The sequence below is a fragment of the Lepidochelys olivacea genome, assembly GCF_965140295.1.
Source record: "Lepidochelys olivacea isolate rLepOli2 genome assembly, chromosome: 5".
Classification (NCBI taxonomy): Eukaryota; Metazoa; Chordata; order Testudines; family Cheloniidae; genus Lepidochelys; species Lepidochelys olivacea.
In genome coordinates, this window is record NC_140415.1 from 104,410,148 (window position 1) to 104,554,326 (window position 144,179).

General features: G+C 43.2%; 1 protein-coding gene across 2 annotated transcripts; it reads right to left on the bottom strand.

Moving 5' to 3' along the window:
* Window positions 1-6,051: 6,051 nt before the first annotated feature.
* BRD10 (bromodomain containing 10) lies at window positions 6,052-113,538 on the bottom strand. Of its 2 annotated transcripts, XM_084629103.1 has the most exons (8): window positions 112,018-113,538; window positions 101,854-102,054; window positions 84,343-85,784; window positions 49,670-49,746; window positions 33,560-33,649; window positions 12,648-12,763; window positions 10,922-11,109; window positions 6,052-10,047 (listed from the first exon to the last, which is right to left on the bottom strand). In XM_084629103.1, exons 1-8 carry the CDS (start codon window positions 112,542-112,544, stop codon window positions 6,404-6,406), a joined length of 6,285 nt encoding a protein of 2,094 aa, XP_084485229.1. In that variant the 5' UTR covers window positions 112,545-113,538; the 3' UTR covers window positions 6,052-6,403. The 2 variants fall into 2 exon arrangements, with proteins under 2 accessions (XP_084485229.1, XP_084485230.1); XM_084629104.1 differs by lacking the exon at window positions 101,854-102,054.
* Between the last annotated feature and the right edge of the window lie 30,641 nt (window positions 113,539-144,179).

A 144,179-nucleotide genomic window follows, 5' to 3' on the forward strand; every position in this document is an offset into this window, starting at 1 on the left:
CTTGGCTGTAGACAATGGATCGTGTGGTGTGGTCTGGATGAAACCTGGAGGCATGTAGGTCTCCTGCTGGTAATAGCTCACCTTTCCTGGTCACTCTTGTTACAGTCTGTAACACCCATTGTTTTATGTTCTCTGTGTATATAAAATCTCCCCACTATATTTTCCATTGTATGCATCCGATGAAGTGAGCTGTAGCTCATGAAAGCTTATGCTCTAATAAATTTGTTAGTCTCTAAGGTGCCATAAGTACTCCTTTTCTTTTTACAAAGAGATTAGGTTCTTCTCTGCTCCTTTCTACAATTTAATTACATTTCCCAGTAGGCTTTTAGCTTGGTTACAAACACAATTAAGGTCCAGTTTACACTACAAGTTAGAACCATGTCTGTGACAAAGGGCTCCCTCACTGGATTGTAATGGAAGGGTAACCAAGGCTTTAGTACCTCGCCTATATGCACATTTTTTGGTAAATCTTCCAACACTGCACTGCCCTGCAACTCCTGCAGGAGTTGCTATGGGCTACTGTTGCCAGGACATACGTGTTTAACCCACTGTGTCGTGAAGCTCTGGTCAGAGCAGGTCTGTATGACATGATGGTAAAAATGTTTGTAGTTGTTTTCTATGATAGCTGCTGCTGGTGCAACAGGAGGAGATTTCCCTAAAAATGCTAGTGTAGGCACAGCTGGTTACAAATATATTGGAATACTTATAACTTCACCAGTGCAGCACAACATATGCTATTTCCTATCTACGTTGGTAGAGAAAACCTGTTCCTCTGGACCTGAGTTAAAGACCTCATCCCAGGTTTTGCAACTATTATAATCAAAGTTTGTAAAATGCCTGGTCATTTGTGTGGGTGGAAGACTTTTTACAGGTGATGAATAGCTCAAGGGGCTTTCTGTAATGCTTTTTTACCTATTGTAGTCTAGGCACCTTTACCTCTTCATCACCACTACAGCTGAATTCCATCCTTCATTATTCCAGCAGAGTTTTTTATATGTAACTAAGAGAAAGGAAGTGATCTCTCTCTCTCTCTCCTGATTTCAGGTTTTAACTGATACACACCAATAAAATACCAATTTATTTTTTATAAAAAGGAAATCTGTGTTTATTCAATGAACACCAGAAAAACACCTGATATGGTTACTTGTATCAAAGGGCTTGTCTACATGGAGCAGTAATGGGGACTACAAAGGTGTGATTTCTAAAGTGAACTGACATGTTGTGCATTAACTGATACATCTAAATCCCACTGGTGCGCACTAAGGGTTCCCTAGTGTGCTTTAACACAGTACTGTTTGACATAGTACTATGTTAAAGTGCGTTAGGGAACATCAAAAAGAGATTACTCATTACAGTACATACTATTGTAATGGGTAATGTATATAATATACATCTATACAAACAGAAATCCCCTGATTCTGGGACTGCTACATAAAACTCAAGAATTGCTAAAAATAACCCCCAAAATATGAAATTAATAAGGCCCCAAAACAGAATCCATAGCTATATAGCAAATGATCAAGAGTCCTTTTCCCCTTTATTTTTAGTTGCTCTAGGGAAGGTTGACTCTGGCTATCATCTCAGTTGTTAGAGAACAATGATGAAGAGAGGAACTGTATTCACAAAATTACTGAAATTACTCTTTGCCCAATTTTATCATTTAGTCACAAAGCTTATTAGGCAGTCAGTCAACCTCGGGTTATTTCAGTTATCAAACAGGACTTCAGACATACATTTCCAATAATTCTCTTTATAAAACAGGACAGTCCACAAAAACTGCAGACTGCTATGTACTTCTCCAAACAAGCACATTTGCAAACACCTCCATTACAAACTTATACATGCCAAGTTATTTTTAATGTAGTCATCTGAAGTTTCATTGTAGTGAAAAATAAATCTGCAGAAAAATTCAAGCAGAACTAATTACTATGTAAACAGTATTTTTTAAAATCTGCTAATTGGGTTTCTCCAGTTTTCTTCCATATGAGATAAAACCATGGCATAAATCCTCCTATACCAGCAGGAGAAAATAAAAGCTTGTGTGACATTCCCTCTTTAAAAGGAGGCTAAATTTGCTCTCTTAAATCCTCCCAAGCAATAATGAAAGTCATTCTACTAAAAATCTACCAAAATAGTCTTCAGAAGAACAAAATCTTAGAAAATCAATACCCAGTTCCACCAGCAAAATGAAAACAACATGCAACAAATGGGCTGGCATATGTGGTCTTGGAGAAATTAAATTATCAGATAAGAAATCACCATTCTACAATGTTCCTTTCTGCCTGTCCAGACATGAGGAACTTCAACTGCAGCACTCAGTTCCAGAACACAGTCAGTACCTAAATTTTTTTGAGTTGTACTAAAGTACAGCATGCAGGCCGCGTCTCCAAATGGAGGCATCTGAAAAGGCAGCCACAAGCCTGTAATTGTAAAGGTAAGGCACACATGGTTGCTGCTTTCTACAATTCTGAAGAGGAAACAATCCATTTCAACTCAAGAAGCAGACAGCTCTTACAAAATAACACTTCACTGAAGGCAGGGCCTCTTTCTCCAGGAAGGGTAAACTTCCTTAATGCAACGTCTTACTCAGTGAACTTGGAAGTCTTATGAGGTTAATAAGCCTTTCTTGGGAGTAAAAAATAATAAACCATTGATCCGAATTCCTACTTTCCAGATTTCTTTTAGATAGATATAAAGAGTCCTCTTTATAGCAGGATTGAGATGGTGCTTTAATTTCTCATTTCAAGGTGTTAGACAAATTATGTTGAGAGAGAATTCTTGGGGCAAGTAGAAAGAGAGAAAACCATCTGTGGAAGAAACTGAGAAACAAGCTTGAGCCTTAACTTGATGAAAAACCAGGCTGAGATGGCTGCAGGATAGAGCTTGAAGCTTCCCACTCCCCTGGCTGTACAAATGACCCACAGAAAAGCAGTTTTAACCGTGAGAACTGAAGATATTTCTTAGGGGCTAGGGGTTTATAAGAAACGTGAGGGTGTTCAGCATCATGCTGGCGTTCCGAGGGTCTCATAGATGGTGAAAATTCAACTTTTAACATACTCTAAAGTAACTCCCTTTGTCCAGATGAGAGTTTATGGATGGACAAACTCCTTCTTTGTTTGATAAAGTCCTAATCAAACTCTCACTAATGTTAAGAAGAGTCTTTCCATTCCCTTCAATGGGCACTAGATCAAAGCCTAGTTGCCAGAAACACCCAGGACAGGATTGTAAAATTTAGGACAGTTCCAGCCAAATTTAGACTGCTGACAACTTAGGCAGGGTGTAATGTGAAACTTTTCCCAGGATTCCTGCATGATTGCCTGAATGGTTTTAAGGTGGGTTTGCTCTGAAAAGTGAATCTTAAAAATGGCATAAGGGTTTTTCCTGTTTATGATCACTCAATTTCTTAATCCAATATGCTCAGTTTACAGACTCGGCCTGGGATCTTAGAGTCTTTGCAAAAGAAGGAATAGGTGTGTTAATGACAAGGCTAATGGCTGTAAAAAAACAGTAAAAGTGTGTTTTTCTCACCCATGTCAGCAGATACAACTTTGAATACACAGAGGAAGCAGATCTACTGTGCAGGTATATGACATTTTTTACAGTCACTTTTCATAGTCGAGCCAAATGTACTTTTCTGGTAGGCTTTGGGTCCCCCACGGTCCTCCCCAAATAGACATCCCCAAGTTACACAAACAGCTTAAAGGAGGATGTGAAAGACCCCAAAAGCAAATTGTCTGTCTGGTCAGTGTATTTCCCTTTTGAATGGAACTGGAAAGGACCCTGGGTAAATGAAAAAAGAAGGGCTGAACTTCTGGGATTTAGTTATCTAAACAAATATGGTGATTAGCATATCAAGAAATATGTATTTTATATAGCTCTTGTTCAGCCAGTGGCATCTTTAGTCAGAAGGAAGGAGGGAATCCTAGGAACTGTGGTGAACTAAAAGTTTTTGAGGGAAGATGATGGTAAAAGAAGCCAAATGCACTGGTATGAGATCCACACAACACTAGGGACAAGGGGAGAAAAGCACCTTGAGTTTGAGAGAGGGGACTTCTTTTCTGATCTGGAGGAAGGTCAAATTCAAAAAAGGATTAAAGAGGAGTCCAAAGTGAGCAGAACAAAAAGGCCTCCCCTAATACAATCATACCTGGCACCTGAACTTGTTGTCAGAAGGGCATCTCGTGGAAGCTGAAGTGTCTGCCCAGAGCTGAAGCACTCAAGAGACCTCTTCTCTAGGAGCATGAAGGGGTCCACGCAACAAGCGGCACAGAAGGCATCATCTGATAATTGATTCATCCCTGATCCACAGCTGGAGCTCCTTCTTTTCCTGTTTACTAGAGCAGTCAAGAGTTTCAAGAGCTTTACTTGCTTCAAGAGCTTTACTGTACCCATGCCTGTTATTTTCAGAAGAAAAGAAAATACTGGTCTAACGGAAGGGACACAGGAACTCACTACTGAGTATTCTTGATTTTGACTGGATGGCTATATGGTGATACATGGGAAGGAGAAGCAGTCCACTGGATTTGGATCGGTGGAGCCCTAGCCCAAGCAGAAACAAAAATCCATATGAGTTATATTCTATCCATGTTCCTTGTGCAGAACTTCATTTGATGGCATCCGACGTTATCTCAGCAAAGACTGTGGATATTAGATAGTCATATATTTGCATGTCCAAATAACTAAACATGCTGAAGGCTATATCAAAATTACATTAGTAAAAGTTAAGTTTATGTATTGTTTGGTGTGTCGTCCCACCCCCCAACCATATACTGATAAATATTCATATACATACAAAAATATATGAATCTGCTATAGGAAAACAGGAAAAAACAGTTCATCATAAACACATGAAAGAAAAGATTTGACAGAAACACCATTTTGAAACTAATGAAAATTATTTCTTCTGCAACATCAAAGAGAGAAAGCAAAAGGTCAAAAATCACTTCATAGTAAGACTACGATTTAGTCACGGGTATTTTTAGTAAAAGTCACAGACAGGTCACAGGTGCTAAATCAGTCACTAAATGTAATGCATATACACTGTAAAGAGGTGCATGTATAAATTGTTCTCCCACGATGCAATAGATACAGTTTTAAACTACTAAATCTTAGGTGCTGGGGACACTTCAGCGGACGCTGCTGCTGGGGGTGGGGGCGGTGCTCCGGCGGTCGCTGCTGCTCCTGAGGGGAGGGGTGGCCCAGGACCCTGCTGGGCTGCTGATCCGGGTTGGAGGTGGGGCAGCCAGTGGCCCTGCCGTTGCTGTTCCTCTGGGCAGGAGGTGGCCCGGAGCCCCGCCACTGCTCCTTTGGGCGTGGGGAAGCCCAGGGGCCCTGCCGCCTCCACTCCTGCTCTGGGCAGGGGCGGCCCAGGGCGGCGGTGCTGTTCCCAGATGGCTGCTCTGGGGCAGCACCCAGGACCAGTTCCCTGGGTCAGCAACACCAGCCGCTGCAGCTGCACAAGTCCTGGAAAGTCACGGAATCAGTGACTTCCATGACCTTCGTGAAAGACTTGAAGCCTTAATAATGAGAGTTTCTTTGAAATATGAAATCTGTAAACAGGAAACCTGTTCCTAATTATTGAAATCCTATATGTAATGCAAATCACAGCTCAAAGCTTGGTGGCTTAAATAATTCTTTTTGGCAAAGTTCCACTCTGCAAGATTTTTCTGTATTAATGCATGTCTACTGTAAAGAGGTGCATGTATAAATTCTTCTCCCACGATGCAATAGATACAGTCTTAAAATACTGTCAAAACAAAGCAGTACAGCAACATGATTTATTACATGTTATTGTTGCTTAACAGTACACTGGTCCAAAATTACTAAAATACTTAAAAAACTATACATTATGTAAACAAAACATAAATAAGACAGCATAGTTCTTTGTACATATAGTTTAGTACAGATTGTTAGGGATCAGAAATATGTACAATTTTACACCATGGACTGGATTTTTACAATGCATAAATATATTTTTTTACAGAAACAAATCAAACAAAAATAAGATTTGACAAAAATAAAAAAGACACATATTGTTATAAACGTGCCGTCTAATGGTTCAAATTGTAAAATGAAACATGTCAATGTAAATGTGCAAAATGCTAGATTCCTTTAAACTAAAATCGAATTTTACACTTTGCTGTGTATATTAACAAGTTGGTCATTTTGACCATTTTATTAAATAACCCATTGAAAGCTTAGCTTAGAGGGAAAACAAACAGATCCTCTCACATCTCCCACAAGCAAACTGAAAACAGCTGCAATCTAATACAAAGATTAGATTTAAAGAAATCAACTATTTAAAGTATGTTTCAAACAGTGTAAGAAATGTTCAACAGTTGTAATGATTTCCAAAGTCCAAAGAATGCCCCAAACATGTGAAATTGGCTCATTCACTCCAAATTCAGGATGCGGCTTTGTCAGATTTACCTAGGCCAGATGACTGAAAAGCAGGGAAGACACTAGTAGGATTTATGCTTTTGGACACTGCAATGGGTGACAGGGAAGAAGACAGAGAAGAAACCACCTTTGATGCTGGAGTATTTATAGCATTCAAAATGGCCCCTTCTGGGCTGACCAACAGTTTCTTGATAGATGTATCTAAGTGAAATACTGAAGTGCTACTTGGTAACTGAGAGTTACCAGCATTTATGGCAGGAACCAAAGAAGTTTTAGCTAAAACATTAACTGGAGGTTTTATCACTGAAGACATAGACAGTGTTGCTGTAGACGGTGGAGCGCTTGATTTAGCAGCAGTGTTTACTATCTGTGGTGTTGCATGTACGATGGGCAGAGCGTTTGCTGTCCCAAGAGAGTTCACAATTTTTGTAGAGCTTTTCAGAGGATGTTTTGATGTCTGCCAACTTAATGAATTACTTGGCGCTAGTGTGATGTTCTGGGAAATATGATTAACAAATGGTAGACCTCGAGCCCCTTGGCCATTGTTAATAAGTAAAGGAGGCCCATGTTTTGGATTAGCAGAGATGAGAAGAACATGGCTGCCTGCTCCAAGGCCTTGCGGTGGAACAATAAATCGAGTGCCATTAATCATGATGTGAGTTCCAGGTGCCAAAGGTGTACATGTGTTAATAACTATTTTCTGTTGAATACACGTTTCATTCAACTGACCCATTGCCTGGCTAGTTACAGTTGGTGAAGCAGTAGCAGTCTGAATGACAGAGGCACCTGGAGCACAAGAGTAAACATGAGCTGGTTTTGTTAAACTAGGAGGTATCTGCTGGCATGGGAGAGAAGCAAAGTTGGAAAAACTAATTATTTTACCTGTAGTTGGTGAAGCACATGGCAATACATGTTGAGGTTTGTGAAAGTTTGCATTAGTTGGCACTGCAGCTGAAATTCCTGGTGACTGAAATTGTACCAGTGTGGGGGGCTGTCCTTTTGGAAGGGGCAGACATTGTGCAGCAGCTGGAACTGCTGTCAAGCGAGGAACTGTCTGAATGACTTTAGTGGAGGCTGCCACAGGTCCAGGCAAGGTAACTGGAAACTGCAAAGGAGAAGGTACACTTTGAGAAGATATTCTTGGTTGTGTAGTTGAAATAAGAACAGATGAAGCAAGATGTCCTGTTTTCACAGTTGATATGGCCATAGTATTTCCAATATTTGATGTACACAGTCGACTAGTTACAACTGGCCTTATTCTTGAAGAAGTGTCATTTCCACTAACCAAAACAGCGGGTTGTGTCCCAATAGAAGTCCCACTTGGTGTCACTGAAACTGAATCTAAACATACATTTGCTGTTGTTACTATAAAAGCTTTTGCTGAAACACTTATAGATTCATTAACAGATGTAATACTTTGATTCACAAAACCTGAACATCCTGGAACCAAACTACCACTTGTTGACAAAGGCAAAATAAAACCCTTGCTGTTTATGTCATCTATTCCTTTGGGAGCTGCAGACTTCAGTATGTTAATTGGTGGAACATGCTGTGCATTGCCTGAGCTATTTACAATGGCTTGACCTATGTTTAGTCCAATTTTAACATCTTTTATTTGAGACACAGTAGGTGATGAACTTGCCTTTATTGGTGCTCCCATTGTAGATGGAATTAGAAGTAACTGAGGTTGTTCTGGGGTGTTAACATATGTTTTGCCTATGGAGGAAGGCAGGGCCTGTTTTAATGATTCTGCAACTAGAGTGGTGTTTGATGGACTACTGGGAATTGGAGTATTAATGAAAACCAATTTTTGGGCACTAACACCAGTGGATGTTGGTATTATATTTACTCCTGTAGCTCCACAAGGAGAAAGAATAGGTGGATTTGTGACCAACATAAGTTTTTGAATCGGAGTACCACGGATCACATCTCCATTTGTTGCTGTAGCAGTCTCAGATTGTGTAACAGGATATTTTTTAGTTTTAATATCAACCTGTTGCTGTGTTGAAGGAGTCTGGGTAATGTCTGTGCTACTTTGTTCAATATTTCCTGAAGAAATGCTAACAACATTAACAGTACCGTTTGGAGTTGCTGGCACCAAAGTGCTAGTTGATGAAATGGAGGACAAGAAAGTAGGAGATGATACCTGTTGAGTTTTCTCTATTACTTGATCCAAACTGCCACTAGTCGGAAGCTGCCCTAATGGAAATTTGAGATTTTTCCCTATTAGCTGGTTTAAGCCTGCAGGAACGGCTGGAATGGTAACAGAAGATTTTGTTGAGGGGGCAAACCCAGAAACAAAAGACTGACCAAACAGTGGGAGACTAGATGCGGCCGTCGCTACAGATGAAAAAGTAGAGGTTGACAACGTAGTGGATTTTGGAACCAAAAATGCCTGAAGCTGAGGTGCATAAGTGAAAACTGAATTTGGAGATAAAGTATTAGGTGAAATCTGGTCTGGGTTTGTCTGTACTTTAACAATTCCAGTGTTTCCCCCTCGTGTTGTGACAAGAATGGACTGCGATTCTCTTATACACACTGTTTTCAGCTCCTGCTTAGCTTCACAGGAGTCACTAGCCTGCTGTGGTGCTAGACTGTGAATGGAACAAGTAGTATTTGCAGATCCACTTAGTGTTGTTGCTGATGTCAAAGGCTGACCTAATGTGGAAACAGTGGATGAAGGTAAAGGTACAGAGAATGTGTCAGGTGAAACCGTAGTCTTCGTTTTGCCAGCTTCACTTTGGCTAATTTTAACTGCTGATGCTAGTAAGTTACTTGTTGCAGTTACAGAGGACAAAGGTTGTGGTCTGTTCACTGGACTAGTCACTTGTGACAAATGTGTAACACTCTTGTTAAAAACTGTACAAGACAGTTGAGTGGTAGCATTTACAGTTGGGTTTACAAGAACCGGTGCTAAAGAATCATTAACATGTGCTGCCTGTGGGAAAGATGTACAGTGCAGCTTTGCCACAGCTTTTCCTTCTTTGTGTTGTATGAGAAAATTTTGGGGTAAAATAAGAACTTGCTGCATGACTTTTTCTCCTGTTTTAGGATCAATCACAGGCTGCATTTGAATCTTCACTGAGCTATTATGGACATCTATTGGTACACAATGGCCACTTGGCATTTTGTATACCATTTGTAAAGGACTCTTTGAATTGGTCTGGCAGGGCAATGCTGGCTTTAGTGAGGATGACTCCACAGACGACATAACTGCCTTTTCAGAAGCAAATATGTCCCTACCCATAGGGGGTGTCAGCTGATTTGTTAAGGTCACTTTGTTCCCAATATTCTTAGCAAGCAAAGCCTGGATGGGTTTGGTCCCTTTCAGAAAGTTTGATACTGACATTGCAGAATCTGTCAGGGCAAATGATTCTGGAGATGATAGCTCGCTTTGTTTCAGTTCACTCAAACAACTGTTAGTCTGCATCTCACTTTTGGCACTCTGGACTGTAGCCTCACTTGTGCTTAATTTAGTTTTCTTCCTTGGTGAAAGGTCTTTTGTGCTATCATCCAGGGAACTATTTTGCTTGGACTGACGTTTAATAGATTTGGACAGTGTCTTCTGTATTTCTTTAGAAGTCAATTCTTTCTTCAGTAGCCTGCTCCTTCCTGCAGGAAAATCCATTTCTAACAGTTTCATTTCATCTGCAGAAAGAATTAAACAAGTAATCGTAAATATACCACAAGTTAAATGTTTGCAACTGACACAGCTATATGATAGTTTATTAGTGTTTAGCTAAAAGCAATGCAGTAGTTTATAAGTATGCTGTCATGTAAAGAATAGTTTCTGATGTGATGACAGTACTAATCATCCCATTAACTACATGCTTAAACATAATTTTAAAAAACCATAATAACTTAGCCTCCAGCCAATTTACATTTCAAATCCTATTGAGGAGGCACAGAATTTCATTTAAAAAATCATTAAGTCCCAAATTTGTATTTATGAATGCATCAAATTACAACATTCTAAGTCACAGCAGTTTCCAGGATTTGATGTTACAATGCTTTAATTTAAAGCAAATTCATGAATTAAAAATAGAAATCCAGAAGTTTTTATACAAAACCAATAGATAGTTATGGATCCACTGCCTTTCATCCCAATTCATCCCAACTATTTAAAGAGCACAGGGAAAATGCTAGGGATGGATCAGGAGTAGAAGGGTACATGCCCATAACACTGAGGGCAACAGGAATTTGTGGTGTTGTGCTATCCACAGACAGCCCTGTAGCAGATGCTGTCAGTTCTAAGCTCTAATTCACGTTGGGTGCCATTTCAGCACCCACCACAGGCCAGAATCCAGAGGGCACAAATGTAGCACAAAGCCACCTTTGCCCATCCTTTCTCTCAGCTCTGCTTCCAAGAAGGTCAGCACAGAATCTAGACCAATATAATTTACCATAGTAAAAATAACATGTAATACACAGCTACAACCAAAAAACCACAACACCAAACACAGGAAAACTGTAGGCCCTGTAGCACGTCCACATGGTCACTAAATCCCAGCTAAGTGCTTACCAAACTCTGAACGATCTTTTTGCAGGATCTCCAGATGCTCTGCAGCTTCTGAAGATTTACTGGCTACTGCATTGAAAGATTCTTTTCCATTATCAACTTCACCTTCCTCATTACTCCATAGTTCTCTGGCAAATTTATCATGGTCTGGCTGTCTTTTGAAATCATCATAGTCCTTCTTCAGTCGAGACCTTGAACAGAATATCAGACATAATGACTAACTTCTGCAACCTATTTTAAATATTTTATTAAGGAAATACTTAACTGTTCATACTTGTACCTATACTTACCGCCCAAAAACTTAATTAACATAGTTAAGATTCCCTAGCACAGGCTTGTGCCCTTCCAAACTGAGCACAGTGACTAAACTTAACCCTCTGAAAACCAGGAAATACAGATCTAAGGTTACGGCTCCCTTCTTGCCACAACCAAAATTCTGTCCCCCTGGAGCTGGCAATAGGTACTGGGACCAAATCAAATTTGACCTATTGCTAACAGTATCTGCCACTTTTTGTGTTGTATCCAACACAATTCTATGCCATCATTCCTTTTCATACTCTCTCAGAGACCTTCACTGTATTAGGTGCAGCTGTATTGGTTCAGGAATCAGTTGCAGCAAGTTCCCTGAACTCACCCTGACATCTGAGTTGAGGCACAGCTGCAGCTAGAGACATGAGGGATCTCTGCTTTTGGTCTGTGTTATATACTAGGTCCAATTAGATGATCATAATGTTTCCTCTTGGCTCTAAAAATCTAAGAATGCCTGAAAGAATTTTTAAAATGTCTCAAGTCTCAGGGCTGCTAGAACAGCTGCTATTTACCTCCAGTGCCTGATATTCCACTAGGTATGTCAATAAGATGGGACCATAAGACTGCTTCACCCCATTTTAACATAATTTTACATATTCTCAATGCCCACCAGAATTCCACATCTGTCTTAGCATTCACACACTACCAGGCACTCTCTTTGTCCTCTGTTCTGCACTACTGCTCTGAGAAGTTCTACAGTTTGTTGGAATATATCAAAGTGAATCAGAAGGATAAGACATCGGTAACTGAAGGTGATGACCGAGAGGGAATCCTTAGTACAAGGTGTTAACAACTAGCAAGTCTTTGGAGATTTGCCTAGAACAGGTAAAGTGGTCAAGTGTAATTTACAGAGCTGGAAAGACCTATTAACAACATTTTAAATACAGCTTCCTTGATGTGGATCTTGGTGCTGGTCTGCAGCTGAGGTCAAATCTGACACCAGCTGAGGTCAGTCCAATCAGGTAATCTCAGTTTTGTGCAAATCACTGCCAAAGTTTGAGCAACAAGTGGGTGCAAAAAAATTTGTAAGAACAGGAAAATTTTATTCACAGTTAAAAGGTGTTGTATCTCAGGACCCATGGGTCCAAATGAATCCAACTTTGCATAATTAACTCTACTCTGGACATTGACTTGGCATAGTAATTCTAAAAACAATTGGAGTATGCATGGGAATTTTAGGGCATTTTGAAAAATCAGTTGTTAGACAGAAAGCTCTGCTTAATCTTATCTATGGAGTCATTAGCACTCCTGCATAACATGAAAACATCTAGCTCTTTAAACTGAAATATTGTCTATACCTCACACATAACCTTAAAGTATTGTTGTTACCAGGATGTTAGCATCAATTATTACTTTAAAAAATGTAACTTTTGTGTTTTGTTCATCTCTCTCACATTGTTCCAAAGAGTACCCCATTTACCTATTTCTCTGAAAAGCCTTCATTAGTTTTGGTTCCCATGGTAACAATTCATTTAGCAGTCGTACCAATGTACAGTGCAATTCCTTTACTGCTTGTTTCCGATGGTACCATCTTCCCTGCAAACATAAAAACATTTCTTTATTATTGCATTACAGCTGCATCTAATAAATATATTAGTCTGACACCAATGTCAGTGTACTTCCATGCAACATATAAAAAAGAAAATACAAAACTAAACATATATTACATTTGACTTTAACAATGCAGTCCAGTCTCAGCTTTAGTAAGGCAAACTCTAATCTTATTTAGAATACTTTTATTGAAAACAAACCCAGAAACAAAATCCTCATAAATAAAGGTCTCTTACCAAAATGTTTACTTTTCCAGGGACTAAGGTCCACTCCTGCAAACGTTTAAACATGTGCTTAACTTTACTTCCATGAGTAATTTTAAACATGTGAGATAATCCCATTGGGCTCAAAGGGACTAGACTCAAATGTGTAAAGTTCCATGTGTAAATGTTTACAAGATTAGGACTTAAAATTGTATTACAGCAAACCTAAACACTATTTTTAATTTTATGAATAATCAGATTGAAATAGACACTTTACAAAAAGAAAAGATATTTTATAATTTTCAAGATTATAAACTTCCCAGAAAATTACTTTTGGGGCTAACGTGTCTTACAATTGTATTTTATGCAAAGGCGAGTTTCTTGGGAAAGTTCTATACGTGGTGAGATTAATCATGATTCATGTTTTTAATTGCACAATTTATCGTGATTCATGTTTTTAATTGCTTGACATCCCTAGAAAAATTGTAAAAATCTGTCACAAAAAGGAAGTGCTCCTTCTTTTATTTTCTGATAACTCAGATATATCCCAGGTACAGAAGGTTTCAGAGTAGCAGCCGTGTTAGTCTGTATTCGCAAAAAGAAAAGGAGTATTAGTGGCACCTTAGAGACTAACCAATTTATTTGAGCATAAGCTTTCGTGAACTACAGCTCACTTCATCGGATGCATGCTCAAATAAATCGGTTAGTCTCTAAGGTGCCACTAGTACTCCTTTTCTTTTTGTGAATACAGACTAACACGGCTGCTACTCCAAAACCTTCTATACCTGGGATATATCTGAGTTATCAGAAAATAAAAGGAGGAGCACTTTCTTTCTGTGACAGACTTTTACAATTTTTCTAGGGATGTCAAGCAATTAAAAACATGAATCACGATAAATTGTGCAATTAAAAACATGAATCATGATTAATCTCACTATTAAACAATAATAGCATACCATTTATTTAAATATTTTTGGATGTTTCTACATTTTAAAATATACTGATTTCAATTATAATACAGAATATAAAGTGTACAGTGCTCAATTTATATTTATTTTTTATTACAAATATTTGCATTGTAAAAAAACAAAAGAAATAGTATTTTTTAATTCACCTAATATAAGTACTGTAGTGCAATCTCTTTATCATGAAAGTTGAACTTACAAATGAAGAATTATGTACAAAAAAACTGCATTCAAAAATAAAACAATGTAAAATTTTCGAGTCTGTAAGTCCACTCAGTTCTACTTCTTGTTCAGCCAATCGTGCAGACAAACAAGTTTGTTTACATTTGCAAGAGATAATGCAGCCCACTTCTTGTTTCCAATGTCACCTGAAAGTGAGAACAGGCGTTTGCATGGCACTGTTGTAGCCGGTGTCACAAGATATTTAAGTGCCAGATGCGCTAAAGATTTGTATGTCCCTTCATGCTTCAACTGCCATTCCAGGGGACATGCTGATGATGGGTTCTGCTCGATAACAATCCAAAGCAGTGCGGACTGACACACGTTCATTTTCATTATCTGAGTCAGATGCCACCTGCAGAAGGTTGATTTTCTTTTTTGGTGGTTCGGGTTCTGGAGTTTTCGCATTGGAGTGTTGCGCTTTTAAGACTTCTGAAAACATGCTCCACACCCCATCCCTCTCAGACTTTGGAAGGCTTTTCAGATTCTTAAACCTTGGGTCAAGTGCTGTAGCTGTCTTTAGAAATCTCACATTGGTACCTTCTTTGCATTTTATCAAATCTGCAGTGAAAGTGTTCTTAAAATGAACATGTGCTAGGTCATCATCCGAGACAGCTATAACATGAAATATATGGCAGAATCCAGGTAAAACAGAGCAGGGGACATACAGTTCTCCCCCAAGGAGTTCAGTCACAAATTTAATTAACGCATCATTTTTTTAACGAGCGTCATCATGGAAGCATGTCCGCTGGAATGGTGGCCGAAGCATGATGGGGCATACGAATGTTTAGTGTATCTGACATGTAAATATCTTGCAATGCCAGCTACAAAAGTGCCATGCAAATGCCTGTTCTCACTTTCTGGTGACACTGTAAATAAGAAGAGGGCAGCATTATCGCCCGTAAATGTAAACAAACTTATTTGTCTTAGTAATTGGCTAAACAAGAAGTCGGACTGAGTGGACTTGTAGGCTCTGCAGTTTTACTTTGTTTTGTTTCTGAGTGAAATTACGTAACCAAAAAAAATCTACATTTGTAAGTTGCACTTTCATGACAAAGCAATTGCACTACAGTACTTGTATGAGGTGAACTGAAAAATACTACTTCTTTTACTATTTTTACAGTGCAAATATTTATAATAAAAATAATATACACTAATTTCAATTACAACACAGAATACAATATATATGAAAATATAGAAAAATATCCAACATATTTAATACATTTCAATTGGTATTCTATTGTTTAACAGTGCGATTAAAACTGATTAATCACGATTAATTTTTTTGAGTTAACTGCGATTAATCGACAGCCGTAATTTTTCCAGTCAGATAACTCAAAAACGGTTTTCTTTTCCAAACTGAACCTTAGTTTGTATAATCTTCCATGAAGAATGCATGTTAAACAGAGTAATGTGCATGTACAGTACATTATTTTCCTTACTAGTTATTTAAGTGGGCATCGATTGTGATTATTAAAAAAAAATAGTAATTTAACACTATACATTTACATGGCACTTTACAAAGCAGGACATATATGCTTTATATATATTTGCCACAAGAGCTTAATTATTGAGGTAGTCATAAAAATGAGTCTGGATATCCACACTCTGCCCTCATACTTTTGCCACCTCACTAAGTTCAGTGTACTATAGGAACGAACTGGACTCAGTGGGCCAAATCTTGCCATAGATGATGTTGAGACAGGGAAAGACGGCATGGTTCTGCTGCAAAAACAGGGAGAGGAGTTGGTGGGAACTCATCTCCACATTTGATCTGCACCCTTAGTTTGCTGCAGAGCTCTGCTCTATAAGGGCTACCTGTACCCCAGAATGCATGGAATTTTTGCAAGAAGCGTTGGATTAGGGCCTGAAGTTACAGCCCTTCAAGAGTCTACAGTAGTCTCCATGGCTTGTTGGAAAGATTCCTTTCCACCTATCCCCAGGAGACTTCCCCAGTGCACAGTATGATCACTCAGGTTGCTAGCTTGTTTGAAAACAGTCCACTGTTTTTACTATGATGTGCAATCATTTGCATTTTATACAGCAGAATGAATGACTACTTATTGCTTATTCTTTAATTAAAATTACAAAAAACAAGGTACTTGAATGAAAAGCTATACATTAATGCCAAATTATGATTAAGATTTAACACACAGAAAAGTCAGGAAATTATGTGTTTTAATTCCCCCATGTGTAAATTGGTCACACTGCTCATATTATATATTGAAGTAAAAAACTGTCAACAGATACTATAATAAAAAGTTATATATGTGCAATATAGCCTAATTAGAATCCTGCTATTGGTTACTCATAAGAGTAGTCAATAGAACTATTTACAATAGAACAATTAGTTTGAGCGATTTATTTCATTTTAAAGAGTATATTTAAAATTCCACATAGAGAATTACAGACATAAATGCATTTGTATATCATATAGTACTATTGGAATACATAAAATGGGTAATACTGAAAACAAAACATTAAAATAAGTAAACAGAATCTCACTGACTTCAGGACACTGAGATATTGTACATGTCTTGAATTCAGCACAGATTAAGACACATAAAAGTAAGATAAAGATGATGGATTAATATGTGAAATGTAGCTTGGGTGGAACAAAGAATGAAGGAATAAACGGATTTTTCTGAGACTCATTTACCTGTAGAGATGACTGATAGTCTGATTTGGGCAGGGAAAGTAGAATTTATCTTAGGTGGATTGGGCCACTGAATAAACTTTAAAGTAAAAAGTTGTAGAATGTGCTGACCAAATTGGCACAAGCATAGGCTTTAGTGTAAGAATGGACTACGAGCTTTTATTAGATTAAAATCACCTGAGGAGGGAACATCAGATGTGTAGAGGTCACATTCCTCTAATTTAAAAAGCAAGATGGGAAATTCTAATTTCAATTTCTTAAGAAAATTCATGTCATCCAGATTAAAATTTCTGGACAACCCCACATTCTGTTTGTTTTCCCAATCATTTCTGTGCGACTATGATACAAAATATCATGGCTTATTTGAAATGTAATTATGTTCTTGAATCCCAACTGTTCATTTTTCTCAGGATCCTGGAGTACAGCTGTTGGAGCTAAACCTACTGGTATTAATGCATAATGACAAGTAGAATAGAATGTGCAGAGTACTCTTTCCTCACATATGTTTAAAGCACACAGTAGATAAGAAAAAAAGGTACAAGGCCATTTGTTTTACTGGGCCAGGTTTTTTATCAGTGCAGTTCAATGTAGCTTTCAAGACAGAGAGTGCGATTTGTGAGAAGACCCTTTGCGGAATAAATGATCTGTTAGCAAACTTCAGACATAAAACTAGTCAAAAACAATGAAAACAGAAAACATGTTTTCTGAGGTACATTACAAACCCCAGCATTTTACTTCCTACACAAGTGCAAAATAACCAGGACTCTATTTCACATCTATGATAGAACATATAGCCTTGCATTCTTTATTACAGAGAAAACTAAATCACAGTTGAAGACAGGGATCGGATTGGGTCAGCTCATGGTATTATGCCTATATAAGCAATTCCTTGGTGGCCTACTAGTTTCTACAGAAATTCAGCATTCATTTAAAAATAATTATTTCTAGTCCCTGTTCTCTCAAAGATAATGTTCTGAATGTGACTTGATGCAGTGCTGAATCTACAGACAAATGGAATGAAAAATTACTGTTACAACCAAATGCTGCTCTTCTTCCGTGGGCACAGAAAGGGCCAAATGCAGTGGAACAATTATGATTCTACTGCACAAAGAAAGAGGGTTTGGCTGCTCAGGGAACTCTACAGAAGCGATTTCATGGAGTGACTAATAAATCTGTCACTTTATGATTCCATGCACAACTCCTTCCCTCAGTGAGGGGCATATTGTGATAAATAAAGTGGGGGAATAGCTCCCTTTGATGGTCACCCACAGCCAGGCTAAACAGGTCTCCACACCTAACTCCATTCCTGAGCCTCCTACAGGAACCCAGCCAGAGGTGTTGAAACCAGACCCCAGACCAGAGTCTATGACAGAGTCTATGACGGATCCAATTCCTGGGACCCAGCCCGAACCAGTCCAAGGATCGGAACTGGTAGAGCAGTCAGCACCAGTGCCCATGCTTGCAACCCCACCAGAGTCAGGGAGCCAGCACCAAGGGGTGCCACAGAGCCTGCAGCCGCAGCAGCAGCTAAATCGGCGCAAGAGGCTCAACCGGAGCCTGAAATAGCATCTAGTGCACCAGCAGAGAGTGGTTCACAGTCAACAGAAAAACCTGCATCACTTCCAGGGGGACCAAGCCCAAGTCCACAACTCAGCGAGGAACTAATGTTTCCAGCATCAAGGGAGCAGTTCCAGGCAGAGCAGGAAGCAGATGAGAGAATCAAGGGAGCTTGGACAGCGGAATGGAGTGACCCATCGCCTCTCAGCTCTTCTAATAGGTCCAGGTTTGTTATAGAAGGAGGACTCTTATACAAGGAGACTCTTTCTGGTGGCACAAGGAGGACTGGCATCCTCAGACAGTTGGTAGTTCCAACTAAGTACAGGGAAAAGCTCTTGAGCTTAGCCCATGATCACCCTAGTGGCCATGCTGGGGTGAACAGGACCACCACGTTTGGGGATGTCCTTCCACTGGGAGGGAATGGGCAAGGATGTTTCTACCTATGTCCAGTCTTGTGAGGTGTGCCAGAGGGTGGGAAAGCCCCAAGACCAGGTCAAGGCCCCTCTCCAGTCACTCCCCATCATTGAGGTTCCATTTCAGCATGTAGCTGTGGATATTCTGGGTCCTTTTCCTAAGAAGACACCCAGAGGAAAGCTATACATTCTGACCTTCATGGATTTTGCTACCCGATGGCTGGAAGCAGTAGCTCCAAGCAACACCAGGGCTAAAAGCGTGAGCCAGGCACTGACAGACATTTTTGCCAGGGTAGGTTGGCCCTCTGACATCCCTATGGATTTGGAAACTAACTTCCTGTCAGGGACCATGAAACATCTTTGGGAAGCACATGGGGTGAACCACTGGGTGGCCACCCCTTACCACCATGAAACAAATGGCCTAGTGGAGAAATATAAAGGGACTTTGGGGGCCATGATACAGAAATTTGGGAATGAGCACTCCAATGATTGGTACAATATCACAGTCTGGGATTTTCACCATTTGAACTCGTTTATGGCCATGAAGTTAAGGGACCATTACAACTGGTGAAGCAACAATGGGAGGAGGTTACATCTTCTCCAGGAACTAACATTTTGGACTTTATAACCAACCTACAAAACACCCTCAAAGACTCTCTAGCCCAATGGCTCTCAAACTTTTTTTTACTGGTGACCCCTTTCACATAGCAAACCTCTGAATGTGACCCCCACCCCTTATAAATTAAAAACATTTTTTATATGTTTAACACCATTATAAATGCTGGAGGCAAAACGGGGTTTGGGGTGGAGGTTGACAGCTCACGACCCCCCATGTAATAGCCTCGTGACCACCTGAGGGGTCCTGACCCCCAATTTGAGAACCCCTACTCTAGCCCTTGCTCGAGAAAACCTACAGGATGCTCAACAAGAGCAAAAGGCCTGGTACGATAAACATGGCAGAGAGCATTCCTTCAGAGCAGGTGACCAAGTCACAGTCCTGAAAGCACTCTAGGCCAATAAAATGGAAGCGTTGTGGGAGGGGCCATTTATGGTCCGAGAGCACCTGGGAGCTGTTAATTACCTCATAGCATTCCCAGACCCTACCCTAAAACCTAAACTATACCATATTAATTCTCTAAAGCCCTTTTATTCCCGAAAAATCAAGGTTCTCCAGTTTACCACCCAGGAGAGAGACGATGCTGAGTGGCCTGAAGGAGTATACTATGAAGGAAAAAGCAATGGTGATGTGGAAGAGGCGAGCCTTTCCATGACCCTTGGTCATAAGCAGTGACAGCAAATCCAGGAGCTGTGCACCAGCTTCGCACCAATGTTTTCAGCCACCCCAGGACGGACAGAATGGGTGTACCACTCCAATGACGCAGGTGATGCTCTCCCAATTAGAGCCCAACCCTACCGGATGGCTCCTCAAGCCAAAACTGCAATAGAAAGGGAGACCAAGGACATGTTACATATGGGTGTAATCTGCCCCTCTGAAAGTGCATGAGCCTTTTCAGTGGTTCTGGTTCCCAAATCAGACTGGGAAATCCATTTTTGTGCGGACTATCATAAACTAAATGCTGTAACTCGCTTAGAAAACTATCCAATGCCATGCAGAGATAAACTGTTGGAGAAACTGGGACGTGCCCAGTTCATCTCCACCTTAGACTTAACTAAGGGGTCCTGGCAAGTGCTGCTAGATGACCCAGCCAAGGAAAGGTCAGCCTTCATCACCCATGTAGGGCTGTATGAATTTAATGTGCTCCCTTTTGGACTGCGAAATGCGCCAGCCACCTTCCACAGACTGGTAGATAACCTTCTGGATGGATTTGGGGAATTTGCAGTTGCCTACCTCAACAGTGTGGCTATATTCTCAGATTCATGGGCAGAACACCTGGAACACCTCCAAGCTGTCTTCCAGCGCATAAGGGAGGCAGGATTAACCGTTAAGGCCAAAAAGTGTCAAATAGGCCTAACCTACCTTGGACCTACCTTGGACACCAGGTGAGTTAAGGTACTATCAACCCCCTACAGGCTAAGGTAAATGCTATCCAAAATTGGCCTGTCCTCACCAGCGGATTTATTGATGTTCACTAATAATAATCCTGGTGGTGGATGCTCCATCACTGACCATTTTTAAATCAAGATCTAAAAGCTCTGCTGTGGGAATTATTTTGGGGCAGTTCTGTGGCCTGTGTTATGCAGGAGGTCAGACTCACTCGATGATCACAATGGTCCCTTCTGGTCTTAGAATCTATGAATGAATAAGCAGGTCCAATCCTTCTTGGGCTTGGCTGGGTATTACCGACGATTTGTACCACGCTACAGCCAAATTGCCACCCCTCTGACAGACCTCACCAGGAAAAAACAGCCAAATGCAGTTCAGTGGACTGACAAGTGTCAGAAAGCCTTTAACCAGGTTAAGGTGGCCGTTATGTCTGACCCTGTACTGAGGGCCCCGGACTTCGACCAACTGTTCATCATAACCACAGATGCGTCCGAGCGCAGTGTAGGAGCAGTTTTAATGCAGGAAGGACCAGATCAACAATTCCATCCTGTCGTGTTTCTCCACAAAAAACTTTCTGAGAGGGAAAGCCACTGGTCAGTCTCAGAAAAAGAATATTACACCATTGTGTATGCTCTGGAGAAGCTACGCCGATACATTTTGGGATGGTGGTTCCACCTGTAGACTGACAATGCTGCACTGAAGTGGCTTCACATAGTCACAAAAAACTTCTTCGGTGGAGTTTAGCTCTTCAAGACTTTGATTTTGAAATACAACACATTTCAGGAGCCTCTAACGAAGTGGCTGATGCACTCTCTTGGGAAGGGTTCCCAGAACAGCTGCATAAAAATGTCCCTGCATTCTAAGTCATTGTAGTCCTTGAAATGTAAAAAGTACTGTTTAGTTCTTCATGTAATTATTAGTAACATTAGAGGTGCATGTATCTTATTAACTCTGTTTTCTAAGCCTCCAGGAAGAAATCCCAGCTGACCTGAACTAGGCTAGCCAGCACCGTATGTGATTTGGGAGGCATGTAACAAATAAAGTGGGGGGATAGCTCCCTTTGATGGATACCCAGCCAGCCAGTTAGCTGTAAAATCCCTCTTGATAGCTGTTCTTTACTTGCTTTACCTGTAAAGGGTTAAAAAGTCCCCGAGGTAAAGAAATAAAAAAGTGGGCACCTGACGAAAAGAGCCAGGGGGAAGGCTAGAACTTTTAAAAATTGGGAAAGAAACTGTTGTTCTCTGGGCTGCAGGGACACGGAGCAGCAACGCTATAAGCAGAAATGCTGAGTAATGTTTGAACCAGGTATGAAAAAGTATCTTCCAAACCTAGAAGAAATTATTTGGACAGGGAATGTTTAGTTAGACACAATCAGGTTTATTTCTTATTGTGGCTTGTGGATCTCCTCTGTGCTAACCCCTTATGCCTTTGTTTGCTTGAAACCAGTGGCGTACCTAGGTGGAGCGAACAGGACATAAGAAAAGGTGCCACCCACTTGTACTCACCAAGCGGCGCTCCGGGTCCGCGGCGGCACTGAAGGCCCCCGCCGCTGAAATGCTGCTGAGGACCTGGAGCGAATGAAGGCCCCCACCGAGGACCCAAAGCACGTGAAGGCCCCTGACGAGGACCTGAAGAGCATGAAGGCCCCCACCACCGAGGAGCCAGAGCGCGTGAAGGCCCCTGCCGCCGAGGAGCTGGAACGCGTGAAGGCCCCCGCTGCCGAAGACCGGAGACCGGAGCGCTACCAGGTGAGTAAAAATTAAAAAAGGAGCCTATAAATTAAAAAGGCGCCACTTGTGCTCAGAGGGGGAGCAGCCACTCCCCCCACCTCCCGGCTATGCTACTGCTTGTAACCTTTAAGATGAACCCCCAAGAAAGCTAGTTTGGGTGCTTAATTTTTGGAATTGCTCTTTTAAAATCTAGCAAAAGCCTAAGTTCTAGATGTATTTTCTTCCTTTATGTTTTTAATAAAATTTACCTTTTTGAAGAACAGGATTGATTTTTTGGTGTCCCAAGAGGTTTGTGCATATGCTGTTTGATTAGCTGCTGGCAACAGCTAATTTCCTTTGTTGTTGTTTTTTCTCAGCTCTTCCCCGGAGGTGGGGGTGAATGGGCTTGAGGGTACCCCACAGGGAAGAATTCCCAAGTGTTCCTTCCTGAGTTCAAGGGGGTTTTTTACATTTGGGTGGTGCCAGCGTTTACCAAGCCAAGGTCAGAGAAAAGTTGTAACCTTGGGAGTTTAATACAAACCTGGAGTGGCAAATACTAATTTTTAGAATCCTTGCAGGCCCCCAGCTTCTGCACCCCAAGTGCCAGAGTGGGGATTTAGCCTTGACAGATGGGCATATGGGTTTCAACATTACCAAATCCTATGAGTTGTATTAGCGGAAGTGGAGATGCTCCACATCAAGCCACTGTACTGGAGGGGTAAGGATCCTTTCCCCCAAACACTTTTTGAGCAGAGGTCCAACATTTATTCTTAAGAGAAATGTGAACTCTTACAATTTGTTTCCTTGAGCTTACTGTAGAGCATGATTATAACACTTTACAATCAACATTCTTAACTATTTCTCTGCTGATCATTTTAACATAAATATCAGCAACTTTGGGATTGTAGGCAGAGCTTTAAACTGGGGCAGAGCTGGAAGAGACTACCAATACGACCGCTTTTCTCCCCAGTGTGACTCCTAATTATAGGTAGTGGCAAAAAATTAGTATTTTTGTTCTGGTAGCAATAAGTTATGATATTTGGACTTTTGAACAAATGATCAAATATTTGTATAAAGGAAAGTGTAAAATGTGCTCTTTATTGGTGGCTTATAACTATATTTAACAAAAGGAAAATACCATTTACAATTATGTGCTGAATGTTCCCATATGACTACAGTTAGAGAGACAGTCAACAAATTCTGAACTTAAAACTTACCTTTTTTAAAAAAAATTAGGATTCCGACATCCAGAGCAGCCATGGAATGCTGACTCCGCTCTCCGTGATGCCCCAGCATACACTAGTCTGATAATGGCATACTCATCATGGAACCCCAAAGCAGACTGGAGCCAGGATATGTATACAGGGGGTAAGGACTAAACTTTTATTTTTTAAATAAACACACACACACAACCACAATATTATGCAGTTTTATAAGATTTTTAAAAATTCTTATTTTATATCCTACGGGACATAAAATAAAGAATATTAGTAATCTTACAAAACCATGCAATATTGTTCAAAAAGGGTGGTGGTGGAAGGAGAAAACTTACCTTACCCTTATAGGCCTGCTCCATTCTGCAGCGGGGTTCGGTGGAATGTGTGACATCACCAGTCTACCGTTTTCTAGTGATGTTACACGGAGAGGGAGCTGGTGAACTGCAGCTGCTTTGGACATCAGACACCTAAAGAAAAAAATTGGTAACTTTTAAGTTCAGAATGTTTTGAATGCCCTTCTTACCTTAGTTATGGGCAAAATCCTACAACAATTCTTACTCAGTCCCACTGGCTTCAACAGGCTTTCTGAGTGACTAAAAATGCAGGATTTGACCTTATGGGGGCATTCAAAATATAAAACACAGGTGCTTCCATTTTAGTTAACAAGAAAAGTGGCTGCATGTCAATGACATGCATTTTAATGTCTGCAACATAATTTCCAAATAAAAATTATGTATAAAATATGTGGCTTTAGTTGTCATCTGAGGAACAGAACTGGAAACAAACAAAAATCTGTGAACGGTCTTTCATATTCAGAAAGAAGAACTTCTAAAAAACTCATTGCACATCTCTGCATTAATTATATAGTTAAGAATTTATTCTGTGGCTATGGAATTGGCAGGGAAATGATCAGACTTCAGCTCAATATGCTTCTTTAAAAATATCTGGTTGGGACTTCAAGACGTGCAGGGAGAGCCAAGAAAACCAAGCTGTTCCTACAAGTGAGGCCTCAGCCTCTCAGTGGCTGTCTACTAATATTTTCTCTTAAAGGAAATACTGTTAATAAGACTTAATTTCTAATACAAAATGAGTAATAATTTGTTTCTCTTAGCTCTCATGTGCTCTCTTAGCAGGCAAATGTACCACACTACAATAAAAAACTTCTGTAGATCCTCACATAATGGTTAACTGTTTTTTTCCTCATCAGTGGCACACCCCAATTTTACCTGGTTAGTTACAACAACGTTCTCCACATAACAGAATCCTGAGAAGAGTACAACTACCAACAAAGTGATTGCTGGACTATCTGGAACAACCAAACCTCAACAGTGGTCTCCTCAGTGAAGATAGCGCTATACATCCAGAGGTTCTCAAACTTCATTGCACTATGACCCACTTTTGATAACAAAATTACTACATGACCCCAGGAGGGGGGACCGAAGCCTGAGTCTGCCTGAGCCCCGCCATCCCAGGCCAGTGAGGGGAGGAGGGGAAGAGTCAAAGCCTAAGCTACACTGTGGGGGAGCAACACCCAAGCCCCATCACCGAGGGCTGGGAGGTGTGGGGGGAAAAGCCCAAAGGCTTCAACCCCAGCTGGGGGGCCTGTAACCTGAGCCCTGCCACCCAGTGCTGAAGTTCTCGGGCTTTGGCCCCAGGAGGTGGGACTCAGGCTTTGGCTTTGGTCTCAGGACCCAGCAAGTCTAACACCAGCCATGGCGACCCCATTAAATTAGGGTTGCGACCTACTTTGGGGTCCCAACCCACAGTTTGAGAACAGCTGCATTAGACCTTTGCTATACTAAATCCTTAAACAACTACTGCCAACTAAGTTTTATCATGAAAGATCAACAAGCTAATACACTTTCAGAATCATGCAAAATACAACTGATTACATCAGCACTTTTCTTTCAGAAATTGGTCTTAAAAAACAGTATCAGCTCTGTAAATTTTATAAGCCAGTGGCTCTCAACCTTTCCAGACTCCTGTATCCCTTTCAGAAATCTGATTTGTCTTGCATACCCCCAAGTTTCACCTACTTGCTTACAAAATCAAACACCAAAATACAAAAAAGTGTCACAACACACTATCACCGAAAAATTGCTTTCTTTCTCATTTTTACCATATAATCCTAAAATAAATCAATTGGAATATAAATATTGCACTTACATTTCTGTGTAGTATATAGAGCAGTATAAACAAGTCATTGTCTATATGAAATTTTAGTTTGTATTGACTTTGCTAGTGCTTTTTATGTAGCTTGCTGTAAAACTAGGCAAATATCTAGCTGAGCTGATGTACCCCCGGAAGATCTCTATACATCACTGGTTGAGAACCACTGTTATAAACTAACCTGAGACTGTAAGATTCTTCAACACTGGACTAGTCATTTGTTGCTCTCTGTCAAAAGAAGCTCCTGGTTTTTACCAACATTCATTCTCTTAACACATTACAACATGTACTATATGTCATCTCTTGAAGCTTTACAGGGTTTTCCTTTATAGATACTAACAAACCTGTTAAATTCCCTTCCAGTAGTTGAATCTTCCACCCTCTTAACTGCTGATAACCAAACATTTCCCTACCTCTTTTCATGCCAATATTTTAAAGAAAAGTTAGATATTTAATTATAACTACTGCTGATGTTTGGATATGTTGCCTTAACTACTTTTGAAGATTAATATATACCTTCAGATATATAAGGCTAGAACAGGGGTGGGCAAACTATGGCCCATGGGCCATATCCAGCCCTTCAGATGTTTTAATCCAGCCCTCAAGCTCCCGTTGGTGAGTGGGGTTGGGGGCTTGCCCTGCTCTGGCACTCCAGTCAGGGTGCAGGGTTGGGGGCTTGCCCCACTCTGTGTGTGCCGTGGCTCCGCACAGCTCCCAGAAGCAGCGGCATGTCCCTTCTCCGGCTCCTACACATAGGGGCAGCCAGGGGTCTCTGCACTCTGCCCCTGCCCCAAGCACTGCCCCCTCAGCTCCCAATGGCTGGGAACCATGGCCAGTGGGAGCTGTAGCAGTGGCACCTGCATACGGGGCAGTGTGCAGATCTGCCTGGCTGTGATTCCACATAGGAGCCGGAGAGGGGACATGCTGCTGCTTCCGGGAGCTGCTTGAGGTAAGCGCCACCTGGAGCCTGCCCCCTGACTCCCTTCCATACCCCAACCCCCTGCTCCAGCCTGATCCCCCTCCTGCCCTCCTAACCCCTTGATCCTAGCCCAGAGCACCCTTCTGCACCCCTAACCCCACCCCAAAGCCCACACCCCCAGCCGGAGCCCCTCACCTCCCTCCCTGCACCCCAACCCTCTGTCCTAGCCCAGAGTCCCCTCCCGCACCCTGAACTCCTCATTTCTGACCCCACCCCAGAGCCTGCATCCCCTCTCACACCCAACCCCAATTTCATGAGCATTCATGGCCCGCCATACAATTTCCATACTCACATGTGGCCCTTGGGCCAAAAAGTTTGCCCAGTTTGTTTGTTTCAAGGGTGTGATAATTTTTACAGTTTTTTTTATTCTAATGGAAAGTGAGTTGCATGTATAAATCCCTGTACATTAAGAGGAAAATATATCCCTTACTCTCCACCACAATGTAACCCAAAAGCAAGCCCAGATTTTGCCCTTTGTGGTTCTACTTTGTTAGTAGATCATCTTAATTTTCAGTTTGTTACAGCCTGCTATTTTTAAGAGGGATAAAAGTCCATTCACCTTTCCAACTATTTACTTTTCCATATTTATCTCAGGCAATAGCTTTACCTATCTTTTAAGTTTCACAAATAATATAGAAGAAAATTAAGAAATATAACAGGCAACTCCTTATGACAGTGGTTCTCAAAGTATTATGCACGTATCACTGGCAACATGTACCACAATCAATAGGTTTATCAAAACAAGAACCTGCTATAACTACATTGACCAAATATTATGGAGGTGGTACTCAAAGAACAACTGTGTTTCATAGGTTATAAATGTTATGACCTAACATGTAATACACAGCTCACAAAAGTAAATCAAAGAGAATGAAACTAAGAAGCAACTGAATGACAACAAAAGTATTCTGACCGCACATTCATAAAAAACAAGCAACAATTGGGTTTCCATGTCTGCTGAATGAGAAGACTCCATAGGATTCCTTAGTTTATCAGTTAGGGTGCTTCAGTGAATTCACTAAAATTTTGGTAGGACCCCAATCAATTATTTAGGATTCCAAGAATTTCAGCAAGCAAGATGTAGCAAGTCGGTTACAAAATGGAATGTTTTCCCCTCTGTAAAATTTGGTTACTTAAATGGTCCATGTATAACTGTGATAATACATGGTCTGGTGCTGGAATCAGAGAGGTAGGAAACCCAGTGGTTCTGCTTTTCCCAGTCCTCTCTTCTGGACAGAAACTAGTTACTGTAAATGGACCCGAATCCTGAACACCACATGCTTTACATTAACTGACTAAAATAAAATCACAAAATCTACATCAGTCATGTCTGCCCTTTTCATCCTGAGGGACAAACATAGTTTCTGAAAGCTCAAGGGGGCAAAATCAATATTTTGAGGCAGGTTCTCTGCCCTATTCTACTCCCTTTATACCACTCAGGCAAAGAAAGTGAGGAGAAACCACCCACTAGCCTCAACCTGGAGATTCCCCTGGAACTACAGCTAGTATAGCCAGCTCCTGTGCCTCCCTTTTTACATCCCCTGGCACAAACCGTGTGTTGGAAGTGAGAAGAGGAAATGGGTGGAGTGCACTGTGCTCTGGCTATCCCTAGCTGATGTATGGTCCCTCCTATAAGATACTGCCAGCTAGCATGAGTCAAAAGCAGCCTCAGGATGCACCAACCTGGGCTGGGGCAGAGAATTAGGGAGCTGTAACTGGTTTATAGTTTTCAGCTTCTCCTCTTTTTACCCTCTCTGGGGCTGCCCTGGCCTATGTGGGGAAGGGGAGCCAGCATCCTTTGCTAGCTACTCCCCTAGGCTCAAGCTGATTTGTTCAAGTTCCTTTTCCTGCATCTCTCTGACTCTCACAGCCCAGCAAGAAAGCAAGCAATGGATTAGCCAGATATATTCCCTGCAATGCAACAGGTAAGCTAGTAGGGGAGCTGCTGACCAGCTGCAGCAGGGAAAGGACAGCAGCTGCTCAGGGAGCACCTAGCTCACATCAGAGGTACTGCTGTGAAGGGCTGGGGCAGCAAGGAAAGTGGTGTGCAGCAATTTGGCAGGATGCAGCGATGGGGCTGATTCAACTCCAGTTTAAAAATGAATGGAGTAGCTTATTTGCAATTCATAATCAAATACACATTTTCTTCTTAACAGGTCATCCTCAAGGGCCACATGTTGGACACCAATGATCTATGCCATTAGGCTGCTACAAATCTAGCAGTAATCAGGAGATTGATCTTCTTCTGCACAGCTTTTCTTGATGGAAGAACATTACCCACGACTAAAGCAAAAGATATTAAATTGTACAGGGTGTCTAGGATCAAGCTGCTTGATACATCCAGACACAGAATGAGTGAAAAACTTTTTCAATAGGTCCATTGTTTTCATTATTGCAGGAGCAGCTGATAGCAACACTGATAGCTAAATTAAGGTTGCCTAACACTTTCCATTATACAAACCCATTTTCAGTTGCTTATAATTTTGTAACACTTAAAAGCATAAGGGCTGAAATTTTCCATGCCAGAAGTCTAACTCAGGCTGAACTGTCTTGGAAATTTCAGATAAAATTGTTTAGCCATTTCAGAAAATGACATCTGAGTAAAATATGCTGTTTTTCCTATGTTAAAGAAATCTTACAACTGTTTAATTAAGAGGCTCTGGCACCTCCATGTTTTTGAGCAGGGACTTGAAACTTGGCAGCACAGTTACCTTAGTATCAAGGATGTGCTTATTTGCTATTCCTGTGAAAATCCACCCAAATTTGACCAAACTACAAGACTCTAAAAACTGTAGTTTGCATGTGCTCAGAAGTATGCTAGCTTAGCAACTAAATTCTCTGAAGATTTACTCTGCACTGAGCATGCTCCATTTTCCTTACAGTTCCTAAGTGCTGACAGGGGTCAGTTACTAGGAATACTGAGAGTAGGAGTACTGTCTCTCCTGTGTTCTGAATGCTCCTGTCGCTAGCACCCAAGCAGCAAGGAGAGGGAAGATGTATGAATGTATTGATGTATGTATGAAGTATGTAAATATGAAGAAAGAAGTCTGGAATGACTAAATATCAGGAATAAAAATCCCTGGCCTAGTTAGGCTCTGGCATCAATTCTGCAGTTTCTAAGAAGTTAACTTCTTCTGATAAAAGTCTCTCATGAAAAAAATCTCTTAAGATGTGAGGAAGCTGGTTTTGAACTAGAGGGTGTGCTCCTCCCATCATCAGATAAACTCAATAACTCTCTGGTCTTAAGAAACATTTCCAAATCTGGCAAAAATGAGGACAGATGGTCCCTAAATGGAAGAATAAGGGTAAGGCTACCAAAGTCCTCTGGTAAATCTTCATACTAGCATTTTAGCCATCATTACAAAAACCTGATGGCCCTGAGACCAATCAAAAAGATCGTTTATGCCTCCAATAGCCCTTATCTTTTCCAGCTCACTAGCCCTAGATCCTTCGTAAGACTGGAATCCACCTAAGGAGGAAAAGCAACTGATGGAATTGGCCCTTCTGATACACCCTTTTCTTCCCTTCAAATAGCAGGCCTATCACCTTTGCCTGCATCTTTATTGACAGACCAGAATTTCATAGTTGTGTGCCTACAAGCAGCATTGATTACAACCAAAAGGAAGTGAGTAGACAAAATCCTAATATTTACAAAAAGCAGTAACCTGCACAACTATGGACTACGCAACACGCTGTAGCAGTGACCAAGTTTTAACAGAGTAAGATAAGAAAAATCTAACTAAATTTAATACAACAACTACACAGGGAGAGAGTTATATTACATGACAGAACAGATTAGTGTAGAGAAACTGAGGGATGACTTGTGGGTAGGAGATTTTATACACTGTTTTAAAACAATGGGTTTGAGGGACATACATCCTCCCCCCAGCAATGTTTCACTGTGGCAGGTAAAAAAACTCCTACAGTGGGGATCAGCAGGGAGAATGTCATGAAGGAGAGAGAAATTCCAGTTGCTTCAAAGGGGTCATAACTCCAAAAAAAGGCCTCTGATAATTCAGCTTCTTCCAATGATCCTGCAAGAAGAGTTTCAGTGTCACTCTTTGGACTGCCACACAGAGAGGGGCAAAAACAAAACAGGCCTCAAGAAGAGTACAGCTCAGCCCAAGACCATCAGATATAAAAAGCTACTGAACTTTTTTTGGGCAACAAATTAAAAGAGTTTGGTTTAAACTATCAAGATGTGATAACACGCAATATAACATAGGAACTGACATACCATATCAGACAATGGTTCAGCTAGTGCAGTGTGCTGTCTCTGAGAGAACTAGATGTTTCAGAGGAAGTTGCAAGAAACCTCATGGCAAACACTTATGGAATTGCCTCCCAAAAAGGGAATGTTATTCTTAGGGTTTATCCACAGGAAGACTTAGTGGCACTAGCCTGCCATGCAATAACTGGCTCTGTAGATTCTGCTACTGCATATTAGAAGTCCAATAGTACACTTTGAGCTACGCACTACAGAACTTTTAGTGCATGGTAGCAGGGTCACAAGGTCAGTTAGTGCATAGCAGGCCAGTGTGCTGTCGATTTACACTCCAGCTTGCCACTCACTAAATTTCCATGTGGATAATCCCTTAACTTCTGTCAGACAGAGACTGGCCCATTCCCTGAAGAATTAAAATTTATATCAATTCTATTTTTTAAATTCCTTATCTAATTTAACTGTGGATGTTACAACTGTGCCGGTCTTATTAGCAACATAAATCTATTTGACGCCTCCTAAACTCTTAGTTGCAATGACATCTCCTGGCAATAAACTCTACAGGTTAATCATGTGTTGTAAAGAATTACTTCCTTTTATCAGTTTTAAATTTGTTGCCTTATGATTTCACTGAATATCTTTTTGTTCTCGCATAATGAAAAAGAGTAAACAGAGCATATGATTTACCTTTTCTATCACATTATTTTGTATCATTTCCGCTATTGTTTATTAATTCCCCATTTAGTAATCTCCTCTTTAAACGAAACTAAATGCAGTCCCAGTCTTTTCATGTTCTTAAATTTTTATTTTATTTTTATGTAACATTTACATTGCTGTAGTCCCTAGAGACCAACCGGATCAGGTCCTCATTATGGCAGACCTTTACAAACATATGGAATATGATGGTCCCTCCCTCAGAAAGCTTTACATGGAAGTCTTTTCCTGACTCTGTGCATTATTTGTATCAGTACTCCCCAGGATTTATGCTATATTCTTTTAGAGACAGGGCGACCAGAACCGAGCACAGCATATATAAAGGCATTGTTACATTTCAGCTTAATGAGCAATTATGAAAAATTTAGATATTTACATACTCTTCTAAAAGCCTTGCTGTTATTAGATAATCCATTATAGGAGGAACATCAGCAGAATACACATATAGCTATTAATCTGTACTGCCATACATAGATATTACTTCTATATTACTAATCTCTGCCATTCTGGTAAACCTCTCTCGCATTATTAGTCTTGAAACCAAGCTGCAGTCTTGCAGCTGCAAAATAATTTCAAATGGGGTCCATAACTCAGCTTTGAGTGTTGTTCTAGGCATCATTCTGAGTTTTTAAAGTAAAGTCCCTATTTTTCATAGTCCAGGTTAACATTTAATACCTCTTCCATTTCTCTAAACCTACCAAATCCACTTTTTTTCTTTTTTTTGCAAATAGAACATTTGTTGTATCAATAACCTAAGGGGACCTGAACATATGTCTTCAAGCACCTAAAGCAATATAAGCTGAATAGCCTAATTTTCCTTCTAAAATACAGAGACAAAGTCATTTAAAATTGTTAGGCATTTCCGTGGCATTTTTAAGAACTCTATCGATCACAGTTGCCATAGATGAAACTTTTATCAAGAGGCGGAAAGGAGAACAGAGATCAATAGTAGAAGGGGTTTGAGCCAGAGAGTCAAGAAAACAAATGGGTTCCACCACTTATGCTTTTAAAAACATTCATCTTGGTGGGAGACTCTCCCTCTTTGCCACCGCACCCAATATCTGCTGGATTCTTTGGACCAATGGATCTGATTTTGGCTTCTTGGCAACAGCGTCTTGGGTTATGTGGCCCAGTGTCTGCTAGGTATGAATCTGTCCCTCAATCCCCACTCCAAGGCCAGATGGAATGATCGTAATGCGTTGCCTCCCGTGAATGAACACTTCAGCAGCTGACTATAAATACAAAAGTCAGGCTAAGCTGAATCTGACTACACATTTGTGGAAGGGGAGGAGTCAGACATCAGCATAGACATTATGTGGCTACATCACAGGGCCCTGAGTAACCATGTGTGTGGCTGGAAATCTAAGCATGACCACAAATATGTGAGGATTCCATACATTGAATTAGTATCAGAATGTGGCCCCAAGAAAAGGTGCTCACAGAATAAGTACAAATAAACCTTCTCTGTCTAAGGTACTATTGCCCTGCCCGAAGCTTTACTGAATCAAAACCATGAAAAAATGCTTAGACTGCTATATACTTATTAATTTCACTGATTCTTGACAGTAATTGTGAACTGAACACTAATATAAAGATATGATGGAAAGAAAAAATAAAATCTTTCTAGCTAGTTAACTCTAGAGGCTTCCATACAGCTACTCATAAGACACAAATTCTAACAATTGACAGGCTCCAGAAAATAACTGGAACAATTTTATACCCATACAAAAGAAAGTTTTTGAACATCACATACCGATTTCTTTCTAATGTTCTCCAGATCTTTGAGTTCATTCTCGATTTTTGTGATTAATTCCCTGAGTTCATCAAGATTAGTGCAAATAAGCTAAAAACAAACAAACAAACAAACAAAAAAAGACTTGGTAATGCATCATTTAAAAACACACACTGAAGTTAAAAAAAAACTCATCTAAAAACACATTTTAATGCTTAAGTTTACCACTTGATCTTTTCTTTACTTCTGCAATTAATATATAACAAACAAGGAAAAAATCCCCATAACTTTTAGAGAAAAATCTTATTAGCAGACATCAGTCTTCAAGCTTACATAAAGATGGAGCAGCTGAAATTTTGATACCGCTGGCTGCATCTCCATATGTTCTTACATAATTTACACTTCCCCGCTTGTAAATGCCTGCGTCAGAGTCCAGGTACTTTCTAAAAGACAAACTTGCAGTGCAGAATGACACAGACCAGGAAACTTGCCCTAGTTTTAACTGTGCCTGTGAATACCTTTACGCATGCTCCGAACGATTCCATAGCACTGAGCTGCAATTGAGCTAGTAAGGTCATTACACCTTATTTTTGTTTGTTTATACAAAGTACCAGTAAATAAGTGTAACTATCATTTAAAATAGAAAGTCAACAAAAGACAATGGGCCAAATTCAGCCTTGGTATAAGGAAGTACAATTTCACCGATTTTAATTGAGTTGCACATGTTTACACCATACACCCATGAAAGGTAATCCAAAAAACACAGCTGTTTTCACAAAGTAACATGATTTGAACAAAAATAAAGCACGCAATATAACGTAACCCAATATAATGTATACATTCCTGTTACTAATTTCTTCAACAGATGGCTTGTTTTCTTAATATTTCCTTTCAGACTCTGGCTGTTAATTTCCTGATTAACTGAGCTTGTCTACATTAAAGAGGCTGTGCCGCTGCAACGGCGCTGCTGAAGTGGCTCTGTAGATACCACCGACACCAATGGGAGGGATTCTCCCACTGGCATAGGGAACCCGCCTCCCCAAGAGGCAGTAGCTTGCGCTGTCTACATGGGGATTTAGGTAGGTTTAACTATGCTGCTAATTAGCGTGGATTATTCACACCCTAATGTAGTTAAACCAACCTAATTTTCTAGTGTAGACCAGGCCTATGAGCACAAACATAATGTGAGCAACTAGCAGAAGAATTCTGGTTTACTAACATTTATGTCAACAATAGGCTTTTAATCTAGAAACCATAAAACTATAATTTTTTTACTCATATAATTGAATTTTAAGAATTCTAGGTCTTGGTGGAGGGGGTGTGTGGGTAAGATATCAGCTGACAACAACTTTTTTCCAGAGGCTATAACCCTGCACGGTTGGTCACTGGATTTAAAATATCAAAATAAGTGATACCAAAAAACATTCAAGTCTGTCTTCAAAATGTTCACTAATGATTACAAACATAATTAAATCTTTTAACAACAGAACACAAAATAAAAAATGACAGAATACAATTACTAATATTTATGGCAAATCATCAAATTATTCTAATGCACTCTGATTTCAGTTGTTTTAACCCAGGAAATTTTACAATGGGAACAAGTTAAAATAAAATTTATGTACACTGATTTGACAATTTTAGGCTCCAAGTGTCCCTATGCCTACCTTCTCCAATACAATTTTTTGTTGTTGTTTCTGATACTTCCCTTCTCCAATTCTATTTTTTTAAAATAGCCTTGTTAATAAAATACAGCATAGACTCTTTTGTCAAGATACCGAGGTTTAAAAGACAGCTAATGCATACAGGCAATAATTACTTTCCATAACATTTTACTGAAAAAAGAGAATTTTTATACACACTTCAGTGGGTCTTTTTAAGAAAAAAAATGGGGGTGGGGGGGTGAGAAAACCTGTATTTGTGCTGGAAATGGCCCACCTTGATTATCATGCACATTGTAGGGAGAGTGGTCGCTTTGGATGAGCTATTACCAGCAGGAGAGTGAGTTTGGGGGGGGGGGGGGGAGGGTGAGAAAACCTGGATTTGTGCTGGAAATGGCCCAACCTGATGATCACTTTAGATAAGCTATTACCAGCAGGAGAGTGGGGTGGGAGGAGGTATTGTTTCATGGTCTCTGTGTATATAATGTCTTCTGCAGTTTCCACAGTATGCATCCGATGAAGTGAGCTGTAGCTCACGAAAGCTCATGCTCAAATAAATTGGTTAGTCTCTAAGGTGCCACAAGTACTCCTTTTCTTTTTAAGAAAGTGGAGTAACTCTAACTTTATTAAACAAAGTAGAAATGAAAGAATAAGTGAGCAAATGATCAAGCTATCTTAGGCTTTTTCAAAGTATTCCTTTTTTACTGCAAAAACAAAAAGTATATGTTTGCACAATCTGCTCTTCGGGTAGCTAGCAGCACGAACTATTCTTAAGTTGCCCAACTCTTCCCATTATAAAAATATTTTCAGTTGCTTATAACTTGGCCAAAACTTGAACCATTTGGGCTGAAGTTTCCAATGCTAGGTTTCTGCCTCAGGCTGATGATTTTTTTTTAAGTTTCAGCAAAAAGGGTCCAACCACTTCCACAAATGAAAATAGGGAAAATACATTGTTTGGCCCATGCTGAACAAATTAACACAACTGTTTTGTATAAAACTCTAGCACCTCCATGGTTGGGAGCAACAGCTTGAAATTTGGCAAGGAGATTACATGGAGGAAGATGGACTGTGAGGGAGAAGGGCTAACTGGAACTCAGATCAAGAAGTTAGAACTGGGTGGGCATGTAGACTGGAAAAGTTACCCACAGTTGGAGACTGGGATTAGCTAGATGAGGACACTGGGATGAGGATCAGTGGAGTTGAGAAAACAGACTGGAATATGATGACTGGATGAGGGGAACGGGGCAGAAAAGGTCAGGCTTAGGGAGAACAGGAGCAGAAGGGTCTGTGACTACTAGAGAGCACTCCCCTTTAGAACCTGGAATGGAACCCAAGATTTCTGAGTCTCACCATTACTCAGCTGTCTGAAAATATCTGTGGAACCCATTGGCAAAGTGTGCACCTAATCCCCATCTAGTGCTAGTCCACGTAGAGGATGACAACCTACTACAGCTACTACCACCACCACCAGTTACTATACTAGCTCAAGTAGTGAAGATCTGTGCTGTGGATCCAGGGGTGAAAGTAACTTAAAGAACTTACCGGTACTTCTGGGTTGGCTCTGGGCCCCCGGAAGGTGTGGGGCCTCGGGCAGAAGGCGTGGGGCTGGGGCCAGATTCCCCCAGCCAGCTCTTCAACAACTGCTAGACCCATGCCACCTGGGGCTCCAGCGGTGATTTAAAGGGCCTGGGGCTCCGGCCGCTGCCAGGAGCCCCGGGCTCTTTTAAATTGCTGGGCCCCAGGGCAGCTGCCCCTTCCCCTCCCATCAGAGGCCCTGCCAGTATGGTGCTTAAAGTGTCATGGCAGCACTTTAATGAAGGCCGTGTACCGGCCCATACCAGGAGCCACTTACTTACTGGTACGGCGTACCAGCCCGTACTGGCTTACTTTCACCTCTGTGTGGATCTAAAGAGAAGTTTACTCACCTTGCAGAACTGAGGTTCTTCGAGATGTGTGTCCCTGTGGGTGTTCCACTCCAGGTGACAGTGCATCCTGGCGCCGTTGATTGGAGATCTTCGGTAGCAGTGCCTGGTCGGGACGTACGTGCTCAGCTGCTGTCTCACAGCATCGTTAGAGTCTGCCTGAGCACGCACATCCCGCACCCCCTCAGTTCCTTCTTTACCGTAGAGATATCAGAATAGTACTCCAAAGTAGAGAGGAGGAGGGTGGGTAGTGGAACACCCACAGGGACACACATCTCAAAGAACCTCAGTTACTGCAAGGTGAGTAACCTTCTCTTCTTCTTCTTTGAGTGCTGTCCCTGTGGATGCTCCACTCCAGGTGAATGTGAAGCAGTTGGTTGGTGGGACTTTGGAGTTGCAGCAGTGACAACTGTAGACAGTACTATGTGGCCTACTATGGTGTCTGCCGTGGTATCCTGTGTGATAGCATAATGTTTGGCAAATGTGTGGTCAGATGTCCATGTGGCCACTTGGCAGATGTCAGTAATAGGTACGTTATGGAGGAAGGCAAAGGATGTTGACATCGCCCGAGTAGAATGAGTTCTGATGCCCTCAGGTGGTTGGGCATTCTGAGTTCGGTAACAGGATCTGATGCAGTCAGAGATCCACTTGGAAGGTCGTTGCTTAGAGATGGCCACCCCTTCGATCTGTCGGTAGTGGAGACAAATAGCTGAGGTGATTTACAAAATATTTTAGTCCTGTCTAGATAAAAGGCGATTGCCCGTCTGACGTTGAGGGTATGTAGTGCCACTTCTTCTGGAGCCTTATCAGGTTTGGGATAGAATGCAGGTAATTATATTGGTTGATTAAGATGGAAGGTAAACACCACCTTCGGGAGAAATTTAGGGTGGGATTGCAAGGCAACCTTATCTTTAGAGAAGGTTTGTAGGGAGGGTAGGCCAGCAGGCACTTATTTCCCCTACTCTTCTCGATGACGTTATGGCAACTAGGAAAGCTATCTTCATAGATATCGAAGACCACGAAGGGCTCGAAGACCAGCTAAGGGCTCAAAGACCACAAAGAACTAGGTTGAGATTCCAGGTGGCTGCCGGTGGCTGAATCTCAGGGTAGAGATTTTGCAGGCCCGTGAGAAAGCGTTTTATTGTGGGGTGGGCAAAAAGTGAATATCCGTCCAGTAAGTCACGGAAGGTGGTAAGGGCCGCGAGGTGTACTCTCATGGAGCTGAGCAAGAGCCGGTTATGTTTTAGTTTCAAAAGGTAGTCTAGGATGTTAGGGAGGGTCATGGCATGGAACGTCAAGCGTTTATGGGAGCACCAGACAGAGAAGCATTTCCACTTTTACAGGTAAGTCTTACAAGTGGAGTGTGCAGGAGGACATATCGGACCTGCTCAGAACAGGCTAGTTCGTGGGTTTGGAACCATGAAGGAACCACGCCATCAGATGAAGTTTCTGGAGCTGCGGATGAAGAAGTTGGCCCTTGTTCTGAGACGGCAGATCTGGTCTGTTGGGGAGAGTCCTTGGAGGACGGATGGACATGCATAGCAGGTAAGGGTACCACGTCTGTCTGGGCCAAGCCAGGACAATAAGTATGACCTGGGCCTTGTTGTTTCTGATCTTGCAGAGAACCATGTGTATCAGAGGGATCAGTGGAAAAGTGTACACAAGTGAGTTGTTCCACAGGATGAGGAACATGTCCCCTAGCGATGCAGTACGAAGTCCCACTCTGGAGCAAAAGTAGGTGACATTTGCGATTCTGGATTGTGGCAAAGAGGTCTATCGACTGGGTGCCACAGCGGGAGAAGAGGTGTCGTAGTATCATGGGATGTAATTCCCATTCATGTTTCTCGGAGAAGTGTCTGCTGAGTGTGTTGGCGGTAGTGTTGTGACAGCCGGGTCGGTATGAGGCAGTATTTTCTATGTGGTGTTGTATGCACCAATACCTAACCGGATGGCCTCCATACATAGGGAGCGCGATCATGCTCCCCCCGTCTGTTGATGTAAAACATACATGCTATATTGTCCATTAGGACCCGGATGAATTTGTTCTTTACAAGGGGGAGGAAGTGAAGACAAGCATGTGTGACTGCTCTGAGCTCTAGGAGATGTATGTGCAGACGCGTCTCTGACAGGGACCAGCGGCCCTGTGTCCCCCCAGGTGCGCTCCCCAACCGATCAGGGAAGTGTCTGTGGTGAGCATGAGTGTCGGGGAGCGTTGCTGGAAGGGAACACCCATGCATAGGTTGTCTGATTTTGTCCACCATTGTAGGGAGGCTAATACGTTCGCTGGAAGAGTTAGCATCATGCAGAAGGTGTGTCTGCTGGGTTTGTAGTTGGAGTTTAGCTAACCCTGAAGACATCTCATGTGCAGCCTGGCATACTTGACCACGAAGGTGGTGGCTGCCATGTGGCCAAGAAGCTGTAGGCAAATACTTGCTTGTATCCTGGGGTGAACGGAAAGCATGTGTATGAGATGTGTAATAGCTAGGAATCTGATGTGTGGGAGCGAGGCTCTGGTTTGAACTGACTCCAGGTGAGCTCCGATGAATTTGATCCGCTGTGTGGGTGTCAGGGTGGATTTCTGAAAGTTTATTTGTAGATACAAACTGTAGAAGAGGGAGATGGCGAAATGGGTAGCTTGTAATGTCCCGTATGAGCTGCCTTTGATGAGGCAGTAGTCTAGGTAGGAGGAAAGTATAATCCCGTGCCTGCGGAGGTGGGCCACAACTATGGCTAGGGTCTTGGAGAATACCCTCGGTGCTGTGGAGAGTCCCAGTGGGAATACCCTGTAGTGGAAATGGTTGTGTCCGAGTGTGAATTGCAGGAAGCATCTGTGTGCTGGATGAATGGATATGTGAAAATAGGTGTCCTGTAGGTCGAGGGCTGTGAACCAGTCCCCTTGTTCCAGCGTGGGTATTATTGTGCCCAATGTGACCATCTTGAATTTCTGGACACGTACACATTTCTTTAGTCGGCATAGGTCTAGTATAGGTCTCCATCCCCCGCCCTTCTTTTGGGTCAGAAAGTAGTGGGAGTAGAACCCTTTTCCTCAATGTTATGTTGGCATAGGTTCCATTGCACCTATCTGTAGAAGATGAGCCACTTCTACGCGAAGTAGGTGCTCGCGAGAGGGGTCCCTGAAGAGGGACGGGGTAGGGGGAAGGGTGGGCGGGTAGCATAGAAAAGGGATGGAGTAACCTGACTGAACTATTTCCAGGACCCAACGGTCCTGTGTGACCTGCTGCCAGGCATGGTGGAAAACCTGGAGGTGGTGGCCAAATAAGCAGTGGAGTCAAGGGGTGGTCGCTCAAACCCTCAACCAACACTTCAAAATTGCTGTTTGTTTCCCGATGGGTGGGAGGTAGCTGGTTGAGCCTGGTTTTGTCTGCACCTAGGAGGTTTAGCATGATTCCTGGCTATATCATATGGTCTGGGCTGGGGCCGGTGATATTGTTGTGTGTGTGGCCTCTGATAAGGTTGATACCGTTGTCTCCTGGGGATGGACGAATATATGCCCAGTGTACACCGGGTTGCTCTAGAGTCTTTCATAGTGTGAAGGACTTTGTCTGCCTTTTGGAAAAAAGCTTATCTTTATCAAAAGGTAGGTCCTCCACTTTGGTCTGCAGGTCTTTGGGGATACCGGATGCAGACAGCCAGGAAGATCTGCACATAACCACTGCAGTTGCAGTAGTGCGGGCTGCTGCGTCTGCCATGTCCACAGATGCTTCTAGGGCCATCCTGGACACCAACTGGCCCATGACAAGAACTGACAAAGTCTGCTCTTCTGTCCTCATGGATACAGGAGGTAAAATCAAAGAGCTTATTGTAATTGTCGAAGTTGTAGCTTGCAAATAGCGCAGAATAGTTTGTGATTCTGAATTGCAAAGTGGAGGAGGTATAAACCTTGCAGCCCAAGAGGTCAAGGAGTTTGAGGTCCTTGTCTTGCAGGGTGGGTCGGCTGTTTTGTGGCTGTTTTGTCCTGTGTGTCGCTGTATCCACTACAAGAGAATTCGGTTGTGGATGAGAAAATAAGAAGTCTTTAGCAGGAACATAGTATTTACGTTCAGCCTTTTTGCAAGTTGGTGGGATAGAGGCTGGGGTCTGCCAGAGGGTACCAGCTGGTTCTAGGAGCGCTTCATTTATGGGGAGCGTGATCTTTGAGGGCACAGAGGAGACCAGGAGGAGGTCTCCTCCTCTTTTTGAGGAGTCTGTGTTGTGACTCCTGGACCTACATTCAGGGATGTCCTGGCTGAGTGCCACCCTTCTGAAAAGTTCCTGGAATTTCTTAAAGTTGTCCACATTTTGTGGAGGCAGAGGCATGAGGGCTCCATCTGGAGCTGATGGAGAGTTAGGAGTTGGTGAATCAGGGTATGGTTCATAGCTCACCTCTTTGGGGGGGGGCGGCTTCAGGCAATTTAGATGAAGATGGAGCTGGAGATAGAGGCACAGAATAAGTTCATGGTCTGGTGGAAGAGTCACGAGGATGAGTGGCAGGAAGAGCCGACCAAGGGTACCACTGAGGCCAAGGCATAGGATAAGAGAAGTGAGGTCCTGCCCACGGGGAGACGAAGTAGGGAAACTGAGGCTGGTGCTTGTGAGCCATGTCCTGAGGTATAAATGGTTCTGGCGGAGGAGGAGAGGCAGGCTGGGAGAACTCTGCCCGCTGCTGCATATCGGGCTCGCTGTCAGTGAAGGTAGCCAGGTCAGGTGGGGAGAGCGGCTGGTCAAACAGTGAGCACTGGTGTCAAGGAGTGGAGAGTCAGGCTTAGGGGCCACTGAGATGTGGTCCTGATTTAAGAATTACTGCTGCTCCCTGGGCTGTGATCCAGCTGAGCAAGATATGTGATCAGAAGCACGTATTGACTTCTGCTTTGCTTTTGTGGGTACCGCGGGCTACAAACGGTGGGCTGTTTGTAGGCACCCTGCAGGTCTGCTCCTGCTGCTGGAATGATAGGCAGGCTCGGTGCCAACGTTCTTGTTGGCACCAGGGCAGAATGCACTGTCGGCACCGGATCTATTTTTGGTGCCAAGGAGACCGGTGCCGAGGAGACCTTCCTGCTACGGGAAATCGGGTCCCTGCCTCTGTGTTCCGCGGGAGCTGTGGCTGAGGTGCTGGGATGGTTGGAGGCGCCTGCCTTCGGGGCTGTCAGCACTGCAGGTAAGGATCTCGCAGGAGACTCTTTACCCTTTTGAAAGTCTCTGCAAGGAGACAGTTGGGCTTCCTGCCTCTTCGCCTGAGAGGGTGAAGCCATGCTCCCAACTGGTTCCGACCTGGCCAGGAAGCATGAGGGAGAGGGTTTGCTATTGCCCGTCTCCATAGGCGGCTGTAGGGATTTCTCCATCAGGAGCATTTTCAGCCACAGGTCTCTGCCACGACGAGGCCCTGGTTTTCAGGCTGGCATAATGGACACACTTGGCAGGGACATGTGTCTCGCCGAGGCACTTCACACAGCGTGAGTGTCCGGCAGACCATGGCATAGGCTCCTGACAGGAGTCACATTTTTTAAATCCTGAAGACCCTGGCATTATTGCACTAGGAATGCTTGGGTAGAGTGTCTCAATTGGAGACAAACTTGAGGAAAAGAATAAAGTTTTTTGTTTTTTTTTAAACTAGTTAACTATTCTAAAGGAAGGGAAATAACTGGGATGTTTCTAACTAACTATTTCTGTGTCTTTGTACTTATTTCCTTTAGTGACCAGGGAAGAGGATCAGAACTGCCCCGAGTCCCGTCTTCAGCCGAGGACGGTTGAGAAGGAACTGGGGGGTTGTGGGACGTGCACGCTCAGGCAGACTAATGATGCCGCAAGACAGCAGCTGAGCACGTGCATCCCAGCCAGGCACTGCTACCAAAGATCTCCGATCAACGCCTCCAGGATGCACCGTCACCTGGAGTGGAGCACCTACAGGGACAGCACTCGAAGGAGAAGTTTCCAACCCTGCTGATGAACCATGCGGGTATCAATATGGTTCCCCATGATTAATTCTATTTTTTCAGTTTTCTTTTTAAAAACCTAGGAAATTACACACAAAAAAACATGTTTAAGGAACACTGAGGTTCCAAATTCAACCATTCAAAAGTTAAGAAATGCCATCATTAAGATTGTCCATGCAGCCTCCTTGTGCATATGCACTATGATACAGTTTTTAATTCCCTGATCATGTACTATCTCTTTCACAGGATTCCTGCATCATTCAATGTACAGGATGTACTGTGTTCTCAGGATGAATCAGAGTTATGTAGTGAAGGAGGCTGTAATACCCCTATCTCATTTGTTGCAGAAGTTGAAAGATGTGCAGTGAATGAGGCAAGGAATTGCAGGAAGAGAAAAAAAGGTCTCGTGATTAAGGCATGAATGTTACCCTAGAGAACTGGATTCTATCCATGCCTCTGCTGCAGAGTTCTTATGTGATGCTAGTCAAGTCACTTCATCCAAACTTCTCACAGATGTTCACTAACTGTGTGTTCTTGGATGCCCAAACTGAGACCCTGGGGATTGATATACAGAAATACTTAGCATTTATAGCTGTACGTGAAGTCAATGGGAGATGTGCTTTGAATATATAAAAGGCTGTATAAAGCGAAGTAGTCTGAAAAATCAGATCTTAGAGGTGTCAAGTTGGGCACCCAAAGTGGATACTTTTGATTTTAATCTCTAGGTATCTCAGTAAAATTGGGATTATACCTCCCCTCATCTCACAGGTGTACTGAGAAGGTAAATTAGTTAATGCTTGTGAAGCACTCAGATACTATAGTAATAAATGCCTGAGGCTACACACTGAATGAGGATACAACAAAATATTGAAAAGCAGCTCAGTCAGTGAACACCATCAATTCTGTGCACTGAATGAAAACAGGATTCTATGGAGGGAAAAAGTATGTGATGATGTAATTATAGACTGTATCATGATGTATAAGCGCAAGGAGGAAGAATTAAGGTTGCACAGGCTACCTTAATTTTGAAATTTCCTACATTTTGGGTACTTGACTGCATAAACAGCATAAACATCACCGCAGCATTCTTTTCAAAAAAACCTCAGGTGGAAGGGCTAGTAGGCTTAATTCAGTGTTTCATTTTTTGTGATAATATTGCCTTCTAAGTTGTTGCAAAGTTTTTGCCACTCAGCTTAAGGGAAAATGCCACTAATGAAACCAGAATACCTATCTTTTGATTCCTGTTGTCACATCCTCATAGCTAATTGCTGGTTCTTTTTCAAGAGAGGCATGTAAAACAACACACTTTCTACTACTAAATATTTTGAACAAGAAAAAGAATGTGGGAAAAAAGCTGTGCCCTTTATGGTTTTTGCAGGTGGCGACTGAAGATAAAATTTGGGTCTTTCAGGCACCTGGTCTGCAAATATTTATGTATGTGCTGAAACTTTAAGCGGTGTGAATAGGTCCACTGAAGTCTATGCACACTGAAGTTAAACATGTACGTAAAAAAGAATCAAGGATTTGGGTTGATTAACATATATGGGCCTGATTTTCAGAACTGTTGACCAATTACTGTGGCACTCTGTACCTCAAAGCAGCACCCTGGAACCCACATATTCATGCCATGTAAGGTTTCATATGAAAGGTCATGATCTGCTGAAACCCATTTTTCTGCCAAAATATGTATATCATTAGTGTATATGAAGTTATGAGATTTTTCTGCATGCCTGTTACTGAAATATGCTGTAAGTTTGCTTGTGACATACAGAGGAGGCGACTGTGACATTATATAATTAAAATATGACCATGTAGATCAGGGGTGGGCAAACTTTTTGGCCTGAAGACCACATCGGGTTTCGGAAATTGTATGGAGGGCCAGTTAGGGGAGGCTGTGCCTCCCCAAACAGCCAGGTGTGGCCCAGCCCCCGCTCCCTCACCCTGCTTCTCAACCCTGGACGCACCTCCCCCCCCCGAGACTCCTGCCCCATCCAAGCCCCCCTGTTTCCTGACAGCTCCCCCGGGACCCCTGCCCCATCCACTGCTCCACCCCCACACTCCCTGTCCCCTGACTGCCCCCGGAACCTTTGCCCCTGACTGCCCCCCACCACCCCATCCAACCCCCATCTCCTTCCTGACTGCCCCCATTCACCCCCCTGGTCCCCACACTCTGACAGCTCTGACCCAAGCCACACCCCCGCCCCCTGACTACCACCTTGAACTCCCCTGTCCTCTATCCAATCTCCCCTGTTCCCTGCCCCGTTACCGCGCTGCCTGGAGCACCGGTGGCTGGCGACACGGCTACACCAGGACAGGCAGCCACATCACGCACCACAGAGCACTGGGTCAGGCCAGGCTCTGCAGCTGCGCTGCCCCAGGAGCTCGCAGAACATTGAGCTGGCAGCGCAGTGAGGTGAGGCTGCAAGGGAGGGGGAACAGCGGGGGAGGGTCTGGGGGCTAGCCTCCCCGGCCGGGAGCTCAAGAGCCGGACAGGAGGTGGGATGTGGCCCACGGGCTGTAGTTTGCCCACCTCTGATGTAGATCATTGTTGCTACCACTGTTATATAATTGCAACACATCTTATACAAAGTGTGTCAAGTAAGGTGTTTATGGAAAGGTTCTGATTTGTTGATTATGATTATACTATTTGTATGCATGTATCATTTTGTATTTGAAATTATGAGTATTGGCTGTATACCTATATTTCAGATACGTTTGCTCCTGTGGTAACACTCACAAGGTATTTATCCTGCACGTCTTGAAGGGACTATACAAGTTAAATGGCTCATCAAGGAACACTTAACTTAACACTTAACTCACAAGGGACCATGGAAGAAGCCCATCCACACCTGATGTACTTCTAACTAGAGTACCAGTAATGGCTTCTGCTATGACTGAGCGACAACATGCATGGATATGTGACTTGCCCTTGTGACTCCAAACACCATCTTGTTACCTGTAATGTTCCACAGTGAGAACAATGGGTTTCCCTTCAATTGCCAAAAGCTATAAAAGGTCCTGGAAATATCTCCATTTTGCATCTTTCCGGCTCAATCCTCTGAACTATGAACTTATGCTAATGGGAGCATTCTAACCAAAGGACTGAGGACCTTCCAATGATTTGGAAGCAACCAGAGACTTAACAAGCCAGCAGTTTATTCCATCACTGCTACAAGACTGATCCAAGGACTTGGCAATTATAGTGTGTATTTGATTTATTTAACCAATTTTAACTCTCACCTCTCTTTCTTTCTTTCTTATAAATAAATCTTTAGATTTTAGATACTAAAGGATTGGCAACAGCGTGAGTATTGGGTATGATCTGAGTATGTGGCTGGTCCTTTGGGATCAGAAGAACCCTTTTGTTTGATTAAATGGGTTTTAAATAATGATTCATCTTTAAGTCTAGGGTCTGGGTGTTGAATCCAAGACTGGAATGCTTAAAGAGACTGCTTTTTTGACTTATTGTTAGCCAGTGTGGTGACCCAGAAATTTACTTTTGTTGCTGGTTTATTATATCGTATGGGAGAATAACCAGCAGTTTTGGGGGGGTGTCTGCCCTATTTCTCAGCAGTTTGTCCTGAATTTGGTATTTTCAGTTGTGACCCACGGAGGCACGGTGACAATGACCTCTGCCCAGCTAGGGTTGCCAGGCATCTGGTTTCCGACCGGAAGGCCCAGTCGAAAAGGAACCCTGGTGGCTCCAGTTAGCACTGCTGACTGGGCTGCTAAAAGTCTGGTTAGTGGCGCGGCGGGGCTAAGGCAGGCTCTCTGGCTCCACGCAGCTCCCGGAAGTAGCTGGCATATCTGGCTCCTAGGTGCAGGGGCGGTCGTGGGGGCTCCGTACACTGCCCCCACCCTGAGCTCTGGCTCTACAGCTGTGGGGGCAGCATCTGTGGGCGCAGGCAGCATGAAGAGCCCCCTGGCTCTTCTGCCTAGGAACCAGAGCCTGGGACATACCGGCCACTTCCAGGAGCTGTGCAGAGCTGGTCCTATGTTCTTAAAATAAAAAATATTTTACACAAAAAATTGTGTAATGGAAGGTGAACATATTTTATTTACATGAGAAAACAATGTCTCCTTCCTGTTTAAGCAATTTAACTATTGTAATTTCTCTGAAACAAAATTATTCAAGCACAATTTTTATTAGAGTAATTATGAATTTAGGACTCTTGCTCTAAAAGTTGTTGAAAAAAATGGGACATGCAATATCTAACTTTGAATCTCATGATTTATGGCATGTCAAATTTGCTTTATCAGATCTTAATATTCAGAATTCATAAAAGCTTGACTTCTATTTATATGCACTATTATGAGAAAACAGCTGAATGCATTCCCCTGCCTACTCTGCTCTTGAAGCTTTTAATTTTTTTTTTTAAATCAGCCCTGAGCTCAAATCTTATAAAACAAGTACTGTAACAAACCAGAGCAAATCTTTTCAGGCAAATTAAAAACTTCGTTTATTTCAAACTAATGATAAGATTTATCACTTACACTGTTAAGAAAAATTGAGTTGGCAAATCATTACAGATGAGGATTTATGGTCGCTGACTTGAAAGTGTCTTTATGTTCTGTTCTTCATTCTTTTAAATTATACTTACATGTCTGGCAGTAAATTTTATGAAATCTGTGATTTCATACTCACTTTGGTATTAAAACTATGAACAGAGAGCAGTGAAACTGGGAAACATTTTCTCATGTTGTTCCTCCTCATGGTATTCCCTCCAACTTGATGTTAGAATTATGCTTGAAATATTTACCAATATGTATTTGTAATGTATAGTTTGGGTACTTGTTTGTATTTTGGGCAGGTTGTGGCTTTTACAAGGTATGAATAATAATTTGCTCAGCCACTGAGATTCTTTTTAAAGCATCTCCCCAATAAGATCTATCCTGATGAAATAAAGTTCAATAAATAATACTGTAATTCCTATGTCCACATTATGATTTTGTACAGCTTGAAGTGTTTCTATATTGCCAGATATGTCTCACGTATATAAAGCAACTTCTGAAAAAAATTCTGAACTTTATGTATTTATTTTACAATAGGTCTATGTGCAAGGATAACAATACTCTTATGATTATCAAAGTGCCTCACTTTGCATATTTCATACCCTTAAAACAGGCTTGCAGAGCCTCACTTAATTAAAAAAGACTACCACTATATTAATGAAATGCTATAAATATTTCTTAAGTACATATTTAGAGCACAGGGCACCAGGAGAGCATTATAAAGGCACACTTTACCCTGCCATATCCAAAAACTTTAGCAGTATTTCCACTATACCTCCTTTCATATGTACATATTCTTGGACAGGACTCCTCTTTTTCAGCCCTGCCTGCATACTGGTATTAAAAAAAGATTTCCTAGTAAGGTTGTACTGCCATTATTGACAGGTCATAACTTAGTTAAAATAGTTTTAAAACTCATTGGGCTCCACATTATCTGGAAGACATTTTAGATAACTTATGTCTTGTCTACACTGGAATCAAAACTTGACTAGCTGAAACAGTTTTTTAAAAACAATAGCGCAGGCAGGGCCTTATTAATATTTAATTGTGAATTAATATACATGTGGATAATGTGCCAAGAAAATATAATTTTTGTGGCATACTTGACATACTCCCCCCCCGGACTTTTATCAGTACCCTTTCCTCCTCCATAATCTAACACTTCTACAGATGCTAGTTGCAATTCTAGTACCTAATACTAGGAGCATAACAAAAATGTTTAGATATAGGTAGTGATCTAGCATCTAGGGTTAGTTACTAGGCATTACCATTTAGAAATTCTATCTGTGACCCCTTCTGGGACACTGCATCTTCACAGAAGAAATGGTTCTATTTGTGGGTTTTCCAGAATGATTATAACTTACGTAAGGCCTTAGTGCTAAGAATACTACTGATGCCTTTCTTTAGGTAAGAGATATAAAAGAGTAAAAAGACAGTCTTGTAGTTACAGGAGCACTCCAATCCAAGTGAACATGCATACATAAATCATGATTTATAATAGAAATGCTGAAAGACTTTAGCTGTAGTAGCACAAGAAAACAACACTATTATAGTTAGCATTCTCTTTGAGCTCTCCAGTCTAAAGTTCATGTACAGATAAGAGTTAAAACTTAAAAAAAAAAAAAAGATTTCACAAGTCTGGCTTTTTTCAGACTCAGAGTAAATCAAGCAAGGTCTCCCTTATACAAGGATATGCAGTGTCACACAACATGTAAAAATGCAACTAATTATACCCATGGAAACTACAGGTTTGTTAATATGTACACAGTATTACCTGTTACATGAATCACTATTAGTTTTTCAAAGCATGTTCTGTATTTTTTCCTTGACAATCTTACTTAAGTATCTCTCAGCAACGCTATGTAAGGCTGTACATAATTAAATATATATGAAAACATTTACTGCTACAAAAAGCAGCACACACATTTGAGAATTCTATCAGATTAATTCTTTGGATCTGCTTGTCTGTGGTGGGAAGAAAATAAGAGAGTCACTCCTCATTAATTGCAAGCATAACTTCTAGAGTCACAGCAAATTGCAGTAGGAGATACATGCTCTAAAGACATTTAGATTTCAAGTACATAGAACAAAAATTGAGACATTTACCTGAAATTCTGGCACCGTAGGCTTTGTGACACCTTTCCTCTTCTTTGTAATTGCTTTTTTAGATATGGATTTTTTTCCTTGTAAGATTAAAAGAGAAAAGCTTCATAATGCTGTTTATTGCACTTCATTAAATAAAACCAAATTACATACAACCTTGAAAGTTAAATTATAACTAACAGATGGCTGATGGTGAGTCATGTAAACATAATGAATCAGAACCAGACTCAGCAAAAGCAAACATTAAACTAGAAGTACTTGTGTGCGGGGCAGCCTTATTTCAACAATGAACAAAACCACTATAAACGCCAACACACACCAAATGAAAATTAAGGTATTACTGCAAGAACATTAGTAAACTATGAAAGAAACATTCACACTACCATTGTGAAGGGGGTGGGGGGAATCCATAATTTAAACCAGAAACAAATAAAAAAACAAAACAAAAAAAAACTTACCTACAAAAACTCTTCTCTGATGTTAGTATCCCACATTGATCCACACACTATGCCTGGGGCCCTGGCATGTGATATTAAGTGTGCTCTCAGAGCACAAGCAATTTCTAGAAATCACCTCATGGATACACTGGAGTTACCATACCAGAAGAGACCACTGCTTAGTCTAGTCTAGCAACCTGTACCTGGCAGCAGCCAAAACCTAATCTTGCTTTAGAATAAGGCAAACACATTCCCCACAATGCATTTCCTGCCCAACTGCACAATGTAATGATATGGAAGAAAAATTCCAATTCAACTTTAAAGGCAATCAGTTTACCCTTGAAATATCAGGGATAATATTCCTTGTAACCTCTCAATCTAACAAAATAGCTATAAATGTTACATGTGGGCAAGATACTCAGGGATAAATTTCTTTATTTCTACAATCACATACAACTGTACATATTTAACATCTCTGACCTCTTCATTTGCACTCTAACCATTAACCCATCTCTGCCAAGACTACTATTACTATTCCAAACCTCAGAGTAATTTCAAAAAGCTGCAAATGAACAAAAATAACCAAATAATTTAAAAACAACCTACCACATAAAGTTCCCTTTTCCCCCCTCTAGTATGGATCAGGTAAAAAATTACCAAATTCTTCTCATTGACTTGCCTGGAGTAAGTGTTTCGGGTTTTATTATGAGGTGATTAAAATTTCATTACCCATATTTTGGTCCATATTTTTCCAAATTTGGTTTGATAAATTTTAATTACTATTTTAGTGTGCAATATGCTTTGTAGTACAAATACAAAGATATGGCTCCTGTTACGATGTATCCAGAACAGCATAGAAAATAATAGTGAAAATATTATTTATATATATCAATGATAAATTGTCACCTGGAATACTCTGTTAGGGAATATTCTGTTCTCATCACATTATTTCAAAAAAGATATAGAAGAAACAGAAGTGGTCTAGAGATGGGAGACAAAAATAATTGTGGATGTGGAAAGATTTCCATCTGAGAAGAAGCTGAAAACTGCTGGGATATTATAATTTAAAAAGAACATGAATAAAAGAGGACATGACAGACGAACACAGAATAATTAATAGTATAAACAAAGACTAAGCACTCCTACTTGCTATAGCAACATATGAACAAGGGGACATTCAATTAAATTGAAAGGTGACAAATTACACAACTATTAAAAGGAAATCCTTTTTTTCAAAACACATAAAGAATACGTGGAATTCATTGTCACAATGTCTCATCGTGGCCAACTGCTTAATAGGATTCAAAAACAGATTACACATTTATATGGATAATGTGAACATCCACAGTTACATAAAAATTATATATATTTTAATATGAGGGATTTATAAACCTTGTGGAATCACAGAAACGTAACACCAGAGGTACCTCAAGAGGTCATTTAATCCAGTCCCCTGCACTTAGGCAGGACTAAGTATTATCTAGACCATCCCTGTTAGTCTAACTTCTTCTTAAAAACCTCCAATGACAGCCACTCCACAAACTCCCTAGGTAATTTGTTCCAGTGTTTAACTACCCTTACAGCTAAGAAGTTGTTCCTAATGTCTAACATAAATCTCCCTTGATAAAATTTAAACACATTACTTCTTGTCCTGTCCTCAATGGATAAGGAAAATAATTTATTATCTTCCTGACAACCTTTTATGTAACTGAAGACTGTTATCATGTCCCCGTCAGTCTTTTCTTCTCCAGACTAAATAAATCCAATTTATAAATCTTTCCTCATCAGTCATGTTTTCTAGATCTTTAATTAATTTTGTTGCATTCCTGTGGACTTTCTCCAATTTGTCCACATCTTTCCCAAAGTGTGGTGCCCAAAACTGAACACATTACTCCAGTTGAGGCCTTATCAGTGCTGAGTAGAGTGGAAGAATTATTTCTTGTGTCTTGCTTACAAGACTCCTGCTAATACATCCCAGAATGATGTTTGCTTTTTTTGCAACATTATTACATTGTTAACTCAGATTTAGTTTGTGATCCACTATAATCCCCAGATCCTCCTCTGTAGTACTTGTTTCTAGGTAATCATTTCCCATTTTGTATTTGTGCAACTGATTATTCCTTCTTAAGCAGAGTACTCTTCATTTGTCCTTACTGAATTTTATCCTATTTATTTATGTCCAGATCATTTGAATTCTAATCCTATCCTCCAAAGTGCTTGCAACCTCTCCAAGCTTGTATTGTCCACAGACTTCCATAGAGTATTCTCTATGCCATTATCCCTATTTATGAAGATATCTAGAACTGGACAGAGGACAAATCCCTGTGGGACTCTATAATGGGTCCCCCCCCAGGGTGCCACCTGGAACTGGTGTACCACTGAGCCCCCTGACCCACCAGCCTGGGCTCCCTCTCACAAGGTACTGCTATGACAAGCTGCCAAGTCCTCCAGCCTGCACTTTCACCAGCATACATACAGATAGGGACACACCCAGCTGCAGCTGGGGCTCTCTGCAGGCTCTCTGACCAGCCCCTGCATAGGAAGGCCACAGCTAAGGCAACTCCCAGCTCCCAGGCACGCATCCCCTCTTGAGTATAAACCCAAAATTATACCGTCTTGTGTTGCACGGGGAACTGTACAGCTTAAACTCATAAAGTTTGCCCCCTCCCTCAATGTGGAGAGGAATATGCAACAGCATTTGCCTCTTGAGCTAAGATTCCCATATACTTCACTCCAACTCACTGGTTAGATAAAGCAAAAACAAGTTTATTAACTACAAAAGATATAAGTGATTACAAGGTATAGCAAACAGATAAGGAGATTACACAGCAAATAAAAAATGCAAACTAATCTTAATATACTAAATAGATTGGATACGAATTAGCAGATTCTCGCCCTAAGAGATGATACAAGCAGGCTGCAGATTCTTTAGGGGGCAAGCTGCACTTGCTTTACAGCTTGGAATCCCCAGGTGTTTCATTCACAGGCTACAAATCCCTTTAGCTTCGGCCCAGCACTTCCCCAAGTTCAGTTGTTCCACAAGGGTTTCCAGGAGTCTTCTTCTGTGGGGAGTGAAGAACCCCAGATGATATCACTCCTTGCCTTATATAGCTTTTGCATATGGCAGGAACCCTTTGTTTCAAAGCTTGGTTCCCAGACCAGTCTGGGGAAAAATACTAACATCCCAAGATGGAGTCTAGCATCATGTGGTCTGATCACATGTCCTTGTAGATTCATAGCAGCCATTATTCACAGGCTGTTTGGAGTGTTCTCAGGAAGGCTTATGTGGGAGATAAGCTTCTTAATGGCCCATTGCCATGAATAGGCCCTTCCCCACCCACTATCTACACCAGTGGTTCCCAAACTTGTTCCACGGCTTGTGCAGGGAAAGCCCCTGCCGGGCTGGTTTGTTTACCTGCCGCGTCCACAGGTTCAGCCAATCACAGCTCCCACTGGCCGCGGTTCACTGCTCCAGGCCAATGGGGGATGCTGAAAGCGGCGGCCAGTATGTCCCTCGGCCCGCGCCACTTCCAGCAGCTCCCATTGACCTGGAGCAGCACACCACAGCCAGTGGAAGCCGCGATCGGCCAAACAGGGGCTTTCCAAACAGCGGCAGGTAAACAAACTGGCCCGGCCCAGCAGGGGCTTTCCCTGCACAAGCCGTGGAACAAGTTTGGGAACCACGGATCTAGCCTGAAAGCATCTTGTGTACTGGATATTACTCGGGTTTAACGACATTTGAAATACAGATACATAGTCAATATGCATAACTTTTCCAATGACACTTCACATGACTTCTCTTGCATAAAATCAGGGTGGATAAAAATCAATGATCTTTTATATTTAAATTGGATTTTTTTTGATAAAATGCTTTTTGAGGAAAAAACCTATCTAAAGAGAGTTTTAATTAAGATACATTATAGCTCAAAGATATCTCATCATGGAATAGGGATTATAAATTCTAATTCTATAGTCTGAGACAATATATTCATGAAATGTTTAAGAAAAGTTTTATAAATGAGTTCCAATAGTTCATGGATTAATTTTACAGCATTCCAGGGGCTTCTGTATAGATTATTTAGGTTAATCTTTCTATCTACCCAATGGGACTCAGAGCTCAGTCTAGAAGATACCATCAGAGATGCTTAGTTTTGCAGTTCTCAAACTGTAGATTTGTGTCTCCAGAGATAACATGCTTGTTAACAGCAAAAATGTTTTAAATAAATAAATAAATATAGAGAGGTGACAAATAACAGACCTCAACCCTACTGTCCCTCTGCAAATTTGTGTACACACAGTCAATCCCTTACCTCTCTCTAAAAGTGTAAAGTTTCAAAAAGTTCAATGAATAGAAGATTGTTGGGGGTGGAATACATGTGGACAAGGAGAAGAAGTCTGCACATAAATGTGAGAAGCGAAGGACAGGTAGTAGAAACAAAAGTGAAACTGTTTGAGCAGCATATTCCAGAAATCTTGAGGTCCTTCTGAGTGTAGCCTTCATTGATTTGAGATCTACTTACTATACCTTCTCTCACTAGAAGGGAAAACCTATAATGGCAGTAGGCTGTAAAGAGACCCAGTTTGGGAATATTTTAATGAAGTTCCTCTACCTGTGGGTAAGACAGGCATGCATGCAAAATGCAAACAGTGCAACAAAGAAATGCAAGGCCTGGCTCCCCAAACGAAACAATATCATGAGAAGTGTTCCTTCTCAGGAGGAAGCTGCGTTGAAGATGATTCATAGATACTAAGGTCAGAAGGGACCATTATGATCATCTAGTTCAACCTCCTGCACAACACAGGCCACAGAATCTCACCCACCCACTCCTGCAAAAAACCTCTCACCTATGTCTGAGCTACTGAAGTCCTCAAATCGTGGTTTAAAGGCTTCAAGGAGCAGAGAATCCTCCAGCAAGTGACCTGTGCCCCATGCTACAGAGGAAGGCGAAAATCTGCCCTGGAGGAAAATTCCTTCCCGACCCCAAATATGGCAATCAGCTAAACCCTGAGCATATGGGCAAGATTCACCAGCCAGATACCCAGGAAAGAATTTTCTGTAGTAACTCAGATCCCACTCCATCTAATATCCCATCACAGGCCATTGGGCCTATTTACCATGAATATTTAAAGATCAATTAATTGCCAAAATCATGTTATCCCAACAGACCATCTCCTCCATAAACTTATCGAGTTTAATCTTAAAGCCAGATAGGTCTTTTGCCCCCACTGCTTCCCTTGGAAGGCTATTCCAAAACTTCATTCCTCTGATGGTTAGAAACCTTCATCTAATTTCTAGTCTAAATTTCCTGGTGGCCAGTTTATATCCATTTGTTCTTGTGTCCACATTGGTACTGAGCTTAAATAATTCCTCTCCCTCTCCGGTATTTATCCCTCTGATATATTTATAGAGAGCAATCATATCTCCCCTCAACCTTCTTTTAGTTAGGCTAAACAAGCCAAGTCCTTGAGTCTCCTTTCATAAGACAAGTTTTCCATTGCTCGGATCATCCTAGTAGCCCTTCTCTGTACCTGTTCCAGTTTGAATTCATCCTTCTTAACCATGGGAGATCAGAACTGCACACAGTATTCCAGATGAGGTCTCACCGGTGCCTTGTATAATGGTACTAAAACCTCCTTATCTCTACTGGAAGATGATGAAAGGAATGTGTCTGAACATACAGGATCTTCAGGTTGGTAAACTTTTTTATTTCATGCTTCTTTATTAAGGACTGCCTGTATTCCTTCTGGACTATTCTTGAATTCTCATGTTTGAGCAAAAAATATAGTTGGTACTATCTTTTTAGATGCAGTTGTGATAAAAAATGAAGAGAAGATCTTCCTTTTACAATTTCACCTTTAAAGTAGTATTGAATGTCAGTGAATGCAATGAGTAATACTAAATGAGCAGTATGGTAACAATAATTAAATAACTGCATTGACTTATTTTGTTTAGGAGAATCCAACCTCAATATACAGGATTCTAAAGACTATCCACCTTCAAGATCACCATAATTTTCTATAGTTTCAGAGTTATCTGCCAATGATAGCGTTTCAGTCACATCATGTATGTCATATAGCCACAGTATATCACCTGTAGCAAAAAGAAAAAAAAATCATCATCCAGAAACAACCATAGATAAGTTTGCTATAAGAACCAGCAGATTACAAAACGAGGTAATTGATGAAAAAATTGCCTGGCTTGTTTATGCAACAATCTCTCCTTTCCGTATGATTGAGAACCCACACTTCATTAATTTGGTTCAGTCATTAAGACCAGGATACAGTTCACCCAACAGAGCAGATGTTGCAGGCAAATTGCTGGATAAAGTGCATGAAAGAGAAATTGAGCAGTGTGCAAAAGGTCTAGAGGGTAAAATTGTTAACCTGAGTCTTGATGGGGGTAGCAATGTCCACAATGATCCTGTTGTATGTGCTTGTGTGACAACAGAAGAAGGGAATGTCTTCCTTACAGAAACAATTGATACATCAGGAAATGCACAAACAGCAGAATACTTGCAAGTAGTAGCAGTAAAAGCCATAACAAACTGTGAAAAAATATTCAAATGTCTAGTATGCAGCTTGGTCACAGACAATGCTGCAAATGTATTCAAGACGAGAAGAAATTTAGAAGAAAGTGAAAAGTCCCAAGCTACAAGTCCCAACATACAGTTGCAGTGCTCATTTGATGCACCTCCTAACCAAAGACTTCAGTGTTCCAGAAATAAAGGCTAATGTTGCTGAAATTTCAAAATACTTCCATAACAACCACTTTGCAGCAACTGCTCTGAAAAAAGTGGGAGAAACCAAGCTAACACTCCCACAAGACGTGTGATGGAACTCAGTAGTGGACTGTTTTGAGAACTATATCAAGAACTGGCCTAATCTGATGACAGTTTGTGAACAAAATCGTGAAAAAATAGATGGAACGGTCACAGCCAAAGTTCTCAACATTGGGCGTAAGAGAAATGTTGAACACATGCTGAGTACCCTGAAGCCTAGTTCTGTAACCTTGAATAAAATGCAGGGAAATAGCTGTTTTATTGCTGACACTGTTGAAATTTGGAAGGAACTCAGTGAGATCTTAAAAAGAGAAATATGCAATGACAAAGTTAAATTACAAGCATTAAAAAACTGAATGGGACAAGCACTATCAGCAGCTCATTTTCTTACAATGATTCTCAATACTCGGTACCAGGGTCAAACCTTAACTGCTGAAGAAGAGGAGTGGACTATGACATGGATATCCAGCAACCATCCCTCCATAATGGCAACTATAATGAACTTCTGAACTAAGGGTGAACCATTCAAGAAATATATGTTTGCGGATGATGTTTTAAAGAAAGTCACACCAGTGAACTGGTGGAAGTCACTTAAGCACTTGGATTCAGAGACTGCTGAAGTGACAATCTCACTTTTAACAGCAGTAGCTTCTTCTGCTGGTGTAGAAAGAATATTTTCTTCCTTTGGGCTAATTCATTCCAAATTGAGAAATCGCTTGGGACCTGAAAAAGCAGGAAAGCTTGTTTTTCTTTTCCAGATTATGAACGAACAGGAAAATGAAGGTGAAGACGACCGAGTTAGCTGCAGAAGCCAATATTTTAAGTTTCTCATGTTGACCTGGCTGACATAGTTGATTTCTGTTGTTTTTTTTTAAAATATTTCATTTAACTATTTTAGTTAAAAACAATTTTAACAAAAACAAACCTGATTTTAAAAAACTTGAATGTTTAACTAAATTCAGGTTTCAGGGCAGCAGCCTGTTAGTCTATATCCGCAAAAAGAAAAGGAGTACTTGTGGCACCTTAGAGACTAACAAATTTATTTAAGCATAAGCTTTCGTGAGCTACAGCTCACGTAGCTCACGAAAGCTTATGCTCAAATAAATTTGTTAGTCTCTAAGGTGCCATAAGTACTCCTTTTCTTTTAACTAAATTTAAAATGTTGAATATTTGTTTTGTTAAAATATTATGTTTGCTGTTGAAGAAAAAAATCCAGAATACGTAATATTGTTGTTTTAGTTAAATAAAACAATTTAAATGTCTGTCTGGTGATGTTCTCCTCCAAATACACTATAGCAAGAAAATCCTCCAAATATTAATGATTAATCTGTTGAACTGGAGATAGTTCACCTCCCAATGATTTCACAAATATCTGCTTCAATTACCTTTGGGAAATGAAATAACCAAATAATCTTTCATTTTCTGATATAGCGTAAAACTAATCTGAAAAGTTTTCAAAATAAATCACTTTAAAAGTGTACAGTGTGTACCTTCTAAAAATGAAACCTATATCTATCTCTGAGTTGTGAAGAATATGTATTAAGGTTAAAACAACCAACAAGAATGCACTTTTATGTAGAAATCCATGATTAAATCGAGTCTTCCTGATTAGATTTAAATCAATTTGATTTAAATCAAATCGACCCTGCATAAAATGCATCATAATTATGTCATAATCATATCATATCTTCACTGTGAAGAATATGGGGTGCAATGTCACAGACCCCACCCATTATTGCCTTCCACCTTGACTGTGAACCACTAACAACTACTCTGAGTATGGTTTTCCAACCAGTTGTTCACCCACCTTATAATAACTTTGTCTAAGCTATATTTCCCTAGTTCACTTATGAGAAAGTCATGTGAGACAGTATCAAAAGCCTTACTAAAGTCAAGATTTATCACATCTACTGCTTTCCCCTCCTCACCAGCCCCTGCCATCCACAAGGCTTGTTGCCCTGTCAAGGAAGGATATTAGGGTAGTCTGACATGATTTATTCTTGACAGATCCATATAGAATGTTACTTATAACTTATATCTTCTAGGTGCTTACAAACTGATTGACTGATTATTTGCTCAATTATCTTTCAGGGTACCGAAGTTAAGCTGATTGGTCTATAATTCCCTGGGTTGTCTTATTTGCCTTTTTATAAACAGGTACAATATTTGCTCTCTTCCTGTCCTATGAGATCTCTCCTGTCCTCCACAAGTTCTCAACAATAATCACTAATGGCTCAGAGCTCTCATCACACTTAAGTATTCTAGGATGTATTTTGTCAATCCCTACTGACTTGAAAACATATAAATTGTCTTAGGCTATGGCTACACTACAGCCTATGTCAGCATAACTTATGTCGCTCGGGGGTGAATAAACCACTCCCCGGAGCAACAGAAATTACACCGATATAACCACTCGTGTGCACAGTACTATGTCAGCAGAAATGCTTCTCCCACCAACATAGCTTCTGCCACTGGCTTAGGTGGGGTTTTTTTTAATGCCGATGGGAGAGCTCTCTCCAGTCGGAATAGAGCATCTTCACCGGACGTGCTGCAGTAGCATCAGGACAGCTGCGTTGCTGCAGCACTGTATGTACTGACATGGCCTAATTAATTCTTAACTTAGTCTTCCCTATTTTAGCCTCAGATCCTACCCCGTTTACACTCATGTTCACGATGGTAGTCATCTGATCACTGCTCACCTTTTTAGTGAAAACTGAAAGAAAAAAAAGGCATTTAATACTTCAGCCATTGCTACATAGTCTGTCATTATCTTTCCTTCCTCATTGAGTAATGGGCCTACCCTATCTTTGATCTTCCTCTTGCTTCTAATGTATTTGTAAAATGTTTTCTTGTTACTCTTTATGTCCTCAGCTAGTTTAGTCTCATTTTGTGCCTTAGCCTCTCTAATTTTGTCCCTACATGCTTGTGTTGTTTTTTTTTGTAGTCACCTTTCATAATTTGGCGTAGTTTCCACTTTTTGTATGACTTTTTTTTTTTTTTTTTTTTGAGTTTCCAGTCATTGAAGATCTCCTGGTGAAGCCAGGGTGGTCTCTTACTGTACTTTCTGTCTTTCCTATGCATTGGAATACTTTGCTCTTGTGCCCTTAATAATGTCTATTTAAAACACTGCCAACTCTCCTGAACTCTTTTTTCCCTTAAACTTGCTTCCCATGGGATCTTACCTATCAATTCTCTGAGTTTGCTAAAGTCTGCCTTCCTGAAATCCATTGCCTTTATTGTGCTGTTTTTCCTCCTGCCATTCCTTAGAATTATGAACATTATCATTTCACAATCACCTTCACCCACACTGCCTTCCACCTTCAAATTCTCAACCAATTCCTCATTTGTCAGAATGAAATCTAGAACATCCTTTCCCCTAGCCACTTTCTCCAATTGCTGTAATAAAAAGTTGTCTCCAATGCATTCCAAGAGCTTGTTTGATAATCTGTGCCTTGCAGTATTATTTTCCCAATAGATATATGGGTAGTTAAGTCCCCCATCACCATCGAGTCCCGTGCTTTGGATGATTTTGTTAGTTGTTTAAAAAAAGCCTCATCCATCTCCTCTTCTGGTTAGATGGTCTATAGGAGACCCTTACTCAACATCACCCTTGTTTTTTACCCCTTTCATCCTTACCTAGAGACTTTCAGCACCTCTGCCTCCCACTTCTATCCGAACCTCAGAGCAAACATATACATCTTTGATATATAAGCAAACAGTTCCTCCTTTTTTTCCCTGCCTGCCCTTCCTGAATAAGCTGTACCCTTCTATACCAATATTCCAGTCATATAAACTATCCCACCAAGTCTATGTGATGCCAGTTATGTAATACTTGTGATTATTTGCTAGTCTCTCTAGTTCTTCCTGTTCTTGCATTGGTATACAGACATATAAGATGTTCATTAGATCTGCCCTCTATATTCTCTCATCTCTCTTTTGTCCCTGCTGTGATTGCCCATGTTGCTCCCAGATTCCGATCCTTCACCTAGGTCTCCATGGGCTCCTGTCTCCTGCTCCTGTCAAACCTAGTTTAAAGCCCACCTCACTAGGTTATCCAGTCTATATCCAAAGATACTCTTCCCCTTCCTTGATAGGTGGACCCCATCTCTGCTTAACAGTCCTTCTTGAAACAGCATCCAAAATTGAAAAAGCCAAAGCCCTCATGGTGACACCACCTGCACAGCCTATGCATGCACCTCTAGATGTGCCTGTCTCTGCCTGAGACCTTACCCTTAGCCGGAAGGATCAATGAGAACTCCACCTGCGCTCCCAACTCCTTCATCCTCATTCCCAAAGCCCTGTAGGCACTTCTGAGTGGCTCAGGATCATATCTTGCATTATCATTAGTACCCACATGGATGAGCACCATGGAGTAATAGTCAGAGGGCTAGAAGATCCTCAGCAATCCTTCTGTAATGTTTTGGATATGGGCCCTGGCAGCAGCATACCTCCCAGAATGCCATGTCAGGCCAGCAGATGGATGCCTCTGTTCCACTTAGAAGGGATTCATCAAACCTTGCCTTTGTTTCCTCTTGGGAGCAGTGGCTGCAATCCCCCCAGCCTTGGGGGGTACACAGCTTCTTCTCCTCCACCTTCAGGAAGAATTCCTTATCCCTTATTGTCAGGGCAGCATCCTGTCTCTATGGACGGAAGGTTGGGAGCAGAGTAGAGCACTGTCTGCTGCCAGAAGTAACCAGCAGCCTGCTTCCTCAACCTTTGAAGGAGCCATTTCCTCCTCCAGCTGAATTGCTTCCTCAACCTTGGAGGACTCTGCATGCATATTTTCAATGAATTCCTCATGTGCACAGATGCTCCTCAACCTAGCCACTTCCTCCTGTAGCTCTCCCATCTCCTTCCTGAGAGATTCTACCATTAGGCGCCTCTCACTCTGGTGGTCTCCCCAACCTGGTTATCTATATGACAAGGAAATGCAGGCTATGGATGCTCTGGGCAGAAGCATCCTCGGTCGGGTTCTGTGTCTGCCTGTGCTGGTGGAGTAGCCAGGAGCAGTGTTGGCATTGGCAACGTGGCCTTTCCAAACCATGGTGATTTTATTCTTTCTCCCTCCTACCAATGCCCTCGCAAACTCCCCTGTTCGCTAGTTCCCATAGTCTCTCTCTTCTAGGTCAGCCCTGTCCCCTCTAACACACAGGGGAAAGGTGATCAAGGATTAAAGGACAGGAGGCTAGAGACTTGCTAGTGCACTCTCATCTAGCAGGCTTCTGGCCCCCACTCCCACACAGCTCTCAAACACACAATCCACAACAGACCATGTAACCATACTATAAACTTTAAGCAAGTCAAAAGAAAAACGAAACAGACAAACTCACCCAAGAATTAGTCCTCTCTCCTTTTTCACCAGGGATTCTCCCTCATGCTTCTGGATATCTGGATATATGCTAACCAATAACTGATAGAGGAAAATTCTTCCTGACAAGTTTAATGAGCCGTTTATTATGTAATTGCCCACTGTACAGTTTCTTGCACCTTCCTCAGTAGCAACCAATAATGGCCACTGTCAGAGACAGGATACTGGACTAAACAGACCACTGGTGTGATCTATTAAAGCTATTCCTAGATCTGAAATTGCACATGCTGAATTTATAGCTACGTTTTAGGAGTCTTACATTACCAAAAGTAGAACTTTGGCTGGCACCTCACCCACCCACCCACAGATATGAAGAGGAGACATTTTCAAAAGCATAAAGGGCACACAACTCCCACTGAAAATCAGTAGTTAGCATGTTCTCATCAGGAAATTTCTGGGACCAGAAGGGTTTCCCTCAAATTTTTATAAAAATATAGACATTTTAAAAAACCCTAAATATTCTGGATATTCTCCCATAGAATGAAGATAGCACTTCTCTTATTTATCTTTCAAAAACATAATCCAAGCCTGGGCTGTAGAGTATAGCAGCCCATTTTACTGATTAACATAAAGCCCAATCCTCTGAAATGATGCAACTTGAATTCTGCATACATTATCTAATATACTTAGAAAAAACAGTATTGAAGAATGAAAGATACGCTAACCAAAAGCACAAGGAGATTTCTGATATACTGGCACTGAGCTAAAAAGGCTTAGCACCCTGCTGTACCCCTTTCCCTTGACATGGAAGGACTGAATAACATGTTCTGGGGTTTCTGAACTATTAAATGGGTTACTCCTCATGTTTCTTTTAAATTAAAACATGTCATGTATGTTCTCTCTTTATTTTATATTTTAGCAGCTATACAACTGGTTGCTAAAATCTAGATATATGTACATTGAAGGAGTGACTTTTGGCAATTTGCAAAGATTATGCTATAGTTCCCAAACCATAATATTTCAATCTTATGTGTTATAGAAATAATTGAAGATTACTCTAATTTTGAATCCAAAAAAACTGATTTGCTGATATTCAACCCAATGCTGTGTAGGGCTTGCCTTCAAGCCATTGTTGCAATGTGACCGCTCTTGGCAATCTGACAAAATTAAAAATCTGGACATTACGATCACTGATGAATAGAGTAACACTGTGAAAGAGAACTTCCTACCTTATTTGATAAGGGCATAAAGCGATAAGAAAGATATGTTTTTATGAGAGAAGCACACAAATACTATTAAAGTGAATAAAAAGACTTAAAAAAAAATCTACCAAATTAACATGTTGCCTTGTCAATCTCTGAATCAATCTCTAAAAAGGAAGATAGGTTGTTTATTCATTTCTTTATGGGGTGGAAAGAGATCCTGGATGGCCCTTAACGACATCAACCTCTTCTATCTCTAGGTGACTTTAACCTACTTGAGCCTAATCCCAGGCTCTCTATTACCTTTAATCTGAGGCTACCCATGAAATGCCAAGTGAACTAAACCAAACCACTCTAAGATTAAGTCTGTCAAATCCAGTTTCCCTTCAGTACATTTTTACCTGAAATCCATACCAAAAGATCCAACTTTATCATGCACACTTGTAGAAGACTAAGGGTTTCAGCTATAACTACTAAATTTTATGTAAAACTCCCTTTTACTTTAATCCACGTTTGTTTCAGAAAAAAATATCTTCTAGAGTGGGGGTTCTCAACCTTTTTCTTTGTGAGGTTCCCTCCCAAACATGCTATAAAAACTCCATGACCCACCTGTGCCACCAAAAGTGTTTTTCTGAATATAAAAGCCAAGGCCAACATCAGGGGGTAGCAAGCAGGGCAATTGTCCAGGACCCCACAAAACTCAGTTGCTCAGGCTTCAGCTTCATGCCCAAGAGGGGAGGCAGGACTCCAAGGGCTTCAGCTCTAAGTCCCAGTGAGTCTAACCATGGCCCTGCTTGGCGGACCCCCTAAAACCTGTTCATGGCTTCCCGGGGGCCGCGGACCCCCAGTTGAGAATAGCTGTTCTAAAGAGCATTGTTTGCTTCAATCACTTAGACACTGGATGATATAAATGCAGGGGTTGGAGAAAAAACAGGAGCTAGAATTTACTTTGAGAAACTGATCTAAAAAATCCCTTAGAAACTGATTAGAATAATATCACTGATAGTAAAATATCAAAGGAAATGCTCTTCTATCTAAAGCTATTCAATATTCTATAAGATTTACTGATCCCACACTTCAGTACAAAACGAGGGATTATTACCCAAAGACAAATGTTTGGGATGTGGTTAATTATAGGTGGGGCTGGCAGCATCACCTATTGCTAAGGTTGTCCAATACTTCCCATTACCAGACTCTGTTTTCAATTGCTTATAAAACTTTGTTCAACTTTAACCACTTGAGCTGAGGCAGTGGGTTTGGAGCGGAAGGGGGTGAGGGCTCCGGCTGGGGGTACAGGCTTTGGGGTAGGGCCAAAAATGAGGGGTTCAGGGTGCAGGAGATGGCTCCGGGTTGGGGCAGGAGGTTGGGGTAGGGGTGTAAGAGCTCTGGCTGGGGGTGCAGACTCTGGGGTGGGGCTGGGGATGAGGGGTTTGGAGCGTAGGAGGGTGCTCTGGGCTGGGATCGGGGTTCGATGGGCGGGAGAGGGGATCAGGGCTGGGGCAGGGAAGTGGGGGGGTGAGAGCTCCGGCTGGGGGTGTGGGCTCTGGAATGGGGATGAGGGGTTTGGAGTACAGGAGGGTTCTCCAGGCTGGGACTGAGGGGTTTGGAGGACAGAAGGTGGATTAGTGCTGGGGCAGGGGGAGAGGCACGGGAGGTGGTACAGGCTCCAGGCAGCACTTACCTGAGGCAGCTCCTGGAAGCAGCAGCATGTCCCCCCACCCAGCTCCTATGCGGAGGGGTGGCCAGGCGTCTCTGTGCGCTGCCCGGTCCGCAGGTGTCGCCCCGCAGCTCCCATTGGCGATGGGTTCCCAGCCAATGGGAGCTGCGGAACTGGCACTTAGGGTGGGGGCAGAGCACGGAGCCCCCTGGTTGCCCCTACACCTAGGAGCAGGACGGGAGGACATGCTGCTGCTTCCAGGAGCCATGCAGCGCCAAGGCAGGCAGGGAGCCTGCCTTAGCCCCGCTGCACCGCCGACCGGACTTTAAAGGCCCCGTCAGCAGTGCTGACCGGAGCCTCCAGGGTCCTTTTTGACCAGGTGTTCTAATCAAAAACCGGACACCTGCCAACCCTACTGCTACAGCGCTGTACGTACAGCTCTATCCCTAGTTAATGTCCGAGAAGCACTTAGATACATTTTGTTTTCAGCTAACACGGGCCAGCCACAGGTATTTAATTGCAGTACAGACATATCCTAATGTATCTACAGAAACCTCATAACTCAGAGGTGGGCAAACTTTTTGGCCTGAGGGTCACATCTGGGTATGGAAATTGTATGGCGGGCCATGAATGCTCATGAGATTGGGTTAGGGTGTTGGAGGGGGTACGGGCTCTGGGGTGGGGTCAGAAATGAGGAGTTCAGGATGCGAGAGGGGACTCTGGGCTGGGACAGGAGGTTGGGTTGCAGGGGGGGAGGTGAGGGCTCTGGCTGGAGGTGCGGGCTCTGGGGTGGGGCTGGGGGTGCAGGAGGGTGCTCCAGGCTGGGACCACGGAGTTAGGAGGGCGGAAGGGGGACCACGCAGGGGCAGGGGGTTGCATATGGAAGGGGGTTGGGAGGCAGGCTCCAGGTGGCGCTTACCTCAAGCAGCTCCCGGAAGCAGCAGCATGTCCCCTCTCTGGCTCCTATGTGGAATCACAGCCAGGCAGCTCTGCACACTGTCCCATATGCAGGCGCCACCACTGCAGCTCCCACTGGCCGTGGTTCCTGGCCAACGGGAGCTGTAGGGGCAGTGCTTGGGGCAGGGGCAGTGTGCATAGCCCCCTGGCTGCCCGTATGCGTAGGAACCGGAGCGGGGACATGCCGCTGCTTCTGGGAGCTGTGCGGAGCCATGGCACATGCAGGGTGGGGCAAGCCTCTAATACTATGTGACAGCCTTGCAATTGTGCTGTCAGAGCCAAGATGTTTAATTTGCAAATCACTCCTTGCATTACACACTTATTCAAACACAAGTGTATAAAAATTATATATGGTTTTTGTTTTAAATATCTGAAAAATGTAAGCCAATGAGATGACTGAGCAGACACATTATTCCAGTAGTGGTCATACCAGTGCCAAATACAGAAGTAATATAACCTCCTTACTACTCCTATTCGATATTCATCTGTTCATGCACCCAAGGATAGCATCAGATCTTTCGGCTACAACCATAGGCACTGACTTCCTGGGTGCTCCGGGGCTGGAGCACCCACGGAAAAAAAATAGGGGGTGCTCAGCACCCACTGGGATGACCAGCTGTTGGCAGCCAAGGATCAACTGTTTTGCGGGTGCCTCGACTTATGAGCTGTTTCCTAGGGGCAGCCTGCGCACAACTGCGATCAGCTTTTTGGTGGGCAGGCTTAGATCAGCTGTTTCTCACCTCCCTGCTCCCACAGGGGCTGAGTGAGTCTCACAAAAAAAAAAAATCTTAAGGGTTAGGTGTGGGTGGGAGTGCTGGGCTAACAGTAGCAGCAAAGCCAGCCCCTACTCACCTAGGGTTGCCCCACACCTCTTGGGCTGATGGCCATGGCGTCTATGTATATGGTTGCTCCCTACCAGCCAGGCTCCACTCCAGCCACAGCAGGCATCAGGTGATCCACGGGAGCCCAGCTAGGCTAGGGCTGGGTGCAGTGGTGGATTAGGGAGAGGAGAAGCCTCAACCCGGCAGGAGCCACGCTGGGGAACAGAGGAGGAGACCTGACCCCAGCAGGAGCTGCACTGTGATGGATGGTGGGGGAGGAGAAACCCTAGACCCCGGCAGGAGCCACACTGGGCGGGGGGCAGGGGAGAAGCCCTGGACCCAAGCAGGAACCGCACTGGGGGAGGCAGGGGGAGAGAAGCCCCGGACCCCGGCAGGAGCTGCACTGGGTGCGGGGGAGGGGAGGAGAAGCCCCAGACCCTGGCAGAAGATGTGGGGCTGAAGTCCCCAGCTCAGGAGCCCCAGGAACCCTAGTGGCAGAAGCTGCAGGGCTGAGGCCCCAACCCCCTTCTGTGTGGAGCTGGCCTGAGCTCCTCTCTCCCCCATCCCCCCTGCACGGAGCTAGCTTTCACTCCCAGGCTGTGGAGAAATTCAGCCCAAATCTCCCCACCTTTATATCTCCATTTCCCCCATCATTACACAGCAATGAATGGATTTAGCCTAGGAGGCAGGGTTAGCATTAGCCCCATTTGGCAGGTGGGATCTAGGGGACACAGAGGTGAAGTGACTTTTGCAAGGCTAAGCAGGGAGTCTGTGGCAAAGCAGACCCAGAACACCTGAGCCCGAGGCCTGCGCCTTAACCACTGGCAACCTTCCCACCCAAGGAGGGGGAACCTCCTCTGCCACTTTGAGTGTGCGGGTGGGAGCAGGCACTAGATAGAGCCACCAGGAATTGGGGAGGAGAGATGGAAAAAGGGACATGGGTGAGAAGCAAGAATGGGGAAACATCAGGAAGGGGAGCAAGGACTTAGAGAAGAAACAAGAGAAAGGGAAAGGGGCAGGGAGAGCGAAAGAAGGGAGAGGAGAAAGGGGCACGGAGAGGGGAAAGACTCTCCACTGCTTGTCCCTCTCATCCACCTTCTTCCCACAGCCAGCAGCAGCCCTCAGCTCCCAAACAGGCCCTAAGCAGGTGTAAAGCCCAGAGTGAACATAATGTCTTTAAACTAGGACGTTAGTGAAGACAGCTTGTAGCTGAGTGTAATGATTTTAATATACGGTAATTCATGATAATGTAATGATATATTTCATTACTATTTTAATAATGATTACATTGTTAAGATGCCAATGATAGACACACATTCAATAACAGAATATGGAACAAGTGTATAAATATGCTGAACACTGCCAGTTTTGGGGGGAGGCTGAACCCACCCCCCCAAACACACACACCTCGCCTTCAAGGCGGGAGAGGGAAGAAAGGAGTGAGCAGTGGGTAGGAGATGCTCTGGGGAGAGGACCTAAGGGGAGGGGGCAGAGCAGGGGCAGGAAGAGGTGGACTGGGGCAGAGTGAGGGTGGGGCCTTGGGGAAGGGGGCAGAGCCAGGATGGGGCACCCACTGGCGAAACCAAAAGTCAGCATCTATGGCTACAACCTCACACTGGGAGCTCATGTTCAGCTATTATCCACCAGGACCCTCCCAAGTCTTTTTCCAGAGTCATAGCTTCTGTGTCCCCCATCCCATAAGTATGGCCTGCATTATTTGTTCCTAAATGTATGATTTTGCACGTGGCCATAATAAAATGGATATTGCTTGCTTGTGCCAAAGCTGACCAAGCGATCCAGATAGGTCACAGATCCAGAACAATCTTCTTCCTTATTTACCATTCCCACAATCTTTGTGTCATCTGCAAACTTTATCAGTAATGATTTTACGTTTTCTTCCAGGTTATTTGTAAAAATAACTAGTATAGGACCAGCACTAGAAGCACAACTGCTTCTTGACAATTCCCCATTTACATTTTGAAACCTGTCCAGTTTAATCCATTTAATGTGTGCCATGTTGATTTTGTATCATTCTAGTTTCTTAATCAAAATGTTGTGCAGTACCAAGCCAGAAGCTTTTCAGAAGTCTAAGTACAGGCAGTCCTTGACTTTACGACGTTCAACTGACGACAAACAACACTTACGACGCTTCTGAATTGACACGCTGATTCAACTTACAGCAATTGGTTTCAACTTTACAACGCTCGGTCCCACAAGGGAGTGGGTTGCAGTTCTGAGTTACAACGTTTTGACTTATGATGCAATTTTCAGGAACCAATGACTGTGTCCTAAGTCTGAGGACTGCCTGTATATTACATCAACACAGCTATTTTTATCACCCAAACTTTATATCTCAAAGAGTTAGCTTCACAAGATTTACCTTCCCTAAATTCATGTTGACTGGCATTAATTTTATTACCTTTCTTTAATTCTTTATTAGTCAAGTTGCAGTGGGGGAGGTTTAGGTTGGATATTAGGAAAAACTTTTTCACTAGGAGGGTGGTGAAACACTGGAATGCGTTACCTAGGGAGGTGGTAGAATCTCCTTCCTTAGAAGTTTTTAAGGTCAGGCTTGACAAAGCCCAGGCTGGGATGATTTAATTGGGGATTGGTCCTGCTTTGAGCAGGGGGTTGGACTAGATGACCTTCTGAGGTCCCTTCCAACCCTGATATTCTATGATTCTAAGACCCATATCAGCCATTCCATTATTTTGCCCAGGACTGATGTCAGGCTAACCGATGTATACGTATCCAGTTGGTCCCGTTTACCTTTTTAAAATATTGGCACTACATTAGCTTTCTTCCAATCCTTTGTAACTTCCAGTGGTAACAATATTTTATTTTATTTGTGAGAATGAGACCAAGGCCCAACAAACGGGAAAAACAACAACAAAAATTCTTGTTGGACTACTAAATTTGAAGTCTGAGGTGCCTGTGGAGAAATCATCAGAATTCACTTTCCCCAGCCTGGAAACATCTAATTGCAGCTCTCTCTTTTCTCCAATATACAGAGAGAGCTTTCCTTCCTTATTCTGAACTGGAGTAGTATGTACTATATAAAGTTCCACTGGTCTCTTCTAAAAAAGGGACCTTATTTTTTCTTAAGTTTTAGTGCTTAAATTACCATATTGACAGCCCTGGGGACTACTACACAAATCGGGCATTGGCAATAAGAGTACAAGTTTCCTCCGTAATGCCATGTCCATGGGCCTCCACTCTGACCTAGAAGAACACCTTTAAAATGCAAGAATATAGTGTAGTCCTATACTTGATATACCTTGACCTCTCTGCAGAGGTCCAGTAAGACAGAGTAACAAGATAAATTTATAGCTAGTCTAAGCAAAAAAAATTTATCAAATACCCGAATAACTTCTACACTCTGCAGCTTTTATATTCTGATATTTTAATCCCTTCCTCAAAGCTCTCTTTGATGAGCCAAATTTCCAGGTTTGAAAATGTACATTCTCACTCACTGAATAGATGAGATAGAGCTGACACTAGCCTAGAAAGGAACTTTATCAAGTGATGCACCACTAAAATAATATCTGATCATTAAATCATGTGTTTTTTTGAAAACCATGATTTATTTTAACAGGGACAATGGAGATCATATTTACCATTCTGACCTATTTTTAAGAAGACTACTTGTATTTGTAAGTTTCACAGTAAGCTGTCACTGATGCAATTCTCTCAAAATCTCTCACAATGGCAAATATAGTGAACATCTCAGAAAGATTTTTTTAACTGAGACTCTTTAACAATGCTCAAAACCTAGCTTTTGGAAAAGGTTTTTAGACAAAATGTTGCAATTGCTATTCACCTGTAACCTGTGAGGAATTCCTCTTGACTTGAAATTGTAATGGTTTACAAGATCTGGAACCTCTTATAATAACAAAGGGTGAGGTGAGGTGAAGGTTTGCTGCATAGAAAAATATGGTTTGAGACCTGAAGTCCAGAAAAGGAGGGACTAAAAACAGGGAGTGTCTTAAATCACGCTAATTTTTGCCATTAGCCATGGCAAAATACAGGCTTATCTACACTTAAAATGCTGCAGCTGAATTCTAGCACTATCTAACCAGGGGTTAGTGTGGATTTTTCACACCCCTGACCAACACAGTTACACCAACCTAATTTCTTAGTGTAGACCAGGTCTAAGGGTGAACTCATACAGCCACCTGGTCCTCAGGCCTCTTTAACTCCACGAATTCTAACATTTCCAACCAAATTCCATCAAAAAATTTGATTTGCCCTACCAGATCTTAAATTGAATTGTAAGCCTGAACTATCTGTTAACAGAAATAGTAACACCCAGTTACCATTACAAGGGCATAGGACACACTTTATCCCCTCCTGTTGTTCCCTGAAGTTCAGAGGGCAACTGAAATCTCATATTTGTTAGGTGCTTATTTTTAAATGTAGACTATTCTATTCCCACCCAATAGCTCCTCATCTAGAAATACACAAGGTTCAGGAATCCAGCAAATCGCAAGACAGAGTGCACGTCAGGGGTTTCTGTGCTGACATGGTCTGCATCTGCCTTGTCTCAAAACAGCAGAGGTCTTACAACAAATGAATAATTAACTGACTCACAACACAGAATGATGTTAGCAAATAAAATGAAATCTCAGTGACACATATTTCTGAGGACATTGGTGCTGAATGACAAACACAGAGGCCTGATGCTTCAAGAACTCTGTTACAACTTAGAAAAATAAAGTGGTCCTACAGTATTTCATTATATGCTCATAACCTAGTTGATAGGCCTTTCTAAATCTAGATCAGTGGTTTTCAAACTTTTTTTTTGGAGACCCAGTTGAAGAAAATTGTTGATGCCTGCGACCGAATGGAGCTGCGGATGAGGGGTTTGGGGGGCTCTGGGCTGGGGCAATGGATTGGGCTGCGGGGGTGAGGGCTGCAGGGTGGAGCGGGAATGAGGTGTTCAGAGTGTGCTCTGGGCTTGATGCAGGCTCTGGGGTGGGGATGGGGATGAGGGGTTTAGGGTACAGGAGGGGGCTCCGGGTTTGAGAGGGCTCAGGGCTGGAACAGGGGGTTGGAATGTGGAAGGGGGTCAGGGCTCTAGGCTGGGGGGTGCAGGCTCTGGGGTGGGGCTGGGGATGAAGGGTTTGGGGTGCAGGAAGGGGTTCGATGGGGGGCTCAGGCCTAGGGCAGGGGATTGGGGCGCGGACTTACCTCGGGCACTTCCCGGTCAGCAGCGCACCGGGAGTGCTAAGGCAGGCTTCCTGCCTGTCCTGGCACCAAGGACTGCGCTGTGCCTCAAAAGCAGCCAGCTGCAGGTCCAGTTCCAAGGCAGAGGCGCGCAAGCAGCTCCACGCAGCTCTCGCCTGCAGGAACCAATGCTTGGGGTGGGGGTAGTGCGCAGAGCCATATGGCCCCCCCACCTAGGAGGCGAATCTGCTGCTGGCCGCTTCTGGGGCACAGCACAGTGTCAGAACAGGTAGGGACTACCCTGCCTGCCTTAGCTGGGCAGTACCACCAGCGGGACTTTAATGGCCCAGTAGGTGGTGCTAACCAGAGTCACCATGATCCAGTGCCTTACATTCCGCAACCCACTATTGGGTTGTGACCCGCAGTTTGAAAACCACTGACCTAGATGACATCTGATGCTATTGTAACATAATTTTTACAACTCCGAGAACATAGTTGAGGGTGTGGATGGAATTTATACTGAACACCACCAGCTTAATTACATACATGTTAAAAGGAATTAATACTTCAATCTCAGAGTCTGAATTCCATACCAAACACAAACCATCTTTATGTTCTACATAAGTATTTGCAATTTTGACTACTGTCAGGGTTCCCTCCCCACTCTGAACTCTGGGATACAGATGTGGGGACCCGCATGAAAGACCCCCTAAGCTTATTTCTACCAGCTCAGGTTCAAACTTCCCCAAGGCACAAATCCTTTCCTTGTCCTTCGACGATATTATTGCCACCATCAAGTGATTTAGCCAAAGATTTAGGGAAAGGGCCACTTGGAGTCCCTGTTTCCCCAAAATATTCCCCCAAACCCCTTCACCCCCTTTCCCGGGGAGGCTTGAGAATAATATCCTCACCAATTGGTATAATGTGAGCACAGACCAAACTCCTTAGGTTTTAGGACACTGAAAATCAATCAGGTTCTTAAAAGAAGAATTTTATTTAAAAAAAAAGTAAAAGAATCACACCTGCAAAAATCAGGATGGAAGGTACTTTTTACAGAGTAATAAAAAGATTTAAAACACAGAGGATTTCCCTATAGGATCAGATTCAAAGTTGCAAAAAAAACAGGAATAAAACTCACTCTTAGCACAGGGAAAATTCATAAGCTAAAACAAAAGATAATGTAAAGCATTTCCTTGCCATTACTTATAATTTTTTGTAATCTTAGATGCTCATTTCAGGTATGTTTTCAGGGGATATATTTCCTGCCTGGTCTCTCGCTCCCCATTCAGAAGAGGGAACAATACAAAGAGAGCACACACAAAACCTACCCCCAGATTTGAAAGTATCTTCTTTCCTCATTGGCCCTTTTGGTCAGGTGCCAAATAGGTTATTTGAGCTTCTTACCCCCTACAGGGAAAGATTCAGTACAGCTACCCAGGAGGGATTTTATGCTATCCTTAGCTGTATGTGTATGACAACTACAAAGAAGGGAGAAACAGTGAATACTCAGCAAGTGTATTAGTTTGAAGCTCTTAGAACATTATTACGAGGTTCAGGATTTATATCAAAGCTCCTTTGAAACAAATTATTTCAGGGAATCTCTTGCATTCTGACAGAGCTGCCACACTATCCCAGAATGGGCTTTCTACATCAATGAATCAGACTGACAAGAATCAAAATAACAATTATTTTAATCTCTACTTTAGCAGAGTTGTCACGGTACTGCACCTCTAATCTCTCCTGGTCTCTCTAAGCCCTTCTAGATCTCAAGCCACAGGAGCTGTCACCACTTAATGTGGATTCACACAATTGTCCCACACTCAGACCAGGCCCTGAGTTGCAGTCTCCTGTATGATATATCTTAGCCGGTCTGACTTGTGTGATTATTCGCGCTGTTAAACAATAATAGAATATCATTTCTATAAATATTTTTGGATGTTTTCCACATTTTCAAATATACTGATTTCAATTACAACACAGAATACAAAGTGTACAAAGCTCACTTTATTTTTATTATATTTTCACTGTAAAAATAAAAAACAGTATTTTTCATATACTGTAGTGCAATCTCTTGATCATGACAGCTGAACTTACAAATGTAGAATTATGTACAAAAAATAACTCCATTCAAAAATAAAATATAAAGCTTTAGACCCTACAAGTCCATTCAGTCCTCCTTCTTGTTCAGCCAATCTCTCAGACAAACAAGTTTGTTTACATTTGCAGGAGTGTGACAGGGTGCTAAGCAGAAAACTGCTTAGCCAACCCTCTGTCACTCCAGCTCCAATTAAGGGAGGTGAATTGGAGCTGGGCAGACCACCTGGCCCTGACTGAGGAAGCTTGAACAGCTGCTGCCTCATCAAGTTGGGGCTGAATAAGAGCCCCAGGGGAAGGAAGGCCAAAAGAGGAAAGCTGAAGCAGAGGAAAGCCACTGAGGGGAAGCAGAGAGAGATAGCTTGCCCCCTCTCTCCTGCTGGTTGACTGCAAGAAGAGGACTACTTGTATGGTGGAAAGGTGGTGGGAGCACAGTCTGTAAATAAAAGCACCAGGTGGGCACTGCACCAAAAGGTCTCTTTGTGACTTTCTCAGCCCAGCGGGGGCAGGAGCCAGGAGGACCCTGCAGGGACACTGTTACAAGGAGATAATGCCCACTTCTTGTTTACGTCACCCAAAAGGGAGAACAGCTGTTTGCATGGCACTGTTGCCAGTGGTGTTGAAAGTTATTTATGTGCCAGATGCGCTAAAGATTCATATGTCCTTTCATGCTTCAACCACCACTCCAGAGGACAGGCATCCATGCTGATGATGGGTTCTGCTCAATAACGATCCAAAGCAGTGTAGACCAATGCATGTTCATTTTCATCATCTGAGTCAGATCTCACCAGCAGAACGCTGATTTTCTTTTTTTGTGTGTGGTTTGGGTTCTATAGTTTCCGCATTGGAGTGTTGCTCTCTTAAAACTTCTGAAAGCATGCTCCACACACCGTACCTCTCAGATTTTGGAAGGCACTTCAGATTCTTAAATCTTGGGTCAACTGCTGTAGTTATCTTTAGAAATATCACACTGGTTTCTTCTTTGTGTTTTGTCAAATCTGCAGTGAAAGTGTTCTTAAAACAAACAACATGCTAGGTCATCATCCGAGACTGCTGTCACATGAAATATACGGCAGAATCCGGGTAAAACACAGAGCAGGAGATATACAATTTGCCACCAAGGAGTTCAGTCACAAATTTAATTAACGCATTATTTTTTTAACAAGTGTCATCAGCATGGAAGTACGTCCTCTTGAATGATGGCCAAAACATGAAGGGGCATACGAATGTTTAGCACATCTGGCACGTAAACACCTTGCAGTGCAGACTACAAAAGTACTATGTGAACATGTGTTCTCACTTTCAGATGACATTGTCAATAAGAAGTGGGCAGCATTATCTCCTGTAAATGTAAACAAACTTGTTTCTCTTAGCAATTGGCTGCGTAAGAAGTAGGACTGAGTGGACCTGTAAGCTCTAAAGTTTTACACTGGTTTGTTTTTGAGTGCAGTTACGTAAGTGGGGGTGCAGTATATCAGTGGGAACACAAGGCCACATGGGGGACGGAAAGCAGGGACACATGAGTGGAAGGGGTGGCTGAGTGGGGGTGCAAGGACACATGGGGACAAGAGGAGGGGGTGCAGGGCCACCTGGGGATGGGGGAGTAGGAATGGCTGAGTGGCGGTGCAAGGACGCATGGGGACAGGGGAGATGTGCCTGACTGAATGAGAGAGGCTCAGGGCCACCCAGGGTCTGCCTGGTGGAGGCTCCCTAACAATCCCTATTCCATACTTCTCCCATTCACTCGCAACAACCTTCCAAGTTCACATCCAGGCTCCTTCCCAGCAATTACTTCCCTCTTCCTCAGCTCCTACATTATCCCTGACTCCCCCAAGCCTTTTCACTGCTTCTGAGGAGTGCAGGAAACACATTTCTGTATTGTAGTTTAAATGAATTATTACTCAAGAGTTCTGTATTAATATGCCTAGTAAGAAATCTGTTTGTCAAAAAACATTTCTTGAATCTTTTTTGCTGTCTGTATTGGTACAGACATAGATGCTGACAAGTATTTTGAAATAAATTACCAAAATAATTTAAATTGGCGCAATTATATTGTGTTATTTTGACAAAATATGCAGTATTTTAAAATATTGTACACAGAATCTTTCATTTTGGCACAGAATTCCCCCAGGAGTAAACAAGCCATATCTGAGGCTTATTAAAGGGCTGACAGTCTGAAAGAGCTGTACCAGCAGATTTTACAGATCCACTCTGCATCTGCCTTTAACTACTATTCTCCATTCTTTGTGCCTTGAAGTAGCTACAAAATCTGCTGTGGCAGAGCATCCTGACTGCGTATCTTCACTTCAACAAACCTAAGATGGTTCATCAGAAGCAGAGCTCTGCAAGGCAGATTTCACCCTACCTTCCCTCTCTCAAGCATCTCTAGTGTTGATGGGGTGAGAGGGATGCCAAATATCTCCTTCACAGTTTATTGTAACCTCTTCTCCCTCCCCTGTTGATGTGGTGAGAATGGGGTAAGTAAGGGCTGATGTTAGGGCTGGGAGCAGATGGAGAAGAGGGAGCCAGAGAGGTGAGCCTACCAGTGTTGGAACCCCATGTATCTACCACTCTGGGCCATAAATCCTGAACAGGCTAGGGCAGAAACAGGACAATCTCTCATCTCATTCACTCAAGCTATCTTCCTGATCCTATACGTCCCTCATCATGGCCCGTGGTCATGTATTCCATATTGTGCCATATTCCTAAGGCTAAGGAGAAGGGGTTTTCTTACTGCTTTGAGATCCATGTTTCATAGAACAGTATCTCCACAGCACCAGTTCCTCTGTTTATGAAGATGAGGATTTTCACCGTACAAGAGAACAAGCTGAGAAAAAATGTAGGTCACATTTCTCCCCAAACCCAGCTAGGATGATCCCTCCCATCTTTTCCTTCCCTCTTCCCTGCCACGTCAATTTCTGGAATTTAACTTCAGTGAGTATCTCTTGCTCTATGTTTCTGTCAGACACTGGCTGGGGTGAATATTTTTTACTCTCTAGGTGCTTACATCAAACCCATCGGTACGTGGATGCCTTGATTTGCTCTTGGCCTTGGTCTACACTAGGAGTTGAGGTTGAATTTAGCAGCGTTAAATCGATTTAACCCTGCACCCGTCCACACGACGAAGCCCTTTTTTTAGACTTAAAGGGCTCTTGAAATCAATTTCCTTACTCCACCCCTGACAAGGGGATTAACACTTAAATCGGGCTTGCCGGGTCGAATTTGGGGTACTGTGGACGCAATTAGACAGTATTGACCTCCAGGAGCTATGCCAGAGTGCTCCATTGTGACCGCTCTGGACAGCACTCTCAACTCAGATGCACTGGCCAGGTAGACAGGAAAAGGCCCGCGAACTTCTGAATTTCAATTTCCTGCTTGGCCAGTGCGGCAAGCTGCAGGTGAGTGCAGAGCTCATCAGCAGAGGCGACCATGCAGAGCTCATCAGCAGAGGTGACCATGACAGAGTCCCAGAATCGCAAAAGAGCTCCAGCATGGACCGAATGGGAGGTACAGGATCTGATCGCTGTATGGAGAGACAAATCCGTGCTACCAGAACTCCGTTCCAGTTTTCGAAATGCCAAAACATTTGTCAAAATCTCCAAGGGCATGAAGGACAGAGGCCTCAACAGGGACCCGAAGCAGTGCTGTGTGAAACTTAAGGAGCTGAGGCAAGCCTACCAGAAAACCAGAGAGGCAAACGGCTGCTCCGGGTCAGAGTCCCAAACATGCCGCTTCTATGATGAGCTGCATGCCATTTTAGGGGGTTCAGCCACCACTACCTCAGCTGTGTTGTTTGACTCCTTCAATGGAGATGGAGGCAACACAGAAGCAGGTTTTGGGGACAAGGAAGATGATGATGATGAAGTTGTAGATAGCTCACAGCAAGCAAGTGGAGAAACCGGTTTTCCCAACAGCCAGGAACTGTTTCTCACCCTGGACTTGGAGCCACTACCCCCCGAACCCACCCAAGGCTGCCTCCCAGACCCGCCAGGCAGAGAAACGACCTCTGGTGAGTGTACCTTTTAAAATAGTATACATGGATTAAAAGCATGTTTAATGATTAATTGGCCCTGGCATTCGTGGCTCTCCTGGATGTACTCCCAAAGCCTTTGCAAAAGGTTTCTGGGGAGGGCAGCCTTATTCCGTCCACCATGGTAGGACACTTTACCACTCCAGGCCAGTAGCACGTACTCAGGAATCATTGTAGAAGAAAGCATTGCAGTGTATGTTTGCTGGCGTTCAAACAATATCGGTTCTTTATCTCTCTGTGTTATCCTCAGGAGACTGATATCATTCATGGTCACCTGGTTGAAATAGGGTGCTTTTCTTCAGGGGACACTCAGAGGTGCCCGTTCCTGCTGGGTTGTTTGCCTGTGGCTGAACAGAAATGTTCCCCGCTGTTAGCCACGGAAAGGGGGAGGAGCTAGCCACGTGGTGGGGGGAGGCAAAATGCGACTTTGGAATGAAAGCACATGTGCTATGTATGTAACATTAATGGCAAGGTTTACTGTGAAAGAGTGTACCCATTGTTCTATAAAATGTGTCTTTTTAAATACCACTGTCCCTTTTTTTTCCTCCACCAGCTGCATGTGTTTCAAGGATCACAGGATCTTCTCCTTCCCAGAGGCTAGTGAAGATTAGAAGGCGAAAAAAATGCACTTACAATGAAACGTTCTCTGAGCTCATGCTGTCCTCCCACACTGACAGAGCACAGACGAATTTGTGAAGGCAGACAATATCAGAGTGCAGGAAAGCACAAAATGACCGGGAAGAGAGGTGGCGGACTGAAAAGAGTAAGTGGCGGGCTGAAGAGAGGGCAGAAGCTGAAAGGTGGAGGCAGCATGATGAGAGGAGGCAGAATTCAATGCTGAGGCTGCTGGAGGATCAAACTAATGTGCTCCAGCGTATGGTTGAGCTGCAGAAAAGGCAGCTGGAGCACAGACCGCCACTACAGCCCCTGTGTAACCAACCACCCTCCTCCCCAAGTTCCATAGCCTCCTCACTCAAACACCCAAGAACGCGGTGGGGGGCCTCCGGCCACCCAGCCACTCCATCCCAGAGAATTGCCCAAGCAACAGAAGGCTGGCATTCAATAAGTTTTAAAGTTTTAAACTTTTAAAGTGCTGTGTGGCCTTGTCCTTCCCTCCTCCACCACCCCTCCTGGTGCTTCTCTCCTCCACCACCCCTCCTGGGCTACCTTGGCAGTTATCGCCCTATTTGTGTGATGAATTAATAAAGAACGCATGAACGTGAAGCAACAATTACTTTATTGCCTCTGCAAGCGGTGATCGAAGGGAGGTGGGGAGGGTGCTTAGCTTACAGGCAAGTAGAGTGAACCAAGAGGCGGGGGGTTTCATCAAGGAGAAACAAACAGAACTTTCACACCGTAGCCTGGCCAGTCATGAAACTGGTTTTCAAAGCTTCTCTGATGAGCACCGTGCCCTCCTGTGCTCTTCAAACCGCCCTGGTATCTGGCTGCACGTAATCAGCAGCCAGGCGATTTGCCTCAACCTCCCACACCACCATAAACGTCTCCCCCTTACTCTCACAGATATTGTGGAGCGCACAGCAAGCAGTAATAACAGTGGGAATACTGGTTTCGCTGAGGTCTAACCAAGTCAGTAAACTGCGCCAGCACGCTTTTAAACGTCCAAATGCACATTCTACCACCATTCTGCACTTGCTCAGCCTATAGTTGAACAGCTCCTGACTACGGTCCAGGCTGTCTGTGTATGGCTTCATGAACCACAGCATTAAGGGGTAGGCTGGGTCCCCAAGGATAACTATAGGCATTTCAACATCCCCAACGGTTATTTTCTGGTCTGGGAATAAAGTCCTTTCCTGAAGCTTTTGATCAGAGTTCCTGAAGATGCGAGAGTTTGATCAGAGTTCCTGAAGATGCAAGCATCATGTACCTTTCCCGGCCATCCCACGTTGATGTTGGTGAAACGTCCCTTGTGATTCACCAGTGCTTGCAGCACTATTGAAAAGTACCCCTTGCGGTTTATGTACTCGCCGGCTTGGTGCTCCGGTGCCAAGATAGGGATATGGGTTCCGTCTATGGCCCCACCACAGTTAGGGAATTCCATTGTAGCAAAGCCATCCACTATGACCTGCACATTTCCCAGGGTCACTACCCTTGAGATCAGCAGATCTTTGATTGCATTGGCTACTTGCATCACAGCAGCCCCCACAGTAGATTTGCCCACTCCAAATTGATTCCTGACTGACCGGTAGCTGTCTGGCATTGCAAGCTTCCAGAGGGCTATTGCCACTCGCTTGTGAGCTGTGAGGGCTGCTCTCATCTTGGTATTCATGCGCTACAGGGCAGGGGAAAGCAAGTCACAAAGTACCATGAAAGTGCCCTTACGCATGTGAAAGTTCTCAGCCACTGGGAATCGTCCCAGACCTGCAACACTATGCAGTCCCACCCGTCTCTGCTTGTTTCCCGGGCCCAGAATCAGTGTTCCACCGCATGAACCTGTTTCGTTAGCACCATGATGCCCGCATTGCCAGGGCCCATGCTTTGAGAGAAGTCTGTGTCCATGTCCTCATCATTCTCATCACCGCACTGATGTCGCCTACTCGCCCGGTTTCGCTTTGCCAGGTTCTGGTGCTGCATATACTGCTGGATAATGTGCATGGTGTTTAATGTGCTCCTAATTGCCAAACTGATCTGAGCGGGCTCCATGCTTGCCGTTGTATGGCATCTGCACAGAAAAAAGGCGTGGAACAATTGTCTGCCGTTGCTCTGATGGAGGGAGGGGCGACTGATGACATGGCTTACAGGATTGGCTTACAGGGAATTAAAATCAACAAAGGGGGTGGCTTTACATCAAGGAGAAACAAAAACAACTGTCACACAGAATGGCTCCCTTAAGTATTGAACTCAAAACCCTGGGTTTAGCAGGCCAATGCTCAACTCGCTAAGCTATCCCTCCCTCTGGTATTTCAGGCAGGACTGTATCTCCATTAAAGTTTTCAAGGTGCCCCTGACAGACCTCACCAAAACGACTGTCAGCCGTTGATTTCACAGAGGGAGGGAGAGAGGAAGGAAGGAGCAAATGAATACAAAACAAATCTGATCTATTTCTTGTTTTGATCCACTCCATCTATCTTTTACATCTTTGGCTGGCAGCAGGCGGTGCAGTAGGACTGCAAGCCATCCACATCTCCTGGCTGCTCGGCAGAAGATGGTGCAATCGGACTGCTAGCCATCCTCATCTCCTGCCTGCTCACCATAAGATGGTACAATAGGACTGCCTGCAGGACTAAAGAGAATGACCTGGTCGAGTTACTCCTAATTTAGTCGCTGTGCCCATGTCTGCCCAGGCGGCCAGGAGCACCTTGGACACAATGAGGATGGTTTTCAGGCCTATTGCACCATCTGCTGCCACAAGGCAATGGGTTGCAGCTGCTGTGTAGCAATGTAGTACCGCGTCTGCCAGCACCCAGGAGACATACGGTGACAGTGAGCTGTGCGGGCTCCATGCTTGCCACGGTATAGCGTCTGCACAGGTAACTCAGGAAAAAAAGCGCGAAACGATTGTCTGCCGTTGCTTTCACAGACAGAGGGAGGGCCTGACGACATGTACCCAGAACCACCCGCAACAATGTTTTTTTGCCCCATCAGGCATTGGGATCTCAACCCAGAATTCCAATGGGCAGCGGAGACTGTGGGAACTGTGAGATAGCTACCCACAGTGCAACACTCCAGAAGTCGACGCTAGCCTTGGTACTGTGGAAGCACTCTGCCGAGTTAATGCATTTAATGCACTTAGAGCATTTTGTGTGGGGACACACACAATCGACTATATACAAACGATTTCTAAAAAAACTAACTTCTACAAATTCAACCTAATTTCATAGTGTAGACATACCCTTGGTCTCTAGGTTCAATCAGGACAAGGCTGTAGGGAAGTTCCACGTCTGTCTGAGGGTCTCAACTGTGGAAATTCCTCTTAGAAGAGGTCCACAGAGCACCTCACTCACTCTCTTTAGTGAGGGGTCTCAAACACGCGGCCCACGAGCTGCATACAGCCTGCGGGGTTATTTCCTGCGGCCCGCCACGCTGTCCACCAAGCTCCCCGTGCCCCCCTGGAGTTATGTCCTGTGGCCAGCCAGGCTCCCCTCCCTCCAGCACGCCGCATCCCCGCTCCTCTGCCTACCTGCAGGCACTTCCCACCACCAAACAGCTGTTTGGCAGGGCTTAACGCCTTCCAGGAGGGGGGGGGGGTAGAGGAGCAGGGAGCCGCACGCTCAGGGGAGGAGGCAGAGAAGAGGTGGGGCAGGGGCGGGGATTTGGGGAAGGGGTGGAATGGGGCGGGGAAGGGGTGGGAAGAGGCAGGGCCTCATGGAAGGGGTGAAGTGAGGGCGAGGCCAGGGGCAGCGTGGGGGGAGGGTCAGTGATGCGGCCCTCGGGCCAATGTACTAGTCCTCATGTGGCCCTTGTGGTTTAGATCCCGCTTTAGTGCATGCTAGAAGTTTCATCTACTTCAGTTGACTCATTTTTTTAGTCTTTGGATTCCCTCCTTGAGCTTTTTTTTTTTTTTTTAAATTAACTGTCTACCTTTTATTTATTCCTCTTACCACTTCGAAACTGATCCTTTGGAGGTGTTCTGTTTTTTGGGGTTTTTTTTTTTATGCAGCACATTGTACTCTTAGCTGATTTCGCTTTAGTATTTGTCTCCTTTGCATGGTACTCAGATGCCTTGTGATAAGCACATTATAAATGTATTACACAAACAAAACATATGGAGACTCTGTACACTCTCTCCCACATTCCCAACAGTCTCCTTGATACAGGAAATTCTGAAAAACTCTTAATGTGTGAGAGCATTCCCAAGACATCTGCTGGAGCCCACAATTTAAGAGTGGGAATCTATGAAGGGAAAGTGTAGTTACTAGACTAGAATTACAGGGAAATGTATTTTTTAACAAATCATTTATATTCTTTAATATTTCCCTTGACAAATTCACCATAACAATTCCAGTGTGAAACTAGGATTCCTTACCACACAAGTGCAATTTGATATAAATAACCAGGTACTTCCATTAGCTAGATTTACTACTTAGTTACAGAAGCTCATTTTATGACTAATATAATACAATTTCATTGCCCACTTTTTTTTTTTAATTTGCAGCCTAGCATACTTATTTCTGTTACAACAGGCTCTCCCAACATAACATGCTTGGTACCCAAAATATACCTTAATAAAGATTAGTAGAAATAAAGAAGCCCTTAAAATAGAATCAAACAAATTACATCAACTGTCTGCAGACTCATCTGCTCATCCTAGTTTATGAAGTTGCCTTAAGCAAGATAATGTTGTTTATGTTTTAAGCATTAAAACAAAATGAAAAGTTAGTATGTTACAAACATTGGGCATCAAATTACACTATAGCAGCTAACACAGATGAGGAATTTGTGATAGTAAGATTTTTAATGCTCAATGCACTATATATAAGATATACAAAGTGAACAAACAGAAAATTGCAATTTTTCCCTGATCTCTTTTACAGTAATCAAGTAATCATATTAAAAATAGTATTACTTGTAACAATAGTTAGTTAAAAAAAAATCAGAATAATTTTTAAGGGCCTGCTCCTGCTCCCTTTGAAGTCAATAGCATTATTTCCACTGATTTCAATGATGCAAGGTCAGGCCCTTTTCTCAGCCCAACAATCTGAATGTTGAAAATGTAAAAAACTTTTCACTATGTACACATGGCAAACTAGTTTGTAAAATCATTTCTTTAAAATACAGTTGGTATTTCTGAGAGCACTGCTAGTGATGACCACCCTTGCTAAAGAGTTTGACAAATATAAGTATAGCAGCAACATGTAAAATAGCTTACGCAATTTATATCCTGTTTAAATATCACACTGCTATTTTACCTGTGGTATGGAGCGTGTGGTATCTGTGCTCTACACGCCGCCCTAAGTGTAAATATAGCCTCAGATGCTTTTTGCGTCAAGTAAAACGTCTCACAGCAAACTACACTGACTACAGGCTACCCTGAAAACTGTACATGAATCATGTTTTGTCAAGTTTTATCAATTGACGGACCTGCTCTGTGCATACCATATATTGGATGTGAAACTCTTCCATCTAAAATTAATATCAGAAACTTAAAAGGCATGATACTGTTCCCATTCACAAAATAAAATATAACAAATACAGCTACAAAGTCTATTTTAAGAACACGCCACTATCACCCTTCCTCTCACTTTTAGTATAATCAAATCAACTTACCAGATTTGTGCTTCTTGTGTTTTGCTTTCTTTTTGATGATGAACAACTTATTCTGGATCTCAGGTTTGTAAGTCTTGAATGGGTGAGGAAGAATCTCACGCTTTCTTTGCAGGTCATCACGTTTTCTCTGCAGATGTGCATTCAAAATGTCTTTCAGTTTCTTTTTTTTCTTTTTCTTCTTTTTTGCTCGCATCTTAGTAAGTTTTAGTTTCTTATTATTCCATAGTGAATTCTCCAGAAACATTTCTCTAGCAACTTTGTGGCAATTCATGTCTGGATTGTTGCTATGACTCCCATTCACATGCACTTGGCAGGTTTTAAGGGTATTTGTTTTTAATGGGCTGGGCTCAGTTTTTATTAGGGAAGCTTCATGATCTTTCTCTCCATTTTCTACAACCCTGATTTCTCCTGGGCTGAGAGGTTCCCCAAAGCCAACAATTTCTCCTGGACTAATTGGCTTCTCCTGGTTCTCTTTACAGCAGCCAGTTTTTTTTATGTCACAGGCTGTATGCATTTTAATTTCACAATTGGGTTTCATTTCTTTTTCCGTGGTGATACTGAAACTATCCAAGTGAATTTTTGCTGGACAACAAATAAGAGAATCCATACTTTTCCCTGCTTCTATTTTACAGTGAGGTAGCAGCTCTTCTCTGCCACCAAATCTGACTTCCCCGTTGCTTTTGCTGACATACTCACATTTCACTTTCTCCAATTTAATCCGTGGTACTTTTTTTACTTTGATGGGGGGAGCTGGAAATGCAGGAGCTTGAAAAGGCTTCTGTTTGTAAATCCGTACATCAGCACCACAGAACTGTGGAAAATGAACATAGGCATTCTCCAAGAAATCATAACCAAGGATCACTTCCCTACACTCATGGATAGGCTGCCCAAGCACAGCATCTTGAACATCTTTTTGTGTTTCATATACAAAGTCACAGAGGCCTTTTAGCAGCCATACTTTTTGGTAGAATGGGAGCTCATGAAATGGTGTTCCCTCCAAAGGATTAACTTCCCCAAGGACTTTAAAAAACTGGGGGCACAGCCCAAGCTTTTCTGCACAGCCATCAGGGTTGTCAGTTTGCCCTACAACAGTGTACCACTGTTGCACTTTCTGTCTAAGTGCTGCTTCCCAAGTCCTGTAAGGAAGAGTTGGTCTTCGATGCAAGGTAGATCTTCGATGAGGAGGACTTAACAAAGAAGTCATTATTTTGGATAAAAAAGCATTACACTGAGGCATTAGAAGACAACGTTCCAACTCATAGAAGACTATTTCAGGCAAATTTAGAATTTGTTGTGCTAAACAAAGGAAATGACCAATAGCTGGAATTTCCCACATGGTCTCCATCCTTGTAGGTGCTGCTTCAGCTAAAAGTGACTTTTCCCATTCTTCTATTTCTTTCTGACTAGCTTCTTCTGCCTCTTTTCGTTCTTGCTCTCGTAGCCTATTGAAATAAAAGAAATGTCACAAAAATTAAGATATCTGATTTACCTTAAAAAATAGTGAAGGAGAAAAGTCAGAAATACAGAATGAAAAACCAATAGATTTTGTTTAAAGCAACAATGAACACAGCACGTAAAATCAGAATTCAGCTGGTCTTTAAGATGGATTACATAACACATCAGTACTCAAAATGGGAACGTATAGGTGATTATATCTTACCTACACTTCTTACTGCTGCCACTTGGAAAAAGAGGTGAGGGGATGAGAAAATCTTGGCAGATACCATCAGTTGTTCCCCCAATAACAATTCTACAGCCCTTTTATCAGCAGACACTGTTTTCTCATCAAGTATCCAATTAAAATCCTATCCAACTGCATACCTGTTGAGACTTTACCCTCACACTGCTGTACTGTGACTTCGAACAGCTATCTTGTCTCTTGTTTTCATTTAACATCTTTCTGATTTATACACAAATATACACACTTAACAAAAGGTATTCTAGTGTATACATGCCCCTTTTCCATGTGTGTTTTACTAATCAATGTGCAATGTGGGTTAAAAAGAGCAAATAAAATGTGAGGACGCATAAAGAATGAGATGGAAAATAACACTGAAAATATGATGATATTACATTTACAAATAGTATGCCCTCAGCTGGAATAATGTATTCAGTTCTGGTGCCACACCAAAAAGGATACAGCAGAAATAGTGCGTATTCAGCAACAGGTGATATAAATAGAAACCTACCTAGAAAAATTTCGATAGGTTGAAAAGAGCAAAACTACTTTATACAACACACTAATAAGAAGGAATTTGATAGATGTATACAAAATAATAACTACTATAGAGAAGACAGACAGGGCACTTCTATTTATCTTTTTCATAATGCAAGTATATACGTACATTCAATAAAATGCAAAGGCAACACAATTAAAACTGATTGAAGGAAATGTTTTCACTACACAAAACTGGCCTGTGGAACTAATTGCCACAAGATAGGATAGAGGCCAAAAGGTAGCAGATTTCAAAGAAGAACTGGACATATATATGAATAATGAGAACATCCAGAGTTTCATTAGTAAAGATTTCTTTTTTTTTTTTAAATTTGAATGGGGTATAAACCTTCTTGTTTGAGGGCATACACTAGACTAACTCATAGGTTTAGGAATAATTTTTCCCTACGGAAAAGTTATTCCATAACTGCCTTCTACAGAGTTTCTTACACTTTCCCCCTGAAGCATCTGGTACTGACCATTGTCAGAAACAAGGATATTGAGCTAGCCCGATCTCTCGTCTGACCCAATATTGCAGTTCCTATTATCTTATTTATTTTCAAACTATTTGCCCCAATTCTCCCTCTTACACACAAATAAATTAATATGAAATATAAATTGAAAGGATAAACTCCTCCCAATTAAGCCAAAAGACCCTAACCAAACACAGACTTCTCCATTTGATGACAGAAAGCTATTAATGAGTACTAGCCTCTAAAACAGTGGTTCTTAACTTTTACTGCAGCCTGCACCCCTTCGGTTCTCAAAATATGTTCTCTCACCTCTTATCAAAAATCATTGAAGTAGGTCAGTTCTTTAAACCTAGATATATTTTTTGTTTGTATATTACAGTAATCGTTAAAAAATATATAATGTTAATAAATACATAGTTTTGATGAAACAAAGTAGTTGTACTTAGGTGCCTGTGCTTAATTTGTGTTTTCGATGATTTACCTTCTAAAAAAATCTGGCATGTCTCGCACTCCCAGAAAGAGCATCTTGCACCCCCAGGGGGTGTGTGCACCCCAGGTTAAGAACCACTGCTCTAAAATAGACTTTGCTCTGCCACTTTATACATTTTTATGTATATGTATTGCATTAATAGCCTAGTTTAGATTGTATCTTTGTCGCAAAAAGGGAGTAATATAACACAGACCAGCACTTTTCACTAAGTGAGTGTGCTATATGTATTTATGAATGTGCAAGAACTACAGAGAAGTAGCCATCAAAATGTAATTCCAATGAAAGTTTAATCTGAGACAAATCACGAAGAAAGTTCAAATGGTTTGTAACTGAAACCCCAAGATGAAGTTTCCTAATACTATATTGTTGGGTATTTGTTATTTATTTACCTATTAAATGCGGAAAGATATATTAATGCAACACCAAAAAATTTAAATTAAAAAATGTCAGTAAATTCAAAAGTTGATGTTTCCACATCAGCGTTAATACAGCCACGTTATACATATGAGGTCAAATCTTGCTTGCCTTACTTGGATGATTAAGTCCATTGAAGTAAATAGGACTACTTACAGGAGTAGAGTGAGCTGTATCTGTCCTGCATTATATTTCAAGGTTAGCAAATACAGGCAGTCCCTGACTTTACGACGTTCGAATTACAACCTTACAACGTTTCTGAATTGACCCCCTGATTTGACTTACAACAACTGGTTTCGACTTTACAACCCTTGGTCCCACAATGGAGTGTATTGTGGTTCCAAGTTATGACATTTCGACTTATGACACAATTTTCAGGAACCAATTGTGTTGTAAGTCCAATGAGTGCCTCTATTAAGTTGTTAAATATATGCCATTAACAAACACACATATACAAAGGTGTCCGAATTAATTGGGAATCTTCACGTCTACATTTTCTAACTTTTGTCCACTGAAATGTTATACCTCAATATTGTATTAACACAGGGTTTTTTCAGTTAATTTCCTGAGGGTGGGCAGTAGAATAGAAAAAAGAAAGTAAAAAAAGTGACAGGTTTCAGAGTAACAGCAGTGTTAGTCTGTATTCGCAAAAAGAAAAGGAGTACTTGTGGCACCTTAGAGACTAACCAATTTATTTGAGCATAAGCTTTCGTGCGCTACAGCTCACTTCATCGGATGCATACTGTGGAAAGTGTAGAAGATCTTTTTATACACACAAAGCATGAAAAAATACCTCCCCCCACCCCACTCTCCTGCTGGTAATAGCTTATCTAAAGTGATCACTCTCCTTACAATGTGTATGATAATCAAGTTGGGCCATTTCCAGCACAAATCCAGGTTCCCCCCCCCCCCACACACACCCCCAACCTCCTGTTGGTTAAAGCTTATCTAACTATAGGTTCCTAAAGTTAAAATGGGGGGTATTTTTTCATGCTTTGTGTGTATAAAAAGATCTTCTACACTTTCCACAGTATGCATCCGATGAAGTGAGCTGTAGCTCACGAAAGCTTATGCTCAAATAAATTGGTTAGTCTCTAAGGTGCCACAAGTACTCCTTTTCTTTTTTAAAAAAGTGAAGTGCTCCCATCCAAACACCCACTCAATTGCCACACACTCTTAAACCTCTCCTCCACCTGCGAGAAGCCTGCCGTTCCTTCGCAACTACATAAGGCGGCTTCCAAATGCCTTATTTCCAAATGCCTTAGGCAGCTAAATACTCTAACATATGGTAATGTGTTTATTTGAATATATGAACTCTACATTGAAATAAATGTACAGGTAAGTTGTGTATATTAGAGCACTTGGGCTTGAAAAAAGGTGGGACCAAAAGGGTTTCTGCACCTTGGAGATGGGAGGGGAAGGGAATGGTCTGGTTTAGCAGATGGTGAAGGGGGCCAATCACTAAGAATAGCTATTAATAACCAAAACCAATCTTTAATTTATTAAAGATGTTGAAATTACAGCTAAAGTTGCATGCAGGCACACCCATGCAGAGTATAAATAATAAATTTGGCTATATAAATTTTTTCAGTGTATCAGTAGGAAAAAGCATATTTACTGTATTGCATTGTACTGCATTGGTGAAATGTATTGGCATCAATATTCCCTCAATTGTTGTTATTATTTTGTACTGAGGGGGCCACAAACTCCATTGAACATTACATTTTTGTCCTCCAGCCAAACAAAAAAAAAAAAGTGAGGGGTGAGCATGGGAGGGGGATTGTGTGTGTGCAGTGAGGGGTATGTATAGGAGGGGTTGTGTGTGTCTGAGCTACAGAGTGTTTAGGAGAAGTTCTGGGGGGCAGCCAGGAGAATAGGGTGCAGGGAGGGCTGCTCCAGGGTGGCTCCTCCCCAGTCTCACACATTAGTCTCTATTACACCCATTCATGATGTCCCAGAGGGAAATGATTTGCTATGCAGCAGCTGTCTTAAGAGCCTGGGAGAGGGAGGGACAGGGAGAGACAAACACACACACACACCCCGCAAGTTCCCTGGGCCAGGGGTTCCAGACATGCCCACTGGGGACCCCCAGGAAGGGGGCTAGGCTGGAGCTCACTCCCCTGCTGCCTCTTGGCAGCAGCAACTGCCATGTCCCTGGACACCAACTATTGTGCAGATGAGATGTGGGTATGGGGTGTGTGCTTCTGCCCCTCAGGCCACAGCTTTGGAACTTCCGCTAACCCAGGCCAGCACTACAGAACCCAGACAGGCCCCATCTGAGCTCCTGCCCAAGGGGCATCTCAGAGCCACTACCTCCTCTTGGCTCAGCCAAGCATGACACAAAAACAGAAGGGCTTGCATTCCCTTGCAGTAAGGAGAGAAGTCCAAACCCACCGTCACAGGGGAGGGAACAAGCAGATTCTTAAAAGAGCCACACCACAGCCTTGCTGGGGCCGCACAGAGGAGACACGAGCAGCGTGATTTCTGATCTGCGCTGTATATATAAGATTCCTGCACAGTTTACACGGAACTATGATGGGTTTTACTAAAACAAACTACAAAAAGTATGCCATCGTGTACTTGTTAGTGCAACGTTTATACTCTAATTCCACTAAACTATATCATTTTTGTCAAAATATTTTCCCTTTATTACTAAAAAAATCCTAAAGACACCTTTGCTTACTGCTTGGCAAAAACCCACGAAACTAGTGTAAATTTTATTGTTTTTAAAACCTGTTCTTGAGAATGAATCTACATCATTTAATAAATATTTATTGCACAAAGTCTTTCCATATTTTCCACCATTCCATGTTATCACACAATATTTTCCTGTGGCCACATTTTATCTCCAGTCTTACATATCTAGTTTGGAAAGAGAAACATAAAATTAAAACATGATTTCAATACTTGGTGTGTGATTGTGTATAAAGAAACATTTAAAAAGGAGGCTGTATTTTATATTTTTATTTGCAAATCACATTGGTAATAATGGGAAGCACTGTACATTTGGTAATGTCAAAACACTGACATGATGAAATCACTGTAAAGAGTGGCTGCAACAAAACGATACTATTATCTGACAAATAAAAATATCTGATCCAAACATATTTCTCTGAATGACATGTCCGACAAACTGTCAAATAGATTTCCTCATCTTATATTGGAATCCTACATTCCTTAGACAAGCAAAAATTCCCACTGACTTCAACTGGATTTACACTGAATAAGGGCTCTAGCTGAATTTTAGCGGCCATACGAACTTGTCAACTCTGGGTCTTGTACCTAAAGATTCCTCCTATGCTTTGTGTGGAGAGAGAACTTTCAAAATTTTAGCTATTTGAAATTAACATAAAAATAACTGCTGGATGGTAAATCGATCTGAAACAAATTAAGAAAGCAAAGCACTAAAACTCTACATGTAGAAAAAAATAATCATACTCTCCCTGAAAATTATTTATCTGATACTTTTAAAAGTAACAAAGTGTAACAGAAAGCAATTAAAAAACTATTTATTTTTTCTGTTTATTTTGTGCACTTGATTGCACCTTGTGTAGAGTCAGCTAGTGCAGTGGTCCCCAACGTGGTGCCCACAGGTGCTATGGCACCCGCCAGGGCATATATGCGTGCCTGCCTAGTGACACGGTGTGAAAGGTAATGCCCAGCAGGGGAGAGAAGCCGCGGCCCCGCGCCTGCCGGGGACAGAGAACTCTGGGGCTGCAGGCGCTGGTGTTCTCTGTTCCCGGCCGGCGCGGGGCCACGGCTTCTCTCCAGCTTCTCTCCGCGCTGCCCAGAACTGCCCAAAAAAAAAAAAAAAGTGTCTCGGACTGCCGCCGCCCAAACTGCCAAAGCACAAAAAAACACCGCATCACGCCCGAACTGCTGAAACAGAAAAAAAAAAAACCCCGCTCAGACTCTGCCACCACAAGAATGGACGAAATGCCGCCCCTTAGCATGTGACGCCCCAAGCATGTACTTGCTCCACTGGTGCCTGAAGCCAGCCCTGTGAGTATTCTTCTGCTGCACTCATACTGCTGTTTTCTCGCGCTTTGCGATTTATTATTGTTTTAACATTTTGCCCCAAAATGAGTGGTTCAAATAAAAGACAACGTACGCATTATTTCAACGCAGAGTGGGAAGAATCCCATTGTTTTGTTGAAAATAAAGGGAAATATGTTTGCTTATTGTGCGGTGGTACTGTTGCAGTGCCGAAAAAACAATGTCGAACGCCATTTCCAAACTAATCACGGCTGTTTTGACATTAGCCATCCATTTAAATCTGGAGTTGAGAAAGAAGAAAATTAATCAACTCAAATCAAACCTATCTGCCCCGCAATCTGTTTTCACTAGACAAGTGCTAAAGTCTAAAAGTGCTACTATTGCTTCCTTTAAAATTGCTCATCTGCTTGCAAGAAGAAAAACCCTTCGAAGATGGTGAATTCTTGAAGGAAGCATTTTTGACTGGTGCTGATTGCCTGTTTCAAGGATTTCCTAACAAACGTGAGATTTTGTCGGTAATACAAGACTTGCAGTTATCAGACAACACAGTTATGAGGAGGATACATGCAATTTCAAGCGACATGCAAACTCAGCTAAAGGATGACTTGGAAATATGTGACTGGTTTTCGCTGCAGTTCAATGAGTCGACAGATATATCAGATACAGCGCAGCTGGCAGCTATGGTGAGGATGGTATTTCGTGACTTCACCATAAAAGAAGAGTTACTCAGAGTATTGCCTATGAAAGGGCAAACAAAGGGTGAGGACATCTGTAATTTATTCAAACCATATGCAACTTCAATTAGTATGCCACTACACAAGCTGTCCGCAATCACCACTGATGGGGCACCAGCAATGATGGACAACACCAATGGATTCATTGCACTCTGCAAGAAGAATGAATCCTTTCCGAACTTTATGTCCTATCATTGTATTATCCACCAAGAAGCTTTGTGCGCCAAAGCTCTTTCTTTTCAACACGTCATGAATGTCGTTATTAAAATAATTAACACTATTTGAGCTAAACCTTTGCAACACCGACTTTTTAAGGCCCTGTTGGAAGATGTTGATGATAAACAATCTGATCTTATCTTGTACACAGAAGTACGATGGCTGAGCAAAGGTAAAGGTCTCGCATGTTTTTTAAGCCTAATTGAAGACATCAAAGAATTTCTGAAGTCCACACATCAGAACTTTGAGCACCTAGAAGACTCCAGCTGGTTAATGGACTTGGCTTTTCTTGCCGACATCACTGACAAATTGAACATTTTAAATCTTGAGCTCCAGGGAAAAGACAAATGTGGCTCAAATGATAGGTTCTGTAAAATCATTCAAAGCAAAACTGATCTTGTGGATGTCACATATGAAGACGAAGTCTCTCATACATTTCCCAAGTATGAAGAAAGTGGTATGTGACAGTGATTTTAACCCATCACCATTTGTTATCCACATTCAAACACTTCTAGAACAATCTGAAAAGAGATTTCAACAGTTCACCACCATTGAGCCTGTAGTTGCTTTTCTTGTGAATCCTTTCACTTGCCAAATAGAGGTAACAGAAATGGCTACATCAATTGTGAGTCTCATTCAAGAAAGAATAGAAGACGTGGAATGGGAGATTTTGGACCTTCAAAATGATATTGTTCTAAAATCCTGCGCAACAGATGAAAACTTTGACCGAAAAAAGTTTCCTGCCTTAAAAAATGTAGCACACTAAATAAAATCTTATTTCGGTTCCACTTATCTATGCAAAGTTCTGTTTTCAACAATGAACATCATAAAATCAAAATACAGATCTCGGCATACAGATGCCCATCTTGATGATTGCTTACAAATGGGAATATCATCCTACTCTCCCAACTATGAAAAATTGGCTGAAGAAATGCAGTGCCAAAAATCACCTTGACTTTATTAGAAAAAAAAAACACATGAATTAATGATACCTATTTTCCATTAAGTGCTGATGAGCGCATATGATTAACTTGTATTTAACTTTTTTTTAAAATGTTTGTTTGTTTATTTAAATCCAGTTAAAAGTAACACAAAGAATATTTTTTAATTAACCATAACTGGCTATCTATGTTAAAGTAAGAATAATAAATATATCTGGACCAGCAGTTCAACAATGTTTTATATATAGGACTGAAATATTACTAGCCTCACTTTCTGCTTCAGCTAGTCTAAATGTTTCCAAAAAACTGTCCAATCAAAAATAACTTTATTTTTTTAAAAATAAATAAGATGAAAACTGTTAAGGAGTTTTTACAAAATAAATCATAATTTTTTCTTACAGGTAGATAAAAAAGAGCAAATTCACATGGTAAGGTGAAAGAATAATTGCCACATAGTTTAATTAATACCTTTTACAAGTAAAATTACCTTTTTTATCTTATGGATTCATATATTATGTAATATTAATATATTATTTAATGTACAAATACAAAATAAGCCTTGAAAAATTTCGGTGTCCGCCACACTCTTCTGAAAACATGAATGTGCTATTGGCCACAAAAAGGTTGGGGACCACTGAGCTAGTTTAATGCGTGGCCCTTAAACTGGTACATAGTGCAGGTTGGCACAACAAACATGTGCCATGCCCATGCCCTGTGCATGTTACAGTTGTACAGAATACATTTTATTGGATGTTTGTTCTTTAAAAATACAAATTAGGAAATCATATTCAATATTACTATGTTAAACGTTGTTTATGTTGCTCAATCAAGCACTCAATAGTTCTGAAATACTAGAATTATGATTGACCACACCACCTTAATTCTGCCACATATGTTTTATGCTACATATGCCATGTAACATATCTCTGGAAAGGTTATGATCTACTGCACATATTCATCCTATTTGTATGCATGTATCATTTTTGTATTCAAACTTATGAATATTGGCTGTTTACTTGTTGATTTTAAGTAGCCTTAGTAAGGCATTTAGTCCCCTTCTTTAGAAAGGAATGTGCAAGTTAAGTGCCCAATCAAGAAACACTTAAGCTGACAATAGACCTTGATAGACACCAATCCACATCTGAGCTTTCCTGGCTATGTGGCTTGGCCTGTAAAGTTCTGAGTCATGCATGGACATGTGACTTGCCCATGTGACTCCAAAACTCCATTTTGTAGCTGTAATTCTGCACAGGTGGAGGGAGGAGTTTAGATCCACAAGGAGACACTATATAAAACCTTGGGAGACCCCCTCCATTTTGTCTTCAATTGGCTCAAGAGATATCCTCTCCACCCCAAAGGATCTCTGAAAGAAACTGGAACAAAGGACAGTAACCACAGGGTGTGTGAGTGATTGCTGGACCCAGACTAGGAGACTAGTCTGTAAAAGGAAGCTTATTGGAAAACCTCTGAGGGTGAGGTTTTATCTGTATTCAGTTTTCCCACTGGATTAGGCATAGACTTGTGTGTGTTCTTTGGTAATTTACTTTGTTCTGTCTATCACTTGGAACCACTTAAATCCTACTTTTTGTATTTAATAATCACTTTTTACTTATTAAGCCATAATATGTATTAATATGGGGGGGGGGCAAACAGCTGTGCATCTCTCTCTATCAGTGTCATAGAGGGTGAACAATTTATGAGTTTACCCTGTATAAGCTTTATACAGGGTAAAACTGATTGATTTGGGGTTTGGACCACATTGGGAGTTAGGTATCTGAGTGTGAGGGACAAGAACATTTCTTAAGCTGCTTTCAGTTAAGCCTGCAGTTTGTGGGACATGGTTCAGACCTAGGTCTGTGTTTGTAGCCAGCAAGCATGTCTGGCACAACCAGGCAGGATTCTGGAGTCCCAAACTGGTAGGGAAGGCAGGGGCAGAAGTAGTTGTGGCACATCCGTTGGCAGCCCCAAGGGGGTTTCTGTGATCCAACCTGTCACAGTTGAGTTTTTTAAAAACAATTTTCTATAAAATAGCTAAAGGTCAGATTTTGAAAAAATACTAGGTGTCTAAAATGCAGACAGGTGCCTAGTGGGATTATTCCACTAGGTGCCTAAATACCTTTGAAAATCTGGCTCTACATCTCTAAACCCAGTTTTACAACATATTCTTGTTAATTCTTAATTCAAGCAAGCTGTCAATGGGGTCTTACAAAGCTCCCACAACACAGAGCTGATAATCCACAGAATCAGGAAGATGGGGGAAAACTGAACACAAGGAGACTAAACAAAAAATGGTCAGAGGTTATTACATGTATATGCACAATTGAAAACAAAATATAAATTTGATGCCAATGTAACAAGAACACAAAATATCAATTTTAATAAAGTAAAAAACTACTGTAAACAAACACATTCTATTAAAAATGTTCACACCCATTGGTTCTTCAAGGGTTTCTTTTCAGATTGGGTCCACTAGTAAACATGCCACTCAGAGAGGAGAAAGAAAAAAAAAAAAAATACATTTCTTGCCTGCTCTTTTCTTCCTCATGGCTTATCTGTGAATACATTCTAAGTGGGAAGTGACAAAAAATCACTAAAAGGAATGGTAGTATTGTATGAATAACCTTAGAAAACACATCAGTCTGGTGTACTCATCTCCCAAAAGATGTATCCCAAGACACTTGTAAACGCAATTTGTAACATTCTTCAAAATCACAAATGGAAAACCAAGCTGCTACTTTATATATTTCTTTCACTAAAGGAAAGGTTCTTACTGCCCAAAATAAGACTGAGTACATTAATGCCTGATTGAGTAGGATTATCCATAGATTATTATACTTCTGACATACAACATCTGATCCATCCTGTGATAACAGATTTTGACAATTTCATTCCTTTTACACCTTTAATGAAATGAAATAATCAGTAACAATGGCTAGCTGAATCCCTCTCAAGTAGACCCTGAGCATTCTTCAGGCATCCAGTTTTATACCATGAATGTTCCTTATTAGCATACTTAACATTGCATGGGGGGAAAAGGGATGGTAAACTAATTTTCTGTAATCTGAAAAAGACTGATTAATCTTTTGGTAAAAATATCAATGATCTTTAATGTTATTAAATTGTTCTTAATGTAAACAGAGTCAAAATGAGCTCTACCCTGACTTCTGGGGGTGAGCTGTGGAAAAGGACTTCAGAGGCTAACCTCATTTCCATGGGCACACCTACCCTGCCTAGCATGATGGGACTGCTTGCCCAAATGGTCACTTTGACTGCTGTGGGATCCACGATCTCTTTGTTATTAGGGAAACAGAAGTAAAGTGTTGTTATCCTGGTTATTTGAATCAAGGACAGTAGAACTGTACTTGGCATTTTATAAGGGACTCATCCTCAACTAAGTAGCACTCGCTAGGCAAGGGACATGGGTTCCAAAACCCAGTGAATTGAGAGAGGCTAGGAATAGATGTGTACCTGGTAGTATGGGCCCCAAACAGCACTTTGACCCCTCCTCTCTCCAGGGTCTAATAACAAAGCTAATTTTGACTCCATTAGGATAATCTTGTTACATGCTGCAGAGCTGAAATCACTAACTCCTAGGTCTAAGCCTTACACCTACTCTGGGCTAGTGGTTCTGAGTGTGCCATCACTGAGGCTCCCCTACTAATAGTGAAATCATTAAGAGCTGAAAGCTGTGTTAAGTGGAAGGGGGGGCTGAAGACATTTTGGTGAGCAGTGAGAGGAATAGCTAGCAGGACAGCTGGCGGAGAGGTGTGACTGGTGGTGAAGACTGCAGCAGAACCCCACAGAGAGGCATGGCAATCAGCCGGTGACCCAAGCAGGGGAGCATGTAAGATGCCCCCATACCTCCACACACTTCCACTCAAGCTGGGGGATACAAGCTGCAGATGAACTTCTGAACTCTAGGGGCTGCACTGACCAAGGACAGAAACTGTGGGAGGGGTGCCTTTTAGGTTGCTGGACTTGAGACCCTGAGGAGAAAATGCCACTTGTTGGATCATATTAAAGAAGTTCTGTATTAAAATCACAAATGAGTTTAATTCCCCATAGTTTAAATTCCAGGGTATCACTAACTGAGAGGTCTCTTGGTCTCTTATTTTTACTGTTTCTCTCCCTCTCTGTGTGAATCTTGCAAGCTGCGAATCATGTTAGTACATCCTAAAACAGAGTCTGTTCTCAAAGCAATACTTTGTAACAACTACTCACACAGAGAGAGACTCAAAGCGATACTTTGTAACAACAGAAACAGCACACAGAGACTCCCCGCCCTTTTGTTGTATTTATCTCGCTTTGTTAACAATTGTGATTAAAATAGAGATAGAGGATGTATGTGGATGGATGCTTGGTGTGGATAATAACTGAATGATCAGGGAGGTGCCAGCCTAAGAATCCAGTGTTCATCGGCTGAAGAAGGCGTCAAGTGGAAACAACCAGAGGACCCCCGGAGGGCAGACTGGAATCCACCCAACAGCCTCAAGGATTGGAGAACCAAAGAATAAGATAACATCTGGCAGCATGGAGCCATCAGAAATGTGCCATCTGCTGATTGATTCAGCAACAGCATGATGAAGCAATTCCCATAGACTGGCATAGGAAGAAATTCCTATAAAAATGGATTCTAGAAAGTGAGAACTTTGGGGTCTGATTCTGCAAACCAACTTCCAGGAGCATCAGATGAGCATCTGACAAGGCCCTGCTCCCTCCTCATGTCCAGGCCACCTGGGCAGTGGCTTGGCATGAGCAACTCTAAGGCTGGTAACTATGATAACAACCTTGCGGAACCTGTGTGTGTATGAATGTGTGAATAAATATGAAATTGAATGGAATGTTATAGCTATAACTGCTTACTATGCTTCTTTCTGTATTTACAAATGTGGCATTTTGCCTTTTCCTCTTTAATAAGATCCTGCTTTTTATTTTATTGGTACAACACACTGCCAAACTTACTTGAGGGCAGATCTTTTGCTCATGGTTTGTATTATGAATCCTGTTTGTGGTATTTCCCCAGATAATGCCACATTGTTTCCCTCCTCTTTAAAAGGCTTTTGCTACACTCAGACTCACTGCTTGCAAGAGGGGAAGTACTGCCTCTTAGAGGCACCCAGGGGGGTGGTACAGAAGTGTCCCAGGTCACTGGGTAGGGGCTCGAGATGGTTTTGCATTGTGTTATTGAAAAGGAATCCTTAGATACTGAAGCCAGCCCTTGCTGCTGCCAACTCTGACTGGCAGAAAGGTTACATTAAGATGAATTATTAGTTTTAAACAAAGTATTTCCCATCTAGCACTCTTTCTTGATGTGATTGCTGTTTACATGTTTAAGTAGCAGATGTGGCAATATCCTGGAAAAACCCTACTGAATTAAGTTTTAGTATCTTTGGAGTCCATCCTATTAAATGCAAAGATTATATATTATTGTGGATATGGATAATCAAAAAACTATACTGAACGAGGCAGACCAGAATGGGCTTCTGGAGGGTAATACATATGAAGTAGATTTCCTGGGAAATGTCTAGAGGGAGTTGAATGCAAATTCCTTCCACCCCATCTTCAGTTAATCAAAAACCCAAAGTTTTTGATACTACACCCTGAAGAACAAACCATTTTCTGCTGGTTATCTGTTCCTGAAGGTTGAAAACAAAGGTCCAAGCTGCATGAACAAACAGGATGATCTGCTTGTTCTGAGCTAAAGCTGTTATTAACTAGTAAGCACAGAAAAACTCCATGGTTTGAAGGACTGACTCCTACGAGAGCCCCTACTGGAGCTGGGGAAGGGTAGAATCGCTGGTAAGGTTATTAGCATGCATGCAGGTTTTATTTTTTTTAGTATTTTTTTCTGCAGTGCTTTCATCTTAAGAGTTAGGTTGACATAAGGCAGCTTACATTGACCTAACTCTGTAAGCGTCTACACTAAAATGTAGCTCCAACTGATAAAACTCACCCACTACATTTACTTAACTCCTCCTCCACAAGAGGCGAAGTGCATAGGTTGATGTGGTTAGGTTGACTCAATGTCATTGTAGACACTGAGTTGCTTAAATAGACTGTTGCTTCAGAAACCGTTCCACAATGCCCTACACTGACAGTTAAATCAATCCAAGCACTCCTGGTGAGGCACTGCTGACACAAGGAGCGTACTGTGGACATGCAGAAGCAATTTAATTACTCCAGTGGCTGTAGGTCGATGTAACTTAGGTCAACTTAATTTTGTAGTGTAGACTTGCCCTCAGATATTTAAGGCCCGAAACTGGTGTTTATAAACAAACCCCCAACAACCTTAACTACCCAAGAAGTTAGAGTCAGAGAATAACCACTTGACACAGCATACTCTACTCCCAAGGAAGCAGAAATGGGGACTAAGCAACCACGGAAATTAATGTTGTTTGATGTTTGAAGCTTCATTAGTTTCTCCTAATGGTGGTCCCCACTAAAAAGTCATATGCAATAGATGTGAGCCAATTCCAGCATAGATAACCTTAATGGTCATGCTGCCATTGAGGGATCCGGAGAAGAGAATTGGGAACTATGCAGAGGCATCATGAAGGTACATGAGCCAAGATCCTGCAGCTCTCCAGCCTAGTTCCTTTCCAGTCTACTGTTTTCACATTTGGAGCAGAATGATAGCACAGAAATAGGCTCCCTAAGAAGACTTCAGATTTAATAAGTATGTTCTCCCTTTCCCCTGTTTTCTTTTAGTGGATACTATGACCTTGAACTACTACACATTATGACAAATGAAAAGGAGAACAAGCGATATGCCCTATCAACATACAGTCCTTTTAAGAACGATCCTCAAACATAGTTCACAGAGCCCCAGAACAGAAAAAGAATTCTGTGGGATAAGTTAGGGATTGATAGGAGACAGTCCATAAGTGGACCTCTTTCAAAGTACGCCACAGAATGAAATATTTATTGAATACATTAAAACATATAAATGGACATACACACACCATACAGAGAGAATAAAAAAAGGTGATTATATGCTATTGGTATCAGGATGAATATAACTTCTCAAAATGTATTTAATTAAGAAACAACATACTCTTCCATTATAAGGAATGTGTTGTTCTAGACTAAAAATTATATGTAGTATTTTATTTCAACAAACATGGATTAAGAATGTTTCAAGTTACTTGCTTTCAGTACTTCAGTCGTGACTGCTTATAGTTCTGGTATAGTCATACAAAAAAAAATGGTCATGGGGAAGTTCGGTAAATCAGGATTCAGCAAACTAGGAATATGTCCATAGACTACTGGCTTTCAAACGCTATTACAAATTTTATGATATTAAAATATCAGAAGTTTTAAAATGATTTACACCATTATGGTGTTTGGGAAATTTTCCAATAACAAAAGTGAATTAAGACTAACTAGGGTTTTGCAGATACCTTCTAATGGTAAAAGCGTGTGTAATTCATGGCACAGTCGCAGTAAAAAACAAACAAACAATTTCACACTATGGTCACAGTAACCTTGTGGACCCTGCAGTCGCACACTAACAGTTTGTTAGTTCACTTTGATCCAGTTCTCTTTAAAATGGGACTAGATCAAGGTGAACTAATCAACTGTTAAGGCACAGCAGCTGATCAAGGCAAACTTATGACCTGTTGTTGTGCAGCAGCAGGGTCTACATGAACAGCTTATTAGTAAGCACTGACCATCTGCTGCACATGAACTGTATGTTAGTTTACTTGGATCTGGCCCTTTTTCACTGAGAACTAGACTGATACAAAACTAACAAATTGCTAATGTGTAGCCACAGGGTCCATATAAATGTCAAAATGGTTCCATGACAGTGGTGACCTTTTAGAGTCAAGTCCAAATATATGGCAAAATTCATGGGTTCTGTGACAGTAGTAATCACCATGATGTAATTGCATTCTTAACTATATTGTAGTCCAGGGTTCAATAGTGAACTCTGTATCACAAAACAATAGGTGATGTATTTGGTGTTCCAGAAGAGAAACATTTGAGAAATGGAAAGGCAAGACTACAAAAAAAATTAACTTTTTCCTTTTACCTCTTTTCTTCTTTTGCTCTCTGTTGCTCTTCTTGTCTCAGAACCTGAACCATTATGGACTCAAAAATGCCTGTTGCCAAGCCTGCTAAACTGCGAGGTGTGGAACGACGCCTTGTTGAAGTGCATGCTGTTCCTTTCTCATCTTCCAACCCATAGTACCCTTTGGATGTTACTGCTATTGTTGTCTTCTCTCTCAAGTGCCTTGCAAAAAAAAATAGATCAATGCACAATAATTTTTCCTGACCAGCAGTAATCCACTACCTACACCTCTAAAATGTACAACTGGGTTAGGTCAGAAAAAACTGATATTGTTACAGTGTCATTACTATCCTCAACTGAACTGCCAAATTCTTCAGAGATCAAACAACCACTTCTTTACAAAATATTAAACTTACATGCCAAGACCTACACTATTAAAAATGGTGAATAGCTATCTCCTAAATAAATAATAATTAGATTTTCAAAATTAATTTCTACATTATATATTTTGTAAACATCTAGACACACAAATATTATATACTTGAGCTCAGATAAGGCCATTTTCAGAACATACAAAAGCATTCTGAAACAAAAGATTTGTTGCAAACTCAACAGGACAGATTGCCAAAATTTTAAATTTTAGATTACAAAATTGGGAATATTTTACTTTGAAATATTTAAAAAATGAAATAGCTGAAAACAAAAGAATAATCTTTTCTTGTTTTGGATTTCTCTCTTACACTGTGTTAGGAAACTCAAATGAAGTCATGAAGTTTAATGATAAAAAATACTTTTCACAACATTGTATTTTTATTCAATTAGTCATCATCTTAGATTGTCAAAAAAATCAAGAAAAATTACACACACTTCCTGGGTTACAAAACGTAAGAACCCAAACCACCACCAATTTCCCAGACTGGACCTAACAAAATAGAGAATGTCTTTCTCTACTACAAATGAATAGAGAAAATATATATACACAAGATATTAGAATTGTTAAAGACTGAAGAGTTAGAGGTTGTTTTGTAATGAGTATTAACAGCAAAACAGAGAAAACAAGCTACAAGTTAATAAAACTAGGCAATTATATTTTGTAAGCTAAGTGTAAATAATAGTAATTCAGGTTGTAAAATTTTATGAAGGCAAAAAATACAGATATTGGCTGCCAACATATTTGAGGACCTTTATTATTATTAATATATTCCCTAACATACTGATGCAGAAGTTTTGAGCACAAAGAATGCACAAAAGGGAGCTATTGTCAACAACAACAAAAACAAACTTCTCACATTCAGATTCATAGGGTGTGCAAAAGCCACAATGCCATTCCAACATCACTCATCACACTCAGGATGAACAGGAGAGCAAGAAGCAAAATATAGGTATTTATATAACACCCAAGTTAAAGCAATGTCTCCCCACTATCCCGGCCCGAACAGGACGCAATTAAAAGTGTAATCCTGGGAAGTGTCAAGAACGGAACATTCCCACCTGTACTTGTACACTACATTTACTTGTTCCTCTCCACTGTGAGCATAATAAAAAGATCCATATATTGGTCATTGATAGACAATACTGCAATTTACTCGGAGGATGTTGTTAAGGCCCACCTGCAAACAAACTGGATTAGCATGCAGCAGGCAACAACAGGGTAGCGCTGGCTGATGCAATGATCATCACACAATGCTTCACAGTCTGCATTGGTTCCCAAATGCATTTCAGGTCCATTTCATGCCCTTGATTCTCATTTTAAATGCCCTAATTTTACTTTTTAGACTGTAATCTCTTTTTTAGGATGTAAGCTCTGCAGGGCAGGGAGCTTGTCTTCCTATAGGTCTGTACAAAACCTAGTACATTCTAGGCCAGTGGTCACCAACTGGTTGATTGTGATCAACTGGTCGATCCTGGATGATCTCCAAGCAGGGCTGCCGCTGAGACAGGCTCCCTGCCTGCCCCGGCCCCACGCCGCTCCCGGAAGTGGCCACTACGGCCCTAGGGGTCTTCCTCCACATGCTGTTCCTGCTTGTAAGCACTGCCCCCACAGCTCCCATTGGTTGGGAATGGGGAGCGGTGGCCAATGGGATCTGCGGGGGCAGTGCTTGCAGAGAGGGGAATCGCATGGAGCCATGTGCCACCCACCCCCTCCCCTACAGGGAGCGTTGGCCCTTTCTGGGAGGGGCATGGGGCCAAGGTAAGCAGGGAGCCTGCCTTAGTGGCAGCCACACTGCGCTGCCAAACGGGAGCCGAGGGAGGTAAATGCTGCTAGGTAGGAGGCCACACCCCAACCCCGTGCCCTGAGCCCCCTCCCGGAGCCAGCACCCCAAACCAGCCCCGAGCCTCCTCCTGGAGCCAACACCCCATACCCCCTCCTTCACCCCAACACTCTGCCTCAGCCCTGACCCCCCTCCCAGAGCCAGCACCCTGTACTCCCTCCTGCACCCGAACACTCTGCCCCAGCCCAGAGCGGCCTCCTGCACCCAAACTCCCTCCCAGAGCTTGCACCCCTCACCCCCTCCTGCACCCCAATCCCCTGCCCCAGAGCCACCTCCCGCACTGTGAACCCCTTAACCCCAGCCCAGAGCCCACCCCCCCTCCTGAACCCCAACCCCGTACCCCAGCCTGGTGAAAGTGAGTGATGGTGGGAGAGAGCGAGTGAGGGAGAGAGGCAGGGAGAAACGAGTGGGGCGAGACTTTGGGGGAAGGGGCGGGGTAGATCCTCGGTTGCCCTTAAATTCAAAAAGTGATCTTGGGCTTAAAAAGGTTGAAGACCACTGTTCCAGGCACTGCTGTAACAAAAATAATTTATCAGAATGGTTGCCACTTGCTCTGCAACCCCCACCCCACTTCTTATCCTCAGTGATAATCCTTTGGCTGCTGGAATCCAAATCTGAGCTCAGGAAATTTGGGACAAGACTATCCTTGGTGAAGAGCCCACGATTATGAAATACATATATACAGGAGATAAAGCTGAGTCCAATTCTAACCATATTTAGAGTAGTCCCCTAAATTACTCAACACAAAAGGAATGAACCACCAACCCAATAAACTGGCATAAAAAGAGAAGAAAGATTAGCTCTACTTACTACAGGGTAAACATTGTGAGCAACAAAGGAATCATCGGCATTTGTTAATTTGCTCCCTACCCCAACCTTGCCAGAACTCCTGTAGTTTCACCACACAATGTACCATGAGAAAACCCATGTACATTTTGTGGCATAAAAAACAGGTATCATTGTTTAACAATAAATGGTAAAATGAAGGCTGTGCTGCACCATGGGATGTCTATCCAGAATACTGAGATTAATTCAAACAAGCAGAGCTGCATGGACACAATGATTAGCAAGGAAAGTACCTTAATCTGGAATAACACAGTGGTGTGAACACACTTCAATTCAATGGAATTAAATAGCTTCACTTACAGCAAACAAATTAATTGGATATAACATCCTCACATAGACGTGGCCTAAGAGCTTGTCTACGTGGGAAGCTTTGATGACTTAATCAAAACTGAAGTTAAGCTAAAGCACATTAGCTTCAAAACTTTAGTTACTTCATCTTAACTTTCTGGAGTGTCCCCATGTACACTAACTCTAATTACAGTGTGATCTAGAGTGGTGAAAGGAAGGAACAGAATTAGGTAGCAACTAGGCTGCCTAGCAATGAGATGAGTGCACAGGTGATTAACACAAGGTAATCTCTGATACTCCACCTGCACAGGAGTTAGAGTGCTTAGCAGAAAAGCAATCCAGCACCTACCATTTGTATATATTTCACAGCCAATGCAGTACCAGAAGAAAGAACTAGTTATTAGATTTTTAACATCTTTAAATGCAGAGATGTGTGTATAATTCAAGTTGGGGATTGGATTACTGCCCACTACCCTTATAAAAAGATTGTTCTTTAATCAAAAGTCATGCTTTCATACCCAAAGAATATTTTTATAACACATTGTGTGTTTAGGTTAAAAAACCTTTACTGCACAAGATCTTCACCACCTGTTTATCTGTATATTCACATGCCAGACAACTAGTAGGCAGCCTTCATTTTACCATTTATTGCTAAAGAATGATACCTGCTTTTTATGCCACAAATCTCAACAAAAATCCTTGTTAGCGTGATAGTACTGACAATTTTCCTCCTCCTTGGTTGCAACTGTTATGAAAATTTTCATATTAAAGCAATATGAATTTTCTTCTTTTACCTTCTTTTGTGTTCCATTCAAATATCTTTTGCAGCTGTGCAGTTTTCTAATATTTTATGACCAGTTTCTTCTCACTTTTACCTGATTTTTTGGGGACAGGGGGCTTTTGTGTTGATTTTAAATGTTTTGTATTTCATCAAGTTCAGCTGAAGCTTTAAAATTATACACATTTTCATCAGCCCCTAACTCTTAAGGATATTAAACAGTATGGTACCTCATTTAGCCAGTTACTGAGTGATTGCCAGTATTCACTTATATTCAGAAACAGAATTCAAGGTCAACAAATTCACTGTGTCAGTTTGTTTAGGAAGTGGTTTTCAGCATATCTTTTAGATCTATAGAGAATTTGATTCTAAAATGCAACCTTATATACCAAAGGTTCCCAAAACATTTTTTGCTGAACCACTCTTCCAAGATTAGTGTTCCATGAGTACCCGCTTGTTTATAAGAAACAGATGGCCAAGGGGTCACCGATAGTCATGGGGGCTAGTATGTTGTGCCCCACACTTAGAAAACTTCTGTTACAGAGTCACCTCATTTCTTCACAGATATGAAATCATTTTTCTCTTTTCAGATGTCCCATATCTGACTGGAAAAGCCTTCTAACTGCAGAGAGCTAGACACAGTGCACCCCAAAACCAGTCTCCTGTGTTGTCTAAGGGGAGCTGCTTCAGATAATCACAAGCAACTAAGCCCCAATCCCACTAATGGCACTGGTGCAACCAAGTTCCCAAGCCAAGGCCTGAAATACACCAGTTAAAAAGCAAAAAGGTTTCTGGAGTAAATCATTGTCCCTGAAGTTGACCACCTTCCTCCAACCATTTCTTTCTACATGCTATTTTATGAATCCCAACCAAGCTGACTACAAAAATCCTGTACATATCCCTGCAGTTCAGTCCTGAAATATTTAATACAAAGATTCAACTTAGTGTCTGTTCATACCTGTGCTACTTTTAAAGAGTACAATACATTAGAAGTTGGCATCTTTCACCACCCAGACAAAACATCCGATTATATTGGTGAGAACACCCTCAATGGGCTTTTTTATTACTCCATCTTCTTGTAAACCTCAGATCCTATTCTCACACCATTCTCGTGTACACATCACTCAGGCTAGATGTAGTAATCTAAAGGCATTCTTCAATTCCTGTTCTAGAGATGCTCACAGTCCATTGCAGCAGGTGAGAAATCCAGGACTCAGCACTAGAAAAGTTTCTATACAGCTCTTTTAGAGTCTTCTGCCATTTTCTGCTATATTTGCCATTTTGGATTAACTGGGTTCCTATTTTTTCATCAGCAGTTTAGAATATGAATTTAACTAGATGTTGCAGCTATACTTTTATAACAATTATAGAATTAGGTCCCTCTGAGAAATTACTAACGTCCAAGTCTTCACTTATTACCCAGATTCTGCTTTCTTGAGGTTCAGTCATCATCATAACAACTCAGATGGCCTAATTTGAAGCTAATGTGATTACTCTTAGTACTAACACTACCTGTTTTTTCAAAATAGAGAAGTATAACATCCCTCATGATAAAACTCACTTGTTATCATTCCATTATTGTGACACTCTGTACCTCAAATTAGCATCCTGGAATGCCCATATTAACAGTGTCCTTTAACTAATATATGTTTTGTACAATGCATGCCTTGTGAGGTATCATTTTAAAAGTCTTGATCTGTTGAATCTTAATATCCTGTTGAATTGTATGTACTATCATTGTATGTTAAGTTATGAAGTATTGCTGTATGTATTACTGAAATACTTTATGAGGTTGGGAGATGCCCACAGCTGGCCCTTCATAGGGACAAAGGAGAAACCATCACTGGCCAGACTGGGGTTAATGGCCCATCACGAAGAATCCACGATCCCAGAGACTTCTCAGAGAGGACACATATGCAATGGGCACTCTCCCAGGTCAGGGCAAGGATCTTTCTAGCAGCTGGAAGGAAGTATAAAAGAGATACAATGACATCACTTGGCCTCTTCTCTCCCCCAACCCCAAATCTCAACACCTGAAAGATCGTCTGGAAGACAATGACTTTGAAATAGGAAGATTGGTCCCAGGCTGGAAGGGAGTTCAGTATGAGTATTGAGAAGTGTAAACTGCCTGTAACTTCTACCAGGGTGAGAGACTGTTTGATTCAAATTTTGCTTAGTCTGTTGAAGTTAAAATTTAGACTGAATTTCTAAGATAACCAACTTTGATCTCTATGCCTGCTACTTATAATCACTTAAAAATCAGTCTTTCTGTAGTTAATAGATCTGTTTTATATTTTACCTAAAACAGTGTGGTTTTGGTTGAAGTGCTTGGGGAATCTCAGCTCAGATTACAAAGGCTGGGGCAGGTCCACTTTCCTCTAAAGAAGTGGCAATCTTATTAATGAGCTTGCACTGTCCATGGGAGTCTTGAGCAGTGTAAGACGGTATATTTCTGGGGTGCAAGGCTGAGGTGATTGGCTGGTGCCTCTTTCTGTATGATTCATAAGTGTTTCAAGGAACATTCATACAATTTAGCTAGGTGTGTGGCTCCAAATGCTAATGGCTGAGTGATTACAGCGCTTGGAGGGGTGTTTCTTCTTGTCACTGGCATAGCTTTGTGAGAGACAAGCCAGGCTAGAGAGCTAAGGAGGCACAGCGGTCCCACAGTTCCAGATTGTGCCCTGGGAATCCCTGTCACAATTATAAAGCCATTTGTAAAGGTATAACTGTGTAATCTGATTTGGTTAACGGGCCAAGCTTCGAAGGCCATATACTCAACTGGATGGCATATCTCTGTTTGTCTATCCACCTCAATGCCACATCTAATCAGTTTTAGGCATCAGTGGCCAGAACCCTGGAAAATCAGAAAACTGCAAGAGTGAAAATAGAGGATTCATCTCTGCAATTGCCTATTGATCAAACAAATGGTTGATGGCACTAATGCCTTCCAGCACAACAATACCTATATTTCATCTATGCCCAGCATCCCAATACAGTTTAACCTTGAATGACTTATCTCCTAGACAAATAATAATGATAGGGGAAGGTGGGATGTGACCGTGTACTCAGCCCCTTTGCATGGGAGAACATGGGCCCCTGAAATAGCAGGAAGAGGGAATGGGAGTCATACAGAACCCCTGGTGAAGAGGAAACTGGGGACCTTTGTATGGAGTGAGGGGAGAATAGGGAGCACAAGAAGCCTCATGAATGGGAACCTATACAGAGACATTGATTTGAGGGAATGGGAGGTGCACAGAGTTCCAGGCATAAGGGAAAAGATGAGGGGAAAGTTCCTGAAAGACGCCAATGGGAGGATGGCACACAGGGACCTTTTGTGTTACAACAGAGGGATGCAAGAAGTCCCTGATGTCCAATGACCTCAGCCTGCAGAAGGTACAAAGTATGTTACACCCAAGTAATGATTTATTTACAAACCATTATTATTCTAAACCATCAATAAATCTGAAGCTAGTCCACACACACAGTCACCAGGAGCTATCCACTTGCACCTATCTGAATTAATACTTGTATTGCAGGAGACACCCATAGATATTCCCACTAAGGACTGATTCATCTTTCACTGTCTGACCTGCACACCAGTTTCAGATACAGATTAAGAAGTCTAGCCTAAACTCTACTTTTGCTGATAAAAGAAACTTCTGAGAATGTGAAATGAAGAGGACGAAAAATTATTATTAAATTAAATCACTTTCTTCAGTTGTCTTGACTAAAGAAAGATGCTACTAGGGATATATATGCCTATCAATATTAAAAAGAAATCTGCTAAGGATCTATATGGTTATCGATATCATTGTGTCTGTTTCTCCTCCTTAGATTAGAGACTTCGGAGTAGGTACTGAATCTTCCTCTGCTTTTGTGGCACTAACCACAAAATTTATGGACCAAATGAAGTGAGGCAGGAGCGGTGGAAGCACCCTGAAAGTGGGGGGACCAGAGGCACCCGAATGGTGGCCCCACCCTCACACCACCTCTTCCCTCCCATCCCCCCAAGAGCCCACCCCACCCCTTTGCCCCCCCCCCCGAAGACCCTACCCCTTCATTCACTCCTCTCCACCCCATCCCCATCGCTTGCCCTTACATCCAGTAAAAAGTGCAGGGGCTATGGCACCATCCATTCCAGCACCCCTGAAGTGAGGTCTAATGCAAAGTTTTTATTTTGGTTCTATTCTTTGGCCCAGATCCACAAAGGGACTTAGGTATTGCAGCACCTAACTTTTAGGTGCCTAGAAAAAAATCCGTGGAACAACAATGGGAGCCACAAAACCTGATTTAGTTGCACCCTAGTCTCCCTATAAAATGCATAAGGAAAGATAGCACCTAAGAATGAGATCACAAAAGTCAACATGCTAGGCAGAGTGTGCCTAAACTAGCCAACAGGAGACGCCACGGAGAGGGTACTCAATCTCTTCTGCTGAAGATGTTCCACTGCGTATAAATACTTAAGAGTCACTGGGACAGAGAAAGAGTGAGAATGACTCTAACCCGGTGAAAAGGGCATCCACCCAGAAGGTAGAAGACACAGGCTCCATTCCCCCTGCTCCAATTACTATCTAAAGTAGAACAGCTTCAACAGGAAAGACTAAGGGGGATTCACATCAGACTATCCTACTGTCCAGTGGCTGAGGCACTCTCCTGAGAGGTGGCAGATCCCTGTTCCAATCCTTTCTCCATCACAGTCCCATCAGGAACTGAACCAGGTGAGAGCTCTAATCACTGGGATAAAAGATATGAAGTGAACACCACCACTTCTCCCACCCCCAATTTTGGCTCCACCCCCAGGCGCCCTCCTGCTTGCCACTTCACCCTTGACCCCAGCCCAGGAAAGCTGATCCTCTTCCAGGAAGCGTGTTGGGCCTGCGGCTTGTACTGGGGGGCCCCCAGGTGCTGGAGCCGTGCTGCCTGGCGCTCACGCCACCCAGCACTGGTCTACGGAACCCGGCTCTCCAGGGCTGGGGCCCTGGACCCCAGAAGGGCTGGAGGCTCTGCGGCTGCCCACCCTGTGCTTCGGGGAGCTGGGGGCACTGGGACTGGGAGCGCTGGGACCGCAGTGCCCAGGATTGGGGGTGCTTGGGCCACCCAGCAGTGGGGCCATGACACCCCGGGGCTGCAACACCCTGGGGTTGGGTCCTGGAGGCACTGGGGTTGCAGCACCTGGTGCTCAGGGGTTAGCGGCACTCAAGTGGGGCAGGCAAAAGCTGGGGTAGCATGGCTGGGGAAGCAAGGCCGGCGGGCACAAGGAGCAGGGAGGGGTTCGGGGTTCTGGTGGGAGCAGAAGGAGCAGGGAGGGTGGAGAGGCCTTGGGCTGAAGGGGCGGGCCCAGCCTCCCCCAAAGTTTTTGCACGCACCACGCATGGAATTTTTATAGCAGAAACGTAGGCACTGAGTGAATTTAGGTGCCTATCACATTAGACAGCAGCCAGGCAGGGGTTTTGTAGATCGTAGTAGTGCCTAACATTGAAGGTTTATGGATCTTTAGTGATATCTGTAAGTAAAATAACATTAGAATGCTTATTACTGCATCCTAAGTGCCAAACAAAATTAAAAGATGCATCATCTACCTCTAGCAGTAAAGCTCTCCTTTCACAAGGAGTTTCTCCAGTGGCTGTGCACCCTTTCTTGGTTCTACCAGTATCAAATATCCAAGAGGAAGTAGCTTGAAGGCAATACTAAAATAAACAAATACATTTTTTAGCTGTCATTAAAGGTGAGAGGCTTGGGCTTAACCCCTCCTTCAGAAACAAGTTTCCTAAGCACAAAGAGTTGAGCCCTAGTGTGCATGTGGTTTTCATTACATATTTGGGTCACAAAAAACAAACAAACAATTTAAGGAAAGTGAGGCAGAAAGTGACTTTTGCCAGGAGTTAGTCCTCAAACCCTATAAGGCTCCCACACAGGAGCGTACCCCATACCCACATAATTGGCACCTGTCAGAATCTCTTTGGTGTCTCAGGAAGACAGACAAGTGTTTGCTATACTTACCGGGACAGCAACGCCAGCTTCTGTTCTAGCATCATCTCCAGCTTCTGGGCCTGTTTGGAGAGCCAGTGATCCACTCCGTGCAACCGGTAACACGTCTCAAGCATTAGTCGAAAATCGGCGACGAAATCCGTGATCGCAGTGTACTGCCCATTGGAAAATCTCTCTTCCATCTTCAGCAGCCACATCCCGGCCGCTTGCTGTGGAAAGGAGTCGCTGTCGCTGCTACCTGCCAGGGAGGCGGTTCCTCCTTCCTCCGCGACCGCTGCCTGGTCTCCCTGGGGCTTCAGAAAAGGAGCCGTCAGTGGCCGGTGCTTCTCCAGCAAAAAATCACACAGGATCCGGTAACCTTGCTGGAGCTCCGGGCTCAGGTTCTGCTGCCAGCGGTAGCGAGGGCTGTTGTCCCCCGCATTCTCCTCCTCTGGCTGCTGCTCGTTCTCCTGTGGCGGGTCGCCGACTGGAGCTGCAGCCTCTGAAGCATCTCCGGCGGCCGGAGACTCCATGTCCCCCTCCGGCCGCGCCAGGCTCATGCACCCCACACACGCTGGGCCCGGGTTCCGCTGCTACCCGCCGGCGACCGAGCCTGGGACCGGGCTCCTCAGCATCAGTCAGAGCCCCCTCAGGCCAGTCACTCAGCGGCCGGGCGGGAAGGCAGGCTCACCTGTGCACAGCCACACCGCTCAGTCCGGCCCTATGCCTTGGGGGCCCGTCCGCCCTCGGTGCCAGCCGGAGGGAAGGTGCTGCCTGCTTCCGGCTGTCTCCCATTCACAGTTCACCGAGAAGTTGCCGCGGTCTGTACCCGCGCCAGCCTCCCTCCCTGCCGGGGTCTCCGCCCGTCCTCGTAAGCGCCGAGGCAGCCGCTTTTGCTCTTTGTGCCTGGTTCCGTCGCCCGCCAAAGGGTCCGTGGCCTCCCCTCTCCCGGGTAACACGGAGGCTATGGCACATATCCGGGCATGTCTTCTGCCCGTATCGGCCTCCCTCTGTCGCGGCTCTGTCTTCCCCCAGCCAGCTAAGCGGGAAGGGGAAACCGCCCCCGCCAGCAGCCGCTCGGGTCTGGCCGGGCTGCCCCTACCTTGGCCCGGCGAGAGAGCCGAGCCGGCCCAGCTCTCCCCTGGGCCCGGCAGAGGCTGCTGCCCCGCTCCCAGGCTGTGTCACCTCCCACGGGAGCTGGGGAAGCGGCCGCTCTCCGTGCCCGGCCCAGACTCCGCAGCCAAGCCCGGCCGGGGCCCCCTCTCCTCAGCCGCGAGTCGCACGGCGCCTCGGCCAGGCTGCGGGGCCTGGGTGCGCGGCGGCGGCCGGAGCGGAGCCCTGTCTCCGCCTGCAGCTGCCTGTGGGGCCCGTGTCTGCGCTCCGGGAGCGGCTCACGGAGCGGCGGGGACCGGCCGGGTGTCCCGTCCCCCTCCCCTCTACCCGCGGAAGGACATGGCTGCGGGCGGCGGCTGGCGCCGGCGGCGCTGTCAGTTAATGGCCGCGGAGGGCATCGGCTCGGCCCCCCGGGCAGGTTGGGAAGGGGCGAGAGAAAGAGAGGAGCCCCCCCAGTCCCTCCAACACGCATGCGTAATAGCAGCGGCGGCTGCGAAACAGTGCGCTGGTTGTTTTGGATGCCAGCTGAGATGCCGTCATTAGACAGCGACTTATTGTGGGACGGAGTGCGAATCTAAGGCACATGCGCAGTCTGGGGGCATTACCCATGGGTGGGTAAATCAGTGCGCGTGCGCAATCTGAAGACGGCGCACTGTGATGGCACTTGCCAGGGAAAGTGGGGCTGGCCTTAACCTCAGGGTAGAGCAGCTTGGCATCAGCCAGGGTGCTGCTGGAGACAGGTGCACCAGAGCTACCCCTTGCTGAAGTGGTGGTGTTTGCACGCTACGGGCAAGATGAGAATACTGCTGTCATCATTTTGCAGCTCAGCCACTGCAATGCCCTCTGCTCTGGCTTTGGCAAATGCAGCCTTAGCCTGCTCGTCTCGCCTCAGCATGCTGCTGCATCGATCATTGTCGCTTTATATCCCTCCACGAGCTTCCCCCTTTACTAGCTCATCAAACAGAGCTGCTGCTGGTCACTGTCAAGGCCTGTCTCACCCCCAGCCCATCCTCTCTTGTTTGCTGTCAAAGCATCAGCACCCATCTCTGCTCAGGATGCTAACTTTAATTTTCCACTTGTTGCATTCTCGAACAATTTTGTGCTTCACACATTGTTCTATAATGGGCCTGAGAACAACAATATGGTCTGCAAATTATATCCGCGGTCTAAATCCTGCTTGTTTCTCTCTGTGTTGCAAGTCTATTTGTTTCTTCATACGTTCCAAGATGATGTTGCACATGATTTTCCCACGCATTAAGAGTAATCTGATTCCTCTCCAGTTATTGCAGTTGGTCAGGTCAGCCTTCTTTAGCTATTTTACAATACGGCCCTCCCTTCCTGTGGGTTGGGTTCTTTTCTCCATTCCATGTTCTATCCAAAAACACAAGGAAAGTCTGGAGGGTTATTTTGTCACTTGTCTTGCAAGAGGAGATGTGGATTGGTTGGAAGGGAGATCAGGATGTATGTCTTAAGCTGTGTCAGGTAAGGGTACCAGGTCTGTCTCGGCCAAATAGGAGCAATCGTGAGCTCTGTACTTTTTTATTTTTAGCAGGACCATCAGTAATAGAGGATTAGGTTTACATGTACTCCCAGTTCTAGTAGCTACTGAAGCACTCCTCTTTGAACATACTGAATAGTCACCATTTTTTGAATCAGCAATCTGAAGGTTAGCTACAATTACAAGTGTGCTTGTAAAAGCATTTGATTTGATTCTGAGAAACTCCATGAGGAACGAGGAATGTCTATGTTGAAGTCAAGCTAAAAAGGTAAGTCATTTTGTGACTCTGTCAAAGGAACAAGGATTTCATGTTTGACAACCCGATACTAATTTGAGGACATGACTGGGGATTTTGAAAGTCTAATACACTATGATTACTTCTGGGGGAATTCTGCGCCACTGCACAATGCAGAATTTTGCAAAAATTAATGGGTTTTTGCACAGAATTTCCTTCCCCCCCCCCCCACAGAAATGGGCTGAAGTGCTACTGGCTGCCACTAGGGGCCGCTGGACCCAGCAGAGCACATAGAAGACACTGTCAGGGGGAGGGGGAGGGAGCTACAGGGTTTCTGGCAGCTGCGGTTCCCCACACGCCCTGAGGGAAGGAGGTGGCAGTGCGCAGGAAATGCCACACAAGCCTGGTACTGAGCATCAGGCTGTTTCTCCCTCTAGATCCGTGGGCCCTGAGGAGTAGGGGGGTGGGTGTCTGGGCTGGGTGTCCTGAAGCTGAGGCTTGGGTGGAAGGGGTGCAGGTGTCTGCGCAAGGCAGGGCCCTTTGACTGGGCTCTGGTGGAGAGGGGTTGTGGGTGTCTGCCCCCCCATCTAGGCTCTGGGGGCAGGAGGGGCAGCGAAGCAGAACTGGGTTTCTTTAACTCTCTACTCCTGGGGGTATTTTTGTGTGTGTCTGTATTGTTACAGACATACTTGCTGACAGGTATTTTGAAATAAATTACCAAAATAATTGAAACTGGAGTGATTATGTAGTGTTATTTTTGACAAATAAAATGTGCAGAATTTTAAAATGTTGTGCGCAGAATTTTTAATTTTTTGATGCAGTATTCCCCCAGGAGTATATGATGTTAGGTTACCTGCTGCTGTCAAGGTTATATGATCTCACCAACGTGGGGTTCAATTGCCAGTGATTTGAGTTTTATTGAAGGGGATGGTTGTCACTCCACTATCAACAGGAGAGATTAGCGGGGGGTGGGGTGGGAGGATCACCTGGGTGATACTAGGTCTGGGTCAGTCAGATGTCCTTGGGGGAATGGGTAGAGAAGACACTGCCACAGCATAGGGAGTTTGATTTGTGTGCCAAGATATCAGCTGGACTGAGCTGGGAGCTGCAGTGGAGGGGTTTGATCCAGAGAACAGGTGGACTCAAGTGGCAGGTGAAGACCAACCCAGCAGCAATGAGGATGATGGTTCAGCCAAAAGGAATCAGAACCCAACCCGCTATTACTTTGCAGCACACACAGCATCAGTGACTGCAGTAAATGGTTAGTTCTTACTCCACAGGGAACAGAAAGGTTGGACAGGGGTTATTGGAACTATTAATTGGTCCAGAAAGCATTAATCTATACATTTAGGCTGTGCTAAGAAGTTACTCACCTTGTGCAGTAATGATGGTTCTTAGAGATGTGTGTCCCTATGGGTGTTTCACTGTAGGTGTGTCTGCGTCCCTGTACAGCTGATCAGAGAATTTTGGAAGTACTGTTTGTTGGGCCCACACATTTGCTATCTCGCCTCATGCTGCATCATGAGGCTAGCCAGCGCGCATGACCTAACTGTCCTCAGTTCCTTCTCCACCACAGAGTCATAAACAAGAACTCTGAAATAGAGGGGAGGAGGGAGGGTTGTGGAGCACCCATAGGGACACACATCTCGAAGAACCATTGTTACTGTACAAGGTGAGTAATTTTTTCTTCTTCTTCAAGTAATGTCCCTATGGGTGCTCCGGGATAGGTGACACCTGAGCAGTACCCCTCCTGGACAGCTGGGGCTTTGGAATCGGGTCAGTTACAGATGACAGTACTTTGGAACCGAAAATGGCATCAGAGGCAGAGGCCCCAGTGGTTGCGTAATGTTCTGCGAAGGTGTGGGCTGATGCCCATGTTGCTGCTCTGTAGATCTCTGAGATAGGGACATCCTTAAAGAAGGTGACAGATGAGGAGATTGATCTTGTGGAATGTGTACAGATGGAATCTGGAGGGGTCATGTTCTGAATTTGGTAGCACTGCATGATGCAATTTGAGACCCACTTAGTGTCTTTGGACTCATATTGCTGAGACCTTGGATCTTTCCACCATAGAGAGGAAAAGTCTAGGTGACTTCCTAAAGGCTCTTTTCCTATCAAGGTAAAATGCTAGGGCTCTCCTAACATCTAAGGTGTGTAACATAGTTTCCCTGTTATCTTGGTGAGGCTTGGGATAGAAGATTGGAAGGTGGATTGACTGATTCATGTGGAAAGGGGAGGCTACTTTAGGGATAAATTTTGGATGCGGCCTGAGAGTAACCTTGTTTGGAAAGGTTTCAGAGTAACAGCCGTGTTAGTCTGTATTCGCAAAAAGAAAAGGAGTACTTGTGGCACCTTAGAGACTAACCAATTTATCTGAGCATCAGCTTTCGTGAGCTACAGCATCTGATGAAGTGAGCTGTAGCTCACGAAAGCTTATGCTCAGATAAATTGGTTAGTCTCTAAGGTGCCACAAGTACTCCTTTTCTTCTTGTTTGGAAAGAATACTGTGTAGTGGGGATGCACCATCAAAGCTGCTATCGCCCCTATTCTTCTTGCTGAGGTAATTGCTATCAGGGAGGCCGTTTTCATTGATAGGTTAATGAACAGGTGGCCATGGGTTCAAAGGAGGGGGCCTAGTCAGCCCTTTCAGAACCAGGTTTAGGTGCCACAAGGGGGTAGGACGTCGAGGTTGTGGGAAGATGTTTATTATACCCTTAAGTAACCTTTTAGTGGTTTGATGTGATAGTACTGAGTACCCCTCTATGGGTTGGTGAAACGTTGTGATAGCTGCTAGATGGACCCTGAGAGAGCTTAGGGGTAACCTCAATTTTTTAAGGGTCAGAGCATATTCCCAAATATGTGGAAGATGCTGATACTGGAGCGATTTATTGGGACGTGAACCAAATCTGAAACCTGGATCATTTCTGCAGAAACTAAGTCATGTGGAGGACCTTCGACTGTGTAATAGAACCTTTTGTAATTCCCTTGAGTATGAACTTTCTAGGTGCTGGAACCATGCTTTGAGGTAGAGAATCCCCAAGTTGGGATGTAGGGTACACCTTTTGACTTGCAAGAGGAGATGCGGATTGGTTGGAAGGGAGATCAGGGTGTATGTCGTAAGCTGTGTCAGGTAAGGGTACCAGGTCTGTCTCGGCCAAATAGGAGCAATCGTGAGCTCTGTACTTTTTTATTTTTAGCAGGACCTTCAGCAATAGAGGAAATGGGGGAAAGATGCAAAGAAGGTCCTTGTCCCAGGGGAGAAGAAGAGCATCACCAACAGAGTACTGTCCCATCCCCGCTCTGGAGCAGTAGAATTGATACTTCTTGTTCTGGTAAGTGGCAAACAAGTCTGTGAACAATGTTCACCATCATGTGAACAAGTCGTGGACTATTGGCGGGTGCATTTCCCTCTCATGATCATATGTGAAAATAGGCGGCACAAAATGGAGGCTGGGGGAGGCTAAGCCTCCCCAAACTTCACACCGTGGGGTGGGGTGGAGGGGGGGCAGTGACAGGTTTGGAGTCCCCTGGAAAAATCTCCCCCCTCTCGCTCCACGCCACAGCCCCAGAGCTTTTCTGGTCTGAGGGCTGCAGCCAGGGGAGTGAGCCTTGTAGGGGAAGAGGCAGAGTGGGGGTGGAACAAGGGCAGGGCCGTGGGGGAAGGAGCAGAACAGGGGAGGGGCTCCAGGCTCAGAGCTCCAGCCAGGGTAGAGAGAGCTCCACCGTGCTCCGAGCCAACGCTGAGAGCTTGACCCTGACCGCAGCTGAGCTCTCAACCCCTGCCTCACCAGGGTCCCAAATGAGCTCTCAGCAACCATGGGGGTGCTGAGAGCAGTAAGCAGGGGTCTGGCCTTAGCCCGAAGAAGCAGGTCAGGGAGCTAGGGTCCCCAAGGGGAAGCTTCACTCACCGCCAGTGTGCGGAAATTTGCAACTGAGCTTGTACAATATTGAGTGCCCGGGACGTAAGCCACAGACAAGGTGACGTTGTGAAAGATGCACCAGTTCCATAGCCTCATTGCTTCCATACATAGGAAAAGTGACCTGGCCCCTTCCTGTCAGTTGATGTGGTACATGCAGGCAACGTTGTCTGTTCAGATCTTTGTATGTGATCCTGCTATCAGCTGGAGGAAATGGCCGCAGGCATTCCTGACTGCTCCCCGTTCAAGGAGATTGATGTGTAGAGAGATCTCCTCAGGTGATCATTTGCCTGGCGTTATGAGGCCATTTAAATATATGCCCCATCCTATGAGTAGTACGTCAGTGGTAAGGAGCAACGATGGTGATGTCTGCAAGAAGGGGATCCCTTGCATATATTGGCTGGGTTCTTCCACCGAGTTTTTGATCCTGATAGGTAGTGACAGGGGTTTGTCCGACTGTCTCTGTATGGTCTGTAAACTGAATTGAACCATAGTTGGAAGCATTGCATGTGGCGTCTGGCATGCGGTATCACAGCCGTGCCCACCACCATATGCCCCAGCACTTGGAGGCAGAGTCTGGCTGGTACATGAGGACTGCACTGAGCTGTGTCTCTAAGTGAGACCAGGGATAGGAACCTGTGTTGAGGTAGGAAGGCTTTGGCCTATACAGTGTCCAGGTTGGCCCTTATGAATTCCAGCCATTGCACTGGCATAAGGGTTGATTTCTGGGAGTTGATCTGGAGGCCCAGTTCTGTAAACAAATGTATCATGGTGTCGATGTCTCCTCAGAGCCCAGTTGCTCCAGGAGGCTGATTGAGCCAATCATCCAGGTACGGGTAGATCATTATTGCTTGTGAGCATAAGTAAGTGGCTACCACAGAGAGAACTTTGGAAAATACTCTCTGAGCCTCTCAGGGTTCCCTCCCCACTCTGAACTCTGGGGTACAGATGTGGGGACCCTCATGAAAGACCCGCTAAGCTTATTTCTACCAGGTTAGGTTAAAAACTTCCCCAAGGCACAAATTCCCTTCCTTATCCTTGGACGATATTGCTGCCACCACCAAGTGATTTAGACAAAAATTCAGGGAAGGGGCACTTGGAGCCCTATCACCCCAAAATATCCCCCAAGCTCCTTCAGTCCCTTTCTTGGAGAGCCTTGAGAATAATATACCAACCAATTGCCTTTAATATAAATACAGACCAGACCCTTTATCTTTAGGACACTAAAATCAATCAGGTTCTTAAAAGAAGAACTTTATTATAAAGAAAAAAGTAAAAGAATCACACCTGCAAAATCAGGATGGAAGGTAACTTTACAGGGTAAATAAAAAGATTTAAAACACAGAGGATTCCCTTCTGACTCTGCTTCCCAGTTACAAAACAGGAATGAAATTACCTCTTAGCATAGGGAAAATTCACAAGCTAAAACAAAAGATAATCTAACGCATTTCCTTGCCTTACTTACAATTTTTGTAATCTTAGATGAATCATTTAAGGTATGCTTTCAGGAGATGTTTTACCTACCTGGTCTCGCCCTCTGTCCGGAGAGGGAACAAACAAAGAGAGCACAAACAACCCCGCCCCCGATTTGAAAGCATCTTCTTTCCTTATTGGTCCTTTTGGTCAGGTGCCAACCACGTTATTTGAGCTTCTTAACCCCTTACAGGTAAAGATTCAGTACAGCTGCTCAGGAGGGATTTTATGCTACCCTTAGCTGTATGTTTATGACAGGACCAATGAGAGTCCGAAGGAGGGCCCTGTACTGGTAATGGTCGTGTCCCAGAGTGAATCTGAGAAATCGTCTGTGAGTCGGTAGTATTGAAATATGAAAGTAGGCAGCCTTTAGGTCGAGGGCCAAAAACAAGTCTCCCTGTTCCAATCATTGAATGATTGTTGATAAGATGATCATCTTGAACTTCTGAGCTTTGAGGAACTTGTTGAGAGCTCTGAGGTCCAGAATGGGTCTCCAACCTCCCTTTCTTTTGGGTATTAGGAAGTAACAAGAATAGAACCCCTTGCCTCATAGATGATGAGGTACTGGTTCTATAGCGCTTAATTTCAGGAGTCAGTCTATCTCCTGTTGCAGTAAACTCTCATGAGAAGGGTTCCTGAAGAGGGACGGGGAAGGGTGTTGTGGAGGAGGTAGAGAGGTGAACTGGATGGAGTACCCAGATTGGACAATCTCTAGGACCCATCTATCTGACATTGCAGAATGCTGCCAAGTGGTGGCCAAATAGGTGCATGGTCATAGATAGTAGTGGGGAGTGGTCTTGTGGTGTCTCAATCTGACCATCAAAAGTGGTGCTTAGAGGCGGGGGCTGGGTTGAAGATTGTGGAATGAACGGCTTACGTGTTGGGAATTTTCCCCTTTTTCTTTGGGGCTCATAAATGGATCTGTGATGGGAATTAGGACAAATAAGGCCTGTGTTGGGATTGCAGGCTGAAAATCTCTTTTGTTCCAGTGTATAGATTCCCAGTGACCTGAGGGTGGCCCTAGAATCCTTCAAGGTGTGGAGGAAGGCATCTGTCTTCTCAACAAAGAGCCTCACACCCTCGAAGGGGAGGTCTTCCACCATGGTCTGCACCTCCTTCTGGAATCCTGATAAGTGGAGCCATGATGCCCATCTTATCATCACAGCCAGAGAGATGGATCTGGCTGCCCTGTCAGTGGCATCAAGGGCTGAGTGATGTTTTTGCCACCAGTTGACCCTCCCAAAAGATGCCTTGAAGGATTCTCACCCTTCCGGCCGCTTACCAGTAAAGTCATTCTGTTTATTGTAATTCGTGTAATCGTATTTGCTGTGAGAGCCTTGAGAATTTACAGCATCCAGGAATTGGGTGTCAGGTGGGAGAAAAGGAATTCTGATTCATTGGCGAGAACATAATATTTCTTGTCTGCATGCTTGCACGTTGGGGCTACCGATGCCAGGATTTGCCACACTGTTGTAGCCGGATCCCTCGTTGATTGGGAGGGTAATTTTTGAGGAGGTGGTGTGTGTCTTTGATCTCCTCCAGTATGTGGAGGGTATCTGCTACTCTTTTTGCCAGCTCCTGGAACAGATGAAAATTGTCTGACATGGATGGGGGTAAGGGCATGCCTGTCTTGTTTGGGGCAGAGGAGGATATGGCTTTAGGTGTTACCTCTTCCTCTGTGTCCCATTCTTGCTCCTCCGTTTCCCGAGGCTCTGAGGCCCTCGATGCTGTGGCTGAAGGAGCGTGCCTGGAGAGTTGTCAGGCAATGCTTAAAGCTCACAAGGCAGGCTAGCAGTGTGCTACCCAAGGATCCCAGTATGGTTATTGCGGTGGCATAGCACCTGGTGGAGGTGCCCATGGATGGCTGTACCAAGATGGTGGTGGTGCCACCATCTGCTAGTACATTCCTGGACCCTCTTAGTAGTGGGTCCCATATGGAGCTTGGAAGGAGTGCTGTGAAACCTCCTCAGGCTCACTATCCGACCCCTGACTTGACAGTGGAGGGCCATGGCATGATTGCAGGGATATGCCCCTTGCCCAGCCAAGGCTCAGTGCCATGATTTCGGTACTGAGGGGTGGAGAACTGGGTGTCTCCGTCATGCCCAGGTCACTGGCCTGATGGAATTCCACCGATGCCAATTGTCGTGGTAGTGGTGCTGGGGAAGATGGAGACCTCATTTGTACCAATCTCTACGGTGCTGAGTGGGCTATTGTCACTGGCAGTACCGATGTGGATTCGCGTACTGGGAGCGTCTCCTGAGGGTGTTTGCCCTCTCAGCATTGAAGATTCAGTGCCCATGGCCAAAGGGTCTGTGGGCCCATCAGTGGCACCGGATACTGACCATCGCTGTGAGGCATGGGTACCAGCTTGTGGTCCCAGTGCCAGCGGTGCTGAGGATACCGAGCTAGATGGTGATCGCTTACGGCTATTCCTGGGCTCACTGAGGGGACTTCCCACTCTATTTTTTTACTTGTGGGAGGAGTCCTCAGTCTGTTTCGTTGACCCACTATTCTTCAAAGTTGAAGGCTGAGGGGAAGACTCATACCCACCGGAAAGTTGGGGTCAGAATACTGCCTCCATAAAGATGATTTTTTTGGCAAAGCTCTCTGTCTTTGCGGGATCTTGGCTGGAGCTGCTGGAAGAGGGAGCACTTTTGTTGGATGTGGCCCTCGCCAAGGCAGCGGATGCACTTGGAATACTTGTCCGCAACTGGGATCGCCTCACTCCAAGTGCAGCTCTTCTTAAATCCTGGAGATCTGGGCATACCCTTGTCCAGGGGGGTGTCCCGTCCCCCCCAGCACCGGGGGTTGACAAAGGAATGAAATCCTTCCTTCCTTCTTTTTTTTAGGCAACAGCCAAATAAAAGTAGAATGAGGAAAAGGAAAAAAAGAGGTTTCAAAGGAAGCTAAAAATCGAAGTTCTCCGATCAGCAGCACAGGGATGCAGACACACCTACAGGGAAGCACCCATGGGGACACTACTCAAAGGCTACGTCTTTACTACTCGCCAGATCAGCGGGTAGTGATCAATCTATCAGAGATCAATTTATGGCATCTTGTCTAGACATGATAAATCAATCTCCGAATCAACGTCAATACTCCACCTCGGCAGGAGGAGTAAGCGGAGTAGACTGGGGAGCCGCCATGGTCAGCTCGCCACCGTGAGGACTGCTAGGTAAGTCGAACTAAGATACTTTGACTTCAGCTACGCTATTTGCGTAGCTGAAGTTGCATATCTTAGTTCGAACCCCCCGCCCCAGTGTAACCCAGGCCAAAGAAGAACACGGTATAACTGTTGGGGACTGTGCATTTGTAACTTCCTGTAGGGTTTCTCCCTGGTATTATCCCTTGATATGCACTGAGCACTTGCCCTACTTCAACAGAATTATCGCTTTATCAGGAGCACTGTCCATTTCTGGGGCTATTTCCGACCTCCCTGGGTCGCTGGGGTAGTTTCAGGTGGATGGGCTGGGATATGGGATCCCCCCAGTCAACACCAGGGTCTCCTGCCTGCCAAATATAGTATTTTGTCTAAAAGAAAACAGCACCAACTTAGTTCAGATTGTTTTATAAGCTACTTTTCATCTGTCCAAGGAAGAGTGAAGTGGCCACACATTTCACTGTAACTGAAAATCATTCACTTTCAAAAATAGGTTTTCTGATGCTAGAACATACATACATGAAAAATATTTCAAAGGTTCCCATCATATCATGATTCCTAGGTTCTCAGTAAGTTCACTCAGGGAATTAAATTTTATACTAGTCAAGCCAAAGCCAAAGGGCAGCCTGTTGGATATGTTATAGAATCATAGAAATGTAGGACCGGAAGGGAGATTGAGAGGTCATCTAGGCAAGTCCTCTGAAATGAAGCAGGACCAAGTATACCTAGACCAGGCCTGACGGGTGTTTGTCTAATCTGTTCCAGTAATGGGGATTTCACAACCTCCCTTGGAAGCCTATTACATTGCTTAACTATCCTTGTAGCTAGAAAGTTTTTCCTAATATCTAACCAAAATCTTCCTTGCTGCAAATGCAGTAAATTTCTTGTCCTACTTTCGGTGGAAATGGAGAACAATCACCGTACTCTTTATAAAATATTTAAAGACTGTTATCAGGTTCCCTCTCAGTTTTCTTTGCTCAAGAAGTTTTATGTATGGTTTAACAAAATATTTCTAAGGTGCCTATAATTTTGGAATCTAGAAATTGTTTTGATAATTTTGGTAAACCTTAGTTTGGGAAGAGCTTTTACTCCCTGCTGCATAATCCCTTTGCTCTTCTCAAAACAGCTGTGAGTACAGGACACATTGTGTAGTTCTTGGTGAGGGAAGGCTGTAGAGAGGTTAATCTAGTGTCTGTTTCAGTGGAGGCCTGTATAGCTGCAGTAGGCAGTCTTCTGTTGGCACATTTCAGACACCACACACAGTCTCAGCCTCCTAGTCATGGACCCAGACCTCTTATCTCCACTCACACTAGTGATCCCAATTTACTCACTTTACAGTTGTATAAGTGGCTACACAAGGTTAATGGTGATGGGAAATTAGACCTATGAAATTTTAAAGTTCAATATTTGGTTCTTTCAAGGACTCTGTTTGTCAGGTATACACATTGAAACACCTACCATATCTGTTGTATAGGTCTGATTCCTTCCTCCTGAGAACCCAGTCTTCGACAGCTGCACTCAGATCAGTTATTGCAAGATTGGGCTCCGTGTTCACTGGTGCATCTGAGGAAGCATGCAGCCTCTTTTCTATATCTGCCCCTGTGAGGGCACACATAGAAGGGACCGATATATCAATTATTCTGTGAAGATTTATTGAAAGAGACTCCTTCCAGTACTGCCCATCTCTAAAGGATTATAGTATCATGACAATAGCTCAGAAACCACTTTGTCACTTACTGAAATTAGTGATGTAGCCTGAGACTCAGGAATGCATTTTTATAAATATAAATAAGTCTCAACAGCTTTTGTTGACCTCAGTACAGCCTTAATCACTGTTGGCCATTCAGCATCCTAAAAAAGTCTCCATAGCTGTGAAGGCATCTATAATTACTTATAATTGTTTCACAAACAACAAGTCTGTCTCTTTTTCACCCCCAACTGTGCTGGCAGTTCCTCTTGTTCACCATGACCCCTTCCCTAGGAACTAAAACACAAGTTGCATTCTTAACCCTCTGCTCTCTTCTGTGTACCATATCTTCTTCTGACTCGTCATTACTTTTTCCTGTAAGGTTAACTACCACGCTTATGCTGATATTCAGCTATCCAGATCTTTTTCACCCTTTAATGACACCCCCTGCTCACAGTGACCAAATAAATGTATAGTTTTGTCTCCACTTTCTTCAGATGCAGTAAGAGTCTCTAACATAGAGGTGATTCTTTAATACAAGAGTACAACTCAATCTCTTAAATTGCCTCCATTGTCCATAATCTTGGAGTTTATTCTTGACCCTGAACTTGCTTCTCCTACATCAGTAAATATACTGATAATTATTTCTTCATTAGCCATTTGTAATGCTGCTTTGCCTACATCTACTGGAACTCTCTTCCATATAAGTACCTACCATACATTTAGGCAAAACCAAAAGTCTCCTGGCTTTGACACTATGAATTCATACACTATGGATTCCCAAGTCCTGGCTCTCCAGAAACACAGAATGCTACTTCTCAACTTCTCATGTATATGAAACAATGCAAACATATAATTCCATCCTCAAAGAACCCTGTAGTAAGATAAGGCCCTGAAACATAAACCCTTGGTATCAGAGGCCCGGTATGAGGCCTGAGGCCTGAACTAAAGTAATGGTCAAGAGTTTGCTGACATAAAGCAAAGTTAAACTGTGAGCCACAGGCAGGCCTTGCTCACAGAAGTTGGCAAGAAGAAGGCTGCTAATTGGACGTATACACATATCTAAAGGGTATCAAGTACTAATAGGATAAACATATGCTAGGATGGTACCAGAACACTCGGATACTTGCACATTTCACACAGATAACAAGGAACAGATTGACCCATCCTAAAGACAGGGGCAAAAGGGTAATATGCTGGATAGAGTTGTTTTGTTCGAACCAACATGTACAAGGTGAGAGGCGGCACCTTACTGCGTAGAGAGCTTGTACCTTGCTATGTAGAGGGGTTGCACCTCGATAAGTCAGGAGTGATGTGTAACTTGTTTGTACCTGTGTAAGAATGCATCCCTGGGGCGGTGTCTTTGTCCAGCCGAGGAGGCAGTGAAGTGTCCCACCACTGACTGAGCTGTGTCCATTGTCAGGGAGCACATATGTACTAGCAGAACTGTAGACATCTAATCCGGGTAGCTAGAGACTGTGTTTCGTTTGGCAATAAACCTGGCTAGGTGCCTTCGTACCTTATCGGAGTCTGTGGTCATTGGGGGTTCTCTTGGGGTCTACTGTGTCAGCTATCTGCAGAGCCGGGGCAGCACACAGAGGGAACACGCCCATGCAGCCAACTGTTCTCAACATTGAACGGAGCAGAACACCACACCGGTGACGTCTGACAACAAACCCTACTGACTTCTCTTCCATTTCACATTCCAATTTACAAACTGTACCAATATGATCGATCTCTCTCTCAATATAAAGGAACAGCCGCCCAAACTGATTTTCGGCCACCACCCCTTTCCAGTCCTGGCTTCCCTCAGCACAGTCCCAGTGATAAAAGAAACAGGCCAACTTCTTTCAGCCTAGCCCAGATTTAAAAGAAAAAAAAGTTGAGTCTCAGCTTCCATCTGGCATATCTTCTCTGAGGAGCAAGGAAGTAAGTTTCAGAGATTTTCTTCCCTGACTCTAAAGTAGTTCTTTACTTCAGGAACCCTGCTCCCTAGTTCCCAACCAAACAGGAAGAGGAGAGATTTTGTCCATTCAGAATCCCTCACTGTAACAATCTCATCACTTCTTATGATTTTTCAGCTGAGGCAGCACAACTGTAGACTCCACTTCCCTGCTGCATAATTGGCTCCAACTGTTTATTTCTTTCTCCAGGTTGACACCTCTCTCTGGAAGAGGCTTTACCTCTCCAGCAAGTAAAAGGGTTCAACCTCTTCTAGGTTCAATCAGTGATAGGGTATATACATCCCACTACCATCCCGCCTAATTCAGCGATCACTTGCCTCCCTTATGCAATTCCTACCATCTGCAACAGGCTTCTTGTATCTTTCTCTTTCTGCCTTATCAGCTCTTCATCTCTTTTCAAGTATCTGCTGAAAACCCTTTTCTCCCCGCTTACCTACACTTCATTTTCCCTACTTCTGGCATCCTTACTGTCCCTGTTGTATATTTCTAATTCTATTTAGGTCATTAAATATTAAATCCATAAAACTTGTGATACATCTGTCATAGGTGGAATATGATATGGAGTAAAGATTATTAACATCCTGGGTAGATACCAGCAGTATTATCTAACTCAGAGTCCTGATGAGAGGGGCCTGGTTGCTTGTGAAACATGGAATGTGAAGGAGATTCATACTGGTGCTCTTGAAAGCATGTCACCTGTAATCAGTGGAAGCAAGAAGCTTCAGGAAGGAAAGTTTGAAGTAAATATGATTTAGCCATTTGCAAAACAAAAAATGGACAAGCTCAAGTGAGTAAAGGGGGAAAAGAGACCTAACTTTACAACAACTTGAGAGAGTAATTCTAGATGGATGGAACCAGCTAACTCCAAGCATAAAACCTTAACGGAACTATAGGATTGCTTTAGCTCCTGTGGTGTATTGAAATATCATGTCCTCCATCTCTGAGGTATTCTGTAAAAGATGGAACTAACTGCTGATGATTTGAGCTGAAAATGATTCAATGCCTCAATGAAAAGCTGCAGGGAGAGTGAAGATGTGGGTACAACTGCCATTCCTGAGGGACCATACAAAGACAAGGAGTGGGAAAGAGAAGCTGCTGAACCTACCCCTTTGCAGGATGATAAGGCAGAAGGAAGAATAGAAAGTTCCCAGAAGAGAGTTGAACCCCACACTGACCTGTGCCAACAGCTAGGAGGAATGCAAGTACTATCCCCCTTCTAGGGCTGCTCCCAACGTTCTTTAGCAACAGACTGAATTCTGTAGCATAATTCCAAGTTTTATAATAAAATTCATAGAAAGGTCTTTAATAAAACAAACAAGATTTATTATTAATTTTAATATTTCCGACTTGTTTCTTCCTGCCACAGAATTCAGTACTGTCTACAAGAGAAAACAGGAACACTTGCTGTAGAATTTCAGTCTGGTGTGCTGCAGAAAAACACAGAAGGAGCTGCTCCTATTTCTGTGATCTTAAACACATATATGTGTTTTGTATTACTGCTTATATGTTATGTGACTCCATACCAAGATCCAACTTGGATGCATACACCCAATGGAAGAGTGAAATCTGAATTTCCTGTTTGTAGCAAAGGATAAAAGTTATCAGGTATAGTTAGGAATAAAGGTGAAAAATAAGAATTAATGTTGTAATACTGGGCCAACAGGCCTCAGGCTTGTAAGATATTTAGTTTAGCCGAACAAGGCCTCAGGCCTAAAGAGAATCTCACATGAGTAGCTAACTGATAAGTGATCCTATATTAGTCACAGGAATAGAAGTGTTAACTGCTAATATTTAAGAAATACATATTGCAGTGTACCAGTTAAAGTCGTTTAGAGTATTTTGCAAACATAGGGTGTCTACAGTGTGCTAACCACAAGTTGTTATGGTGACTGGGTGATGATAAGAGTCTATGAAAACTGGAGCACCCAAAAAGTAGTGCGTGATTCACGAAACTGGGTGACTGGGCAGCAAAATGGCAGATGAAATGCAATGTTGATAAATGCAAAGTAATGCACATTGGAAAACATAATCCCAACTATACATATAAAATGATGGGGGTCTAAATTAGCTGTTGCCACTCAAGAAAGAGATCTTGGAGTCATTGTGGATAGTTCTCTGAAAACATCCACTCAATGTGCAGCAGCAGTCAAAAAAGCAAACAGAATGTTTGGAATTATTAAGACGGGGATAGATAATAAGACAGAAAATATCACGTTGCCTCTATATAAATCCATAGTATGCCCACATCTTGAATACTGAGTGCAGATGTGGTTGCCTCATCTCAAAAAAGTTATATTGGAATTGGAAAAGGTTCAGAAAAGGGCAACAGAAATGATTAGGAGTATGGAACGGCTGCCATGTGAGGAGAGATTAATCAGACTGGGACTTTTCTGCTTGGAAAAGAGATGATAAAGGGGGGATATGCTAGAAGTCTATAAAATTGTGACTGCTGTGGAAAAAGTAAATAAGGAAGTGGTATTTACTCCTTCTCATAACACAAGAACTAGGGGTCACCAAATGAGATTAATAGGTATCAGGTTTAAAACAAAAAGAAGTATTTTTTTCACACAACGCACAGTCAACCTGTGAAACTCCTTACCAGAGGACGTTGTGAAGGCTAAGACTATAATAGGGTTAAAAAAGTAACTAGATAAGTTCATGAAGGATAGGTCCATCAGTGGCTATTAGCCAGGATGGGCAGGGATGGTGTCCCTAGCCTCTGTTTGCCAGAAGCTGGGAATTGGCAACAGGGGATGGATTACTTGATGATTACCTGTTCTGTACATTCCCTCTCAGGTACCTGGCTTTGGCCACTGTCGGAAGACAGGATATTGGGCTAGCAGGACCTTTGGTCTGACCCAGTATGGCCGTTCTTATGGGTGTGGAAGTTCAAGTGAGAAAAAGGGGTTAAAGCCTTCCTAAATATGTATGAACCCATAGGGTGTCAGCATACCACATTATAAAAGTTCACACTTCACTCAAATACTTATCCATCCTATACTCATATAATCAATGTGTGATAAATAGATTTAAACTGCATAGGATTATAGATGAAATAGCATATGAATTGACCATAACCCCACATAATATGTTAAATGGATGATAAAATGAACTAACTGGTTACACTGCCGTTCCTAGGTCTGGATATCTAAGGCACACTCCCAGCTACAGAATGCCACCGTTCCATGGGATGTGCCACCCTTCCATGGGATGTGCCACCCTTCCATGGGATGTGGGGCTCTACAGCCCATCCCTGTTTGAATTTCCTAATTTTAATGCACATAGAATCTGAACCTTAATGCCATAACACTTTTTTTTGCTTTCATCCTTCCCGCCCTTTTTGTTTTAAAAGAGACAATTATGCAAGCATATAAATAAAATTTACTCCTGGACAACCAGAGGAAAAATAAGTAAAAAAAGTGTTCGGCAGCGTAATGAATCCAGCTCTTACTTGTGTTCTCTCTTCTAAAAACAAACAAAGACAAAAAAACACAAGCCAAAGAAACAACAAACCCACAAAAAAACAAAACACACCCCATACACAGGATAAAAAGAAGTGTATTTTGTGCTAAATGCAAAAAATCAAAACAAATATATTTTTAAATGCAATTTGTAAGTCTTACCACAGGAGAGTGATGTTGCATAAAGACCAAATCCTGGTCCCACTGAAGTTAAAGGCAGAATTCCCATCAATTTTAAACAAAACCAGGATGTGGCTCTTACAGCATAAAAACTACTAATGAAATATGAAACAAAGTGATAAGATACCGTTTGTTATACAGAGCCATGAGGGAAAGTATTTGTGACATGCCATGTCCAAGAAGGTGGTATGATATTTTAAGACCACAAGTAAAGATCATCCAACTATCAGATTAAATATAATTTATAAATTTAATTCCTTCATAGGCCTTGTGTTAGCTTTCTATATAGGGATGAATTTCACCCATCATCTTTTCAATATGTCAGTATATACTGAGTGTGACTTTTTGGAAAATAAATATCAGATCATGGTAAACTTTTTCAGCCTATAATTAAACTGAGGTTAAAAAATTCCTGAAGAATGTAACTGTTTAAAAATATTTCAGATCAGGCATTTAGGCATATTTCCATAGAAAATATAGCTGAAAGTATATTATATTTAAGACAGTTTTCTACATTTTGGAGGGGAGGAAATATATTATGCTTCTACCTGTGAAGAAGAGGGAATCATTTTATTTTTGGTTTCAGAGTAGCTGCTGTGTTAGTCTGTATTCGCAAAAAGAAAAGGAGTACTTTATAAATTTGTTAGTCTCTAAGGTGCCACAAGTACTCCTTTTATTTTTGGTTGTTAAGATCCTTGTGGCAGTAAATGGAATGATTAAGTTATAAGAAAGGTACATATTATAGTCCAGTAATATGAAACCCAGGATCTCCCTGTTGCTATTAGTTACATTTATCTTCAGGCACAGAATCATCAGCTGCATAAAACCTTTCAGTTGAGAAAAAATTGGAGCATAGATAAAGTATCACGTACCAACAATTATATTTCATGTTCTGAGTCCATTTGGAAGCTCAGTATAGCCATGAAATTAAATTTTAACCACATTAAAACTTCTCTATCATATGCAGAGGCTTTATCAGACAGATTTTTGTTGCCAGACTTCCTTCCACCACTTTAGAATTTTATATCTTTCCTATTCTATTTAGCATACACTAGCCTTTCTGACAAGTTATCTCCCGGTCTCCTTCTGCTACCTATTATTATGAGTCACACAAAAGGCATCCGCAGTGCCTCTTTGGTAGCTAGTACTTCATAATTTGTTTTTTTTCAGATTTATTAAAGACCCTCCTAGCAAGCTGTCATGGTCAAAGTGGGTTTGAGGAGGAGCTCTCACTCCCTAGAAAATGCCTCATGCAGCTAGCAAAATATATTAGCCTCTCACAGCTAAACTCCGACCTCTTGCCTTCTCTTGGCAAAGGTGTTCTGAATTGAAAAATGAGAGTGTTAAAGATGGGTGGTCTGACACCTTGTAACCAGATTGTTCTGGGCAGGTAGAACTCATTAGCCATGGTAGGCAGTCCACCTAGGAAAAGTGACTGATTTCAATTCAAGAAGGTCAGGGTTGACTAGCCAGTTTGTAAAAATTGCACCAATCACACATGGGTTCTTGTCTTCAGGGAGTGTATCACTACATACGAGGGTGTCCCCTGTAAGCAATGCACAACTGCTTTGCCTGATGGCTGTGGAAAGTGGGAAAAGGCTACCACATTCTGGGTACATGTAGTGAGAACTACATTTGGCTTCCGTGAACATGGGAACAGTAATTGGGAAATCAAGAAGTAAAAGATGTTGACAAGTAGTAAAGTACCCATTGCCTGTATACAAGAGACAAAATGGAAAGGGAGTCAAAAATTCATGAACATAATATAATGAGTTGACATAACAGTTTGCACTTCCCAAGGTTGACAAAGAGCGTTTTGCAACATCAGTGCTGTTCATTAGCTTCATCATAGCTCTGAAATTTCCTTTTGTATCATGTTTATAAGATCTCTGAAATTCAGAAGCTAAATGTTGTGCTAAGTCTTCTGTGAAACAGACACCAGCTATACTATCGTCTGTGTTTGTGGCAAGAACACGATATATACCCCTATTTACTTCTATAACTGTCACAGAAAGCGATGCTCCATTCAAGCTTAAAAACCAACACATTGCTTTTCCCAGTGGGTGAATCTTGTCCAATTCCATATGCAAAGAGAGGTGCAGATGACTCATGAATTAATCTCAGAACATTAAATCCAGCTGCCCAAGCTACTTGCCCAAGGGCATTTTTCTGGTTCTCTCCAAACTCAAATGGTACAGTCAGGGCTGGTGTAATCATGAGGCAAACTAGACAGCCGCCTAGGGCGCCAAGATTTGGGGGCACCAAAAAGGGCTCCGGCAGGATAAGCGGCGACGAGCTCGCAGGTGGAAGGCTGCCGGGCGGAGGGGAGGTGGGCTTGGGGTCACCCCTCCCCATGCTGATCACTCTCCCCCCACTTCTCTCCCTGCAGGTGCCAGCCCTGTGCCTGGGGGGGAGGAAAGGCGGGGGCAGGAGGGGGCTGTGTGCTGGGGAGGGAGAAAGCGGAGGGAGGTTGAAGGGGGCTGCATGTCTGGCTGGGCGCTGTGAAGGGGGGGTTGGGTTGTATGCCTGGCTGGGAGGGCTCTTTGTGTGCTGGGATAGACTTTGGGGGGGAGGTGGAGGACCAGCAGGCCAAGCCGGCTGAGGAGGGGGCTGTGGAGTGAGGCGGAGTGTGCTGGTTTGGGTTTTGGGGGTAGGTGGGAGGGACACCGTGTGCCTTGCCAGGCTCCGGGGAGAGGCACAGGGGTTGTGTGCCGGGGGGCTCTGGGGAGGGCTGTGTTCCGGGGAGAGTGTACAATTATACACAGGCTCCGGGGAGAGGCACAGGGGTTGTGTGCCGGGGGGCTCTGGGGAGGGCTGTGTTCCGGGGAGAGTGTACAATTATAATAGTGTTCCGGGGAGAGTGTACAATTATAATAGTGTTAAATGTAAAAAAGTTTTTTCAGTTTATAAGGGGGGTCGCATTCAGATGCTTGCTATGTGAAAGGGGTCACCAGTACAAAAGTTTGAGAACCACTGGCCTATCCCCATGATACATCATACCCTCTGTTGTTCACGTGACCAGGATACATCAATTTTTATAACAAAGTAAAAGTTTTGGGCTATGTGAGAGAAGATATTTATTTCATATGAGTCTACCATGTAATGACATTTAGTGCCAATCTAGTGATGTTTTCTATAGAGTTAATCTAGTTGCATTTTTATTTCTCTTTCTTACTTTGGTAGTTGCCAGTAGACGATATTTTTCCATTTAAGACCTATGTCGTTGGGTTTAGAGACTGGTGCTAGGAGCAGTTAATTAGAGAATTTCGTGCACAGAATTTTTTCACATGGTAATGTTTTTGCTGGCCTGGCAGCACAATACCTTTCAGCATGCATATGCTTTAGTTGTGCTGTGATTGGCATGTACTGGATTAAAATAGCATATACTTGCAATTTTAAAAAAAAAAGGCCTGAATCTTTTAAATTAAAAATAAATGAGTTCTGGTTTTAAGAACATTTTAAAGAGAAGTTCTTTACCAGATCTTGAACTCTGGTGTAGAGTTAACAACATCATAGTAAGAGTGAAGATTTTGTAATCTTTAGCCACTCTTACTTCAGAACTGGTTTAAGAAAAGAAACTATGATATGCACCAGGCAAAGACCCAAGGAGGAGAACTTGAATCTATTGTATTAGCTGGGAGTAATATTGTTGAATGCTCTTTTTATATAAAACAACAACAAATATTCAATTTGGTGTCAATTTATGAGTGGACAATGTAGAGAACATGGGGTGAAAGTATGATCATGGTTGCTGAAGCCAGTGAACAAATATGCTGCTACATTCAAAGCAAGCTGAAAGTATAGGGAAAGCCCCACTAAAAGGGAGTTACAATAGTTGAGCCTTTTGATCATGGTCTGCTGTAACAGTTTTGTTAGGGGATAAATAAGGGTGCAGCTTGTTCTGTTTTTTAAATAAAAACTTAAACCACTTTCAAATAATGTCCAATCCATGGAGCATTATCAAACCATGTCCTTTTCCAAGGAAAAACATTGGCCAAGAGTGATGCAATAATTCTCAAACTGTTTCTCTGCTTCTGAATGAGTCTTTGTGCATAAACTAGGACACTGAGAAAGAGTCTCTTCACAGCAAAGGCTTTTACCTAGCAGAAAGACTCCTACTTTTACAGAGTGGAGTACAAGGTGACTCTGAAGCATGAAACTGGCAATATTATCCAGGTATTCTTCCGGATTAGGGACTGAACTTTCAGGTGTCAAAAGTGATTGCAAATGATTGCAATATCTGAGCCTTTAAACAAAGGAGAGGGGAGAATATCTCACACAGAGCGGAGTGCCATTTATAGGAGGAAATATTATAGCTGCTAAATACAGTACATAAGAACATAAGAATGACCATACTGGGTCAGACCAAAGCTCCATCCAGCCCAGTATCCTGTCTACTGACAGTGGCCAATGCCAGGTGCCCCAAAGGGAATGAACCTAACAGGTAATGATCTAGTGATCTCTCTCCTGCCATCCATCTCCACCCTCTGACAAACAGAGGCTAGGGACACCATTCCTTACCCATCCTGGCTAATTGCCATTAATGGACTTAACCTCCATGAATTTATCCTGTTCTTTTTTAAACCCTGTTACAGTCCTAGCCTTCACAACCTCCTCAGGCAAGGAGTTCCACAGGTTGACTGTGCACTGAGTGAAGAAGAACTTCCTTTTATTTGTTTTAAACCTGCTACCCATTAATTTCATTTGGTGGCCCCTAGTTCTTGTATTATGGGAACAAGTAAAGAACTTTTCCTTTTCACTTTCTCCACACCACTCATGATTTTATATACCTCTATCATATCCTCCCCTTAGTCTTCACTTTTCCAAGCTGAAAAGTCCTAGCCTCTTTAATCTCTCCTCATATGGGACCCGTTCCAAACCCCTAATCATTTTAGTTGCCCTTTTCCAAACCTTTTTTAATGCCAGTATATCTTTTTTGAGATGAGGGGACCACATCTGTACGCAGTATTCAAGATGTGGGCGTACCATGGATTTATATAAGGGCAAAAAGATATCGTATGTCTTACTCTCTATCCCTTTTTTAATTATTCCTAACATCCCGTTTGCTTTTTTGACTGCTGCTGCACACTGCGTGGACATCTTCAGAGAACTATCCATGATGACGCCAAGATCTTTCTCCTGATTAGCTGTAGCTAAATTAGCCCCCATCATATTGTATGTATAATTGGGGTTATTTTTTCCAATGTGCATTACTTTACATTTATCCACATGAAATTTAATTTGCCATTTTGTTGCCCAATCACTTAGTTTTGTGAGATCTTTTTGAAGTTCTTCACAGTCTGCTTTGGTCTCAACTATCTTGAGCAGTTTAGTATCATCTGCAAACTTTGCCACCTCGCTGTTTACCCCTTTCTCCAGATCATTTATGAATAGCTTGAATAGGATTGGTCCTAGGACTGACCCTTAGGGAACACCACTAGTTACCCCTCTCCATTCTGAAAATTTACCATTTATTCCTACCCTTTGTTCCCTGTCTTTTAACCAGTTCTCAATCCATTAAAGGATCTTCCCTCTTATCCCATGACAACTTAATTTACCTAAGAGCCTTTGGTGAGGGACCTTGTCAAAGGCTTTCTGGAAATCTAAGTGCACTATGTCCACTGGATCCCCCTTGTCCACATGTTTGTTGACCCCCTCAAAGACCTCTAATAGATTAGTAAGACATGATCTCCCTTTACAGAAACCATGCTGACTTTTCTGCAACAATTTTATGTTCTTCTATGTGTCTGACAATTTTACTCTTTACTATTGTTTCAACTAATTTGCCCGGTACTGATGTTAGACTTATTGGTCTGTAATTGCCAGGATCACCTCTAGAGCCCTTCTTAAATATCAGCATTACTTTAGCTATGTTCTGGTCATTGGGTACAGTAGCTGATTTAAAGGACAGGTTACAAACCATAGTTAATAGTTTCACAATTTCACATTTGAGTTCTTTTAGAACTCTTGGGTGAATGCCATCTGGTCCCGGTGACTTGTTACTGCTAAGTTTCTCAATTAATTCCAAAACCTCCTCTAGTGTCACTTTGATCTGTGACAATTCCTCAGATTTGTCACCTACAAAAGACAGCTCAGGTTTGGGAATCTCCCTAACATCCTCAGCCATGAAGCCTGAAGTAAAGAATTCATTTAGTTTCCCTGCAATGACTTTATCGTCTTTAAGTGCTCCTTTTGTATCTCGATCTTTCAGGGGCCCCACTGGTTGTTTAGCAGGCTTCCTGCTTCTGATGTACTTAAAAAAAACATTTTGTTATTACCTTTTGAGTTTTTGGCTAGCTGTTCTTCAAACTCTTTTTTGACTTTTCTTATTACATTTTTACATTTAATTTGGCAGTGTTTATGCTCCTTTCTATTTACCTCATTAGGATTTGACTTCCACTTTTTAAAAGATGCCTTTTTATCTCTCACTGCTTCTTTTACATGGTTGTTAAGCCACGGTGGCTCTTTTTTAGTTCTTTTACTGTGTTTTTTAATTTGGGGTATACATTTAAGTTGAGCCTCTATTATGGTGTCTTTGAAAAGTGTTCACGCAGCTTGCAGGGATTTCACTCTTATCACTGTACCTTTTAATTTCTGTTTAACTAACCTCCTCATTTTTGCATAGTTCCCCTTTCTGAAATTAAATGCCACAGTGTTGGGCTGTTGAGGTGTTCTTCCCACCACAGGAGTGTTAAATGTTATTATATTATGGTCACTATTTCCAGGCTGTCCTGTTATAGTTACCTCTTGGACCAGATCCTGCGCTCCACTCAGGACTAGATCAAGAGTTGCTTCTCCCCTTGTGGGTTCCTGTACCAGCTGCTCCAAGAAGCAGTCATTTAAAGTATTGAGAAATTTTGTCTCTGCATTTCATCCTGAGGTGACATGTACCCAGTTAATATGGGGATAACTGGAAATCCCCCACTATTATTGAGTTCTTTCTTTTGATAGCCTCTCTAATCTCCCTTAGTATTTCATCGTCACTATCACTGTGCTGGTCAGGTGGGTCGATAATAGATCCCTACTGTTATATTCTTATTAGATCATGGAATTACTATCCATAGAGATTCTATGGAACATGTGGATTCATTTAAGATTTTTATTTCACTTGATTCTGCAGTTTCTTTCACATATAGTGCCACTCCCCCTTCTCCCCTGCATGACCTGTTCTGTCCTTCTGATATATTTTGTACCCCGAAATGATTGTGTCCCATTGATTGTCCTCACTCCACCAGGTTTCTGTGATGCCTATTATATCAATATCCTCCTTTAACACGAGGCACTCTGGTTCACCCATCTTATTATTTAGACTTCTAGCATTTGTGTATAAGCACTTCAAACACTTGTAACTGTTTATTTGTCTGCCCTTTTCTGATGTGTCAGATTCTTTATGTGAATGTTTCTCGTCTGATCTTGCCCATACTTTATCCTCTTCGTCCTCTCCTCCTGACTAAAACCTAGAGAATCTCTATCAATAGACTCTCCTCTAAGAGAAGTCTCTGTCCGATCCACGTGCGCCTCTGCAGCAATCGGCTTTCCCCCATCTCTTAGTTTAAAAACTGCTCTGCAACCTTTTTAATGTTAACTGCCAGCCGTCTGGATCCACTTTGCTTTAGGTGGAGCCCATCCTTCCTGTATAGGCTCTCCCTATACCAAAAGTTTCGCCAGTTCCTAATAAATCTAAATCCCCCCTCTCTACACCATCGTCTCATCCACGCATTGAGACTCTGAAGCTCTGCCTGCCTACCTGGCCCTGCGCGTGGATCTGGAAGCATTTCTGAGAATGCCACCATAGCGGTCCGGCATTTCATTCTCTTTCCTAGCAGCCTAAATTTGGCCTCCAGGACATCTCTCCTACCCTTTCCTATGTCATTGATACCTACATGTACCACGACCACCAGCTCCTCCCCAGCACTACACATAAGTCTATCTAGATGCCTCGAGAGATCCGCAACCTTCGCACCAGGCAGGCAAGTCACCATACGATTCTCCCGATCATCACAGACCCATCTATCTATGTTTCTAATGATCAAATCTCCCATTACTAACACCTGCCTTTTCCTAATGACTGGAGTTCCCTCCCACAGAGGGGTAACGTCAGTGCGAGAGGATACCCCAACATCATCTGGAAGGAGGGTCCCAACGATGGGAAGGTTTCCCTCTGTTCCCATTGACTGCTCTCCTTCTCTGGGCTTTTCATCCTCCTTAACAGCACAGGGGCTGTCCGACCAGAGGTGGGACACATCTACAGTGTCTCGGAAAGCCTCATCAACATACCTCTCTGCCTCCCTTAGCTCCTCCAGTTCCGCCACCCTGGCTTCCAAAGCCTGTATACGGTCTCTGAGGGCCAGGAGCTTCTTGCACTGAATGCACACATACGCCACCCGCCCATAGGGCAGGTAATCAAACGTGCTACACTGAGTACAATAAACAGGATAGCCCCCACTTAGCTGCTGGGCTTCTGCCTGCATTTTCTCCTACAGTTACCTAGGTTAATGATAGGGTTTTTGTTTAAATCAGGGAATTTTGATTATAGTTTAGTGTAAAGGTTTTAAAGAATGGCAAGTGTACCTCGCCCCCTTCCACACTCCCTCTCCAACCTCCCTGTTAGCGGCCCCTGTTCGCAAAGCTCCCTGGTTGCTTGCTCACTGCTTTATAAAGCCCTGGCCTCCTTGATAGCCCCGCCCCCTGATGAAGGCTCAGCCAATGAACACAGGCTTCTAGATTTCAAACCTTGTTTAGAAGCTCACAGCTTTGGAAGAGATTCCTGGTTCTGAGGAGCTGTTGTATTAGCTGCTTACTACCGCATCTACTTGAGATTATGGTGATAGGCACTTCAGAAATATTTACTGATATATTAGCCACCGTATCCCAGACTCTGAAAAAGCAGGAATCTGCACTTACAGGAAGGGTGTAAAAACACCACATCGGGCTGTGGAGATCAAGGAGTAGTAAATAGATTTTATTTGCTCTACACAGCGTTTTTTGCTTTGGGAGGGAGGGAGAAATTGTCAAGCGGTGTGACAGCTATGACAGCACTCAGCCTGCCGCTTCCCGCAGCTCCCATTGGCCAGGAACGGCAAACTGCAGCCACTGGAAGCTGCAGGGGGGCTGTGCCTGCGGACAGTCAATGTAAACAAAAAGTCTCGCGGCCTGCCAGCGGATTACCCTGATGGGCCGCGTGCCAAAGGTTGCCAAACTCTGGCATTGTGAGAGGTAAACATACACACCAATGACCAAGTTGCTGCCCTGCAGATCTCTTGTATAGGGACCTAGGCCAGGAATGCTGCTGACAAGGCTTGTGCCCTTGTGGAATGTGCCATAAGAGTTGGGACTGGGACCTGGGCTAAGTTATAGTATGTGCAGATGCAGGATGTGATCCAGGAAGACATTCTTCGAGATGAGACCAGGAGTCCTTTCATCTGGTCTGCTACTGCCACGAATAGTTGGTTTGACTTACTGAATGGTTTCGTGCGCTCGATGTAGAATGCTAGTGTTCTCCGAACATCCAGTGAGTGCAGCCTCTGCTCTTGGGTACTGGTGTGAGGCTTAGGATAGAAGACGGATAGAAAAATGTCTTGACCAGTGTAGAATTGTGACACTACTTTGGGGAGGAAGGCTGGGTGAGGCCTGAGCTGCGCCTTGTCCTTGTGAAAGACTGTGTAGGGTGGGCCGGAGATCAGAGCCTTTAATTCAGATGTCTGCCTGGCTGATGTGATGGCTACAAGGAAGGACCCCTTTCATGACAAATAGAGCAGGGAGCAAGTTGCCAGTGGTTCAAAAGGGGGCTCCAGGAGCCTGGTGAGGACCAGGTTAAGGTCCCTTGCAGGAACCAGTCGCCTAATCTGTGGATATAGGCATTCCAAGCCCTTGAGGAAACGGCCTACCATGGGATTAGCGAACATGGAGCATCCAGACGTTCCCGGGTGGAAGGCTGAGATACCAGAAAGGTGCACCTTGATGGATGTCGCAGCTAGGCCCTGCTGTTTGAGATGCAGAAGATACTCCAGGATGAGTGGTATAGATGCCTGGAGTGGAGGTGTGTTGCCGGGCACACAAGCAAGTGAATCTCTTCCACTTGGCTAGATAAGTAGCCCTGGTGGAAGGTTGCCTGCTGCCAAATAGAACCTCTCTTACCAGCTCCGAACATAGGAGCTCCATGGGGTTTAACCATGAAGCTTCCAGGCCGTGAGGTGGAGGGACTGGAGGTCTGGGTGGTGGAGGCGGCCGTGGTCCTGAGTGATCAGATCGGTTCAGAGTGGTAGCACGATCGGGGTGTCCACTGACAGCTCTAGAAGCGTGGTGTACCAGTGTTGACGGGGGCCACGCTGGGGCCAGCAGAATCACCTCCACTTTGTCCCTGCAGATCTTGAGCAGCATCTTGTATACGAGTGGGACCAGTGGGAACACATACATGAGGCTGTCTCCCCAAGGTAGCAGAAACGCATCCATGATTGAATCTGGGCTGTGTTTCTGGGAGGAGCAGAACATTTGGGCACTTCCTATTGCTCCAGGTGGTGAACAGGTCGACCTGGGGAAATCCCCACCTTTGGAAGATGGGGTGAAGAACATCTGGACAGATAGACCATTTGTGGTTGCAGAATGGTCTGCTGAGGTGATCCGCCAGCCCGTTCTGCGCTCCTGGGAGATAGGACGCCTCCAGGTGAATGGAGTGGGCTATGCACAACTCCCATAGCTGGCGGGCTTCTCAACATAGGGGGAAGGAATGGGCTCCACCCTGCTTGTTGATGTAAAAAATAGCAGTGGTTTTGTCCGTCATCACTGCCACGGTTTGTCCAGCTGGGACTGGAAAGTTTAGCATGCTAGTCGCACTGCTCTCAGTTCCCTGTAATTGATATGAAAGGAGAGCTTGTCCTGTGACCACAGGTCCTTTGTTCAGAGATCTCCCAGGTGTGCCCCCAACCCAAATCTGACACGTCCATTACTAGGGACAAGGAGGATGGTGCGCTGTTGAAGGGGACACCTTCACATACCATCTGAGGTTGAGCAACCACTGTAGGGTCTCAAGTATGTGTCCTGGCACCATCACTGCCAAGTCCAACCTATCGCACCCTGGTCAGTATATCTGTGCGAGCCACACTTGAAGGGGTCTGAGCCCCATTCTCGCATGCCTGACTACATTCGTGCAGGCTGCCATGTGTCCCAGGAGACTCAGGCATCCCCTTGTGGTAGTGGTCAGGTACCGACTGAGGCTTTGAATAATGTCTGTCATGGCGTGGAAATGGGTCTCTGGCAGGAACGCCCTTGCCTGTACCAAGTCCAGCAGCACTCCGAAAAATTCTACTCTTTGGGTCAGTGATAAGGTTGGCTCGTTCACGTTGGGGAGGAGTCCCAATCTCTGGAAAGTGGACCTGACCAATCATACATGAGACTCTACATGCTCCCTGGTTTGGCCCCTGAGCAGCCAGTCGTCTAGGTGGGGGTATACCTGCACCTGCCTCCTCCGGAGGAAGGCTGCTACAACCAACATGCACTTGGTGAATACTCGGGGCGCTGTCGACAGACCAAATGGGAGGACTGTGAACTGATAGTGTTTGTGGTTGAGCACAAACCAGAGAAAAGATCTGTGTGCAGGTCAAATGGCTATGTGAAAGTACGCGTCTTCATATCGAGGACAGCATACCAGTCTCCTGGATCCAAGGAAGGGATGATTGTGCTAAGGGAGACCATGTGGAACTTCAACTTTACCATGGACTGGTTGAGTCCTCGCAGGTCTAGAATGGGTCTGAGACTCCCCCACATTGCCTTGGGGGTAAGGAAGTATCAGGAGTAGAATCCCTTCTACTCTGAGGAACCTCCTCCACTGCCCCTATGGTGAGGAGCACCTGCACCTCCTGGATAAGGAGTTGTTCATGAGAGGGGTCCCTGAAGAGGGACAGGGAAGGGGGGTGGGAGGGAGGGGAGGAGCAGAATTGGAGAGAATATTCCACTTCTACCATGCGAAGAACCCAGCAGTTTGATGTTATTTGGGAACAAACACGTTAGAAGTGGGATAGAGGATTCAGAAAACATGGGTATTGATCCGATGGTGTGGTGAGTGCACCGTCCTTGGGCGCATCTTCAAAAGGCCTGTTTAGAGCCTGATGGAGGCTGAGATTGGCCATGACCTTGCCCTGAAGGGGATTGGAAGGTTTCTGCCTGCTATTCCTGCCCCTTTGTCTATAAAAGTCCTGCCTCAGCTGAGGAGGATATGAGCGTTGTTGTTGTGGTTGGGGCTTAAAGTGCTTGCGTTGGGTTGCTGACATATTCATTCCCAGTGACTTCACGGTTGCTCTGGAGCCTTTCAAGCTGCGCAGCGTGGAGTCCATCTGCTCCGAAAAGAGCCCCTTTCACTCCAAGGGAGGGTCCTGCAGGGTTTGCTGCACTTCCGGGGGTAGCCCAGATGCTTGAAGCCATGATGTTCTCCTCATGGCTATGCCTGAGGAGAGGGTATGGGCGGCCAAATCTGCTGAGTCTAGAGACGCCTGCAGAGAGGTCCACGCTACCACCTTCCCTTCCTCTATGATGGAGGAGAATTCAGCCCTAGAGTCCGCAGGGATCAGCTCTTTGAACTTGAACATGGAGGCCCATGAATTGAAGTTATACCTACTGAGGATAGCTTTCTGGTTAGCGATCCTCAGCTGGAGACTCCCTTGGCATAGACCTTTCTAGCAAATAGGTCCATCCATTTTGACTCCTTAGATTTGGGGGCTGATCCTTGCTGTCCCTGACGCTCTTTCTTGTTGAGTGCTGACACTGCCAGAGAGCATGGCTGCAGGTGTGAGAATAAGTATTCATAGCCCTTGGAAGGGTCAAGGTATTTGCGCTCCACACCCCTGGTGGTCGGCGGAATTGAGGCCGGGATCTGCCATAGGATCTTTATATCGTTTTGAACAGTTTTGATCAAAGGCAGAGCTACCCGTGATGGACCTTTGGGAGTGAGAATATCCACCATGGGGTCCTCGGCCTCCACCACCTCCTCCGCTTGCAACCCCATGTTGCGGGCAATCTGCCTAAGGAGGTCCTGATGTGCCCTATGGTCAATTGGAGGAGGGCCCAAAGCTGATGCCCCTGCCACAGCTTCATCAGGGGAAGAGGACGAGGTGGACAGAGAGTGTACCGGGTCCTCCTGCCCCTCCAGCTCCCTGACCTCCTCTTGCTCAGTGCACGCCCCTGTGACGGTTACATCCTGGGACGCTGTAGCCTGACTCTGCAGCTGGTCCCGTGTTGGGGTCGCCTCGGCCGTGACTGGAGCCTGAAGGGGAGGTTGGGACAGCGTGGCCTCAGATCCGCAAGGCATAGGCCTGTCCCTAGGAGAATGGAGTAACTGGTCTTCTGAGACTACCAATCTCGACCCTCCCCCTTGAAAAGGTACCCTTGGCCTGATGGTAAGCCACTGCATCGGGGGTTGCCACTGTGGCTGCCAGGCCAGCAGTGCCCTCCTTTGTTGCCTCTCGGACCTATGTCGACTGCTCCTCGAGTAGTACAAGTCGGCATCAGAATCCGA

Bases quoted from the DNA above. Each gene is read 5' to 3' on its own strand.
- BRD10 (XM_084629103.1), bottom strand. From the start codon at position 112,544: ATGAGCCTGGCGCGGCCGGAGGGGGACATGGAGTCTCCGGCCGCCGGA. The intron at 85,785-101,853 runs GTAAAAGGAAAA...TTATTTCAATAG, and splicing joins AGAGCAAAAGAAGAAAAGAG to GCTACGAGAGCAAGAACGAA. The intron at 10,048-10,921 runs GTAAGCACTTAG...TTCTTTCTGCAG, and splicing joins AAAAGATCGTTCAGAGTTTG to ATGAAATGAAACTGTTAGAA.